Source organism: Scomber scombrus, chromosome 24, assembly GCF_963691925.1.
Source record: "Scomber scombrus chromosome 24, fScoSco1.1, whole genome shotgun sequence".
NCBI lineage: Eukaryota > Metazoa > Chordata > Actinopteri > Scombriformes > Scombridae > Scomber > Scomber scombrus.
This window is the reverse complement of record NC_084993.1, coordinates 7,123,482-7,259,965: the sequence shown is the minus strand read 5'-3', so window position 1 is coordinate 7,259,965 and position 136,484 is coordinate 7,123,482. Positions and strand designations below refer to the sequence as shown.

At 37.0% G+C, this 136,484-nt stretch overlaps 10 protein-coding genes and 1 long non-coding RNA gene across 15 annotated transcripts; 10 read left to right on the top strand and 1 right to left on the bottom strand.

Annotated features, from left to right (window-relative positions):
* The first annotated feature begins 6,951 nt into the window (after positions 1 to 6,951).
* On the top strand, positions 6,952 to 14,304 carry LOC134006555 (OX-2 membrane glycoprotein-like). The gene is made up of 6 exons (XM_062445471.1): positions 6,952 to 7,026; positions 7,114 to 7,284; positions 7,394 to 7,453; positions 12,421 to 12,469; positions 13,417 to 13,755; positions 13,970 to 14,304. The coding sequence occupies exons 1-6, from the start codon at positions 6,952 to 6,954 to the stop codon at positions 14,302 to 14,304; spliced, it is 1,029 nt and encodes a 342-aa protein (XP_062301455.1).
* Positions 14,305 to 16,946: 2,642 nt separating this feature from the next.
* On the top strand, positions 16,947 to 19,150 carry LOC134006554 (OX-2 membrane glycoprotein-like). Its single transcript, XM_062445470.1, has 5 exons — positions 16,947 to 16,961; positions 17,999 to 18,377; positions 18,538 to 18,846; positions 18,926 to 18,955; positions 19,053 to 19,150. Exons 1-5 carry the CDS (start codon positions 16,947 to 16,949, stop codon positions 19,148 to 19,150), a joined length of 831 nt encoding a protein of 276 aa, XP_062301454.1.
* A 1,256-nt stretch (positions 19,151 to 20,406) lies between these two features.
* Positions 20,407 to 23,163, bottom strand: gemin8 (gem (nuclear organelle) associated protein 8). Its single transcript, XM_062414650.1, has 4 exons — positions 23,098 to 23,163; positions 22,755 to 22,825; positions 21,648 to 21,993; positions 20,407 to 21,477 (listed from the first exon to the last, which is right to left on the bottom strand). Exons 2-4 carry the CDS (start codon positions 22,755 to 22,757, stop codon positions 21,218 to 21,220), a joined length of 609 nt encoding a protein of 202 aa, XP_062270634.1. The 5' UTR covers positions 22,758 to 22,825; positions 23,098 to 23,163; the 3' UTR covers positions 20,407 to 21,217.
* Positions 23,164 to 36,755: 13,592 nt separating this feature from the next.
* Positions 36,756 to 45,117, top strand: LOC134006553 (uncharacterized). Its single transcript, XM_062445469.1, has 6 exons — positions 36,756 to 36,816; positions 36,949 to 37,203; positions 43,461 to 43,772; positions 44,099 to 44,231; positions 44,546 to 44,603; positions 44,762 to 45,117. The coding sequence occupies exons 1-6, from the start codon at positions 36,756 to 36,758 to the stop codon at positions 44,912 to 44,914; spliced, it is 972 nt and encodes a 323-aa protein (XP_062301453.1). The 3' UTR covers positions 44,915 to 45,117.
* A 17,980-nt stretch (positions 45,118 to 63,097) lies between these two features.
* On the top strand, positions 63,098 to 73,592 carry LOC134006552 (uncharacterized). Its single transcript, XM_062445468.1, has 11 exons — positions 63,098 to 63,161; positions 63,288 to 63,596; positions 63,914 to 64,034; positions 64,434 to 64,470; positions 64,556 to 64,624; positions 71,258 to 71,306; positions 71,613 to 71,702; positions 71,868 to 72,119; positions 72,304 to 72,639; positions 73,360 to 73,450; positions 73,559 to 73,592. The coding sequence occupies exons 1-11, from the start codon at positions 63,098 to 63,100 to the stop codon at positions 73,590 to 73,592; spliced, it is 1,452 nt and encodes a 483-aa protein (XP_062301452.1).
* A 2,068-nt stretch (positions 73,593 to 75,660) lies between these two features.
* Positions 75,661 to 92,454, top strand: LOC134006551 (OX-2 membrane glycoprotein-like). Its single transcript, XM_062445467.1, has 4 exons — positions 75,661 to 75,731; positions 77,128 to 77,466; positions 78,089 to 78,430; positions 92,351 to 92,454. Exons 1-4 carry the CDS (start codon positions 75,677 to 75,679, stop codon positions 92,452 to 92,454), a joined length of 840 nt encoding a protein of 279 aa, XP_062301451.1. The 5' UTR covers positions 75,661 to 75,676.
* Positions 92,455 to 96,248: 3,794 nt separating this feature from the next.
* Positions 96,249 to 99,237, top strand: LOC133976466 (OX-2 membrane glycoprotein-like). Its single transcript, XM_062414682.1, has 6 exons — positions 96,249 to 96,320; positions 97,111 to 97,449; positions 97,984 to 98,292; positions 98,421 to 98,517; positions 98,656 to 98,703; positions 99,013 to 99,237. Exons 1-6 carry the CDS (start codon positions 96,266 to 96,268, stop codon positions 99,134 to 99,136), a joined length of 972 nt encoding a protein of 323 aa, XP_062270666.1. The 5' UTR covers positions 96,249 to 96,265; the 3' UTR covers positions 99,137 to 99,237.
* A 3,507-nt stretch (positions 99,238 to 102,744) lies between these two features.
* LOC133976465 (OX-2 membrane glycoprotein-like) lies at positions 102,745 to 115,393 on the top strand. Of its 5 annotated transcripts, none has more exons than XM_062414678.1 (6): positions 102,747 to 102,804; positions 113,601 to 113,939; positions 114,327 to 114,635; positions 114,715 to 114,744; positions 114,848 to 114,947; positions 115,085 to 115,393. In XM_062414678.1, exons 1-6 carry the CDS (start codon positions 102,747 to 102,749, stop codon positions 115,173 to 115,175), a joined length of 927 nt encoding a protein of 308 aa, XP_062270662.1. In that variant the 3' UTR covers positions 115,176 to 115,393. The 5 variants fall into 5 exon arrangements, with proteins under 5 accessions (XP_062270665.1, XP_062270662.1, XP_062270663.1 ...); XM_062414679.1 differs by lacking the exon at positions 102,747 to 102,804 and adding an exon at positions 112,952 to 113,149 and having other exon boundaries at positions 115,091 to 115,393; XM_062414677.1 differs by lacking the exon at positions 102,747 to 102,804 and adding an exon at positions 112,952 to 113,149.
* Positions 115,394 to 117,118: 1,725 nt separating this feature from the next.
* LOC134006550 (T-cell immunoreceptor with Ig and ITIM domains-like) lies at positions 117,119 to 120,231 on the top strand. The gene is made up of 5 exons (XM_062445466.1): positions 117,119 to 117,145; positions 117,899 to 118,124; positions 118,408 to 118,437; positions 118,548 to 118,647; positions 120,028 to 120,231. Exons 1-5 carry the CDS (start codon positions 117,119 to 117,121, stop codon positions 120,113 to 120,115), a joined length of 471 nt encoding a protein of 156 aa, XP_062301450.1. The 3' UTR covers positions 120,116 to 120,231.
* Positions 120,232 to 121,341: 1,110 nt separating this feature from the next.
* LOC133976464 (uncharacterized) lies at positions 121,342 to 122,236 on the top strand. Its single transcript, XR_009924833.1, has 3 exons — positions 121,342 to 121,415; positions 121,501 to 121,563; positions 121,800 to 122,236. It is a non-coding gene; the product is annotated as an uncharacterized LOC133976464 (long non-coding RNA).
* A 309-nt stretch (positions 122,237 to 122,545) lies between these two features.
* Positions 122,546 to 136,233, top strand: LOC133976404 (OX-2 membrane glycoprotein-like). Its single transcript, XM_062414610.1, has 8 exons — positions 122,546 to 122,674; positions 124,455 to 124,527; positions 124,703 to 124,816; positions 125,253 to 125,567; positions 126,172 to 126,501; positions 128,222 to 128,506; positions 129,424 to 129,525; positions 133,937 to 136,233. Exons 3-8 carry the CDS (start codon positions 124,747 to 124,749, stop codon positions 133,939 to 133,941), a joined length of 1,107 nt encoding a protein of 368 aa, XP_062270594.1. The 5' UTR covers positions 122,546 to 122,674; positions 124,455 to 124,527; positions 124,703 to 124,746; the 3' UTR covers positions 133,942 to 136,233.
* The last annotated feature ends 251 nt before the right edge of the window (positions 136,234 to 136,484 follow it).

Here is a 136,484-nt window from a genome sequence, read left to right as displayed (position 1 = left end):
TGTGGATCCAAAAACAGAGGATGACTGTTTCTCTTTATATCCTTATTCCAGAGCCAAAGTGTCAGATGTAGCTGCTACTGTATAAGAAGAAACTTCTGTTTCATTAAGGCTGCAACTAAAAGCTACTTTGATTATTGGTTAATCTGATTCAGCGATTGATTTTCTGGTCAATAAAATGTAAAAAAACCCCTTACATTACAGTTTCCAAACTGAACCAAAATTCCAAGACTTAATTTGTAAAGACTATTATCATATAAGACATAAAAAAGCAACAAATCCTCACAATTTTGCACCTCTACACCTGGCAATATAGTCTCAGCCTGTAGCACATCAGTCAAAGGGAAAGAGGGGAATTTAGGCCAGTCATTAGTGGCACAGTGTGCTTGTTTAGCTATAGATATGATGGACAACTGCATAGTTTACCTATTCTGCCGCCCAGTGCATGTCAATTCATAAATGTGTACACTACTGAATCGTATCGGACCAGTAATTTGATTTGGTTATATAAGCAATCTCCACATTAGCATCAAACACACTAAATATAGGACAATGAACAGAAACAGAATGTGTTATAACATTTTACATAACGGGACTGTGAGCGTCAGCTGGATGTTTTTTCATTGCTTTAATGTTATTTATTGCAGTGGCTGATCCTCTTTTCATAAGAAATTAATTACTGGTCCAGGAGTCCTAATCACATTTATAATAATAGTAAAAAATGGTGTCTTGACTATTGTGCTGAATTGTGGTCTGTGTTGCTGTTACAGCACAATTACATTTTTAATCTGCAGGAAGAGAAAGCTTTCCTATGTCAAAACAATGAGGAACGCACACACATGAAACCACACAAACACAGTGACAGCAACTCTAAACTTGTCACTTATCAGACTCGAAGAGTGAATTTCAACTCCCATTTTTCCTCCCAGAACCCCCATAATCCCTTGCTGGGTCACACAGATTAAGGACTTGTCCAGAAGATGAGATACAGCGCTCCCTGGCACTCTTCACCATCACCCTGTCACACACACACACACACACACACACACACACACACACACACACACACACACACACACACACACACACACACACACACACACACACACACACACACACACACAGTGCTTGGACTCAGGCCCAAACCCTTAACTACAAGAAAGCTGCATTTCAGAGATGTCAGAAAGTCGGAAATCTCAGTAATGCTTGATTTTACAGGTTCTTTATGTTTAAACTAATTTTGTAATAATTTGCAGGTTTTAATAGTTAATTTTATGACATTTTCCAGAAAGGCTGGTGCAATTTGGTATAATTAATATGCAAAAACAGAAAAAATGCTAAGTTGGTTTCTTTGGTAAATGCCAGTTTGGATCCAGACATACTCTAGTTGGTAATTTACAAACAATTGCTTATAAATTAGACTCTCAAACTCTTTAACTGACATAAAATACTTGAAAGATGCAATAAGATACAGAAAGGGTTTTTCATTCTAAACCTATACTAACCACTGAACTACATGCACCCTAACTCGTCTCGTCTCCATTTCTTTCTGACGCTTTTCTTCTTTAAGACAGAACAGCACCAAAGGGACATTGAACAAACCACACACTGAACTGTCAGATGGGGCCGAAGACAAACAAAATGCATTTTTAATAAATCAGTCTGCACAGTATTCATAAGACACACATACAGTACCTGTTTGAAACCAGGCATTGTCTACTCACTACAACTTTGCATTTAAGGCGACTTATCAGCATTACAACCACGCAACAGTACAGTAACGTTCTTAAAGTTCCCCTCCACTCATATGTGTTTTGCTTATTATTACTTCAGTTGGATGTTTGAGCTTCACTGTGCAGAGTTTGATGCTACTTGGCTGCTGAAGCTGAACCCATGAGCAGGATTTGTTAGATCACCACTGCAGTGTACAAATACTGAGAATGGACTTTACAGTGAAGTAGGCAACATCTTGTGTCCAGCAAGACAAAAAGAAAGATTCTGAATTTTTCAATGAATGAGAAGGAGTAGTGAACTTTTTTTGTGGAAAATCTAATTTATGCAGAAATGATTAAAGTAGAATATTTATAGATATTAAAACATTTCTGGAGGGGATCTTAAACTATCACCAAGACGTCTTATATTAGAAGTCCAAAATTAATATGAAAATCACTCACATAGAAAACTGTTGAATTTGATCTAATTAAATATCCTGTCATTAATGTATAAACCTCCACAATTTTATAACTCGTGTACAGTTAATTACATATTTCATATTGTCTTCCTTTTTTTTCTTGTTTTCTTTTTAATATGTTTCCTCCCTCCTTTTACAAAAACAACTGGCCAAAGAACCATTGCATACTTCAGCTTCACTGACCTACTGAAGATGGTTTATACTCATGAAGTGATCAGGAAAAAACTCATCATTTCCTCATAAACCTGTTCCATTTGCACAAGACAAAGGTCGGATCCCTGATGAAAAAATTCAGCGTTTCCAATCTATACGTTGGATCGGATCGAGAGAGAAAATGATTTAGCTTTGTGCAGTTCCACATATAAAGGGAACGTGTACTTTGTGTGTGTGTGTGTGTGTGTGTGTGTGTGTGTGTGTGTGTGTGTGTGTGTGTGTGTGTGTGTGTGTGTGTGTGTGTGTGTGTGTGTGTGTGTTTGGGGGTGGAAGTTGGGTTTGTGGATTCATATATAATCCTCTTCAGCCATATGACTACGCCTGTGTGGAGTCTATTATCCAGAAATGAGTAACAATAGAGCGAGGTTTAGACCAGACAAAGGACGGAAGCAGTTCACAAAAGATAAATCCACCGACTGTACGAACCGTAAACTGAGTTTTGTTTGTGTTCATGTGTGTAAATGCCAGATAAATGTTGCATTTTGAGGCCTTATGTTCAGAGTTGACGGTGCATTGACTGACTCTGCTGAATCATGTGTCATCTTGGCCAATTTTCCGCTTCAGAGAGAGCTCAGTGAGGACTGTTCTCCTGCTCGGCTGCAGAAACTTTCTTATCTGAGTCCGCTAAAAACTCTTGGCGTCCATTAAAGGGAGCGCCATGAGTGCCTGTCGAATGCCTGTCTCCCCTCATTACAGTGAGATAGAGACGAGAAAGTAGAGCCCAAATGGGGTCGTCTCAAAAGTAATGAGGACATCGCAGCTCCTTCATGTCATCAGATGTGGAGTTAATGGGAGAGAAGAAGAAGAAGAAGAAGAAGAAGAAGAAGAAGAAGAAGAAGAAGAAGAAGAAGAAGAAGAAGAAGAAGAAGAAGAAGAAGAAGAAGAAGAAGAGTCTGCCTCTGGACACCTCCGTAATAAACAGCATAATTGGCTTCAAATGTATTTCGACTTCGGTTTAAAAGAAAGCTGACTCTCGAGATAGTGACATCCTCAACATCAGAGCAGGCTGATTTCTGAGTGATACGTCCTCTGCTGTTGCCACGGAGAACACCGACAGTAAGCTTCACTGATTCAGATCTTTTTAGCGATGCTATCAGTTCCGAGAAAACTTCTCATGTGTCATTGTAAAAGCCCAAACCCGCCAAGAGCCAGGAAACCAAATTAATAAGATAGCCATGAAGAGGGGCTGAGTTAAAGAATTCTTATCGATGCACCATCAGCGAGATGCTTTCTTCTCCTGTGACAGCCCAGCTCAAGGCTACAGCTGTCGACACGCAGCCAGTGTGTTTCTGTTGTTGCTTTCTGTGTTGCTGTCTGACAACATTAGAGGGAGAATAATCGTGTGGACAGTTAAAGTTGGCTTAAATAAATACATTCATGAATGGGAGCAGCACAGCAACAAGATGCATCATGTCTTCTGAGTTACTTTGATTTATAACTAAATAAAGATTGAGATTCAGACAACTTTATTGATCCCAAAGAGGGCAATTCATTTGTAGCTTACCCCATCCACAGTCACATATCCAGTAAGTAGACAAGTAGGCAGTAAATAGGGCAGGACCTCTGACATTTCCATCAGCTTCAGCTGTACTTTGTGTTAGTGCTAATTATAAAATGTTGGCATGGTAACAGGTCAAATAAGATTGTGAACATGGTAAATGTTATACCTCAGCATGTTAGCATTTAGCTCAAAGCAATAGACTCTTAAGGGGCCAGTATACTCTGCTGGAATTGCTTTGATGATAGAGGAGGGGTGTCATTTTCTGAAACGGACAATATGTTGTGATTGGCCAGTTGTGCAGATGTAAGAAATGAGCAAGCTTTTGAACATATCCTTCTAACCCTGCTTTTTCATTGGTTTCTATCAATTTCTGTCACCTTAAACATGAACAACTGAGCAACACTATGAATGCCTTCCAGGAGAGACCACGCCATTATTCCTGTATTTTAACAATATCACATCTCCCATGTCTATATGACAACTCTACCTTCTCGTGTGACCAATCTCAACATCTACTAAGAGTTTTTCTTTCTGTATGTCATACAAAAGACTTCTGAACAAGTGTATGCCAAACCTTAGTTATGTTTAATGGAGGATCCCAGTGCTAGAAATTCATCAATAATGCATGCCTCAGAGTTTTACCAAGTGTCTGTCAATAATAACTTACATTAAAGCCCAGCCATCCAATCAATGGATTAACAAAGATGCATTAATTTCTAGAGAGGTGGAGGCTAACAAAAAAACCAAAAGGGAAACACAGCACTAATTTAGTTTCAATATTGGCTGTTGCTTCTTTAGTCGGCTCCTTTGTATCCTGTGTGTCACTCAGGCCCACCACTGGCATCAAATTGACCTTTTAACTGCCTTCTTGACATGCTGTTTAAGACCATTTCATGCATCTCTTTTGTCAAACGCTGGCACTGACTGTTAGGCTTTGATCTTTGTTCCTTGAGGTTGACCTCGTCATGACCTACAGTATCTGCTGTACCATGCCATGGGAAATCATTGCTGTGCCGTTCAGAGCTATTTGTGTCTGTCTCCATCTGAAACAGAGTTCTAGGGCATTGAGAATGGGATGCTTTAGAAACAAGGGGCTTGAAGAGATAAAGTTGCATAGTTTTTGTCAGGTTTTTTACATAGTTTTACTGCAGCAGGTGGGAATTTATCCAAGTATTTTAGGAAAATCTAAACTGAACATGCTGTAGCTTTATGTCAGTGTTAAATATCCAACAGCTTCTACACAAGTAAACATTCTCCTATCATCCTGTCATCACCCTAAATTAAATCTGTCCATGTCCACGTAGCTGTCTTGAAACACAGAAGTTGAAAATACATGCACGATTTTGTTTTCTTTTTCTTTCTGAAGTTGTAAAACGAAGTAAACTTTTGTTTGCATGCAATAAATTAGATGTCCCAGCCTTTTTGTTGATCATTCCTCACCCTTTATGCTTCTGTCTCTTTGGCTATTGATTTATCTGCCTCCATTAGCCAAATAGAAGTGTTTTATCAATAATGCTGGAAACAGGCCATCACTTTGAGCAAATGTAAACATACAAAGACACTCACTCACTCACTCACTCACTCACTCACTCACTCACTCACACACACACACACACACACACACACACAGATGCACGCACTGTCTCAGCGACGGCTTTATGGGCCTCCCGCTGTCGCTTTAGTCTAATCCTTGCCATTTTAATGGGCTTCTGGCTTCCTCTAAAAGGGAAACCTTTGAGTATGGTGCACCTCGCATCATCTCGTTGCTCACCTGAGAGGATTCCTCTGATTTATCTGCTGTGTGTTAGCAAAACAATGTCTGTACGTTTGTGCATCTATATGTGTGAGTGTATGTGTGTGTGTTAAGTGGTGTGCATCCAGATCCGGGCCCTTAATCTGTGGTGGTGATGATGACCCAGTTTCGCCCCCACCCCGCCCTCAGCCGTCGGTCGCCAAGGAGACGCTTGCCTCTCATCTCTGAACGGAACCGTCGGATGCTGAGGTTAATCCATCTCGAACGTACGCACACAAACACAAACACACACAATTTAAAGATAACATCATAACTACAAGCACTTTTATTTAAAGTTTATTTAGCTAAGTCTTATTGTGATCAGGAGTTTTAAAGTCTTATTCTCCAAAAATAAAAGACGCTGAATAGGATGTGTTTGGAAGAAGTGTCTCTCCCCTTCTTTCACTATCGCTTTCTCCAACCCACAGTTGAACCAGGATGCAGGCAAATGAGCGACTTTAATGCAAATTCATGCAAACCAATCCTGTCATGATTCGTCATCATCTATACAGCTTTAAAAACCTGCACCTCTGTGTGCTCGTTGAATTTCCTGGTCATTGCAAAGTTTTGCTTTAATGTGAGATGATTTCGGTGAAAATGTTTTGGCCTCTATCTCTGTCTCCTTCACTCTCTCTCTCTCTCTTACTCTCTCTCTCTCACACACACACACACACACACAAATCGCCTGACTGAACACTCTGTCCCTACGAGAGCCGTGTACAGGGATCAAATCAAAGTGAGGGCGCATCTCTGATATATCCCACCTTATTTACCATATCTGACTCATGTCGGTACGGATGGCTTAACCTCCACACACCTCCACACACACTCACACACACACACACACACACACACACACACATGCACACCCACACACCCATCCCCCCACCACCCCCTCTGTCCAGCAATTTATCCGACGAGCCGCTAATCCCACTGGCCCAGATTTTGTCCACAGTCTGCTCCACATGTTGTTACGTTGTCATCCAACCAACTGCACACACACACACACACACACACCACGTCCCAATACCAAACGCACTCACACACATATATGGATTTATATACGTCTGCTCCACCCCCTCTCAGAATGCCTTGTTGCATCATGTGACCTTTACAAGTCATGTGACTCAGAAGCAGCTGCACCTGTAACCTACTGTACTGGGCTACAGCACATGCCGGCAGCAATGGTGGAAAAGAGCTGCTTCCATCTACAGTATGGAAGCAAGCCATGAGTCACCACGAAGAGGAAATGCAAAGATGGATGGGCTCATCATCTTCTTCATCATCATCATCATCGCAGAGGTGGCGGAGCGGCAGGGGTGGTGGCGCAGAGTGTCAATCCCCTGCTGTTTGTGGGTCATGTGCGCATATATTTTTATATTGTGTCTATTTTCTGCCTGTGTGGGTTCCTGTGATCAGATGTATGACTGTTCGCATGTGCCGGGATCTGAGGTGAGGCCCGCCTCGGAGCTTTGTGCATCGCTGCATCACCATGGCAACAGGTCTTCTCGACGCCGAACAACTCCGACACATCCGAGTAGCCGTTGGGCTGAGCTTAAAATGCTCGACATGCAGCACAAGAAAAAGACTGTAGCCTAAATATAAAAGCTGATACGAGGGATGGGAGGTGGGTGTGTATAGAAAGAGTATAGATGCTGAAAAAGAAGCAATGTTTCAAGCTCTTTTTTGTCTCTAGCAGGCCTCAGCCAGAGCAAAAGTCGACTGCACAATAATGCAATACAAAGATGTGAAGCTGAAAGTAAAGAACGCCTTTTAAAAATGAATAAAAACCAACATGCAAAAGGTTAAAAAAAACACACAACAGCACTTGCATTGATGCAAAATAACATCTCAGTTTTGGCAAAAAAAAACTGCTGGACCTTAGGGGGTCAGTGTCTGTGATATATAGTTTAATACTAGATCCATTGTGCCCTAAAAGTGATAAGCAAAACCATAAAATCAATTCTGAGACTGGCTGAAAGATGAAATCCAGATGCTTGAGAGTTTGGAGACAAACCCATTTTTTTCGACTAAGAGAATGATGCCAATTGAACTGACACTAGATGAAAGCAAAGATGACATTCTCCAAATTGCTATAAGGGATGATTCATGTTGGAAATCTTCTTTAGCTGAGAGAAATTGAAAGGCTGAAAACACTCTAAACCTGTCTAGTATGATGAATCAGTCACCTGCTTTTATCTGTCAGGGCCATTTCATAATTCTTCTCTTCTTTACTGTTTTTTGTCATTCCAGGCTCTACTTTTGCCTCCCTGCCCAGTAGTTTTCTCTCGTTATCACCTGCCCAGCAACCCACCTGCACAGCTGTTGCAAATCCCCTCATCAACCCCTCAGCAGCCTATATATACATGTTCCTGCCCCTGTTCCACAGTTGTTTGACAGATTTTTCAATTGTGAAACTTTGCTTAAACACCTGATCATGCAAACATTTAAAATGGCAAAAATTCACAGTGAAATCAATTCGTTCAGCTTGAATCACTCACAGGGGGGAAGTACATTCTCAAAAAGTCCATTGACAAACAACAAGCTCTCTAGTCATGGTGACCTTTGAGGGAGTAGAAAGCCAGAAAATCCACAGTGGAGGAAGCCGTTGTAGCTTCTTAGCTCTGTTGTACCATCCAGCTTTTTTGTTACCCTTTTTTGTCGGAGTGAATGAACTGTATGAACTATTGGCTACAGAGATAATATGCTTGCCCACCAAAGGCGAGGCTTATTTTCCCTTCAACAGTTGAATGAAACGATGAACAATCCTGAGTAGGGCTCCAACCACAGACTGTATAAAATAATGACTGTTTACTGAGGTGATAAATAAAGTGAGAAGTAGGGTTATTTTCTCATGAACTTCCATACAAACTGATCATTTTTGGGAGCCAGTGAAGTTACCCCCTGCTGGCCATTAGAGAGAATTCAGGTTTAAGTCACTTCTGCATTGGCTTCACTTTTCAGACCCTGAACCACACGCTTGACTCCAACTACCAATTTTTTTCATTATTGATTAATCAGCTAATTTTTGTCTAATAAATGTCAGAAAACAGCCTGTTATAATTTCCCAGAGTCGTTTTTTGTCCTAAACCCAAACATACTCTGCTTATTATCATGTATGACAAAGGAAAGTATTAAATCCTGCAGCTGAAACCAGCTAAATTTTGGTACTTTAGATTTTACAAAATAACTTAAATGATATCTTGATTATCAAAATAGATGTTTTGTTGATGCATCCTTGTTTGCTGATGGCATGCACAACATTAACACTGTTTCTCTGTCATTTTTAGGCTTTCAGTCAGGATCATGACACGCCTGAGGCTGCCAATTCCAAATTTCCTACTCCCCGTTTCCTACTCGTTTATTTCACTCATATGGTGAAAAGATTAACACTTATGCCAGCGCTTACTTACGTCCACAACCTTCAGATTTCATTGATCACTTTCATTTGAATAAAAACACTGAAAAATCTAAAGTTTAAGCCTGAGGGTTTTGATGGCTGATTATTCATTTCCCAGTGTTTTATCTCATCTGCCATTTCCTGCATTGTAAAATAAATACACAGCATTATATATAATCTCAACTAAAATATGTAAAAGTCATTCACTTGTACAGTTTCCATGTTTGTATAACAAGTATAACAGGTTAAATATAAGACTTGAGGAAATGCTTTTGCAGAATTTCAGTTTCAGCAGCTTCAGTCTAAAAATAGAAGCTTTCATAAACTTGCAAACTCAACATACTGATGAAAACACAGTAATTGTGGTTTATGTTCAGCTATTCTCAGACTATTATTATCACAGTATTGCTGTAATATAAGTGTTGGTATGTTTATCAGGTCAGTGGATCGTTCCACTTTCTCCTTTTCCCCCCCAGCCCAGTGATCATTTATTCCTTTTAGAATAAAACAATTCTTTAAAATCTGCAGTCTTTGAAGTCTGCCTGCTCGGCGGCTGTTACATTCAGTATCCATTCTGCAGATCAGTTCATCGCAAATCCACAGAGGAGGATGCAAGAGGATATGAGTGTTCACATACAGCCAGAGCTGGAGAACTGCAGCAAAAGAGCACAAAGAGCGAATTCACGAAGGAGGACCACGGCGGGCTGGAGTGGGGGGAGAGGGGAAGGAATAATGATGAAGACAATGAGCGGGGAGATGATGAGAGGAGCAGATGAAAGACAAGTACGATGATGCTGACGATGATGAGATGCAAGTAGCATTTCTGGGTGGGTGGACGGGGATAACAAAACGGGAGGGGGGAGCTGAAAGAAGAGAAGTTTACAACGGCTTCCTAGAGAAAAATGACTCCAGCTCCCCATCGCAGTAAATCATGTCACTTTGCTACATCCTGTCTGTTCTCAACTTCTCACCGGCCTGAAGGCGATAAACAGGCCTGCTGCCTTATTGGAAACAGATGTTGTGAATGGGAGAAAGGCAGACAGACAAAGAAAGAGAGAGAGAGAGAGAGAGCTAGAGGGCAGGGAGAGAAGTCATGGACTGACATAGAAATGCTTGATGGGAAAAAAAGGTTGGTAGCTTTGGCTCAAAGTCCTAATGAGATCAAAATGAGGGCTACTGGTTTCAGGTCAGCCGCCAGTAAAAGGGAGACAATGCTGCATGTCTGCCAAGATATTCTGGCCTGATTATTTCCTCCCCAACAAAGTGGAAACCAGTGACATGATCACATCTACAGTCTGTTTTCTATGATTTCAACTCGTGGAAAAGTTTAGCTTGTTTCATTTAGTGTTACTTCACTTATTTGTATTTGCAGTTTTTGCAGTGAAACATGACTCCAGACTGTGGTTTGTTCTACTTTTCTTAGCATTTCAAGCTGTTATTAATGCCAACATCTATCTATGCACCCATGAATTAATACTGTATACTAAACATTGAGTATAACCTTGTTTTTATGTCCTTTCCCTTTTACTTGTTTGTTATTATGTTCTCATTTGAACTGTTAGAAGAGGCCTGTGGGTGTCATTCGGCTGACCTTAAATCCACACAATAGATAAAGCAAATCTACTGTATGTTTATCTCTCATTCTCATCACCTCAATAAGTTTTCTCTCGCATCTTTGTTTAGACACAATCAGCCAAAATTGCAATAAAGAGCTGAAATGATGGGGCATTTTGCACAGTAAAGTGAAATGGTGACTATTTTGATCAATGTAATATATGTTGTAGGTATTTAACCTCCAAAATAGGTGGTTTTAAAGTGCACATTGGCCAATTTCAGCCAACAAATGTACGAAAGCCTTTACGTCTTGCAGCACATGTCCACGTCTACACAAGAACAATAAGTGTCTTCCGTGTTTTGAAGCTTGTCCAGCCTGTATAATCCTCTTAATCCAATCAACATCAACTCTCTCACATGAGGAGTTGACATGGGGAGGATGAGGTAAAAGCCTCATGCTAAATGTACAATCGGGTGATCTCACATTTTCACCTGCACGTGTGTGTGTGTGTGTGTGTGTGTGTGTGTGTGTGTGTGTGTGTGTGTGTGTGTGTGTGTGTGTGTGTGTGTGTGTGTGTGTGTGTGTGTGTGCGCTTGATGATATCCTAAAATGACTGAAATCTGCTCATCTGTGGCTGAATTTCCCTTTTGATATTCAGGTAAAAGTCACGCTACTAAAGGTGTAACATAACCCTGGCAGGCAACACACACACACACACACACACACACACACACACACACACACACACACACACACACACACACACACACACACACACACACAAAGAAAGAAAGAAAGAAAGAAAGTAAGAGACATATTTTCGTTTCTGTACACACTGAAACACATAGATATCTCTGCTGCTGTAACAGTTTGGCATCAATCAGTGTAAAATAAGCCAGGGCACATGTGGAGGCACTCACACGCACACATAATCGCGCACGAGCTCATTTGAATGGGGCAAATCTAAAACTGACCCAAATGGTTTGGAGATGATCCAGAGTGTAAAATTGATCCGTGAACAGACTGAGGTACCTTTGAGCCTTTAAACTGCAAATTAAAGCCAACCACGCCGCGAGTCACGCAGAGCGCACGCAACCAGCAAAAGTCCCTATGCAAATACCGTAAGACATGAAATGAAAGAAACCAACACAATGATCGTAAGTTGAGTCATTTCTTGCACAGATAAAAACAAACAAAAAAAACCCTACCCATGCTTTCAGCCCTCGTGGAAACTCCCAAAGATACCAGAGCTCACAATAGATGGCCACAGGTTGTATGAAGGGGACAGCATGAAAACAACTGGATGTCCAGTGTTAAGAGAGGGGTAGTGGAGGGTACGGGGTGACGTCACGGCCAGAGCTAGAAATGGATCAGACTTAATTAATAATAATAATAATAATGATACAGAAAGGTGGAAGGAAGAGGCAGATCTGTGGGAACGTTGTTGGGTGATGTGGTGGATTTCCCTCTGAAATGTAAAAAATAGCATCACATGGAAATATACCTGTAAAGTACCTCAAATTCTGTTTAAGTAGCTACAGAGTAAATATGAATTGGAAGGAAGATTGTACTCTTTATTTATGTCACTGATGGTTTTTCACATTATGTTTTTTGAGTGTTTTTTTGTTTTAGATTCTGTTTTAATTGATTTTCCCTTGATAAATGATTACACACTTAAAACTGAAAGTAAAGCCCCACTAACACTCACTTTCTCTTTTGGTATTGTACCGGCCACACTGATGCTTAACTGACAGTGTTGTGTGTACATCAGTGGAAGAAGATGTTGAAGGTCCTTATGCTTATCAGTTTTCTGTTGAAAGGTGAGAGACAAACCTCTATTTTCATTGTGGCAGCTTTATTAATAGCTTACAGGAAAGAGTACTGCCTTATAGTCATGTATATTTCTTCTTAAAAAGACTACAGTACATGATTATATAGCTTTTTTTTTTTAAAGTCATCTTCATTCAAAATGTTTATAAGGACAAAGATATTTGTATGAACATTTTTCTTTTAATCTAATGTGACTGGAGGTTTAAGCTTATTCATATTTGTATGTTGCCTGTTAGTTGTGAATATAATAAATGGATGTTTAGGGGCTGTGTATGAAAGTGCCAGGTTAAAGGGTAACAGAAGACCTGAAGATACATGTACTCATGCCTCATATTTTGAAAATCTGTCAAATGTGCATTTCTTTTAGATTATTATATTCAGAACTTTATCTTTCTTTATGGAGCTTCAAGCAGCTATATGTTAAAAGCCAGGGAATAAGGCAAATGTTTCATTGAATATTATATTTGTTATTATATGTATATTATTGTATACTACAACCCAGTGCAATAGTTTGCTTCAAGTAAGTCTAACAGGTAGATTATTGGTGTAACTGGTCCTGATCCAGAGGAATAGGAAAAAGTAAAGGGGGGGGGGGGGGGGGGTTTAGAGGGGGCCATCATGGCAATAAATTACAGCTTTCTTCACTAATGCACCTTTCAATATAGAAAAATGGAGGCATGGTAGTATGCTCATTACTGATAGCGAACAAGCACCTGTCAATTTAGACTGGTCCACAGTATTTTACGTGGAGAATGTCTCAAAAACAGCTACTTGTTCTCTTTGCCTGTTTTCAACCTCTGTGTTCACCACAACCAACCAGTGTCACATTTATGACTTAGTTTGAAGCTTAAAGTGACTCATTCTTTTTCTCTTTTAACCTCATTCAGTGTTTTTTGTGCTTTACCTGCAGCTTGCATATTTCTTTTCCTCCATGCAGGTCAAACAGCTGTGATTCAAACACAGCAGACTGTGATGGTAAAAGTAGGAGAAGATGTTCATCTCAGCTGTCAGCTCATGCAGACTAAAGATGTTCTTCAGGTCACCTGGCAGAAAGATTTACCTGAGGAGAAGAAGAATATCGCCACATACAGTGAACACTTTGGACAAACAGTGAATCCTGGTTTTAAGGATAAAGTGGAGTTTAAAGATGCTGGACTGAAGAACTGCTCTATAGTTATCAGGAAGGTGATGGAGCAGGATGAAGGCTGCTATCTCTGTTTGTTTAACACGTATCCTGATGGTTCTCTGACAGGAAGAACCTGCATCCAGCTCTATGGTGAGGACTAACTTAATCCTGAAACTTATTTTCATTATGATCGATAGAAAACTGAAACAGCATTAATGTGACAGATGCTTTTTCACCAGTAACAGACGATTCTTTTTAGGCCAAACAAGCTAATTTACTAGACATTGAGTTTCATGTCAAAGCTGATGTCTGTAAGAAATGAATTCATGTGAAACAGTATTTCTTTAATGTTGTGTGTTTGCAGAGCTGCATGAACCCATTCTACAAATCAGAGAATCAAACTCTACTGAAGAGACAGTTGTGTCCTGCTCGGCCACAGGTCGTCCTGCTCCCACAGTAACTCTGAATGTCACACAACAAGACCTCTACTTCTCTAACAGCAGCACAGTCAGTGTCACCAACACCAACGCTACAGTCACTGTCACCACTACAGCTGTGCTGTCTGGTTTCCATGGAAACGGTGCACAGGTTGGATGTGCAGCAGGACTGCTCTCAGTCCCTGAAATTCAGGTGTTTAAGACGATTCCTGCAGTCAATCAAACATCTGATGATGGTGAGAAACACTTCAAGAACCACTGATTTATAAATCAATTAATATTTTCTAAATCTGATGTTTGGGTTTAATTTTTCAGGTTTTGGTGATGAATCTGAATCTGATAAGAGTAAGTTAACATTAAAGTGGATCTCAAGTCTTAATTCACATTTAAACTGCAGTAGCTTTATGAATGTTAAGTGCTCACATTTCTTCTTCTCTTTCTCATAGATGTCACTTTGATCCCAGCAGTGGTCGTTTGTATTGCTGTAGTCATCACTGTCGTTTTACGGCTCAAACATAAACATAAGAAGAGGTAATTTCAACTTTAAATTCAGTATCTGTCTTGTTGTGATACCAGAGTCTCACAGTTAATATGCCAATAATTTATTAACATTAAGAGCATACACAGAGTTTAAAGAATCTATACAGACAAAATCTATAAATAAATAATATAAAAATATTCTTAAATCCTTCAGTCTGTTACACAGGGACGCTGAGGAGTTCAAGATGTTAAAAGAACCAATCAAAGACGACCATTTCATAATTCACTTTTACATATTGTTTATTAATTACTTCTTCAGGAAATGATTTAATCTGTCGTCTCTCTGTTTATTTTGACAGTTAAGTTCCTTTCTGTCTCTATATCTCTCTAACTAATGTGTTATTTATACATGAAGCTCATATTGATGTACTTTACTCTTCATGGCTCATTGTGTACTCATAGTCAGTCTGTTTATCCACATAACTGTTAACTGTCAGTGTGATTCAGTGATAGTAATATATATGATGTATTATATGTTATAATGTGGGTGGAAACTGACTCACATCTTAGAACACGCTTAATGAAGCAGGAGAATGAATGCCTGACATAGAAAATGACTGTACATTTGTTTTTGGTTATATCTCTGCTTGAGTTCCCGTCCTTTGGCTGAGTGGGGTTTTCCCTAATTAAGTGGAGCTGCCTCCCTATTGGACACCTTCCTTCCATCTACCTCATCAGCCAAAGTATAAGAACACTGGTCTTCTCAAGATTCATCGCCAGATTGTTTCTGCTGCTACTTGTGGTAACTGTAAGCTCAAACCTCTGAACTCCAAGAGAATCTTCCAGTGACTGATACTCCAGTGTGTTGTGTTTGTTGCATTGTTTTACCAGTGCCTTTTCTTTGTTTTTTCCAGCTCCACCCAGCCTCTCCACCTCAGCCTCAAACTAAACCCTTAGCCAGTCAGATTGAACCTTTTTTGTAGTAAATCCTTTTTCCCATCACTCCACTGTATCTGCATCTGCTTTTGGGTCCCAGTGGACATTTGAGGTGTTTCTTAATGATGAAACATCATCAGTCTGTACTGTTCCAATTCAAAGTCCACATCTACCTACTGTCCAAATATGCACATATAGTGACAGATAATCACACATGAGCTCATTTGAATGCTACAAATGTAAAACTGATCCTAATTGTTTGGAGATGAAATCTTCTAAAGTGTATTATTGATCTGAACTGACAAAAACAATGCAGTAAAATCAGAATAATATGGTGAAAGGGAGCAGACTGAGGTATGTTTGTGCCTTTAAAATGATTGATCAGAGATGCAAATTAAAGCCAAATACGCCGCGCATCACACAGAGAGCATGCTACCAGCAAAGGTCGATAATTGTGGATCAATATTATAGATTTATCCAACTATCACTTGATATTCTTTATTAATAGTGAAATAGTATATGAGTATGTTTTCAACCCCTTTAACTTGCCAAAGCACACAAATCTTCAGATCTTCATCTGTAAAATGACTGAAGCTAAAAACGTCACTTTAGCCTTTAACTAGCTTGTCTATCAGTCATCTTCATACTCATGCACTACAGCACTTCTTTTAAAACATTGTATATTTATCCATCTTTCATTACATTAATGTTTTTTTATGTTACAATGTTTTATGTTACATTTATGTTCTTTTAATGTGATGCCCTTCATAAATACAGACTTTAGTGTGATTAATACAGTATGCATAGCATGGCCAGTGTTGACAGAAATGGAAAGGTTCATACAAAGCAGCAATTGTTCTTTACAGTATGATTCATTTTTCACACAGCTTGTTAAACAGAATGACTGTAGTACTTCAAATGAGGCTGGACTTTCCTATAATTGACCTCACTTTCCGTTGATTCCTAAATGTCAAAAGTCATACTCATGTTTACTGTTATCAAAATATCATGGAATACCAGAGAAAATGACAATAAACCCTCAAACCACCGAATGCGTATTCACACTTCTTCTTTCTGTTTTCTTTTGGGGACTTTTCTTATCACATGGGATTAATGGAGTTTTTGTCAAAGAGAGTGACATCACAGCTGATCATTACAGTAGTAATATTAGAAATATTAACATGAATAATTAGAGAATAGAAGTTTAAATAAATGTTAGTTTCAGAGTGTCAAATGAGGTTGAAATTAGTCTAGGCTTACTTTTTCGCTTCTCCTCATTGTTGCTCTTCATTGCAGAACTTTAAAAAGTAATTAAAATATAATTAATTAATATAATTTTTAGTATATTATCAGATGTACTTACTCCACTGTTTCATATAAATGGCCTGCCTAATGACCTCATAGCAAATTCCCTCCCATAGTTTCACTTTCTCTGTCACACTTCACACACTTCACAACTGGCAGTGTTGGTTGTGCCAGTGGAAGAAGATGTTGCAGATCCTGGTACTAACCAGTTTGCTGTTGGAAGGTGAGAGACAAACCTCCTCTACTATCATTGTAGCAGCTTTATTAGTAGCTTAAAGAACAGAGTACAGTCTTTTTTATTATCATGTATGTTTTTTTGGTTTCTTAAAAAAAACATGATTATATAGCTTCTTTTTTTAAAAAGTCATCCACATTCAAAATGTTTAGAAGTGCAAAGATATTTTAGTGGAAATCCAAAATGTGCTTTTTACAAAATATTTATTCCCTCAGCTGGATGGAAGGTAAAGCTCATTTGTGTTTTTATGTTGCCTATTAGTTGTGAATATAGTGTAATAAATAGATATTGAGGACGCAAGCACAAACGTGGTAGTTCAAAGTTTTAAAAAAAATGGAGTAATGTTTGACCTGTCATGCAACCATATTGGACTATCACTGTGCAAGCAGGCAAGCATTATAAAAATTAGATTTTTTTTCCCTTCTAGATTTGAGAGGTGAAACAGTAAATTAAGCTAAAATCTGTGCTCCAAGATGTACTCATGCATAGTGTTTTGAAAACCTGTCAAACTGCATTTCTTTTAGATTGCAATATTCAGCACTTTACCTTTCTTTATGTGCAAGTCTAACAGGTAGATAATGAGTGTGACCAGCTGATATAGATAAATGATGATATAATACTTTTTGTCCTTGTGATCATATGGGATGAGAGAGAAGTAGGTGTTTTTTACTCCGCCAGAGGAGGGAAACTGTGTGTGGGTGAGGGAGGGTGAATAATGAGAAGTTGATGGCTGAGAACGCTGAGGCCTTGAAGTCATGCTTGATGAATCATGGACATTTCCATAATTTCAGTCTTAGAGACAGTTTGAGGCCATTTTCAAGCATGTTTTGACATTATTAAGGGAACAAGGTTGTACTGTCTTTCCTTTAAAGTCAATCAAAGGTTACCAAGGATTAAATCCACTCATCTCAAGCATGTCTTGTCACACTGCCATGGCTGAAATATTAGCAGAAATTTATAACAGAAATTGTTTTGAAATGTTCACATCAATCTAAAGTAGACACACAGTTTAAACTACATATTTCTTTTCCTCCATGCAGGTCTAACAGATGTGATACAAACACAGCAGACTGTGATGGTAAAAGTAGGAGAAGATGTTCATCTCAGCTGTCAGCTCATGCAGAATAAAAAGGTTCTTCAGGTCACCTGGCAGAAAGATTTACCTGAGGAGGAGAAGAATATCGCCACTTACAGTGAACACTTTGGACAAACAGTGAATGATGGTTTTCAGGGGAAAGTGGAGTTTAAAGATGCTGGACTGAAGAACTGCTCCATAGTTATCAGGAAGGTGATGGAGCAGGATGAAGGCTGCTATCTCTGTTTGTTTAACACGTATCCTGATGGATCTCTGACAGGAAGAACCTGCCTCCAGCTCTATGGTGAGGTCTTACTTAGGCCTGCATTTTATGAATTAATCTGTTCATTATTGTCTCAATTTATCATTTTATCCATGCAATCTAAAAAAAACTGAAAAAAGCTGATGTCTGTAAGAAATGAATTCATGTGAAACAGTATTTCTTTAATGTTGTGTCTTTGCAGAGCTGCATGAACCCATTCTACAAATCAGAGAATCAAACTCTACTGAAGAGACAGTTGTGTCCTGCTCGGCCACAGGTCGTCCTGCTCCCACAGTAACTCTGAATGTCCCACAACAAGACCTCTACTTCTCTAACAGCAGCACAGTCAGTGTCACCAACACCAACGCTACAGTCACTGTCACCACTACAGCTGTGCTGTCTGGTTTCCATGGAAACGACACAGAAGTTGGATGTGCAGCAGGACTGCTCTCAGTCCCCGAAATTCAGGTGTTTAAGACGATTCCTGCAGTCAATCAATCATCTGATGATGGTGAGAAATACTTCAAAAACCACTGATTTATAGATTGATTATCATTTTATAAATCTGATGTTTGGGTTTAATTTTCCAGGTTTTAGTGATGAATCTGGATCTGATAAGAGTAAGTTAACTTTAGTTAAGTCAAAATTTGCATTAAACTGTAATTGCTTTATGAATGTTTAGTGTTCCATATCACATTTTTACTCTTTTTCTCATAGATCAGATTGGTGCACTGGTCACAGCAGTGGTCAGTGTTTGTGTTGCTGTAGTCATCACTGTTATCATTGTCCTGCTACGTAAACATAAGAAGAGGTAATTTCAACTTTTAACTCAGTATCTGTCTTGTTGTGATACCAGAGTCTCACAGTTAATATGGTAATAATGTATTCACATTAAGAGGATACACAGAGCGTAAAGCATCTATACAGACAACATCTATAAAGAAACAATATTTACATGTTCTTAAATCCACTTCAGTAAATTATTTAATCTGTCTTCTCTCTGTTTATTTTGACAGTTAATTTCCTTTCTGTCTCTATATCTCTCTAACTAATGTGTTATTTGTACATGAAGCTGATTTTGATGCACTTTACTCTTCATGGCTCATTGTGTACTCATAGTCAGCCTGTTTATCTACATAACTGTTAACTGTCAGAGTGATTCAGTGATAGAAATATGTATGATATATTATAATAATGTGAGTGGAAATTGGCTCATGTCTTGTTTTTATCTAAAGGTCCAAAACATCTTTTAATGGAGATGGACAACGAGCAGATCAGACTACAGATGTCTGAGGGGACGGAATGGGAGAAACCAGAATAATCATCTTCTACAGTTCTCCTGATCATCTGCACACCTGAAGTCCATTCGACTAATCAACTCCCAGTAGTATATCTACCTGGCTCAGAGTTCCAGTCACTGCCAGATTGTCTGTTTCTCTCCCACCAGTCTTTTATTATGGAACGCCAAGTGAGTCAAAATTCACCTGGTTTCAGGCGACACTTGTTTAATGCCTGGTAGCGCATGCAAATATTGACCCTTTTGCCTTTCCATATTTAAAACATATTTGACACTTTACACGTCACCAACTAAACTATGACACAGGAATAATTATTCAGCACTTACATTATCATGGACACACATGAACACAAATCAAGTTTCACACAGTATTAATTAGAAAAAACTCCCACAATACTCTACTATGATGTTGAATATGTTGATAATACTTTTATAGGATTTTGTGAATTTTTGTACTCGTTAAGGATCTGAGATACTGATACTAAGGATACTGACTGAATACAGTTCACATTCTATTCAGAACTGCTGCTTAACTGTTGTGTTTTTAATGTTTTATTGTTTAATGATTTGTTAGTATTTATTTACTACATTTTACCTGAAAACAACTTTAATTTAAACATCTTTAAACTCAGTGTTAAATTTAGTAACTATGACAGTTTTCTCCATTACCACAGCTGTGTTGTCATTTAGCATGCCATTAAACTTAAATATCAAAAGAAAGTGAAGATTTTCTTGTCCACTGAGTCACCAACAAACTGACAAAACAGGTTTAATCCAGACATAAAATACTTTATTAGAAAAAGAATTTATAATCAAACACACAAGGCTCAGTCTAAAAATTAAAATAAAATAGAGTTTAGTTCTGAACCTGATGAAATGTCAGGATCGGACTGGCACAGTTTAGGAGTAACAACAACAAATCACTCTTTGTGTACGTTCAGACGTGGCATATCAGAAGCAACCATGCAGGAAGGCTTCTGAATCTGAACAGAGGAGGAAGAGGAGGAGGGCATCTTTTTGTAGTTAAACTAAGTTGACAGGCATAAGAGGAGCTACTGCGGCATTAAACATCACCGAGAAAGAGGGTAAACAAAAACAGATTAAGAGGACACACACAGGCACATGTTGTTTGAGTCGATTTACATCACCTGCGGCGGCAGTTTTACTGTACCTCTGACCCTCATCTGACCCAAATATTCATTCTTTGGTTTTTATAGTTGTTGTTTTTTACAGCTGATTACATAAAACAATGCAATCTCTTGACATTTTTCATCAGTGCTTGTGTTTTTATGCTTAACTTATTGTAAGAGTGTAAACCCAAGTACGATCCAGCATTGTATGTTTTATCCCAACCATAAGTTTTCATTTGGGGCAGCAGCTGACAGGTCAGTCACATTTGAATCTGGCTAAGCATAAGCTCAGCTAATTTATGCAACATTTTTATGCTTAAAATAACTCCTAGCCTTCAACTAACCCAAATCTTTTGCTCGACATCAGCAGCTTTGATAGCCATGATCCATTACATGAGCTGGTGTCTCGCTGAGAGATCAGGGAATCAAACAGTTTATAGCGTTCTGTGCAGCTGTCACAGTTTCAGCGGTATAACAGGCCAGTACTTTGGCTGTTTACGGTCACATTTGCTGTCAAAAGTGAGCTGCATCGCCGCTTCCATGGCCAGGATCTTGGCTGCGTCCTTGCCGTACAGCTTCTTCATCTCAGCCGCGCGTCTCTCACCAGGTCGTTCAAAGGGAGGAGCTGCACTGCTCCGCCAGGAGACGACATGCATGTCCTGGTCAGCTGGCACGTAGCTGTCATGCTGCTCTGCTTCCATCTGCTGCTGCTTCTCTGCAAGGACAGGAAACGATTCATTTATAGACACACAGCAGGCAGTCTAATCACCTTACACCCCATTTTTAACTCAAGTTATTGGTATGATTATTTGAGTCGCTCTAGTGCTCAAAAATATTCACAAAACTTTTCTAAGCTCATGATAGTGTCACTCTCGTCTCTCTTACTCAGCTCCTCTCTGTGTTTCTCTGTATGGGCGAAGTACTGCCGGAGCTCCTCGCTGATCTCCATGTTGCTGACGTCACACTCGATCTCACTGTCCGAGCTGCTCTCCTCGTCTCCATCCTCTCCGTCTTCGCTGTCTCCCTCTCCGGCGTCGTGCCAGTCGGCGTAGCGTTCCTGGCTGCTGGGACACTGAGGGTGGAAGTAGCTGGGGCAGTAGGAAGCCTTTAAGGCCTTTTGGTAGGCACGCCTGTGTCTCTGGTGCCAAGCCATAGCCTGCTGGTAATGCTGCCAGTAGCGACTGTATACTGGGCTGGAGAACCAGGACATCACGGTGCTTATGTCCTCCTGCTAAAGACAAGGATCAAACAGTACAGAGATAGTTAGTCTCCTATTATCTAGTTATGGATTAATTTAAAGGTATATTCAACATTTGTGCACACTGGTGGCTCCACATAGAAGTTGAAAACCCACAGAAAACAATTAACAATGATGACTAGACTATTGCACTCAGTAGAGCTCAGATGTCAGCCAGGTAAAAAGTCTTAGTTTTCTTTCAGATGCATAGAATAATGTAATGGATGCATGAGCCATGACAAAGGCCAAAATGTGGCAACAGACTATTTTTTTAGCCTAGCTGATTGCTGGAAATGCCTTTTGGTGCACTTGTTGATCGCTTGCGGCCCCTACTGGACGGTTAACAGGCTTGAGGTGACCATGAGAGGTAATTGAGCATACAGTGTTATAAATGTAGCCTACGGATGATATGGTGCAATCCCACTCTTTGATTTAAGTTAAAGCTGCAAGTAACAATTATTTAATCACTGATTTATGATTTTATCGATTAATTGAATCACTTTGTCTAGAAAATGTCCACCCAAACACACAGATATTCAGTTTGCTTTGGTGAATGACAGAGAAAAGCATGAAAAGAAGCTAAAACCAACACTTTTCTTTAGCATAATTTATAACCTTTACAAATGACGTAATGAGTGTTATATTATCAAAATAGTCGCTGATTCATTTTCTATTGATTGACTAATCTATTAATCGACTAATAGCAACTTAATGTGAGGGAGGTTTGTTTCTCTGAGCTCATTGGTTTGTCTTACCATGACTGGAGGTGCTCTGCTAACACTGCTAACACTGTAGCATCCACAAGCCTGCAGCTAGTGGACAAAATCTGAAAGATACACACATATTGACATTAACAACAAGCACATACAGAGAAAGAGAAACAGTATCTGCCCATTTTAAGGTAAAATAGTCAGCTACAATAAAAAACATTAAGATAACTTTGTGAGTTTAGTCTGAATTTGGTCGAAGCAAGAAATTTGCCCAACTTTATGTCAAGCGACACCACACACAACATATACATGCACACAAAATATAGATTAAACATGTAAAATTATATCTTAAATGGTCAATTTCTCTCATTTACAGACATTTGTTTACCTGTGATGTCAGTTTACTACTGGCGGCTCTTCTTCTCAGGTTTTTTCCCAGCAGCCTTTGAGCCGCAGCAACGTCACTGCCGGCTGCGTAGCGCCATCCAGTGGGCAATGCGGGAACATGCAATAACAAAATGACACATTTATTGATTATTTGATCAATGAAAAGTCACACTTTATGAAACATGTAATATGAAATATCACATGATAGATCGAATGTAATAAATATATTAAATCCAGGTGACTTCACTGTTGTCTATTTTACAGTTATAATATATAACAAAATAAATATAATTAACAAATTAACTATCAAATCAAACATCAAATTTAATCCTTTATTTCATTATTGCAATTGGACATAGTACAAAAAGGTGACAAATTAGACAAACATAGAGAGACAATAGTACAATAAACAACACAGCAGACAAGCTCTTGAGCGCACAAGATACACAATTTGCATCTTTCATGACATTTCATGACATTAGACTGCGGCCTACGTAGGAGGCCTGTGTTTCAGTTTCACTCCTCTCATGTTTCATATGCAATATTATTCTTAAAGGGACATCAAAATTCATCTTTGTGTCTCTGTACTACCTGCTTGGTGTTTATAATGTAGTACAATGGAGTAATATGTATTCTGTGCGTGCATGTAAAGACAGGAAGGCTCTGACCAATCAATCCACTAATTGTTAACAGGTGTGGTTTGCACCTTCAGACTCTGATCTGGAGCTTGGAGTTTTAGTCATTCACTGGTAAAAATGCTGGATAACTGTATTTTTCTTTTAGCATTTGCCTTCTTCTCTGGATCTTCTCTCAACTGAAAGGCAAGAAAATACATTAGTTCTTGAGCTCCATATCCTCATTGATATATCTTTGTCTTTTTACCCTACATGTAGCTAGTGCATTTTCCTTTATACTCATTTTAATTGCCACTGGTTTCTACTCCCTCTTTATTTCACTTCCATATTGCAATGGGAAACATGATGTGCTCACCATAAGGGTCAAAGGTGATGTTCAATCTCCTTATAGCCACAGAGTTAAGTTAGCATGGTTTAAATTGTTCTATTTTTGCTGAATTGAATGAATTTTCTGTAGTGATTTGTGAGGACATTGTGATTTATTTGACGGGGGCTGGGGTGAAAACAGTGTAGTGAGTATTTGAGTGCTGTGAGACATGTTTGTATATCTGGGTCATGCTTTGGCTGGAGGCTTCAAAGCTTTCAGAGGAAATGCAAAGAGACAGATGTGCCTTTTCAAAACACATTTACGACTGTGAGCTTTCAACAGATGTATTAACACAAATAAAACAAGTCTAGAACTAAAATAAGCATTTCCTCCATTGCAGGACATTGAGTTTCTGAAGCATAAATCATTAATGGACATCAGACTCTGACATAGTACTTTCTGTCTTTAAGAAACTTACATGTGCTGTATACAATAACACTGTATTTATATAATTATGCTTTTTTTATTTTTTATTTTCAGCTAAATTCACAATAAAGCAAATCATAGATCATGAATGTTAAGGCTTTAATTTATATATAATATAGGCATAATTTTAAGACCAACAGCACCATATATTTGTATGTAGTCATAATAATAAAACATATGTCCAGACACCATCATCCATTGATCCAGAGGTACAGCATGTTAACACCCACAAACTCACTGAATTATATTATTTTCTTCCAGTTTGTCATCTGTATATCAAAATGCTCAGACATAAAATTAAGTTCAGTTTACAGCTGCCACTGCTTGTTACACCTCTTGACCAAGTTGTTGCAGTAGTCAAGATAAGTCACAAGGAGAGTACTAAATGTTGGAAACTAAATGTGTTGCTTAAAACATTGATACCAGTGATACCTTAAATAACTTAAATAAAACAATGTATACACATAAGACATTTAATATCTTGGTGGAATGACCTTCCAATACAATGATATCTACTTCCTCTGGTGGGAGGCCTCATGTTATGCAAGTGTGCAAGTGAAGTTGCACCTATGCTTTCAGATGAGGAACTAAGCCCCTTATCTGAAGCCGTGTCTCGAACATTACAAGTGAGAAAGAATAATCAGCAGAGTAAAAGCCACAACACCCACAGCAAAGATTGAGAGAAAACTGCGGTTTCTGTTATGCACTTCCTCTTCTTTCAAGAGTGCTTGACTGTAAGTAGTCAAATTAGAGAAATTCGATTGTGCAAGGGTCTCTTTTCACACATTTCTGGGCCTGAGCATAATTTATTTGTCCGTCTTTGCAGTAGATGAGGACACAAATGTCAATCTGTCCAGAAGCTCAGCATTTAAAGACTGTTTGCATCCTGTCAGACCAGACACTCATCTTTCTTGAAATGACGTGTTCAAAAAAAAGAAGGAACAGAAAAGACAGATTTGTTGGCCATTGATTTAACACTAACATGTCTCGTTTAGAAAGTTGTCCATAATCTCCTTATTTATCATAGCTATAAGAAATCTTAGATATGCTCGTCACCACAAAAGAGGACAGTTTCTTCTTGCTGCATATGTTTAATCATATAATCATGCAATTAAATCAACATAACCCCGTAAACCGCTCTGCCCAGTTCCACTTTCCCTTAACCCTACATCCATTTAAATCTCTCTGCTGTAGTGTGTGTGTGCGTGCGCGTGCGCGTGTGCGTGTGCGTGTGTGTGTGTGGTCCAGCTGAGGAAGCTTTGACCAGAGTGAGACGAAGAAAAGATGTCCTTTCATCCTCTGTAATGTCACCCAAAAACCCCATACAGATTAAATCATAGTTATACACCTGCTGGCACTGTGGTCACATTACAATGAGTAAGGAAATGGGATATTAAACTCAACCTGGCTTAAAAATAGCTTAATGATGCATTCATTGAAAAAAACAGTGTTGATGATTTCATAGTGAGCTTCACAACATTGGTCATAATCTTGAGCCTTGTCTTGGTGTTTGCTTGTATTGTATTATCGCGGCAAAATCTAAACCAGTACCTATGTTTGTTGTGTGGTATTTTGTGTTTGTAATTTGAGGTGAAGCTCAGCAACAGTAGCTGTGAAGGTGGATCTGTTATTTAAAGCCACAAACACAGTTCTGAAAGTCACTGAAGTACTCGAATTTCACATCCAATTTAATTTGGGACCCTGCTTCAAGAAAAAGACCCCAGCCTTGGTAAGTTTGGCTTTGCATAAATTTTTTTTATAGTCCACTCTAGAGCACATATCGATGTTTTTCTTTCTAACGATTCCAAGATTCACCCACATATTGTCACAACGTGAAAGTAAAAGCAGTCATGCCCTGCACTTCCTCTTCAGGACATTTCTTAAGGTGTCTCTTTATAGTTTGAGGTTTAGGGCGCCAAAGGAGTTTGTCGAAGTTGACACTCTTTCCTCTTTAGTTTAGTTTACTAGTTTCCTGCAGCAGCACTATTGTTTAGACCTTTCAGCTAATATGGGTGAGTGGAAACTGTGGTTTTTCCTACTTCTGCTGCCTTGGTTGTGTTTTGACATTGACAGTACTGCACAGGAGTTTTTTTCATTACGTGAAACTTATCCAAGTAAGTCAGTTTTACAGTTTGGAAGAATTGCAAGCATTTTAATTTTCTTCCACTTTTGACGCCTCAACTTTCTTATTGCAGAGACTATTGTGAAAACCATATCTGGGGGAGAATCAGATGTCACTCCACTGTGCACCACTGCTCCACTGCGTACCATCATGCTGATAGTGTGTAAAATCAGAACCAAGAGGAGCAGAGGAGAAGAGTGTCGCCTGCTGTATCAGTACGGAGAGGAGATTGATAATGATTGTGACTCCAAATTCAGACTGATCAAAGGAAACCAGACTATATTTCTCCACCTGACCGGTTTAACATCATTGGATGGTGGGAACCACAGCTGCGAGTGTTCACATGCTGGAGGAACAGGCACTCTCCAGCTCAATATCACTGTGGAAGGTAAAATTCATTTATTTTCTTGCTTCCGTGTGGCTTTCAAAGCTTTGTGGCTGCAGTGTTAAAAGGAAAGTCTGCAATCACATCCAAGTGAAAGTGCTGGATAATGACTGAGAGAGAGAAATGGCTTGAATGCTGTCTGCTGACGTGACAATATTTCCTGAAAGTCACAATTATGTGGAACAGATAGCTCAGGCTCAATGTTTCAGTGCATTCAATTTGAGATTAAGTCCATAATTAAAGTGCAAAGTAGAGTTTCATCAACATATAAGTTTTAACAAAGTGCACAAATCTGTGTGTCATATAGACGTAGGTTTGGCCACAAAAATACTCAAACGAGGCTCAGAGTTGCGTGTGAGCTGCGATGCAAATAAAGAATACAATAGGGAGGCTAGAAAAAAGCCAAAATCTATCACAGAGAGATGAACATTTGGAAAAAAATTAAACATTTAAAAAAAATCAACATTTGGGTGGGCTACTTACTACAAAAGCAGACCTGTGCGGACAAGAAAAAGCAGAATAAGCGAGACAACCGGTAGTAGGAGCAGCACATATCTTGCGGGTGAGCGGAAAATCACTTTGCACAGTGAAGAAAAAGCCTTTTATGATTGCACGGCGAGAGAAAAATGGTCTCCAGGATGTGGGCGGACATGTTTTTCTTGTCAACAATCATAACTTCATGACCATGGTGTCAGAGATGCAAACCAAAGCAACAAGAGCTGTTCAGAATCAGCTTGCTCACTCCCACGTACTTAGAGACTTCACACCTTGAGAGGTGAAGGGTGGCATCTACAAGGAAGGTGTAAAGCCTTTGCTCATGTCTATGCCTGCAAACTTCAGCCAAGTATTGACAGCAAAGGGCGCTAAAGTGTTAAAAAGGCTGTAAATAAGATATGTAACTGTCCAAATACTTACTGTATGGCCTGCATCTGTACCACATCATTTTGACTTTCAGACAATAATGTCACATCAGCCTCCAGTGGTTTTTGATTCAGAAAAGATGTCAGCAGTCAGATTGTTTTATTCCTGTTTTTTAGGAGATGAAGAGGAGGAGGCCAGCACTTTCTTTAATTCCCTCATGGTGGTCGGTGGTGTTGCTGCATTTGTCATTGTATCTGGAGTTTTCCTCGGACTAATCCTGAGGAAAAATCATTGCAGGTGAAAGATTCTAACTTCATATTGTGCTTAAAGGCAGTTTGTGTTAGAATCCTGAAAAGCACTGTATCTATAATTCTCCATCCCTTCTTATTTTCAGACACCACACAAGGTCAGAACAACATGAATTTCCTGAATGTGAAATCCCCTGCCCTTTGGTGAGTAATGTTTTCTTTAGAAATGTACTATTAAAATAGACTACAGCCAGCGGAAACAGTACATTTTACACATACAGTAGGTTTTTCTTTAGCTTTAGCTGTCACACCATTCTAAGGTGACTCAAACAACAACGGTGCGATAATGATTTTCACACATGGTGCAAAGTGTTAAAATAGGAGGAGGGTTGCTGCATCTTACTTAAACAAAAATGTCTGATGCCAGAAGTCACACCTTTTAAGGGCACATTTCTTGTAGTTATTAAAATATATGATATGAACAGGCACATTTACATAGTAAAGGAGAATAGAGAAAGAAGGCTGAAGATTGCGGATCAGAGGTGTGATGAGGGCGGATGTGATGACCTCGAAAGCTTCAGTATGACTCAGGTTTCCTGACCAGAGATGTATGTCAACCAAATGTAAAACATGTTACTTGAAGGATTTTGTTACCACTTACCACTCAGTATTTTTTATAAAGGATTTATAAGTTTTATCTAATAACTTAATGGTTTTATAATCATTTTATGCACATTTCTTTTAAAATGTTTCCCCTAACCTACTGTAATATAACCAACCTCATTTAACTTTTACTGGGTTAATATTTATAAAGTCTGATAACTAACCAGCTCTTTTATAGTTTAGACTTGATATCTTAGCATAAAGTGGAAAACCTCACTAGTAAATGTATGTGACTGCATGTTTTATAGCTTTTTTGGTTACATATAGAACCATTGTAAATTATTGATGAATCCTTATGAAGGCTGTTAGTTGTTGCTTATAAACCTTCTTATAAAGTTTGATTGAATGGAGGTTTTCATATGTTTTTTATAGGAAGATGATGACCTGTATGACCCCTACGAAAACCTCCAGCTGCCTACAAATGATGTCTATGAAGCAATTTCCTCAGTACGCTATCAACGTTACACCCACTCACTTTCACCCGGGGACAATATACCAATGACCCACTTGTACAGGAAATAAAGGGAAGAGAAACTGATGGGAGTTGTGGTATTTATGAAAAACTTAAACCAAAAGTCAAACTACTGTATCACACTTGTATTGTTACTATAATTATTGGGACAGTGTAAGTGTAAAGTTTTTTTAGATATATTGAATTGAAGATTGCAGTGCAGTTTTCACATACTAAAGATGCAAAAGCATTGTGCTTTTGCATCTTTAGTATGTGTGTCAGTCATAATTTATAACGGTTATGTTGTTTATTTATAGATTAGCCTCCAATACTCTCCTCTCAGTACTTTTATAGATACACTACAATGTTCAGATGTTTTTGTTGATGATTTTTGTTTATGATGTTGCTGAACTACTGTAGAAGCGACAAATCAAGAAATACTATAATGTGTTTAAAATGCTTTATCAGATCATTTCTTACATGTACACTACACAAAAAGAAAGAAGTGTGGCTTACCAGCATTAAAACCAACCGTGTTCATAACATGTTCATACTGCAAAACTGTTTTTGACTGTTTGAATTTATCCAAGTGCTCTAACATTGCTCTAACAAGTTCTTGAATGTAATAGAAGTGAGTGCATGTATGGTTTATGTGTTCTCTCTTTGCATTCAACAACTTAAAGTGACGTTTGGGAAATTAAATTTTTTCCACTCAGGATCATTGAAAGTAGAAGCGGTCAGGTTCACTTCTGTATTAGGATGTTTTGCTCATAGTGAACATTAGTGCGAACAAAGTAGCATTTCAGAACTGTAATCTGCAGTCAAAGCAGTATATTTGACCTTTGTTCAGTCTACTTTTGGCCAGTATGGATGGATGGAAACAGTGCTTTTTTCTGCTTCTGCCACTGTGTACTGGCAGTAGAGGTACTGTACTAAAACTACTTTGTATTATGTCGGATTTATGCAGGTCATTTTGTTATTTTGTGTTTTAAAAGTGTTGAATGTAATCCACTAAGTTTCCTTTTGATTGCAGTGACTGTTGTGAAAACCACTTGGAACGAATCAGACATCACTCCTGTATGTATGAATGAAAACTCAGGTGTTATTGTAGTAGTTATATGTAAGGTCAACACAGGGAGACATCGGGGGGGAGACTGTCAGCTGCTGTACACGCAAGATGAACAATTTCACCACGAATGCGACTATAGGTTCACACTGATGACCGTGAACCAGACTGTATTCCTCAACCTGACCAGTTTAACACCAGTGGATAGTGGGAAGTACAGCTGTGAGTGTTCATATGAAAGGGGGACATATGTTGTTGATCTGGATATAACTGTGGAAGGTGAGTTTAGATGGCTTATGTTTAAGTTTTTCAGTCAGAACAGATGAAATAACATGCTGCAGGTGTTTATTTGGGTTTTTGTGACCATGTGCAGGAGATAAAGATGGCGCCACTTTTTCTGGCATAAAGTTCATCGCTACAGCCGTCATCACTGTGACTGCTGCAGCTATATTCATCACAGCAGCTGGAATCATCTGTACATATTTCCGAAAAGGGAAAAATCGCAGGTAAAAAACTTTAAACATGTATAATAATAATGTTTTTATAGTGAGTCATGGTTAGAAGTACAAGTAGTTTTCTTTTTGTTGGCACAGAAATGTAAGATTTTCCTAACAAATGGTCATTTCTAGTTTCTTGAGTTAAATAAGAGTGAAAGTTAACAGCATTTTCTTCTTTTTTTAGGCTGTATTGTTTCAATCTTAAGCAACTTTTGCTCTCATATTGTGCCTCTACTAACTCTTAACATTTAAATTAATGTGCCCTAACAGAGAGAATACAAGTTCACGACTGTCTGAATTAAACAGAACTGAAACTACCCGTTATTCGGTGAGCTGAGTCGTCTAAACACAGTAGTTCTGTTTTATGCTCCTCCTGTGTGTGCTGCATAATGATTTTGAATTGGTTTTATAGGAAGATGACCATTACACAAGCCTGCAGCAGCCAGCCACTGATGAATACCAAACTATCCCAAGTCATTTTGATACTGAGGCAGATCAAACCAGTGTCAATGAGATAATCAACAGTTTTAAAGATGAGGAAACGGGTGACTACGGGGATTCCCATCCAGCTTACCCCATCTATGAAACAGTATCAAACTAAGATGGAAATGATGCTATGAATATCAACACATGGACTTATTTTCTTCATTTATAACTTTAAAATAAATAAATGTTGACTTGCTAGTATAGTTTAATGTTTTTGTACACTATTGCTATATATGTTAACTGAACATTTGCAGTAGGGGAAAACAAATACATTAAAGTCAAAGTTAAACTTTAAATGGCAAAATGGTTCTTCTTGTCCTCTGTCTTCAGTCTTTTCTTGTCTTTTACACCTTGCTCACTGAGCTCAGAAAGTAGGACACTCCCACTTTCAATGGCAAGCATTAATCCTCTCTTTCTTTGCAGTCAAAAATAATACCAACATGTATTTAAAATGTATTATTTATAGTTTATTATCATTAGAATGAAGAACATGTAAGTGCTTCCATGCAGTTGCCATTTGCTTCACCCTCACAGTGCCTTTATATAAAAGCAGAAGGCGTCTTGCGTCTGCACTTCCTCTCTAGAAGCGTACACACCATCTAGCTCTGTGTCAGCTCGCACTTTTCATCAGCGGGGTCGGGGGACGTGCTGTCCACCCACACTGAGGGGACCCTTACTTTACATTGCAAGCAGCAGTGTGACTGTAGCTTGACCATTATGGGCGTATGGGAGCTGTGGTTTGCTCTGCTGATGCTGCTGCCGACAACTTCTGTTATTGACTGCCAAGGTACTGTACTCACAGTAGTTTTTATCATGTATAACTTGTTTGCTGTTTATCTTATTGTCTTTGGTTTAAAGAGGGAATATATTTTTCTGTAAATTGCTTGTTGTAGTACTTGCTTGTTAGGTGGATTCATGTTGATTTATGGTTGATTGTTTTGCAGTGACTCGTGTGAAAACCACCGTGGGAGAAACGTATGTCGCTCCGATATGCACCAATGAAACAATGAATGCAGTTTTAGTTTTAGTGTGTAAGATCACGACAGAGAACAGCAGCGGAGCAGAGTGTAAGCTGTCGTACAGAATTGGAAAGGAGATACTTAATGAATGTGACTCCAGATTCACAATTATGAAAAAGAATCAGACTTTCTTTCTTCAGCTGACCAGTTTAACCCCAGGAGATGGGAACTACAGCTGTGAATGTACAAAACGTGAAGGAACAGTTACTCTCCATCGTAATATCACTGTGGAAGGTAAATATTGGATTTCGTATTGCGTAAAATATACAATATTACATAATACTATTGGTAAAGTAGAATTTTAAAGGCCCCCTCCAGACGTTTATTAAGACAGTAAAGGGTATCTGATAGTCTAGGTTTTCCACAGAAAATGTATAATTGCCAATTTAAATGTCTTATAATTACACCTACTGCTTTTCACTCATTAAAAATGTCAGAACCTAGGCAATGAATATGCAAATATTGTTCACTTCAAAAGTTGATCATCTTCACTTCAGACGTTTCACACTCCATATCACACTTTTAAAGGTCGTATATTTGACTATGACTCCAAACTAGTTTGGGATGCTGCAAATCATGCTCGCCCTAAAAACCTGATTATCAGTGAGCTCAGAGAAACTTTCCACTTTCAGCAGATAAATGTGAAAACAGTGGAGCTCAAACAACTGTTCAAACAACATATTTTTGACTGGAGGAGGCCGTTAAATGTTTCTTTACAAATAAAGTAAATGGCTACTAATCTCATTTTTCTGACGTGTTTTTTTTATCCTTCATTCTATTTAGATGATGATGAAGAAGCCACCAGTTTGACAGACATGCCGAATATAAAGATATATATTGGTGTAATTATAGTCTTCATCATAGCTGGAGTCATCCTGGGAATTATCTACCGAATAAATCTTCATAGGTAAGATATCATGCTCATTCTTAATGTTACGACTAGATCATCTTTAATAAAGCTTATAGCTTAGTAATGGAGAGACATCAGTGATACACATTTTGTTACACATGGAAACACTAAAAAATACTATTTAGTAATGAGTTATTGTTTATTTATCCAACAGAAGACAACATGGACCAATGACCAATCCTCTAAACATGGTAATGTACACCAAAATGTTGCATCTAATTTGTTGGTGCTGTTCATTTAACTTATAAGCAAACATATTTAGACATTTCTGTCATTCTGCAGGAACCAGAGGAAATTGAGGCGTACAGCACCTACACACAGAGAGTGAACTCACTTTATTCAACTGTTGGTCTACACACTTTTAGTACTAATTATTCAAATATGTTTACCACAGTAGAATTTCAGTGATGCTTTAATTATACAATATCCAGTATTATGTGATGTATGTTTTAATGAATAATAAGTGAAACAAAGCCTGATGTCCACAAGGTGACACTATGTTACATATATTTGTATTAGACTCTCCTGTAAGACTATTCCTCAAAATGTATTTCTGTCTAAAACATTCATGCTTATTTTTTTTATATAAATTGTAATATTTTTGTATATTTAATCATTTTAAGAGCAGAATAGTAAGATCAATGTACTGTTTGCTAAACATAATGATGATCAGAATCAATTATGTAATAAATAAAAAGTGAAACCTGATTGTACATTTGTTGTCAGTTTGTCAAATTGCTGCAAAGCTGTAAAAGTTAAATATTTAACTACTAACTATAGTTTCAGACTAGTGAATTACTAAATCAGGTTGCACCACCAAACCTTCAAAATAAAAAACAGCTCAGCTAGTAAACACTTGAGTAATGTGTAAACTTCAAATAAAATGTGGACAAAACTTTATATTGGTGGTATATCCAACTCCAGAGGTGGTCTGAATATTACTGTAGACCTGATGTTTAAAGACGTTTTCTTTCATGCACCTACTGTACTCTGTTTTACCTTCAGTGTCTAAATATAGTAGCACAATCCCTTCCTTTTCACAAGCAATGAGACGCCAACTCGTAACTCTGAAGGTCTAACAGAGTAGAATGTAGAGAGAAAATAGTTCAGATCTTCAAACATCAGGTCTGCAGTCATGTGTTCAGACTGTGGTTGAAGTTGGATCCACTAAGAAACCAACCAATGTGACGTTTGCTACATTTAAAGTTAGTCCACTCAATAACAAGCTACATCATGTTACATGCTTTAACAGACATTCACTGTCGTGGTTGTCACATTTATAGAGGCCTGTGCTTTCGATGCAGATGGCAAGCAGCATGCTCTTATAAGCACACTTCTTTTAGCGGTTTAGACACATCTTCCCCTTCACTTGAATGAGAAAGTGAATGGTACTGTACACATATAACCATGTTATACGTTTAACTATTTTCTGAATTCATAGTTGAATACTGGCAGATTATTTAGAAAAAAAACATTTTTTACCTGTGAAAACTATGTGGAGCAAATATTTAATATTTGATTCAGAGAAGATGCCAGCATCACATTATCTTGATATTTCACCTGACACTTTTTGTCTTTACCATTTCCTAGAAGACGAAGAGGTCAGCTCTGGTATTTTGCCTATTCCTACGTCTTTGGCAGTAGGAATAAGTTGTGGTGTTACTGCATTGATCGTTGTTATTGGAGTTTTTTCTTGGATTCATCCTCAGAAAATGAGTTTGATTTGTCACTAACTGATATTTCTTCTTATGTGAAACTCTTACATCTGAACCAGTCTGTAGATTTTACTGTAACATGAACTGATTTGCGTGAACAGGCCTCAATAGCTGAACTTGAACCAAGTTCACCAGCATCAACTGTGTTTTTGTCACGTACAATAGTCAAACTAACACGATGCTGTGTGAAGACGAAGCCACAGTTTGCTTTTACAAAAAGCTTGTAGGAGGAGGATGCTTGCTCTTTGCACAGGCCTGCAAATATGCGATGACCGCAAAAGCAAACATGTCAGTGAAAGCGAATATCAAGATGTAGTCTGTTATCCTAAGTGGACAAACTTTCTTTAGGAGATAAACTCAGCAAAATGTCACATTGGTTTGGTTCTTAGTGGGTTCAACTCCAGTTGTAGTCTGAACACATGACTGTAGACATGATGTTTGAATATCTGAAGTGTTTTCTTTCTGTATTGTACTCTGTTTTATCTTCATATGAAAGCACTCATGCCTTGCACTTCCTTTTGAGACAAGACATCAGCTTGTACCTCTGAGAGAGTTTGAGGTTTAGGTATCTAAAGATCAGATCAAAGGGGAGTGTCAGTTTCCCACCTTCAGTACAGTAAACCTTTTACTGTTACCAGCACTCAAACTGTTGCTCACACCTTTGACCAACATGGGTGTTTGGGAACTGTGGTTCGTTGTGCTTCTGCTGCTACCTGTATATAACAACCACCAAGGTACTGTACAGAAAACAATCTGACCTAATGACCAATCTTTCAAACATGGTACTGTACACCAAAATGTTGCTGTTTTATGATTGATTGTTTGCAGTGACCCTGATCAAATAGGAGTAATACAATTGTTTCCATTGGTGTATTGGACCCTGGTATTGGTGATCACTGCCCTGTAGCCTGTTTTAGGAGCACTCACTTGATCTTAAATCATTGTTAAGCATCAATGGTCGCCTACTAGATGCTCTGGGAATAATTGTTATTGTATTGCTTTAAGATATTTAAGAAACAGATGTACAGCTCTGGTGAGGAAAGCCAAATCAGAATATTTTCTAGACATATTCAAATCCACCAATTTTTTTGGAAGGCTGTAAATTCAATAAAAATAAAAACTTTTCTTAATTTTCCAATCAAATCAAGAATTGGGGATTAGCTCCCTCTCCTGTCAATAATAAAGTATTCTCTGTTTCTAGCAGCCAGCAGTTTACTCTAGATCCTGTCTCTTTAAACGTTGTCAAAGATGCTCTCCTTGCCATTGAGGAAAATTTAGATCAATTTTTCCTTAAGCACTCGGCCTATATTATCTTAGAGCAAATAATAACCCATATTTTCAATCTCTCTTTCTTCTGGTGCAGTTCATGCTGCATGTTATACCCCTTCATAAAGGAGGTGACAAGAACTGTATTAATAACTATAGACCAATATCCAAATTACCTTGCCTTGCAAAAAATTCTTGGATCACTAGTTAACAATCAGTTGAAAGAGTCACGTTAGTTTGATTCTTAGTGGATCCAACTTCAACACTAGTCTGAACACATGACTGTAGACCTGATGTTTGAAGATCTGAACTATTTTGATTCTGTACTGTACTCTGTTTTATCTTCAGTGTCTTCATATGAAAGCAGTCATGCCTTGCACTTCCTTTACAGAAGAGACGAGACACCATCTCACAACTCTGAGAGAGTTTGAGGTTTAGGTATCAAGATCAGATCAAAGGGGAGTGTCAGTTTCCCCCCTTCAGTTCAGTAAACTCTTTACTGCCAGCAGCACTCAAACTGTTGATCAGACCTCTTGACCAACATGGGTGTTTGTGAACTGTGGTTCATTCTTCTGCTGCTACCTGCATATAACAACAGCCAAGGTACTGTACAGGAACTAGTTTCTATTATTTATCATTTAAGACTGTAATTGTTTTCTAATCATCTTTGGTTGAAAGAGAACAACTACATATTTTCTAGATTTCATACCGACTTTTATTATTGATTGTTTGCAGTGACTCTTGTGAAAACCACTGGGAGAGAACCATATGTTGCTCAAATATGCACCAATGCAACAATTGATATCATCACATCTGTAACGTGTAAGATCAGCACAGAGAGGATCAGAGGACCAGAGTGTAACCTGACGTATCGCATTGAACACGGCTTAAAGCATGGATGTGACTCCAGGTTCAGACTCATGAATGAGAGTCAGACTATATTTCTTAACCTGACCAGTTTAACACCAGAGGATAGTGGGAACTACAGCTGTAAGTGTGTACAACGTGACGGTGAATTTCCTCACCATCTTAGTATCACCGTGGAAGGTAAATGCTGCATTTATTTTTCTCTGCAATATAAAATATTACATGATAATACTGATGAAACAAGATCTTAAAGATCCCCTTTCTTATTTATTAAGACATCTAAAAATACTCCACTTGAAACAATAATGTCTGTTTTACAGTCTAGGTTTTCAACAAAACATGGATAATAACCAATTTAAATTTCTTAGAATTTATATTTGCTTACTTTCCTTCATTAAAAATGACAGAATCTATAAATATGCAGATATTGCTAATTTAAAAAGTTAAACTACTTTAGAGAAGACGTGTCCCACTTCCCCGTGAAGTTTGTTCTCGCTGTTTATGCATAGGCGGCTTCATGTCTCCATATCACACTTTATAAGTTGTATATTTACCCCAATATTGGCTCTAAATGTGGTGTCACAAATCATGATCACTAGCTCGTCCCTTAAAATCAGATTTTCAGCAGATAAATATGAAACAGACTTCCAGTGTCAAACTGCACGCATACACCATTCAGCCAAGTGGAGCTCAAACATCCAACTGTATGCAAAAGAAGAAAACATGTTTCTGACTGGAGGGGGACTTTAAATGTAAAGCAAATACTCATGTCATTTTTCTGACAAGTTTTTTCCCCTTCACTCTATTTTAGTTGATGATGATGAAGAAAAAGAAGAAGACACAAGTTTGACATACATGCTGAATATAATAAAATATATATGTATAATAATAGTCTTCATCATAGCTGGAGTCATCCTGGGAATTATCTACAGAAATAAACTCCATGGGTAAGAAATCATGCTCATAGTTCATTTTTGGAAAAGATTATTTTTAATAAAGTTTATAACTTTTTATTGTAGATACATCAATGGTAAACATTTTGATACATCACTTGCAACACTAAAACCTATTTAGTAATGTGTTATTGTGTTTATTTATCCAACAGAAGACAACATGGACCGATGACCAATCCTCTAAACATGGTAATGTACACCACAATTTTGCATTTAATTTGTTGGTGCTGTTCATTTAACTAAAAGGAAACATATTTAGAAATGTCTGTCATTCTGCAGGAACCAGAGGAAATTGAGCCGTACAGCACCTACACACAGAGAGTGAACTCACTTTATTCAACTGTCGGAATACAAAATCTTAGTACTAATTATTCAAATGTGTTTACCACAGTAGAATGAATTCAGTGATGCTTTAATTATATAATATCCAGTATAATGTGATGCATGTTTTCCTGTTGAATAATAAGTGAAACAAAGCCTGATGTCCACAAGGTGACACTATGTTACATATATTTGTATTAGACTCTCATATAAGACTATTCCTCAAAATGTATTTCTTTGTTAAACATTCATGCTTAATGGTTTTTATATAACTGTATTATTCTTATATGTTTAATATTTTTAAGAGAAGAATAGTAAGATCAATTTACTGTTTGCTAAACATAATGATGACCAGAATCAATATTGTAATAAATAAAAAGTTAAACCTGATTCATTTGTTGTCAGTTTGTCAAATTGCTGCAAAGCTGTAAACGTTAAGTATTGTACTAGCTAGTTTCAGACTAGTGAATTACTAAATCAGGCTGCACCATTAAAACATCAGAAATATCTCTGCTAATAAACACTTATGTAATGTGTAGACTAAAAATGAAATGTGGACAAAACATATTGGTTTGATATCCAACTCCAAGAGTGATCTGAACATGTGACTGAGTCTTCATATGAAAGAAGTCATGCCTTGCACTTCCTTTTCAGAGTAGACAAAACATCAGCTTGTACCACTGAGAGTTTGAGGTGTAGGTATCTAAAGAACTGTTCAAAGGGCAGCGTCACTTCCCCCCCTTCAGCACTGAGACATTTTACTGCCAGCAGCACTGAAACTGTTGATCAGACCTCTTTACCAACATGGGTGTTTGTGAACTGTGGTTCGTTCTGCTTCTGCTGCTACCTGCATATAACAACAGCCAAGGTACTGTACAGGAACTAGTTTTTATCCTTTATCATTTAACACTGCCATTGTTTTCTAATCATATTTAGTTATAGAAGATTTAATAGAATAATAATAATAGAATAACTAAATATTTTCTATATTTCATACTGACTTTTATGACTGATTGTTTGCAGTGACTCTTGTGAAAACTACTGGGAGATAACTGTATGTTGCTCCAATATGCTCTGATGAAATAATGAATATCATAGTAGTAGTGTGTAAGATCAGCACAGAGAGGAGCAGCGGAGCAGAGTGTTACCTGGCGTACAGATATGGACAGGAGTTATTTAATAGATGTGACTCCAAATTCACACTTATGAAAAAGAATCAGACTTTCTTTCTTCAGCTGACCATTTTAACACCAGAGGATAGTGGGAACTACAGCTTTGAATGTGTATATCATGGAGGAACAAATACTCTCCATCTTAACATCACTGTGGAAGGTAAATATTGGATTTATTTTCTTGCTTTTGTGTTTTCCTCTCAGTGTGATGTGTTATGTGTTTTTCTGCATTCATAGATAAATATTTGGAGTTTACTTGGAAACAAAACGTCATAAAATAATGCAGTCAGTAGTTTTATTGGAAACCATAGAAGAGCTGATGTATGTGTGTGTGTTTGGGGTGTCATTAATTCTGATATTTCTTCTTATTTAAAGAAACTGTTCAAGAACAGACACATCTGGATTGTCGGTATGTTAAACCCCACCTCTTTGGTGAGTGGATTTGAATCTTGAAAAGCAGAGGTTTCACTAAATGTAGTGACTCAGTGTCTCGACCATTGTTCGACATAATGAAGCCAGACTTTTAAAACTTCATGCATTCAAATTCTGATCTGTTTTTATTGGATAAAGATGACCAAAACAACCCCTTCACAAGCCTTTAGCTGCCAACAAATGATCTCTACCAAACTATCTCGTCAATACACCATCAACATGAAGCCTAGACAAATTCAGCCATTTTATACAAATCACTTATCAGATCAGATAGAAATACTCTATAAAACAGTTACAGTGGCTGGATGGTTGAAAAAAATCAAACTTTATTCAGATTTTTCCTTCATGTATTGTGAATTACTTCATTTTCAGCTGAGAGGATGTTTAAATTTAGAGATGCCATTACTGAGCTTTAATTATACAATATCCAGTGTAATATGTTGCATGATCTCCTATTGAATACTAAGTTAAACTAAGCCTGATGTCCACAAGGTGGCAGTATGTTACATACATTGGTATTAGAATCTTATGAGACTATTCCTTAAAATGCATTTCTGTCTAAAACGTTCATGTTTGTTTTATATAAGTTGTAAAAGTTTAATATTTTTAAGAGAAGAATAGTAAGAGCAATGTACTGTTTGCTAAACATAATGATGATCAGAATCAATTATGTGAAAAATAAAAAGTGAAACCTGATTGTACATTTGTTGTCAGTTTGTCAAATTGCTGCAAAGCTGTAAAAGTTAATATTTAACTACTAACTAGTTTCAGATTAGTGAATTACTAAATCAGGTTGCACCATTAAAACATCAGAAATATCTCTGCTAATAAACACTTATGTAATGTGTAGACTAAAAATGAAATGTGTACAAAACATATTGGTTTGATATCCAACTCCAATAGTGATCTGAACATGTGACTGAGTCTTCATATGAAAGAAGTCATGCCTTGCACTTCCTTTTCAAGAAGAGAAGACATCAGCCTGTACCACTGAGTTTGAGGTGTAGGTATCTAAAGAACTGTTCAAAGGGCAGTGTCACTTCCCCCCCTTCAGCACTGAGAAACTTTACTGCCAGCAGCACTGAAACTGTTGCTCAGACCTCTTTACCAACATGGGTGTTTGTGAACTGTGGTTCGTTCTGCTTCTGCTGCTACCTGCATATAACAACAGCCAAGGTACTGTACAGAAACTAGTTTCTATCATTTATCATTTAAGACTGCCATTGTTTCCTAATAATCTTTGGTTTAAAGACAACAATTCTATTTTCTACATGTCATACTGACTTTCATGGTTGTTTGTTTGCAGTGACTCTTGTGAAAACCACCATTGGAGAAACGTTTGTCACTCCGATATGCACCAATGAAACAATGAACAGAGTTTTAGTTGTTGTATGTAAGATCAGAACAGAGAAAAGCAGCGGAGCAGAGTGTTACCTGGCGTACAGATATGGACAGGAGTTATTTAATGGATGTGACTCCAGATTCACACTTATGAAAAAGCATCAGACTTTCTTTCTTTGGCTGACCAGTTTAACACCAGGAGACAGTGGGAACTACAGCTGTGAATGTGTATATCCTGGATTAACAGTGACTCTTCATCTTAACATCACTGTGGAAGGTAAATATCATTTTCTTTCTTTTATGTTTCAAACTTCCTCTCATTTTTAACTTTTTTTCTGCGTTCACAGCAGAATACTAGCAGATAACTTATTTCATTTATTTATTTATTTTTAATGTGAAAATGATGTAGTGGATTCAGAGAAGATGCCAACATTACATTATCTTGGACTTTCACTGGATATTTTTTGTCTTTACAATCTCCCAGACGATGATGAAGAAGAGGTCAGCTCCAGTATGTTGCCTATTCCTACGTCTTTGGCAGTAGGAATAAGTTGTGGTGTTACTGCATTCATCGTTGTTACTGGAGTTGTTCTTGGATTCATCCTCAGAAAAATTCATTGCAGGTGAAAAATTCTGACTGACGTGCTTTAAAACGTTTAAAATGATGTAAGTCAGTGGTTTTGTTGGAAAGCACAGAAGAGCTGATGTGTGTGTATTTGGTGTGTCACTAACTTTGATATTTCTAATTATTTAAAGAACCTGTTCAAGAACAGACACATCTGGATTATCTGCACGTGAAACTCCCAGCTCCTTGGTGAGTAATGTACTTTCTCATCAAATTAGTGTGCGAGTGGATTACAACCTTAAAAAGCCTTGAAAAGCAGAGGTTTCATTAAATGTAGTGACTCAGTGTCTCGACCATTGTTCAACATAATGAAGTCAGACTTTTAAAACATCATATATTCAAATTCTGATCTGTTTTTATAGGATAAAGATGACCCAGATGACCCCTACAAAAGCCTTCAGCTGCCAACAAATAATGTCTACCAAACTGTCTCCTCAACACATCATCAACATGAAGCCAAGACAAATTCAGCCATTTTATACACATCATCTACCAGATAAGATAGAAATACTCTGTATAAAACAGTTACAGTGGCTGGATGGTTGAAAAAAATCAAACTTTATTCAGATTTTTCCTTCATGTATTGTGAATTACTGCATCTTATGTCTTCAAGCATCTAAAAGTTCACATGAAACAAATAAGCCCTCTTTTGTTTGACTGTCGGACAATGCAACTTGTAACAAGGGCTACCAGGAAGACTTTATTTTAAGGGAACACAAGTCAAAATGATTAACCACTGAACCATGCTGTAAATATATGTGTAATATAGTAATAATATTTTCCATGAACAGGCTTAAATAAATTAGTTTAAACCAAATTCAACAGCATCAATTGTTTTTTTGTTACTAACAACTGTCTAATTAAAGAAATGTTGAATGAAGACAAAGCTGCAGTTTCCTTATTACAAAAAAGCTTGTAGGATGCTGCTTGCTCTTTGCACAGGCCTGCAAATATGTGATGACCACAAAAAAAAACATGTCAGTGAAAGTGAATATCAAGATGTAGTCTGTTATCCTAAGTGGACAAACTTTAAGACATAAATTCAGCAAAAAGTCATATTAGTTTGATTCTTAGTGGATCCAACATCAACTGTAGTCTGAACACATGACTGTAGACCTGATGTTTGAAGATATAAAACTATTTTCTTTCTGTATTGTACTCTGTTTTACCCTCAGAGTGTCTTCATATGAAAGCAGTCATGTCTTGCATTTCCTGTCACGTCTCTGACAAAGTTTGAGGTTTAGCTGTCTAAAGGTCATGTCAAATGAGAGTGGCAGTTTCCTCCCTTCAGTTTATTAAACTCTTCACTGTCAGCAGCACTCAAACTGTTGCTCACACCTCTTGACCAACATGGGTGTTTGTAAACTGTGGTTCATTATTCTGCTGCTACCTGCATATAACAACAGCCAAGGTACTGTACAGGAACTAGTTTCTATCATTTAAGACTGTCATTGTTTTCTAATCATCTTTGGTTTAAAGACAACAACTAAATGCTTTCTATATTTCATACTGACTTGTATGACTGTTTGTTTGCAGTGACTGATGTGAAAACCACTGGGAGAGAATCATATGTCGCTCCGATATGCACCAATGAAATAATGAATACCGTTTTAGTAGTGGTGTGTAAGATCAGCACAGACAAGAGCAGCGGAGCAGAGTGTCGACTGGCATACAGATATGGACAGGAGTTATTTAATGGATGTGACTCCAGATTCACACTTATGAAAAAGAATCAGACTTTCTTTCTTCAGTTGACCAATTTAACATCAGTGGATAGTGGGAACTACAGCTGTGAATGTACAAAACGTGAAGGAACAAATACTCTCCATCTTAACATCACTGTGGAAGGTAAATATTGGATTTATTTTCTTGCTTTTGTGTTTCAAACTTCCTCTCAGTGTGAAGTAATTACGACCCAATTTGTTAACATTATGAAAAAGTTTAGTAACATTATGATGTCTGTGATTGTAGAAGTAATCAGACCTACAGTACCAGTCCAAAAAACCCACACCTTCCTGTTTACTTGAAAGAGAAAGTGTGTCCAAGTCCTTGACTGATACCGTACTTTAAGTGCAGTACGTTAAAATTATGTTGTGAAATATTTAATATTTGATTCCCAACATTACATTGTCTTGTTCTTTCACTGGATATTTTTTTTCTTTACAATCTCCCAGCAGATGAAGAGGTCAACTCCAGTATTTTGCCTATTTCTACCTCTTTGGCAGTAGGAATAAGTTGTGGTGTTACTGCATTCATCGTTATTACTGGAGTTGTTCTTGGATTCATCCTCAGAAAAATTCATTGCAGGTGAAAATGTTTGACTTACGTGTTTTAAACCTCATAAAACAATGCAGTCAGATAAGAGGTTTTGTTGGAAAGCACAAAACAGCTGGTTGTTATGCCCCAGCTAGGGGTGTGTGTGTGTGTGTGTGTGTGTGTGTGTGTGTGTGTGTGTGTGTGTGTGTGTGTGTGTGTGTGTGTGTGTGTGTGTGTGTGTGTGTGTGTGTGTGTGTGTGTGTGTGTGTGTGTGTGTGTGTGTGTGTGTGTGTGTGTGTGTGTGTGTGTGTGTGTGTGTGTGTGTGTGTTTTGTCACTAACTCTGACATTCTTTCTTGCTTAAAGAAACTGTTCAAGAACAGACACATCTGCATTACCTGCACGTGAAACTCCCAGGTCCTTGGTGAGTAATGTATTTTGTGATTAGTGCATGAGTGGCTTTGAACCTTATAAACCAGAGGTTTCACTAAATGTAGTGACTCAGCGTCTCGACCATTGTTCAACATAATGAAGTCAGACTTTTAAAACATCATTCATTCAAATTCTGATCTGTTTTTACAGGATAAAGATGACCCAGACAACCTTTATGCAAACCTTATGTGTCCAATAACTGATGTCTACCAAACTGTCTCGTCAAAACGCCATCAACATGGCACCAAGACAAATTCAGCCAGAGACAGTGATCCAAGTGATCAAATTTATGAAAACATTTGAACCAAGAGAAGAGAACATAAACATGTAACTCTATGACATTATTTCCCTAAATATGGAGATTACAGCATCGGAGGGTGTTTTGATACCATGACAACTGTTTTATTTCTGACTTACAGAGGAAAAATATTCCACTTGCCTCTCTACATTTATCGTCATCACACAGCAAAAAAACACACAACTTCCTGTGTAGATTCACTGCTTCGTCATAATCACACATGTTTAATGGCTACCTGCATAGAACAACAGCCAAGGTACTGTACAGGAACTATTTTTTTTAAAGTCACTTATCATCAGAATGCCATTGTGTTATTATCAGCTTTTATTTGAAGAAAACAACTAAATATGATTTACATTTCATGCTGACTTTTATTGTTTGCAGGGACTTTTGTGAAAACCACTGGGACAGAGCTATATGTTACTCCAATATGCAAAAGTGAAATAATGAATTCTGCAGCAGAGGAACAGAGTATAGTCTGAGGTAAAAAAAAATATGAACGCAGCTTTGAGCATGGATGTGACTCCAGGTTCAGACTTATGAGAAAGAATGACACTCAATTTCTTCACCTGACCAGTTTAACACCAGAGGATAGTGGGAACTACAGCTGTGAGTGTGCATATCATGGAGGAACAAATAATCTCCATCTTAACATCACTGTGGAAGATACATTTATTTTCTTGCTTTTGTGTTTCAAACTTCCTCTAAGTGTGAAGTACTTAAGTAGCAGTATGATATCTGTGCTTGTACTACTTGTACAAGATCTACAATACCAGACCTCAGACCTACAGTACCAGTACCAGTTTAAACACACCTTCCTGTTTACTTGAATGAGAAAGTGTGTCCAAACCTTTGACTGATAATGTACTTTAGGTGATATGTTACATTCTTAACTTTTTTCAGCATTCATAGATGAATACTGGCAGATTATTTGGAAAAAAATGTATGTTAAGAGTATGTGGTGCAAATATTTAATATTTGATTCAGAGAAGATGCCAGAATCACATTATCTTGGTATTTCACCTGACACTTTTTCTCTTTACAATTTTTTAGAAGACGAAGAGGTCAGCTCCAGTATTTTGCCTATTCCAGCGTCTTAGGCAGTAGGAATAAGTTGTGATGTTACTGCATTCATCGTTATTACTGGAGTTGTTCTTGGATTCATCCTCAGAAAAATTCATTGCAGGTGAAAAATTCTGACTGACGTGCTTTAAACCTCATAAAATGATGTAAGTCAGTGGTTTTGTTGGAAAACAAAGAAGAGCTGATGTGTGTGTATTTGGTGTGTCACTAACTTTGATATTTCTAATTATTTAATATTTTTTATAGGATAAAGATGACCCAGATGACCCCTACACAAGCCTTCAGCTGCCAACAAATAATGTCTACCAAACTGTCTCCTCAACACATCATCAACATGACACTAAGACAAATTCAGCAATTTTATACACATCATCTACCAGATAAGATAGAAATACTCTATAAAACAGTTACAGTGGCTGGATGGTTGAAAAAAATCAAACTTTATTCAGATTTTACCTTCATGTATTGTGAATTACTGCATTTTCAGCTGAGAGGATGTTTAAATTTAGAGATGCCATTACTGAGCTTTAATTATGCAATATCCAGTGTAATATGATGCATGATCTCCTATTGAATACTAAGTGACACAACTAAGCATCAATTGTGTTTTTGTCACTAACAACTGTCTAATTAAAAAAATGTTGAATGAAGACAAAGCTGCAGTTTACTCATTATAAAAAAGCTTGTAGGAGGATGCTTGCTCTTTGCACAGGCCTGCAAATATGTGATGACCACAAAAACAAACATGTCAGTGAAAGCGGATATCAAGATGTAGCCTGTTATCCTAAGTGGACAAAAATAAGAGTAAGACATAAATTCAGCAACATGTCACATTTGTTTGATTCTTAGTGGATCCAACATCAAATGTAGTCTGAACAAATGACTGTAGACCTGATGTTTGAATATCTGAACTATTTTCTTTCTGTATTGTACTCTGTTTTACCCTCAGAGTGTCTTCATATGGAAGCAGTCATTCCTTCCACTTCCTTTCACACCTCTGATAGGTTGAGGTTTAGGTATATTAATAACAGATCAAGGGGAGTGTCAGTTTCCCCCCTTCAGTATATTAAACTCTTCACTGCCAGCAGCACTTAAACCAACACTGACCAACATGGGTGTTTGTGAACTGTGGTTCGTTCTGCTTCTGCTGCTACCTGCATATAACAACAGCCAAGGTACTGTACAGGAACTAGTTTCTATCATTTATCATTTAAGACTGCCATAGTTTCCTAATCATCTTTTGGTTTAAAGACAACAACAAACTATTTAATATTTTTCATACTGACTTTTTATTATTGATTGTTTGCAGTGACTGATGTAAAAACCACTGGGAGAGAACCATATGTCGCTCTAATATGTACAGATAAAATAATGCATGCCGTCACAGTTACAATATGTAAGATCAGAACAGAGAGGAGCCGTGGAGCAGAGTGTCCACTGGCATACAAACAAGGAGAGGATTTACTTAATGGATGTGACTCCAGATTCACACTCATGGAAAAGAATCAGACTGTATTTCTTCACCTGTCCAATTTAACATCAGTGGATAGTGGGAGCTACAGCTGTGAATGCTCAAATTCTGAAGGATTAATTACTCTCCATCTTAACATCACTGTGGAAGGTAAATATTGAATTAATTTTCTTGGTTTGGTATTTCAAACTTCCCCTCAGTGTGAAGTAGTTACGACCCAATTTGTTAACATTATGAACAAGTTAAGTAACAGTATGATGTCTGTGATTGTAGAAGTAATCAGACCTACAGTACCAGTCAAATGTTTAAACACACCTTCTCATTTACTTGAATGAGAAAGTGTGTCCAAACCTTTGACTGATAATGTACTTTAAATGATATGTTACATTTTTAACTTTTTCTGCATTCATAGGTGAATATTTGCATTTACCTGGAATAAAATGTATGTTAAGAGTATGTGCTGCAAATATTTAATATTTGACTCACAGAAAATGCCAGCATTACATTATCTTCGTATTTCCCCTGACATGTTTTGTCTTTACAATTTCCTAGAAGACGAGGAGGTCAGCTCCAGTATTTTGCCTATTCCTACCTCTTTGGCAGTAGGAATAAGTTGTGGTGTTACTGCATTGGTTGTTGTTACTGGAGTTGTTCTTGGATTCATCCTCAGAAAAAATCATTGCAGGTAAAACAAATCTGACTTAAGTGTTTTAAACCTCATAAAACAATGCAGTCAGTGGTGTTATTGAAAACCACACAAGAGCTGATGTGTGTGTGTGTTTTCTGTGTCACTAACTTCGATATCTCTTCTTCTTTAAAGAACCTGTTAAAAACAGACACATCTGGATTATCTTCTTGAGAAACTCCTAGATCTTCGCTGAGTAATGTGCTTTCTGATCAGCTGACTGTTGGAGTTTTTTTTAACCTTGCAAAAGAAGAGGTTTCACTTAATGTAATGAGTCAGTATTTTGACCATAGTTCAACATAATATAATAATAAGCCAGACTTTTAAAACTTCATGCATTCAAATATTGACCTGTTTTTGTGGGATATTCAAATCTTCTTTTGTTTAACAGGTAGTGTGATGCCCACTGAAGTGTGATTACATGTGTGTAGATGTAATTGTTCGGCTTTAATGTGTTTGAGAGAGTATGCATTTTTTAAACCAGAATAATTAATCTGCTGTAGCATGTTTTCAACATTAGGTGACAGTGTGAGACAGGTTTTCCTGGTGACTGTAGTTAGGGGCATGTGCAGCAGACTTCTCATTGCACCTATGCACAATTCAGCAACTGAAACCTAAGTCTCTCAATCTCACATCTCTTACCTGTATTTCGCATTAGTAATGTGTGAAAAACTCAAAGCATGTGCTGTAATCTGTGAGTTTATACTGGGAGATAATTTCAGTTTAGATATAAGAGTAAAACGGGATGTGAAAGAGTTTGTCTGTTTAGCTGTTACCAAAGGGGCAGTCACAGGAAGTAACAGAAATGGCACCAGGTGCACACATGTCGCTATGTTTATGGACATGCTTATCTAGCTGTGTAGGAAATGGTTTCAGCATTTCAATTTCTAACTCGCACTTTCATATGCAAATCTGGGTCATACTTGATAATATCTGTGTTTTGGGTTTGATATTTCACTTCTGTACATGTTTTATGATCATGGAAAATGTGTCTAATGAGACAATGAATGTCCAGTAATAGTAACTATGAGGGAAAAAAGTACAATGTAAGGTATTCAATGACTGAGATGTTACTGAGATGTAAATAAACAACTGTGGATGATTCAGCAATGGCAAGCCACAACTGTGTTTAATGTTTCTTTATTGTATCAGGATACTATAACAGCTCATGGATGCTGCTGCCAGGTACTTGCAACAGTAGACAATGTAACATGTGACAAGGGTTTCCAAGAAGTCGTCTTTATTTTAAGAGGTCACAAATCAATATGGTTAACCACTGAAACAGGCTGTAAATTGTAGTGTAATATTGAGGGGTGAACAGGCCTCAGTAAATACATTTGAACCAAGTTCAGCAGCGTCAACTGTGTTTTTGTCAATTACCATTGTCAATTTGAAACAGTGCTGTGTGAAGGTGAAGCAGCAGTTTCCTTATTACAAAAAAAGCTTTTAAGAGCATGCTGCTTGCCATTTGCATTTAAAGCACAGGACTCTAAATATGTGACAACCATGATAGTGAACATGTCTCTCAATGCATGTAATATGATACAGTCATGTCTTCCACTTCCTTTTTAAGAAGAGAAGAGATACCAGTTCGTACTTCAGAGAGTTTGAGGTTTAGGTGAGTCAGTTTCCTCCCTTCATTATATTAAACTCTTCATTGACAGCAGCACTCAAACTGTTGCTCACACCTCTTGACCAACATGGGTGTTTGTGAACTGTTTGTTCTGCTTCTACTGCTACCTGCATATAACAACAGCCAAGGTACTGTACAGAAACTCGTTTCTATCATTTATCATTTAAGACTGCCATTGTTTTCTTATCATCTTTGATTTAAAGAGAACAACAAAATATTTCATTCTGACTTTTATGGTTGATTGTTTGCAGTGACTGATGTGAAAACCACTGGCAGAGAACCATATGTCACTCCAATATGTACCGATGAAATACTGGATAAAATCACACTTGTATCGTGTAAAATCAGAACAGTGAGCAGCAGAGGAACAGAGTGTAGTCTGGGGTATACATATGAACGCAGCTTTGAGCATGGATGTGACTCCAGGTTCAGACTCATGAGAGAGAATCACACTATATATCTTCACCTGACCAGTTTAAAACCAGAGGATAGTGGAAACTACAGATGTGAGTGTGCATATCATGGAGGAACAAATAATCTCCATCTTAACATCACTGTGGAAGGTAAATATTGAATTTACATTCTTGCTTTTGTGAAGTTAAGTAGCACTATGATGTTTTAATTGCTGAAGAAGATTACTTGGAAAATGTGTTTTGTGTGTTAAAACTATGTGGTGCAAATATTTAATATTTGAGTCAGAGAAGATGTTAGCATTACATTTATTTCATCTTTCATATGACATTTTTTGTCTTTACCATTTCCTAGAAGACAAAGAGGACAGGACCAGTATTTTGCCTATTTCTACCTCTTTGGCAGTAGGAATAAGTTGTGGTGTTACTGCATTCATCGTTATTACTGGAGTTGTTCTTGGATTCATCCTCAGAAAAATTCATTGCAGGTGAAAAGTTCTGACTGCTGTACTTTAAACCTCATAAAACAATGCAGTCAGTGGTTTTGTTGGAAGTCACAGAAGAGCTGACGTGTGTGTGTGCGTGTCACTAACTCTGACATTTCTTATTTTAAGAAGGACAAACACAGCTGGATTGTCAGTAAGTAAAACTCCTTGCTCTTTGGTGAGTGTGCGTGAACCTTAAAAAGCAGAGGTTTCACTAAATGTAATGACTCAGTGTTTCCACCATTATTCAACATAATGACGTCAGATTTTTAAAACATCAAGCATTCACATTTGTATGTATTTTTAAAGGATAAAGATGACCCAGGTGACGCCTACACAAGCCTTCAGCTGCCAACAAATGATCTCTACCAAACCGTCTCCATCAACACACCATCAACATGACACCAAGACAAATTCAACCAGCTACAGTGGAGCAGGATGATGAGGAATTAGATGGAAGACACACTGATCCAAGTTAAATCTACGAAAACACTTGAACCAACATTCAAGAGAATATAAACAGGCTACTCTCTGATATTGTTTTTGTTACTGACATTACATTATCAGATGTCTTTTTTTTTTTTAGGACCATGATAACTGTTTTATTTCTTACTTACAAGAGAAAGAAATGCACTCGCCTCTCTACGTTTATCGTCATCACACCACAACAGAACAACAGGATTTCCTGTGTAGATTCACTACTTGGCCATAAGAGACACGTGTTTAATGGGTGGTGGTCTGAGTCTAATACATCTCAGGTCCAACTACAAACACCTATGTCTCATTACTCTAACCTGATTCCCATTGTTTCCCCTCTCTTAGTGTATTTAGATGGCGTCTTCCTTGTCCCCTTGTGCCAAATTTTCTTTCTTCCATGAGCTCTGGCCTTTATTCCTGGTGTTAACCTCCAAGTACATGAGTTCAGCTTTGCATATTGATTCTGTCTCACTTTTATCTCTCAGATCTGTTACCTGTATCTGACGTATTCAACCTCTACTGACTTTATGTGAAGTAAAGAGACATTAAGTTTGAAAACTACCTGTGTCTGAGTCGTGCTATTGAGTCCTCACCTTGTGGTTTCCTCACTTCATGTCATCTGGCCTCTAAATATGTGATACCCACAAACACAAACATGTCAGTTTAAAGCACGTACCATGATGTAGTCTGTTATCCTAAGTGGACAAACTTTAAGACATAAATTCAGCAAAAAGTCATATGAGTTTGATTCTTAGTGGATCCAACATCAACTGTAGTCTGAACACATGACTGTAGACCTGATGTTTGAATATCTGAACTATTTTCTTTCTGTATTGTACTTGGTTTTACTTTCTGTCTTCATATGAAAACAGTCTTATCTTGCACTTCCTTTACAGACAACACATTAGCTCACACCTCTGAGAGAGTTTGAGGTTTAGGTATCTAAAGATCGGTTCAAATAAGAGTGTCAGTTTTTCCTTTCAGTTCAGTAAACTGTTCATTGACAGCAGCACTCAAACGGTTGCTCACACCTCTTGACCAACATGGGTGTTTTTGACCTGTGGTTCATTCTTCTGCTGCTACCTGCATATAACAACAGCCAAGGTACTGTACAAGAACTAGTTTCTATTATTTATCATTTAAGACTGTCATTGTTTTCTTATAATCTTTGGTTTAAAGACAACAACAACATATTTTCTATATTTCATACTGACTTTTTATGACTGTTTGTTTGCAGTGACTCTTGTGAAAACCACTGGAAGAGAACCATATGTTGCTCAAATATGCACCAATGAAACCAAGACTCTTACACTTATAACATGTAATATCAACACAGAGAGGATCAGAGGACCAGAGTGTAACCTGAGGTATCACATTGAACACGGCTTTGAGCATGACTGTGACTCCAGGTTCAGACTCATGAATGAGAGTCAGACTATATTTCTTCACCTGACCAGTTTAACACCAGAGGATAGTGGGGACTACAGCTGTGATTGTGTATATCCTGGATATACAGTGACTCTCCATCTTAACATCACTGTGGAAGGTAAATGTTGGATTTATTTTCTTGCTTTTATGAATCTTCCGAAACTTCCTCTCATTGTGAAGTAGTTAACTACCCAATTTGTTAACTTTATGAACAAGTTAAGTAACAGCATGATGTCTGTGATTTTAGAAGTAATCAGACCTACAGTACCAGCCAACAGTTTAAACACACCTTCTCATTTACTTGAATGAGAAAGTGTGTCCAAACCTTTGATTGATATTGTACTTTAAATGATAATATTACATTTTTATTCTGCATTCATAGATAAATACTGGCAGATTACATTGAAAAAAAAAGTTTGTTAAAATTATGTGGTGGAAATATTTAATATTTGATTCAGAGAAGATGCCAGCATTACATTATATTCATATTTCACCTGACATATTTTTGTTTTTACAATCTTGTAGAAGACGAAGAGGTCAGCACCAGTATTTTGCCTATTTCTACGTCTTTGGCTGTAGGAATAAGTTGTGGTGTTACTGCATTCATCGTTGTTACTGGAGTTGTTCTTGGATTCATCCTCAGAAAAATTCATTGCAGGTGAAAATGTTTGACTAAAGAGCTTTAAACCTTTTAAAATGATTTAAGTCAGTGGTTTTGTTGGAAAGCACAAAAAAGGATGTGTGTGTGTGTTTGCTGTGTCACTAACTTTGATATTTTATCTTATTTAAAGAAACTGTTCAAGAACAGAAACATCTGGATTACCTGTATGTGAAACTCCCAGCTCTTTGGTGAGTAATGTACTTTCTGACTAGAGGAGTGTTTTAGTGTATTTGAATCTTGAAAAACAGATATTTCACTAAATGTAGTGACTCCGTGTTTCAAACATAGTTCAACATAATGAAGTCAAATTTTTAAAACATCATGTATTCAAATTTTGAACTTTTTTATAGAACCACAATGACCCTGATGACCTCTACAGAAACCTTCATCGGCCAACAAATGATCGACGATCAGTACACAATCGACATGATGCCAAGACTAATTCAGCCAGAGAAACTGATCCAAATTATCAAATCTATGTAAACATTTGAACCAAAATTCAAGAGAACATGTAACGGTCTGATATTGTCTACCTGAATATTGAGACTGCAGGATCAGAGGTTTTTTTTTATGCTGTGATAACTGTTTTATTTCTGACTTAAAAGAGATAAAAAAATTCACTCACCTCTCTACCTTTATCATGACCACACTGCAACAGAACAACAGGATTTCCTGTGTAGATGCACTATGTGGTCATAAGAGACACATGTTTAATGTGTGGTGGTCTGAGTCTAATACATCTCAGGTTCAACTACAGTACAAACAAAATCTAAATGCAGTTATAGGCATTGTGACTTGTACTTACATGCTGTTAAATGAGGCTAATAGCTCAACGTTTCTAATTACATTCTTCAATCAAATAGGATTGACAATTTCCAAAAGCTAACTAAATATAATGTCTCTAATTCTTTCTTACTAACTGCTAACTCATGACAGAGTTTGTCCAGTTTGTTTAGAAATGCTCTGTGTAAAACTGTTGCAATGGCCGACAAAATCAACAAATACAATTAAGTATATAACATACAACTCCCTTTTCTAATAGCACTATTTTTTAAACACACCTTGTTATGAGTAATGTACCTCAGATCCTTCCTGAGTTGAAGTTTCAACACAAAATTAAAAGCAATTTCCGGTTCTCTTAACTTAGTAACTGCACAATAATATAGTTAAAACTACGAGGAAAAGACTTTGCATCCTAGGTCCACAAATTGTACAGTACTGTTAAAAAATTATTGTAATTTGAACACAAAGATCAGGGACTTGGATGGGACTGTATAATTGGGACCGTGTGGTTTCCCATTTTTGTGATTGTCTGATTATTCCACCTGTGTCTCATTACTCTCACCTGATTCCCATTGTCTCTCCTCTCCTACTGTATTTAGTCTGAGTCTTCCCTGTCCCTTGTGACAACTCATTTTCATTCCATTGTGACAAGATCTTGCATTTATTTCCAAGTAGTAACCTCTTAGTGTATGACTTCATCTTTGTGTATCGATTCTGTCTCAGGCTTATCTCTCAGATCTGTTGCGTATGTCTGACTGCTTCACCCTCTACTGACTTTATGTGTAGTAAAGAGACATTGAGTTTGAAAGCTGTCTGAGTCGTTGAGTCCTCACCTTGTGGTTTCCTCACTTCATGTTATCAGACCTCAAACTGCAACTGTAGTCTGATCACATGACTGTGGAGCTGATAGAAGATAGGAACTATTTTCTTTTTGTCTTGACGTCAGTGTCTTAATATAACGTCAGAAGAAGCCATGCCTTGCACTTCTTTGTCAGAAGAGACGAGATATCAGCTTGTACCTCTGAGAGAGTTTGAGGTTTAGGTATCTAAAGGACCCTTCAAAGGGGAGTGTCAGTTTACCCCCTTTGGTATATTAAACTCTTCACTGACAGCAGCACTCAAACTGTTGCTCACACCTCTTGACCAACATGGGTGTTTATGAACTGTGGTTCGTTCTGCTTCTGCTGCTACCTGCATATAACAACAGCCAAGGTACTGTACAGGAACTAGTTTCTATTATTTATCATTTAAGTCTGTCATTGTTTTCTTATAATGTTTGATTTAAAGAGAACAACATAATATTTTCTATATTTCATTCTGACTTTTATAATTGTTTGTTTGCATTGACTCGGCCACTAGGCGGATCAGAGGACCAGAGTGTAACCTGATGTTTCACATTGTAAACGGCTTTAAGCATGAATATGACTCCAGGTTCAGACTCATGAAAGAGAATCAGACTATTTATCCTAAAATGTATCCACAGAAGAAAACGTAACAGGTGAGAGACTTTAATAGTCATATTTTGCCATTTTAATACATTCTTATTTTTTGCTTCATGATTTAAAAGAATCAGGCGCTTTTAAACATTATGATTATATGGACTTTGGTTCATTTACATGCAGTGTTTTCATCACCTGTTGTCATTTTGTAAATCATGTCTATCATTTAAAAAGTACTTTTCTTTAATAATATTACCTGTCATTCATGATTTATTTTCTTGCTTTGGTGTTTCAAACTTCCTCTCAGTGTGAAGTAGTTACGACCCAATTTGTTAACATTATGAACAAGTTAAGTAACAGTATGATGTCTGTGATTGTAGAAGTAATCACTCCTACAGTACCAGTCAAATGTTTGAGCACGTTCCACCTGTGTATCATTACTCTAAAATGATTCCCATTGTCTCTCCTCTCTTAGTGTATGTAGTCTGTGTCTTCCCTGTTCCCTTGTGCCAATTGTTTTTAGATCCATTGTGAAGTGTCTCACTCTTGTTTCTCAGATCTGTTGCCTGTGTCTGACTGCTTCACCCTCTACTGACTTTATGTGAAGTAATGTGTGAGACATTAAGTTTGAAAACTACCTGTGTCATCTGGCCTCTAAATATGTGATACCCACAAACACAAACATGTCAGTTTAAAGCACGTACCATGATGTAGTCTGTTATCCTAAGTGGACAGACTTTAAGACATAAATTCAGCAAAAAGTCATATTAGTTTGATTCTTAGTGGATCCAACATCAACTGTAGTCTGAACACATGACTGTAGACCTGATGTTTGAATATCTGAACTAATTTCTTTCTGTATTGTACTCGGTTTTACTTTCAGAGTGTCTTCATATGGAAGCAGTCATGTCATGCACTTCCTTTACAGACAATACATTAGCTCACACCTCTGAGAGAGTTTGAGGTTTAGGTATGTAAAGATCAGTTCAAATAAGAGTGTCAGTTTCCCCCCTTCAGTATATTAAACTCTTCACTGACAGCAGCACTTAAACCAACACTGACCAACATGGGTGTTTCTGAACTGTGGTTCGTTCTGCTTCTGCTGCTACCTGCATATAACAACAGCCAAGGTACTGTACAGGAACTACTTTCTATTATTCATCATTTAAGACTGCCATTGTTTCCTAATAATCTTTGGTTTAAAGACAACAACAAAATATTTGATATTTTTCATACTGACTTTTATGATTGATTGTTTGCAGTGACTGATGTAAAAACCACTGGGAGAGAACCATATGTCGCTCCCGTGTGTAGCAATGAAAACAATACTCTCAAACTTATAACATGCAAGATCAACACAGAGAGGATCAGAGGACCAGAGTGTAACCTGACGTATCGTATTGAACACGGCTTTAATCATGGATGTGACTCCAGGTTCAGACTCATGAAAAAGAATCAAACTATATTTCTTCACCTGACCAGTTTAACACCAGAGGATAGTGGGAGCTATAGTTGTAATTGTTCAAATTCTGAAGAAATAATTACTCTCCATCTTAATATCACTGTGGAAGGTAAGTACTTTATTTATTTTCTTGTTTTTGTCTTTCAAACCACCTTTTAGTGTGAAGTAGTTATGACCCAAATTATTATGATTATGAACAAGTCAAGTTGCAGTATAATGGTTGTGCTTGTAGAAGAAATTACACTTACAGTACCAGTCAAACGTTTGAACACACCTTCACATTCACTTCATAATAATAATATTAATAACTTTATTTATATAGCGTATTTTAAAAACAGAGTTTACAAAGTGCTTTGACAGACAAAGCACTTTGTAAACTATACTTGAAAGAGATACTGTGTACAAACTACTACTTTAAGCACTTTTACGTACTTAAAGTAATGTGTTCATTTTTAACTTCCTTTCTGCATTCATACATATTCAGAGATGATGCCACATTTACATTATCTTTGTCTTTCACTCAACATTTTTTGTCTTTACAATTTCCAAGAAGAAGAGATCAGCACCAGGAATTTGACTGTTTCTTCCTCGTCGGCAGTAGGAATAACTTTAGGTGTTATCACATTCATCATTACTGCTGGAGTTGTTCTTGGATTCATCCTCAGAAAAATTCATTTCAGGTGAAAACGTTTGACTTACGTGTTTTAAACCTCATAAAACAATGCAGTCAGTGGTGTTTTTGGAAACACTCAAGAGCTGATGTGTGTGTGTGTGTGTGTGTGTGTGTGTGTGTGTGTGTGTGTGTGTGTGTGTGTGTGTGTGTGTGTGTGTGTGTGTGTGTGTGTGTGTGTGTGTGTGTGTGTGTGTGTGTGTGTGTGTGTGTGTGTGTGTGTGTGTGTGTGTGTCGTTAATTCTGATATTTCTTCTTATTTAAAGAACCTGTTCAAGAACAGACACTTCTGGATTGTCTGCATGTGAAACTCCCAGGTCTTCGGTGAGTGGATTTGAGCCTTATATACCAGAGGTTTCACTAAATGTAGTGACTCAGTGTCTTGACCATTGTTACATAATGAAGTCAGACTTTTAAAACATCATGCATTATATTCTGATCTGTTTTTATAGGATGAAGATGACCCAGACAACCCTTATGCAAACCTTCAGCTGCCCACAAATGATGTCTACCAAACTATCTCGTCAGTACGTTATCAACATGACACCAAGACAAATTCAGCCAGAGACAGTGATCCAAGTTATCAAATCTATGAAAATGTTTGAACCAAAATTCAAGAGAAGATAAACGTGTATATGTCTGATATTGTTTACTTAAGTATGGAGATTACAGTATAGGAGGGTTTTTTTTATACCAAAAAAAAAAAAAGCACTTGCTTCTCTACCTTTATCATCATCACACTGCTAGAAACCACACAACTTCCTGTGTAGATTCACTTCTTGGTCATAAGACACACGTGTTTAATGGGTGGTGGTCTGAGTCTAATACATCTCAGGACCAGCTGCAACAGTGTCTTAGTGCAGTTACTGGCATTGTGACTTGTGATTACATGCTGTTACATTTGGCTCATAGCTCAAAGTTTACATTCTTCAATCAGATATGATATATACTTTCTAAAAGATAACAACATGTAACCTTAACATCTCCAATTCTTTCTTGCTACTCATGACTGAGTTTGGTCAGTTTGTTTAGAAATGTTCTGTGTAAAACTGTTGCAATGGCCGACAAAATCAACAAATACAATAAAGACTTTAACACATAACTCCCTCTTGTAGTGTCACTGGTTTTTTAACACACATACCTTGTTATGAGTCATGCTTCTCAGATCCTTTCTGGAAAACCCTTTCTAACCCTAACCCTTGCTGTTGTTTGAAAGATGCCAAATGTATAAACTTGTTTGTAAAATGAAGATCATTTGTTCTCAGACTGACCTATCCGCCTCGCTTCAAGTGATGCATTTTTGACACAAATGTGTCAAGTTAAAACATTGAAGTGTGAAGATGACACAGTGGTTTCCGTATTACAAAAAAGGTGGTAAGAACATGCTGCTCGCTGTCTTCGTCTCATGCACAGGCCTGTAAAAATGTGATACCCACAAAAGCAAACATGTCAGTTAAAGCAGTGTTAAATGATATAATATCCTTACTGTAGTGTAGGTAAGATACTATAAGACATAAAGCAGACAATGTTTTGTATTAGCTTATTTTTAGTGGATGTAGCTCCAAGAGAGGTCTGATCATATGACTGTAGAGCTGATGTTTGAAGGTCTGAGCTACTTTCTTTCTGTATTGTAATCTGTTTCACCTTTTTTAGAGTGCCTATTTATAAAAGCAGCCATGCCTTGCACTTCCTTTTGCAGAATAGACGAGACGTCATCTCGTACCTCTGAGAGAGTTTGAGGTTTACGTATCTAAAGATTATATCAAATGAGACTGTCAGTTTCTCCCTTTCAGTTCAGTAAACTCTTCACTGACAGCAGCACTCAGACTGTTGATCAGACCTGTTGACCAACATGGGTGTTTGTGAACTGTGGTTCATTCTTCTGCTGCTACCTGCATATAACAACAGCCAAGGTACTGTACAGGAACTAGTTTTATCATTTATCATTTAAGACTGCCATTGTTTTCTAATCATCTTTGGTTTAAAGAGAACAACAAAATATTTTGTATATTTCATACTGACTTTTATTGTTTGTTTGTTTGCAGTGACTGATGTGAAAACCACTGGGAGAGAACCATATGTTGCTCAAATATGCACCAATGAAACCAAGACTCTCACACTTATAATATGTAAGATTAACACAGAGAGGATCAGAGGACCAGAGTGTAACCTGACATATCACATTAAACACGGCTTTAATCATGGATGTGACTCCAGGTTCAGACTCATGAAAGAGAATCAGACTTTCTTTCTTAACCTGACCAGTTTAACACCAGAGGATAGTGGGAACTACAGTTGTGATTGTGTATATGCTGGATATACAGTGACTCTCCATCTTAACATCACTGTGGAAGGTAAACACAAGTTATATATTTTCCTCATACTTTGGCTACATTTATGGTGATTATTATTTATTGCATTGTATTGTTAACATGACAGTATGATGCTTATACAACATGCAGTAATTATAACAGAAATATTGTACTTGAAACAGCATTAGTGCTCACAGTAACGCCCTATATTGTTTTTGGTCTTGGCGGTGGTCATTTATTAGCTTTTGTTTTGCAGATTTCAACAATGAAATATTACAGAAGCATCTTATCTTTTTTGTTTTGCAATTAGAGAAAATTCCAGTTCCATTTATATGACAACAATTTTTTGTTTTTTTAGAGGATGAAGAGGCCCACGAGTCCACAAAAACATCAAATGCCATTCCTGTTATTGGTGTGACTGTATTCATCATTATAACTGGAGTTATCCTAAAATGTATCCACAGAAGAAAACGTAACAGGTGAGAGACTTTAATAGTCATATTTCTTATTTTTAATACATTCTCATTTTTTGCTTCATGGCTTAAAAGAATCAGGCGCTCTTAAACATTATGATTATATGGACTGTGGTTCATTTATATGTAGTGTTTTCATCACCTGTTGTCATTTTGTAAATCAGGTATATCATTTAAAAAGTACTTTTCTTTAATAATATTACCTGTCATTCATGATTTATTTTCTTGCTTTGGTGTTTCAAACTTCCTCTCAGTGTGAAGTAGTTACGACCCAATTTGTTAACATTATGAACAAGTTAAGTAACAGTATGATGTCTGTGATTGTAGAAGTAATCAGACCTACAGTACCAGCCAACAGTTTAAACACACCTTCATATTTACTTGAATGAGAAAGTGTTTCCAAACCTTTGACTGATATTGTACTTTAAATTATGTGTTACATTTTTAACTTTTTCTGCATTAGTAGATGAATACTGCCAGTTTACATTGAAAAAATTGTATATTAAAAAATGATTTGGTGCAAATATTTAATATTTGATTCAGAGAAGATACCAGAATTACATTATCAGCTCCAGTATTTTGCCTATTTCTACCTCTTTAGCAGTTGGAATAAGTTGTGGTGTTACTGCATTGATCGTTGTTACTGGAGTTGTTCTTGGATTCATCCTCAGAAAAATTCATTGCAGGTGAAACATTCTGACTTAAGAGCTTTAAACCTTTTAAAATGACGTAAGTCAGTGGTTTTGTTGGAAAGCACAGAAGACCTGGTGTGTGTGTGTGTGTGTGTGTGTGTGTGTGTGTGTGTGTGTGTGTGTGTGTGTGTGTGTGTGTGTGTGTGTGTGTGTGTGTGTGTGTGTATGTGTGTATTTGATGTGTCACTAACTTTGATATTTTATCTTATTTAAAGAAACTGTTCAACAACAGAAACATCTGGATTATCTGTATGTGAAATTTCCAGACCGTTGGTGAGTAATGTACTTTCTGATCAGAGGAGTTTTTTAGTGTATTTGAACCTTGAAAAGCAGAGATTTCACTAATGACTCAGTGTTTCAACCATAGTTCAACATAATTAAGTCAGAATTTCAAAAAAATCTGTTTTTATAGGACCACAATGACCCAGATGACACCTACACAAGCCTTCAGCAGCCAACAAATGATGTCTACCAAACTGTCTCCTCAGTACACCATCAACATGACGCAGAGACAAATCCAGCCAGAGAAACTGATCCAAGATATGAAATCTATGAAAACACTTGAACCAAAATTCAAGAGAACATAAACATGTAACTGATAGTGTCTACCTGAATATTGAGATTGCAGGATCAGAGGTTTTTTTGATGCTGTGATCACTTTTTTATTTCTGACTTGCAAGAGAAAAAAAAGCCCGATCTTCTCTACCTTTATCATCATCACACTGCTAGAAACCACACAACTTCCTGTGTAGATTCACTTCTTGGTCATAAGACACACGTGTTTAATGGGTGGTGGTCTGAGTCTAATACATCTCAGGACCAGCTGCAACAGTGTCTTAGTGCAGTTACTGGCATTGTGATTTGTGATTACATGCTGTTACATTAGGCTTATAGCTCAAAGTTTACATTCTTCAATCAGATATGATATATACTTTCTAAAAGATAACAACATGTAACTTTAACATCTCCAATTCTTTCTTGCTACTCATGACTGAGTTTGGTCAGTTTGTTTAGAAATGTTCTGTGTAAAACTGTTGCAATGGCCGACAAAATCCACAAATACAATAAAGAATGTAAAACATAACTCCCTCTTGTAGTGTCACTGGTTTTTTAACACACATACCTTGTTATGAGTCATGTATCTCAGATCCTTTCTGGAAAACATCACAACATTTAAGGTCATTTCCTTATTCTCTTAGTTTGTGCACAATAATGTAGAAACTATACAGAGAGAAGACTTTTTATCTTAGGGCCACAGATTGCACAATACTGATCATAAATGATTGGAATATTAATATAAAAGTCAGGCAATAGGACTGTATACTTGTGATCAATAATATCTCAAATGCTTAATTGTGCACTAAAAAAATTTTTTTCCTTGCTGTTGTTTGAAAGATGCCAAATGTATAAACTAGTCTGTAAAATGAAGATCATTTGTTCTCAGACTGACCTATCCGCCTCGCTTCAAGTGATGCATTTTTGACACAAATGTGTCAAGTTAAAACATTGAAGTGTGAAGATGACACAGTGGTTTCCGTATTACAAAAAAAGGTGGTAAGAACATGCTGCTAGCTGTCTTTGTCTCATGCACAGGCCTGTAAAAATGTGATACCCACAAAAGTCAGTTGAGGCAGTGTTAAATGATGTAACATAATTACTGTAGTGTAGGTAAGATACTGTAAGACATAAAGCAGGCAATGTTTTGTATTAGCTTATTCTTAGTGGATGTAGCTCCAAGAGAGGTCTGATCATATGACTGTAGAGCTGATGTTTGAAGGTCTGAGCTACTTTCTTTCTGTATTGTAATCTGTTTCACCTTTTTTAGAGTGCCTATTTATAAAAGCAGCCATGCCTTGCACTTCCTTTTGCAGAACAGACGAGACGTCATCTCGTACCTCTGAGAGAGTTTGAGGTTTACGCATCTAAAGATTATATCAAATCGGAGTGTCAGTTTCTCCCTTTCAGTTCAGTAAACTCTTCACTGACAGCAGCACTTAGACTGTTGATCAGACCTCTTGACCAACATGGGTGTTTGTGAACTGTGGTTCGTTCTGCTTCTGCTGCTACCTGCATATAACAACAGCCAAGGTACTGTACAGGAACTATTTTTTTTTTATCATTTATCATTTAAGACTGCCATTGTTTTCTAATCATCTTTGGTTTAAATAGACCAACTAAATATTTCATACTGACTTTTATGACTGTTTCTTTCAGTGACTGATGTGAACACCACTGGGAGACAACCATATGTTGCTAAAATATGCACCAATGAAACCAAGACTCTCACACTTATAATATGTAAGATCAACACAGAGAGGATCAGAGGACCAGAGTGTAACCTGATGTATCGCATTGAACACGGCTTTAATCATGGATGTGACTCCAGGTTCAGACTCATGAAAGAGAATCAAACTATATTTCTTCACCTGACCAGTTTAACACCAGAGGATAGTGGGAACTACAGCTGTGATTGTGTATATCCTGGATATACAGAGACTCTCCATCTTAACATCACTGTGGAAGGTAAACACAAGTTATATATTTCTCCTCATACTTTTGGCTATATGTATGGTGATTTTTATTTTATTGATTTGATTGTATTGTTAACATGACAGTATGATGTTTATACAACATGCAGTAATTATAACAGAAATATTGTACTTGAAACAGCATTAGTGTTCACAGTAACATTGATTTTGGTCTTGGCGGTGGTCATTTATTAGCGTTTCATATGCAGATTTCAACAATGAAAAATTTCAGTTACATCTTACCTTTTTTTGTTTTGCAATTAGAGAAAATTCCATTGCCATTTATCTGACAACAAGTTTTTGTTTTTTTAGAGGATGAGGAGGCACACGAGTCCACAAAAACATCAATTACCAGTTCTGTTATTGGTGTGATTGTATTCATCATTATAACTGGAGTTATTCTAAAATGTATCCACAGAAGAAAAAATAACAGGTGAGAGACTTTAATAGTCATATTTTATATTTTTAATACATTCTCATTTGTTGCTTCATGACTTAAAAGCATCAGGTGCTCTTAAACATTATGATTATATGGACTGTGGTTCATTAATATGCAGTGTTTTCATCACCTGTTGTCATTTTGTAAATCAGGTATATTATTTAAAAAGTACTTTTCTTTAAAAATATCACCTCTCATGCATGTTTATCTCAGTTTAAGTGGCTTTGACCTCACCACAGTCACATACTGTAACAAGATCTTGACTTCCACGTTCATATGACACAATGAGGGAAGACGTGCTGTTTCGTTTCCTGTCTTGTCTAATAAATTCAAAGTGCAAGAAGGTCAAGATTTTTTTCTAATGAAGTGCTCTTTTGTCTGTTCAACTAACAGAATACAGGAAGAGCCGCTGAGCAGTCCTACAAACATGGTACAGTACAGAAAAGTGTATTATTTCATCCACTTCATGACTACTGTTCATTTAACTTCATTCATTTTTTAATGTTTATCTGCAGGAGCTTCAAGACATTGAGCCGTACAGCACCTTCACACAAACACGGTGTGGCCTTTATTCAACTGTCAAAGTACAATGCCCTAACACCAATAATTCAAATATGATTACATGAAATGAGACAAATTGAGGGACTTTTTTTTATCAGAGCTGCAATGAAACTAAACTGTATCCGTGTCCATGGTTACTGTTGAGTAATACCTCAAGATGTCCACATGGTAGCACTATTTTTGCTTTATTAGATGTACACTCATATTTAATTCTAACAGCTGTAAAACGTACATAGCAGTGTATTCTTTTTGTATGTTTTATCTCTTAAAATGAACCCAGTAAGGATAATATATAATAATATTGTCTACCAAGTGTAATGGTCAAAATCTGCAAAGTATCTTATAAATAAACATGTCCTTTTTTAATGTCAGTTTTTATTTTCAGTTTTCCAACTCTGGTTCAAATAGTTTAATCATTTTGGAAGAGTTTAACATATCCTAATTAGACTTAATGGTCAACTTTTCATTTTGAGGCTTTAATTAGCTACACACTTTTATATGTGGCTATGTGTTGTTTATTCTAATAATATAAACACAGTGTGAGTCATAACTTGGGGTTGTTTGGGGGTCTATTTTTGTTTAGATTTTTTTTAACATTATGTACTGTACAAACATACATTTACTCTTGATGAATCACCTTTAGATAGCTTATTTCCATTGAAATATTTTTCTGAGGTTTTAGTAGGAGGGCAACACTTTTATATCTTATATTTAACATACAATAATACCACTGCTCTGTTTTTGTGACTTTAGAGTTCTTATTTGAATGAATTGTAGTTTACATATATTAATTCAGCAACAACATGCAGTGTTGTGACTGTAGTGAAAACCTCCAGATGACCAGTAGATGTCGCTCCAGTATATGTTAATGAAATGCTGTTGTCTACCTGTAGCTGCACTTTGATCAAATCAGCACAGAGAGGTCATCTGCTGTTCATTTTAGAGAATTACACTTTAAGCTTTAGTGATGAACAGGAAACTTTCATCTCTCTGAGTGAAACAATCCTCTATTTCACTGCTGACCTGTTCCTCCCTGATAAGATCAAATAAGATAAGATAAGATCACATCATAACAAGATTCCGTCACAATGGCGCCAAAATAGTGCAAAAACTGCAACAAGTGCTGAATATAAAAATAATAAAACAGGGGAAATAAAATAAATACAAGCAGTGGAAATTTTAAAAGTGTTGTTTTTAGTTGTAGTTTTAAGAAAGGCTGACACAAACACCAGAAATTGTGTCCTAGTTTGCATAAAAGGCAAATCCTCCAAAATGTTTTCTTATTATAAAACTATCTCTACAATCAAGAGGATCCAACCAACCAACATTTTCACTGAAAAGGCAATCTGAGAGCATCATGCGTACTTCCCCATCTTATTGTTTTTGTATATAGGCTGAGTCAAAATAATTCAACAAAATGTGATGAATTTTCCTGAACGTGGTATGTCAGAACTATCTTTGGTATTCTGCTAATATACTACAGCTGTATGCCTAGCCATTTTTACCTGGCTGGTCACGTCCTCCCTTTCGCTTAGCTGTCACTTTCCATATAAGGAAAACGCCACAACAAACCACAACACAGTTCATTCAATTGTCATCCGGGCACACACAGGTCAAGTTATTTTAGCTTTCTATTAATAGTAGAAATTGCAAATTAGAGTTAAGCCCAGTAGTGAGCGTCCAGAGTGGTGGAAGACGGGTTGGATCCCATCTGTAAAGGTAGGAGCTGTTAGTTTTTATATTGCCCACGCTTTAAAAGTGACAAGTTTCTTTATGATGTGAGTCCAGCAGGTGGCACTAGAGCCGCACCTATTTAGCAGGTGTGACCATAGCTGAGGTGGAATGAAACATATCAGTATCTACTCTACTGAAGACCATCTCATGATGCTTTTAATACACTTTTGCTTTATTATAGGGTAGTTTGATACTGTTTTGCCTACAGCCTGTTCTACCCTTTGTCCTTTTTTCTTCTTTTTTTGTGCCAAATTCTACTGTTATTTTGTCATTTCTGGTTTAGCATATTCTTAATTTATTTGTGGCATTGCCTATCTTTGTTTTGCGTGTCAAACCCACTGTGCACTCTCGATCCTTTTAAATGTACTAATCTGTCTGTGCTACATCATTCAGGCTGCATAGCAAGGTCATCTTTTCAAAGCCTTACTGGTCTGTCAGCTTCTCAGCCCGACAGTCACCCAATTTCATGTGCTACCTCAGGCAGTGCCATCAAACACTCATTGAATGGTGCCTTGACCCCCACTTCCCTTTTGTATGGAGGACTGAGGGGGGATTTGTCTGGTCTGGAGGTATCATTGCTGCACTTTATTTCTTGGAATAGGAAATGTAGAACTTTTTAGGGCTCCAATTTAAATCTTGTTAACATAGTCAGGTGCTGGTCATTTGGTTTACTGTGCACCTGCATGCAGATTAGGGTGTTTATTTGCACTGAGAGTGTGTGAGTGTGATGTTGTGAATGTGGTGAAATACACCTGGATAAAGGCAGTCCTGGAATAGTCTGCCTGTCTTGTAAGGAATATTTTAGATTATTTGGCATTTCAGGATCTCCATATGGTGCTATTTTAAAATCTGAATACCTGCTTTACATTTATCCATGCGTTATACAGAAGCCAGTTTTGTCAGAGTTGATTGATATGACTCTGATTAGCTGTTCTGAAACTGAAAACTCTGATTTCTCTATCTCGGGGTTAATCAGCTGTAAGAGCCATTTATCAAATTGTTTGCTTTTGCTGGGTTTCTTGTTTTTTTTTAATCTGATACACTTTTTGCACAGCAGATAGCAGTTATCTGTTATCTGTATCTGCTCTTAAAGGAAGGAGGGTTAATGCAGCCAAGTGTGCAAGCCATGGCGTCTGCTGTCACGTAGCAGTACCCAATGTTTAAAACATCTGGACATTGTAATGGGTTGGTGATGATTTTTAAAACAATGACACTAATGACTGAATTGGTTCCGTCCTTTGTTTTATACATTCCTTTTTATGCAAATCCATGGTCTAATCTCTGCACTTTCAGTTTCACTCTACAAACACACAGACAGGCCAAAATTATGCTGTTGTTGTTGTTGTTGTTGTTGTTGTTGTTGTTGTTTTCTCTCTGGTCTTCCCCTGATAAATGTGATATTATTCCCTATTTACAGAAAAAGAACTAGGTCTGGAAAACCCCTACTTCAGTGAATAATGTATTCTTCTGTTCTACACTCCTAAGCAAACATATACTGTCTCCAATTGATTTACACATCCTGAATTTTCTTTTGGCTTGGAAAGGGCAATGATCTGGGTCAGACCAGTGGCAGGGCTCCAGCATGTCTGATTATGTGTCGATTCTCTCAGCATGATTGAGGAAAACGAGTCAGCTTTCTTTAAATAAAGTTGCAAAGTAAGTGCTTCTGTGCGTGACAAGGTCTGCATTTCTCAAACACAGTCACGCATTTTAAAGCATGATTATATGTTTGTCTTGGCTCTTACTGACTATGACTATGCAGTATTAAAGGCCTATCTCAATAAAGGGAAACTAAACTGATAATAATTCAGTATCCTGTTTCCAGCTTGAGAGCTTTATTTGGTGCCAAAAAAGTCCAAATATGTGTGTCCCTTTTTCCTCTTTGTAGCAGTGCTGATACTAGCCGTTATTCAGATTTTAACAATTACTCTGCATGAAATTTCATTATCTGACAAACCTGACCCACACAGAAATATTAAACAAAGAATTGGACCATAAGAGGCTATTTTATAACCCTGTATATCTTTGCATGAAGTTGCAATGCATCATACTCTAGGGCCTGTCTTCCCTAAATCCTGCATAAACACACCAGCACAAACAAACCTTTGGAGAAATAAAAAAGGTTACTGAAGAAGCCATGGCTTGAGAAACTCATTTGAGCCCTTTTTTTTATTTAATTTTTTTTTGCAAATCACTCAAAGATGCTCAAAACAATCTAAAGTTGATTTACTGTCAACTTTACTGTAACTTTTTAATTTTACTGTAACTGTTAGTTACTGTCAACAACTGGTTGCATAGAGATAAGTTTAAAAGTAAAGGAAGTGGCAACTGTGACCAAAATAGCAGATACTTTCCGGTCTTATCTGTAAATGAATGGTCTGGTATATGATAATAGCAAACAGTTTTAGCATTGTGTTCTGGTTTAAAATTACATGTCTTAGCTGCCAGGTAGGACAGGTACTTCCCAGATGTAATTTATCACTTGAAATGGATTTTTTGTAATTTCAAAATTGGGTATACTGCTGCAGAAGACTTTGCACTTTGAAACATATAATCTGTAATATACTCATTAACCTGTAACACACCTATAAAGTACAGTCAGACTTGGAAGCACTTTGAGTTGTCTAATCTTGATGATTCATTAGATTTATGAGGTTATAATGAGTAAAGAGAATATTGAAAATGATACTGGTTTGCCTCAAAGTATTCCCATCAGAAGTACATTCATCATCATTTTTCCCAGACTTTGAGTCAATTGATTGCCTAAACAAATGTTTGGCGCTCTGAAGTAACCCTTCCAGGAAGTAGTTAGGTTATTTCCTAGCAAGAAATTGAAGAGGAATTATGCAGCAACTCCCATCCCCCCCATACTGTTTGATAAACAATATTTCATGAGAGACTTAACTATATAAGATTAGTAGTTGTATCTGGGACAACAAACTCACAGAGGTGGTTTAGAGGCCACGTCAGGAAGGCAGCATCTTGGGTTCAAATCTGATCTGGTGCTTCTGTTAACATGTGACCTCTGTTTGTCTATCCTGTTGTGTATCAAGTGAAAAATGCAGGAAGGAAAACAGCATCATTGCACAAGATTCCAGTCGCATTGTACTGAATGTTTGTTAGATTTCCTGATGATATTAATCACAGGATGCTTCTGACCTCTGGAAAGTTTGGTAACTACAGACACCACTGTGATTAATATATACAGTATGCATGGCATTCCTGGGATTTCTGAAACGTGACTTGTTACACTGTCATGACTGGAATGTAACTATGATAAAGTTATTTGAACAGAAGGCAAGACAAGGAAAGGCAGCTTTATTTATATAGTGCATTTCATACCAAGGGGCAACTCAATGTGCTTTACATAAAAACCAACATTCAACAGCAAGAATTGGAAGCATAAAAACATACAATAAAAAAATAAAATAAAAACCCAATAATGAAAATGCAAAGGTTCATATCAAGCAGAAATTGTGTTGCCTTTATTGTTGTAATCATCCTATACTAAAATACGGTTCCAAAATTGCACCATATAATAAAAATTGCGTAATATTAGCAGTTGACTCAGTTTTTGGGAAGCTTTACAGTATGATTGATGTTTCTTACAGCTTATCACTAATAAGTATTGCAGTACTCCTAAGGAGAGTGGACTTTCCTACTATTGACTTCACTTTGAGTTGGCTGCCATGAGTTTTCTTGTAAGGTGGGAACACCTAAATATTAAGTGTTACACACGTGTTTACCGTCATGAAAATCTGATTCAAACATGGACTCCCCAAGAGAACGGTGCTTTTAAAACCTCAAACTGCAAAATGCGCAAATGCTCCGGACACTTCCTCTTTCTGGGACTTTTCTGACCACTTGAGATTACTGGAGTTGTCAACATTACAGTAAGTATACAGTTTGCTGATCATTACAGTAGTGTTATTAGAAGTAGAAATATGAGTAATTAGAGATTAGAAGTGTGAATCAATATCAGTTTCAGAGTGTCAAATGAGGAAGAAATAAGCCCAGGCTTGTTTTTTGTTCCTTTATAGTGTTGCAAGAGTGAATAATAGACTTATTGGGGTCCACGGTCTGTTTTTACATCTTCTACAATAGTTTCTATCCAAGTGCACACAAATAATTTGCATTATTAATTAAAAAGAAAAAAGACCAAGATGATACATTTGGCTAAAAGCAGTCATGGTAGAAATATTCAAATCAGCACAAGTTGCAATACCAAACATTTAAAAATACTTAATTACAAGTAAATGTCCTGCATTCAAAGTTTCATATGTTTAAGTCATAGACTGGTTTAAGTAAGGGGGTTTGGCTGTGGCTCAGAAGGTAAAGCGGGTCGTCCTGTAATTGGGAGATAGGTGGTTCGATTCTCAGCTCCTCCAGTCCACATGTTGACGTGTCCTTTGACAAAGATACTGAACCCCAAATTGCTCCCAATAGCTGGGTGAAGGGGATTTGTAGTGTAAAAGCACTTTGAGTGACTGGCTGACTTGAAAGATGCTGTAAGGGCAATCTGCTTACCATTTAAGTATGGAAGTCATAGCAACTAAATGTGCTTAAAATATCTCAAGTATTAATTACGAAGAATTACATTTGTGTTGTTGTAGTAGTATTGATATAATATGTAACAAGTTCTTTATTGTGATTAGTCAAAGTGGAGTTACTGGTACAACAGTAAACTACAGTTTAATGTATGATAATCCATCAAATTTTAAAATCTGATCATACATTTTGTCTGTAAAATCTTAATCTTAAATAAAATGTGCAGAGTAATACTTCACTCAAGTGACTGCCAGTAAATCAGCACACTTGTAATCAGCACCTACACAGCAAAGTCCCCACTCATAGTTTCTCTTTCTCTTTGGTGCTTAAAAGGCTGCACTGCTGCTGAACTGTCAGTGTTGTTTGTACGTCAGTGGAGGAAGATGTTGAAGTTCCTGATACTTACCAGTTTTCTGTTGGAAGGTGAGTGACACTGGAGATGGAAGAGAGACAAACCTCCTCTACATTCATTCTAGTAGCTTTATTAGTAGCATACAGAACAGAGTACAGCCTTTTTTTTATAGTAATGTAGCTTATATTGTTTTATTGTATTTTGTAAATCCTAATTGTTTTATTCTTTTTAAAATATTTTTTCCTGATTAAACTGAAAGTTAAAGCTTATTCATGCATTATGAGCATATATGTATAACAAATTGATATTTATATGTAACATAACAAATGGATATTTTACCTTGAGTCTGCTCTTAGAGACACTGTTTCTTTTTTCAGTTTGTACATCGCAGATTACTGGATATGGAAACAAAACAGCTGATTACGGCGGTGATGCACATTACCATTGCACACTGGAGAACCCAACAGGTGATCATATTCTCCTTCTCGTATCTTCTGCAACCTGGTTTATAATGTTTCATTGGTGTAATTTCTCTCTCCTTGTGTTAGAATACAAGATATGTTTTATATAACTTGAGATGTTTTCCCTCTGTAAATACTGACTGGAGGATTGCCATTTGGGATTACCCACAGGTGTGCTCCAGGTCACATGGCAGAGGTTGTTCAAGGATCAGTCCATAGAGAATTTGGCAACCTACAGCAAGCGGTTTGGAGAGCAAGTGAACGATCCTTACCAGCAAAAGTTGATGTTCACAAAGGCGTCTCTCAGCTCAACATCTATCGTTTTGAGGAATTTAACATGGGAAGATGAAAGCTGTTATATTTGCTCGTTCAATGCCTATCCGGAGGGTTCCCAAAGAACACAGATTTGCCTCACAGTGCAAGGTAAATTACAGGGAAACCATACATGTCGATGGAAAGAGACTTTTTTTAAAATTATTAGGAAAGGTTTCTGTGATTGATTCTGTGAATTCTAACCACAAGCACCCAAATGATCAAATAGTCTTTTGTAAGGATAGCTGGAAAAAAATGGCTGAGGTTCTCAAAAATGTTTCAATTCTCTATCAAGGACTATCCGAGGTGAAAACTGCCGTGCAAGTTCCCAGCCCAGAACAAGAGGATAAAGATGTGAAAGCTGTGTTTAGCTGCTCTGCAACAGGTAAACCAGCTCCCACCATTCAGTGGCAGGTTTCACGTCCTGCAACCGACTCAGAAGAAACAGAGACTATCACCGTAACGAACAGTGACCACACGTTTACCAGCAGCAGCAACATCACACTGAGAGTATCTGCAGACTGGAGGGGAAATGTAAATTGCCTGGTGAATAGTGGAAGGAGGGGACAGAGGCTGGAGTCGATTCCTTTTCCTTTACGTGAAGGCAATGAAGAGGACATTATAGAGGAGGGTATGCATATCAATCATTTTGTATAGACTGTTTTACTTTAACATCAACTGCTGTGTTTTTAACTGGTATTAACAATATATATTTAGTGAACTGCCCAATGACAGAAGGGGCTACTAGACTTTTCTGAAGACCAGTGTCTGATTCATTAGAGAGTGACTTACCTAAGAGGTTGTAGAAAATTCCCCTCTTCCCTGTCATTGACTGGATGTGATGTCACTGTATAGTGTGACGTCAAACAGAAACAGGTTTATAGTGGGATGCCTGGAAGATATATGAATCCCAGATGACTCATTACTCAACCGGAAACCCAAGAAAATTACTGAAATTTAAGTCATATTGTTTGAAGGGAAAAAGCCAATTTGAGACATGATGCAATAAACAACAGTGTAGAGTCTATTCTGTATTTCAAAGTGCAAATTGTAAATGTTAAGAACAGGTTATTACTGTTCTTCATGGCCAGTCAGCTGTGCAGTGACTCAGGTTCAGTTTCATTTGTTGCTAAGTTTCATGTTCAAGAGAAACACCCAGTGAGTTTGTTTAGCTCTCCAGGGAGGTTACATGACAGATCTATACACAGATAAAGTTGGGGAAGTTGTGTCAACATTTACAATTCAGAATGCAACCATAAACTTTTCCCGCCTTCCTCTTTTCGGGGAATGTCATTTGATGTATTACTGCACTGAAACAGACTAACCCTGTGTCTTTTTTTCTTTTCTCCAGGTGGAGGACGGTCTTTATTATGGATTGCATTTGCGATTACTATTGTAGTGTTGTCCTGCATTATTGTTACTGTTGTGATCAAGAGAAAAAGGTGAGGTTTTGCATGATAAAAATCTATCCAGTTGCACAATATCATGTCTTTTATGTGTAATTGGCTTTCCACAGTAAAATAAACTCTGCTTTTCTTTCTTCCTTGCAGGTCAAAGCTTGACAGAAGACCTGACATCGTTTAAAGAACTTTAATTAAGAAGTCATTTTTCACCATCTTGGACTATCACTTTTCAAGCATGCAAGCATTACAAAAATTAGCATTTCTTTGCTTCTAAACTTGAGGGATGTAACAGTCAGTTAAGCTAAAATCTGCGATCCAAGATGCATGTACTCATGCATTGTGTTTTGAAAACCTACCTTCTATTTGCATTTCTTTTAGATTGCAATATTAAGCACTTTATCTTTCTTTATGCAGTTTCAAGCAGCTACATTTAGAATGTAAAAAGTCAGTTGACATAACTAGTGTTTCATAGGAGTATTATATTTGTTATATTAGCTGTCAGTAAACAAGATAGTGTGACTCTTGATTGTAAAACAGTGCAATTTAATATATCAAACAAGTCTAAAAGCTGGTTGAGATGTTTCCTTTTTGTCATAGCGATCATGTGAATACACAGGAAATTAGATGACTTTTACTTGATCAGTGGAGCAAGAAACTGAGGGGGTGAGTCAGAGAACAGTTGTGACGAATATGTATGTCAGGGAGTGCTTAACATTTGGTATGACAAATGTTTCAATGTAAGCACAGGAAACAGGAAGCAGGAAAAAGAATTCGGGGGAAGTTGAAAGCAAAGTAGGTTGAAGCCTTGAGGTTGTGTTTTGATGGCACTTCATGGCACTGAGCCACAGACAGATCTAAGAGTACTGTGGCGCCATCTAGTGTGCATATTGGAAAAGAACAGAGATTACAATGGCATTTATGAGGACTGAAGTAACCCAAACTGTGCTTTACTAAGGCATATAATTCAAATTTCTGTTAAATTGGGATGCCTTCCTTCTTAATTTGTATACTGTTGAAATGTGAAGTTAGTAAGAATATATTAATATTCATCTATTGTGTGTTGTAAAGTTTGAATTAGAGATAATATATTATGTAATGGACATTTGTATTTGTATATGTATTTTGTTCTTTTTTGTGATTTTGCACTTTAATGTTTGTGTATTCTTAGAAAATGTATTTATGTAAGAACACATCTTTGTCAATTACTTATGTGTATTTTTGCGATGTGATCTTTGCAATAATTTCCCCTCGCTTTTCCTCTGTATGTTTATTTATTTTTTTATTTATTCGTGTTCAGCTAATTAAAAATGCCATAAGGGATTTACACTTGTGTATAATGGTGTTGCAGCTTTGATGAACAGAATCAGCTTTACTGTGAAAAAGACCAGATCACAAGTTTTCAAATGCAGCTTCACTGAGAAATAGGAAAGTCAATGCAGACAAATGATCTCACAGACATGCAGTGTTTAAACCAATGAACAAAACTTAATTCTCCTTGAAATGTTGGTTGCAACATGATTATTGTTTTTCTTCATTTCATTCATGTGCAGTGAAGAGTTGTTTGTCCAGTGATGAAGGCTGCAGTATGTCTCTATCTGGAAACCCAGCAAACATTCACATCACTCAAATTGTATTGCTCATGTAAAAAGTTTAAAATGGCATATTGGAAAGGACTAACGTTATGCATATGTGACGCATACATATAACAACATATAACATTTAACTAGGCCTATACATATTTAATATTTAGGTTATACAAATGTTTGTCTTTTCAGCCTCTCACATGACATGCAACACTTTTCAAATATATTAATAATTAAGAAATTTAGACTGGCTTCTGTCGTTTTGAATAATTATAATTTGCTTTGAGGGATTAGTACTATAACCTACTTGTGGGTATGTGCAACAGCAGTAATATATCAGAAAGACGTCAGTTGACGAAAGTGAAAGTAATTCTGTTTTCAAATCTCAATGACGTTCGGGAACGGGATGTACCACTATAATAAGAGGGGGGCGCGAACTTTATATGCTGTTAATATAGTTGTTTTGTTTTTGTTTTTATTTAAAGCAAAACAGCAGCTGGTTAAATCAGCAGTTTATACAATATTAAATATTTACTTTATGATTTATTTCACGGATCACTTATTATTTTTATATTGACACCTACCTACTGTAAAAGACCTGGATTGGTCCACAGCAAGACCAAACTGCGCAGGTCACCTGTTGAAACTTGATTCAAATATTTTTGGCGCACATGGAGCAGCAATGGCAAATCATGCAGTCTTATTTTTCCTTTTTGTGGTGGAGGTATTTCCAAAAGGTAAGAAGAACTGTAATTATAATCTAAGTTGCAATTGCTTTTAAGAGTCATGGGTTGTGAGTAGTTTAAACCTGTAACAATTACTATTTTTTAAGATGTTGTCAGTGGCTGCTTCATTATGCATGCTTAGGGTGTAATATAATACATAATGGCGTTACGTTGTTAGGATACAAAAGAAATGTATTTACATTACAAACGTAATTGCATTACAGACGACATCATTTGCATTACAAACAGGATTATTATTAGCAGGATTACAATTTGAGAGCATGTGTGCCTGCTTGCAGCCCATAACACATTAATATTAATTAGCCTACTTTAATTTGAATCATTAATTCAAGTCCCAGTAAAATAGAAGCTGGAGCATGTTTAGCTTATGTGCTCATATTTACCAGTGAACCGGAGTACTTCATATTTTGCATATTAAAAACAAATTTTTTTGGCGGGTCTAGTTCAGTGCAATATGGAGTTGCAAAGGACTGTTACCTCTGCACACATACCTTCTTCACCTGTTAATATGTAAGGAGGGAATACGGTTAGTGATTGTCCCGGAAATAATAAAAAGAAAACTTTGCCCCAACGTCTCCTTGACCCACAAACAGTGAAGTGTGATTTGGAAAGAGATAGCCAAAATGATCAATTAATACAGGGGCATAGGATTAAAATTGAAATGTGTAAATTGTGTAGGAATGGATTGACTTTACTGTCCTTCAGCTTTTTCTGTTCAAAAGATGTGACATGTCAAATGTCTTGCACTTGCAATGACCATCAACATCATAGGGTTAATGTTATTTTAATGGGGAACATTTATAAAATGTAGGCAATCTTGGACATGAATTTATAACATTAAATTGAATTGAAATGCAAAACCTTCCACATCTCCTGCATCAACAGAACATAAACAGGAAAAATCATTCCTATATTTGCATTTTTTTAATCCGCATTGTGCAGCTTCACTTCTCTGACTGCCCTGAGTATTACATCTGTCTTTGTGACAAAATGCCTGCCCCTTTTTGTATCCTAAAAGAATTTTCTTTTTGGATACACATCTGCATTTGTATGCCAAATGAATGAAGAAAATGTGACAAGTATTCCCCAACTGGGATTTTTTATGACCAGCTAGACCAGAAACTATAGCTGTTCCCTCATATGTAAAAGCCTCAAAGAGAGATAAAGAATAGCTAGATATTTACCACTTCTGAAAATTTCAGTACCAACATTTCTTAACGGCGCTCTCTATGCAGCAACACACTCATGTGACAACCAACTTCATTCTCCCCTAATTAGTAATTGTATTGGATTACATTTTAAAACCCTGATTACTAATCAAAATGTTAAGCTTTTGTAAAAACATCAGTCTCACATCTATAACTGTTATTTCTTTTCCTCCATGCAGGTCTAACAGATGTGATACAAACACAGCAGACTGTGATGGTAAAAGTAGGAGAAGATGTTCATCTCAGCTGTCAGCTCATGCAGACTAAAGATGTTCTTCAGGTCACCTGGCAGAAAGATTTACCTGAAGGGAAGAAGAATCTTTGCAGCTACAACAAATACTTTGGACAAACAGTGAATCCTGGTTTTCAGGGGAAAGTGGAGTTTACAGATGCTGGACTGAAGAACTGCTCCATAGTTATCAGGAAGGTGATGGAGCAGGATGAAGGCTGCTATCTCTGTTTGTTTAACACGTATCCTGATGGTTCTCTGACAGGAAGAACCTGCCTCCATCTCTATGGTGAGGACTAACTTAATCCTAAAACTTATTTTTTATTATTATTTAATATGTTATTTATTATCTGAATGTATCATTTTGCCCATAAAAACAAAGAAATTTAGTAAAATGTCCGATGCATTTATAGAGCTGGAACCACTGAGTTTTTGGCATTTCTACTGAAATCAGTCATCGACTGATCTGTGCTGCTGAATTACAATACTAACCTGTTTCATAATGTATCTCTACTTTCACATGCAAATAGATGACAGATTGGAATTACGTTTGTGTGCTTGTCATAAAATGGAGTTTTGTAGATGAAATCACTAGTTTTTTTTATGTCACAGGGCAATCAATAACTATATTTTCACACCACAAAATTCAAAAAGTGCAAAGAAACAAACAGACAATGTTTGTATGGCTTTTAGTTTATGTACAGTATATTCATATAGAGCTGCATCAATTAATCAAAGGACAGAAAAACTGAAACAGTCTGAAAGTGACAGATGCTGCATCACCAGCAGCAGGAGATTCTTTCTAGGCCATAATAACTAACATACTGGACACAAAGTTTCATGTCAAATCTGATGTCTGTGACAAATTAATTAATGTGAAACAGTATTTTGTTAATGTTGTGTCTTTGCAGAGTTGCATGAACCCATTCTACAAATCATAGAATCAAACTCTACTGAAGAGACAGTTGTGTCCTGCTCGGCCACAGGTCGTCCTGCTCCCACAGTAACTCTGAATGTCCCACAACAAGACCTCTACTTCTCTAACAGCAGCACAGTCAGTGTCACCAACACCAACACTACAGTCACTGTCACCACTACAGCTGTGCTGTCTGGTTTCCATGGAAACGGCGCACAAGTTGGATGTGCAGCACGACTGCTCTCAGTCCCTGAAATTCAGGTGTTTAAGACGATTCCTGCATCGAGACTGTCATTTTTGGTTGGTGAGAAACCCTTCAATCAATCACCTGATGATGGTAAGAACCACTTTCAAAAATCACAGATTTAAAAATTGATCATCACTTTATAAATCTGATGTGTGGGTCTAATTCTTCAGATTTTAATGATGAATCTGGATCTGATAGAAGTAAGTTAACTGTAGTTGCTTTATGAATGTTTACTGTTCCATATCACTTCTTTTTCCTCTTTTTCTCATAGATTACACTTTAATTGGTGCACTGGTCCCAGCATTGGTCATTGTTTGTGTTGCTGTAGTCATCACTGTTATCATTATCCTGCTACGTAAACATAAGAAGAGGTAATTTCAACTTTAACTCAGTATCTGTCTTGTTGTGATATCAGAGTCTCACAGTTAATATGGTAATAATTTATTGACGTGAAGAGTATACACAGAGCTTAAAGAATATATACAGACAACATCTATAAATAAATAATATATAAATGTTCTTTAAATCCTTCAGACTGTCACACAGGGACGCTAAGAAGAGCAAGACGCAACAAAAACCAACCAAAGAGACTTATGAGTACGATAATTTCATTCATTTGTATAAAATAACTACTTCATCAGAAAATGACTTAATCTGTCTTCTCTCTGTTTATTTTGACAGTTAAGTTCCTTTCTGTCTCTATATCTCTCTAACTAATGTGTTATTTATACATGAAGCTGATTCTGATGCACTTTACTCTTCATGGCTCATTGTGTATTCATAGTCAACCTGTTGATTAACATAACTGTTAACTGTCAGTGTGATTCAGTGATAGAAATATGTATGATGTATTATAATAATGTGAGGGTGATTGGCTGATTTCTTGTTTTTATCTGAAGGTGCAAAACACCTCTAATGGAGATGGGGAACCCGGATATCAGACTACGGTCATCTGGGAGGAAAAATCCAAAAGTGGAGAAACCAGAATGTCAAGACATAGCTATTACTCTGTTTCCTAATACACCAACCAAAGACACTGAGAACATCAAGACACCACAAAAACTCAATGACTAGTAAGACAATTTCATATTCATATTCATATTGAAATTTCCACTCAACAATGTGAATGTAAATTGGCTCATGTCTTGTTTTGATCTGAAGGTCCAAGATACTTTATTGGAGAACTAGCAGATCAGGCTCCGGTCATCTGAGAGGAAAAATCGAAATGGGGAGAAACCACAATTATCATTTCAAGGCATACAAGGGATGCTGAGACGAGTATTGAAATTTCCACTCAATAATTTGAGTGTAAATTGTTTTTATTTTAAGGTGTACAACAACACTTTCAATGGACAAGGAGAACTAGCAGATCAGGCAACGGACATGTGAGAAGAAAACTCCAAAACAGAAGAAACCAAAACCATCATCTTCAGCAGTTAGAAGTCTTCCGTTTTAATTTGAAGTCAGTCGGACTTGAACAAAGCTGCATCAAAACATGTTGGTAAAATGTTCAGATATTGTAGAAGAATCAAAAAGTTTTCTGATCTAAATGAATCTCATCTTATATCTGCAATTCCCAAAGATACTAATACACAGAGTACTTGCCATTTCTTGTAAATATTTTTGTGTCATCATGTGTCTGATTATAGCTAAATTTCTCATCAATCAGTGCAGCGTCTTCTTTACTTGATGTTAGATTAGTTTATGTGTTACAGCTTCTGTCTCAGTCCTGATCATTGATCACTTTCTGTCTGTGTCTCAGCCTCCTTCTTACTTCTTCAGACCTCTTACATTGACCCTTCAATTCTCTGTCATTCATCATCTGACCACCAGGTGGCCTCAAACCTCTTCACTGGTCTGCTCACCTGTTCTCACCTGTTTATATATAACTACCTTCTTAAATCATTTTTTAAAATTTCATTTAGAGCAGTTAAGTATAAATCTAATAGAAATTGTATTAAAATGTTCACATCAACCTAAAGTGGAGGCTTTCCCTCCAAGCAGGTTTAACAGCAGACTGTGATGGTAATTGTTTAGTGTGACTTTAAATACTACCAAATATTGTGTAACTTCTTATTGTTATACACCAATTTATTGTTGCATCCGTCCATATTTTTGTAAAATGTAAATAGATTCTTGTTTCTCCCCCAAAAAAGCATTAAACAGCTGCAGCTCAGTTCAAAGAGATCAGAGCACATTACTTCAGTTCTAAAGTCTTTACACTGGCTCCCAGTCAGCTATAGAATAGATTTTAAAGTTCTGCTACTGGTCTACAAATCACTGAATGGTTTAGGTCCAGAATACATTAATGACATGTTAGTAGAATATAAACCCAGTATGGCTCTGAGATCTACTCAGGTCAGATAGTGGAGCCCAGATATATATATTAGTTTTTTTTGACCCATATCCTACGAAAGGCGTATTGCTGCCACGTCAGGAAAAAAACGGATCAGTATCATGTTATAACGTGAAACGTTTCATGTTATAACGTGATAGTTTCTTGTTATAACATAAAACTTTTCACGTTATAAAGTGATAGTTTCTTGTTATAACATAAAACTTTTCATGTTATAACATGATCAAATCAGCAGGGGAGGAGCGTAGAAACTGCTGTTTGCAGCGCACGCACCCCCTACACACAACAAACAGCGCTGTCTATGGTTCTGAAACAACAGCGGCGCTATCCATTGTTCTGAAACAACAGCTAATAGTCAGATGTATCTCGGCCAATAATTTGGTTGTTTTTATTTTGTAGTCTGCAGCCTACCAAAATAGGTGCGCTCCAAAACCCGACCGGCACATGCCGGCTTTGTTGGTACATATTTTAGCTAGCCTAAATCATGGTGAGATTGTCTTTGAATCACCATCACAATGCTGCAGAAGCATTAAGATGATTTTGACGTTTTGCTTTGACACAAATTAAAAGAGAAAGGCTGTAAACAACAATCCGTGTTTTGGGCCATGGTGATGCCGGTTCACTGCAAAAGGCCAAGTGCCAGTTCACAACCTGATTAACCGGGGTCCACCTCCGCCTGAGACCAATTTATCACAATAGGCTATAACGTGAAACGTTTCATGTTATAACAAGAAACTATCACGTTATAACATGAAAAGTGTTATGTTATAACAAGAAACTATCGAGTTATAACGTGATACTGATCCGTTTTTTTGTTTGTTTTTTTCTGGTGTGGCGGCAATACGCTTCCGTAATATTCATTCATAAAATACTGCATTCATCACATGTAATATAGTTCATGTTTTTTCTCTCTGAAAGCTTCATTCAGGATTCATCTCGTTTATTATCTGGGACTATTAATGAATGATTTGTTGTAGAGACTAATAATGAGAGGAAACTGAAGAGTCTTAATATGAACAGTATGTGAGGAGGAGGGTTAAATACAGAAAATGTTCGCAAATTTAAACTTTGCTCAAAGTGCTGACGACACATCAAGAAACCGAAAGTAATTCAATGATTTCTCGGAGCGGGTTGTTCCACTATAATAGTAGAGGGGGGATCAGTTTATATCCTGGTAATATAACTTATTTTTTTCTAAAGCAAAACAGCAGCAGTTACTTAAATCGACAGGTTATTAGACATTGAAGTGAACCCTGCTGTGTTGTGTATGAGCAGATTTATTCTAGGGATTATTACTTTACTTTTATTATTTTTATGTCAATACCTACCTGCTGTACAACTAGATTAGTACAGTCTCGGTCTCATCTCTACGAAGAAACACTCAATACAGTTCCTTTTTTTCCTGTCTAACATTATAATAATAATAAATAATGCATTTATTTTGTATTTTTTGCTGCTAAAGGTAAGATTCAAGCCATTTAATAATTGTAATGCTAACATAACATGTCCGTGATGATATATAACCTGTTGTAAACACATTTCTTGAACAAATTGATATAAAACAAATCAGATAAATATCGTGGTGCTGGTGACATATTTTATGTCACATCGGGTCTTTAATCTGAAAATTGTCATGGAAAACCTAGTGTGACATGTATGTCACAATAAGAAAAAATAATGATGATCTACTCAGTTAATTTAGCTGATTCAATTATATTTAGTTAACATATTTTATATTGTTCAATTCAAAACATTAAAACAAATATAGACAAAAAATCATGTTATATTAATTAAATTATTAATAAAATGTATAAGGAAACAATTTTTGCCTATCAATAAATAAAATAAACAGACAAAAAAGATTTTTCTAGCCTATATCAGTCATATTTTAATGTAATTTTATTTGTTTCTGTAGTATGGTTAACATTGTGACAGTGCTTGCCCATTTCGCTCATATTAGGGACTGCTACTGCTCCACAGTAACAGAAGTCATCTGTGCTCAGTGCACAGCCAGTTAATACCTGACATTCAAAGGTATTATTTATAGACGCAGTTACCGTCAGCAAAATTACCTTCGAGTTTGGTAAATCACAATGCACGTGCTAAATAACATATTTGCCTTTTCTCCTCCCTGTATTTTGCATACTGGGGTTAAAACGCCTCATATTGCATATTCATTATGGCAAACGTGCTAAATGGGCAGCGCGTATTATCTTGCACAGTTGAAAGACGCAAGCCTCGGTGTGCTGAGTTAGATCAGCTTGCACATTTAAAGTTTGCACACGTTTTTACACGTGCAAACCTTTATTACATCAGGCCCAGTTAGTTCAAATCCAGTTTGTCTCAGATGATCTTTCACTGTGGCCACTCCAGACAAAGCTCACATATTTGGAGAAAACATGCCCACTCAAATCCAAACTGAAGTCACAGAAAGTAGGAACCATCTAAGAGCCCAATATGATCAATCCACATAGTTTTAGTTTTTTTTTTAAAGAAGCGCATCACCTTAGTACTTGAAATAAGAAAAGAAGATGTATTTAATATTTGAGTACTTAGCTTATATTTATATCATCCATATATAATAGATTGTTAGTTTATTTGTTGCTGTATACTCATTCACCCCTCACATCAGCTGAATGTATTACTCTGTTGTACAGCCAGAGCCCAAACAATCACCCGTTCCTAATAAGCACGTTTTGAACAGTAACTGCATTATAAATCACAATGTTAACTGTAGTAAAAACATCAGCCTCATATCTATAACTGTCTTTTCTTTTCCTCCATGCAGGTCTAACAGATGTGGTACAAACACAGCAGACTGTGATGGTAAAAGTAGGAGAAGATGTTCATCTCAGCTGTCAGCTCATGCAGACTAAAGATGTTCTTCAGGTCACCTGGCAGAAAGATTTACCTGAGGGGAAGAAGAATATCGCCGGCTACAAGAAAGACTCCGAGCAAGGAGTGAGTTCTGATTTTAAGGATAAAGTGGAGTTTACAGATGCTGGACTGAAGAACTGCTCCATAGTTATCAGGAAGGTGATGGAGCAGGATGAAGGCTGCTATCTCTGTTTGTTTAACACGTATCCTGATGGATCTCTGACAGGAAGAACCTGCCTCCATCTCTATGGTGAGGTCCTTTCTTTACTTCTGAAGACATTCATGGTGAATTATAGTTTTAAATTGTTTCACATTAATGACAGTAGGAAGTGATCGCTGTTAAATTGTCTGCTTGTTGTCATTGTGCCCTTGAAATGCAAATACTTCACATCACAAAAAGAATGTTGTACATAGCTATTGCACATTTTACTCACTTTGCCTCCAATTTTCTTAAAAGTGCATTTCATGTAATTTTGTATTCCCAAATGTAACAACATATAATTATATTACATTATATTATATTAAGTATCTCAAATTCCTCAATTTGTGAAATGAAATGTAGTAAATAGAAACAACTACTCATCATAGGGCCTGATTTACCTGCAAAAAATGTGCAAGCTGATCTACTAACGCAGTGCACTGAGGCTTGCGTCTTTCAAAGGTGCAAGATAATACGCGCTGTCCATTTAGTACGTTTGACATAATTAATATGCAATATGGGGCGTTTTAACCATATTGTGCAAAATACAGGGAGGAGAAAATGTAAATATATTATGTAGCACAGGCATTGTGGTTTACCAAACCGTCGACGTCTATAAATAATACCTTTTGAAAGAACAGGTATTTACTGGCTGCGCACTGATGACTTATGTTACTGTGGTGAGGAGGACACGGAGGCACAATGGCAGAATAAGCAAAGAACTGATTTTTTTTTGCACCCATGTTAATATCAGGACCATAATAACAACTATACTCCATGTGATATATTTAATGTTTTGTGTTTGCAGAGCTGCATGAACCCATTCTACAAATCAGAGAATCAAACTCTACTGAAGAGACAGTTGTGTCCTGCTCGGCCACAGGTCGTCCTGCTCCCACAGTAACTCTGAATGTCACACAACAAGACCTCTACTTCTCTAACAGCAGCACAGTCAGTGTCACCAACACCAACACTACAGTCACTGTCACCACTACAGCTGTGCTGTCTGGTTTCCATGGAAACGGTGCACAGGTTGGATGTGCAGCACGACTGCTCTCAGTCCCTGAAATTCAGGTGTTTAAGACGATTCCTGCAGTCAAAAAATCATCTGATGATGGTGAGAAACACTTCAAAAACCACTGATTTATAAATTAATCATCATTTTATAAATCTGATGTTTGGGTTTAATTTCTCAGGTTTTAATGAAAAAACTGGATTTGATAAGATTAAGTTAACTTTAAAGTTGTCTCAAGTCAAAATTCAACTGTAGTTACTTTATGAATGTTCAGTGCTCCATATCACATTTATTCTCTTTTTTATCATAGATTTCACTTTGATGAATCCCAGATGACTCATTACTCAACCAGAAACCCAAGAAAATTCATGAAATTTAAGTCATATTGTTTGAAGGGAAAGAGCCAATTTGAGACGCAATATACAACATGCAATATACAACAGTCAATATATTTAGTGAACTGCCCAATGACAGAAGGGGCTACTAGACTTTTCTGAAGACCAGTGTCTGATTCATTAGAGAGTGACTTACCTAAGAGGTTGTAGAAAATTCCCCTCTTCCCTGTCATTGACTGGAGGTGATGTCACTGTATAGTGTGACGTCAAACAGAAACAGGTTTATAGTGGGATGCCTGGAAGGTGTATGAATCCCAGATGACTCATTACTCAACCAGAAACCCAAGAAAATTACTGAAATTTAAGTCATATCGTTTGAAGGGAAAAAGCCAATTTGAGACATGATGCAATAAACAACAGTCTAGAGTCTATTCTGTATTTCAAAGTGCAAATTGTAAATGTTAAGAACAGGTTATTACTGTTCTTCATGGCCAGTCAGCTGTGCAGTGACTCAGTTTCAGTTTCATTTGTGAGTTGTTGTTACAGCTGTTAAGCTCTCCAGGGAGGTCGTATCACAGATCTATACTCAGATAAAGTTGGGGAAGTTGTGTCAACATTTACAATTCAGAATGCAACCATAAACTTTTCCCGCCTTCCTCTTTTCGGGGAATGTCATTTGATGTATTACTGCACTGAAACAGACTAACCCTGTGTCTTTTTTTCTTTTCTTTTTTTTCTCCAGGTGGAGGACAGTCTTTATTATGGATTGCATTTGCGATTACTATTGTAGTGTTGTCCTGCATTATTGTTACTGTTGTGATCAAGAGAAAAAGGTGAGGTTTTGCATGATAAAAATCTATCCAGTTGCACAATATCATGTCTTTTATGTGTAATTGGCTTTCCACAGTAAAATAAACTCTGCTTTTCTTTCTTCCTTGCAGGTCAAAGCTTGACAGAAGACCTGACATCGTTTAAAGAACTTTAATTAAGAAGTCATTTTTCACCATCTTGGACTATCACTTTTCAAGCATGCAAGCATTACAAAAATTAGCATTTCTTTGCTTCTAAACTTGAGGGATGTAACAGTCAGTTAAGCTAAAAGCTGCGATCCAAGATGCATGTACTCATGCATTGTGTTTTGAAAACCTACCTGTCCTATTTGCATTTCTTTTAGATTGCAATATTAAGCGCTTTATCTTTCTTTATGCAGCTTAAAGCAGCTACTATTAGAATGTAAAAAGTCAGTTGACATAACTAGTGTTTCATAGGAGTATTATATTTGTTATATTAGCTGTCAGTAAACAAGATAGTGTGACTCTTGATTGTAGAACAGTGCAATCTAATATATCAAACAAGTCTGTTTGGACAGAGTTCACAATAGTTTAAAAAAAGTCTGATGGCATTGTGTTAAGACAGCAAGTTGATCGTTTTAGATGCTGAACTGTTTCCTCTATGGTTTTTTGGTCAACTGTATTAAATTCTGACATTGCAGTTGAGTTTTTCCTGGGAGGTCGTAGGGATTGCGTCTTTTTATTGTTTTGTTGATTTGTGTTGATATTTAACCTTATGGACTGGATTTTTTCACTGAAAAAGCAAGCAAATTCATTGCATTTATCTGTGGAAAGGAGTTCTGGAGCTATTTGTTTAGGGGGGTTTGTAAGCTTATCAACCATAGCAAACAGAGTGCGAGTGTTGTTGATTTTCTTATTAATAATTTCAGAAAAGTGTCGCTGTCTAGCTTTGAGTAACTCATAGTTAAAATTACAAAGACTTTGTTTGTAGAGGTCAAGGTGGATTTGAAGTTTAGTTTTTCTCCACTTACGCTCTGCTTTCCTGCATTCTGTTTTCAAAGCCTTTACCATCATAGTGTTCCTCCATGGTGTTGTCTTTCTGATCAAGGTCGTCTTAGTTTTAGTTTAAATAGGTGCAACGGGATCCATGACATTTGAGATTTTCCAGTAAAAATTATCCAGGAGTTCATCAACTGACTCTGCACTCACAGTTGGTGACATAGCTATAGCCTCCATAAACTTTGCACTGGTATTCTCATTTATGTACCTTCTCCTAACAGAGACAGAGGTTAACTGAACATTTGGAATGATCTTTAAGTCAAAGAACACACAGAAATGATCAGAAAGAGCCAAGTCCTTAACATCAACAGAAGAAATGTCAACACCTTTAGAGATAACCAGATCCAGAGTGTGGCCTCGAGTGTGTGTGGGCCCTTTCACATGTTGCAAGTGGCCAAAAGTGTCAAGTAGAGCAGAGAGTTCTTTGGCATTACTGTCCATGTTATTATCTACGTGAATGTTAAAATCCCCTGTTATGATAAAAAAGTTGTAGTCAGTGCAGATAACCGACAGCAGTTCAGCAAACTCATCAATGAATTTTCCTGAGTATCTTGGAGGTCTATAATTGATTAGAAAAATAACTTTTGGATCACCTTTTAATAAAAAACAGAGATATTCAAAAGAGCTAAAATCACCTAATGTAATTTCCTTGCATTGAAATACAGATACAGATGAAGGCTGCAGTATGTCTCTGGAAACCCAGCAAACATTCACATCAATCACATTGTATTGCTCATGTGAAAAAGCGTAATTCTTTTCTTTAAAATGGCATATTGGACTAACGTTATGCATATGTGACGCATACATATAACAACATATAACATTTAACTAGGCCTATACCTATTTAATATTTAAGTTATACAAATGTTTGTCTTTTCAGCCTCTCACATGACATGCAACACTTTGCAAATATACTAATAATTAAGAAAATTAGATTGGCCTCTATAGTTTTGAATAATTATAATTTGCTTTGAGGGATTAGTACTATAATCTACTTGTGGGTATGTGCAACAGCAGTAATATATCAGTATGACGTCAGTTGACGAAAGTGAAAGTAATTCTGTTTTCAAATCTCAATGACGTTCGGGAACGGGATGTACCACTATAATAAGAGGGGGTGCAAACTTTATATGCTGTTAATATATTTTTTGTTTCTTTAATTTATAGCAAAACAGCAGCTGGTTAAATCAGCAGTGTATACAATATTAAAATGATTATCATTATGATGATTATAGGGGGATTTATTTCACGGATCACTTATTATTTTTATATTGACACCTACCTACTGTAAAAGACCTGGATTGGTCCACAGCCAGACCAATCTGCGCAGGTCACCTGTTGATTCAAATATTTTTGGCACACATGGAGCAGCAATGGCAAATCATGCAGTCTTATTTTTCCTTTTTGTGGTCGAGGTATTTCCAAAAGGTAAGAAGAACTGTAATTATAATCTAAATTGCAGTTGCTTTTAAAAGTCATTGGTTGTGAGTAGTTTAAACCTGTAACAATTACTATTTTTTAAGATTTTGTCAGTGGCTGCTTCATTATGCATGCTTGGGCAGTAATATAATACATAATGGGTTACGTTGTTAGGATACAAAAGAAAGGTATTTATATTACAAACGTAATTGCATTACAGACGACTTAATTTGCACTACAAACATTTCATTTAGTAAAGCACTTAGCCTATTTTAATTTGAATCATTATTCAATTCCCAGTAAAATGGAAGTTGGAGTGTGTTAGCTTCTGTGCTCATATTTGGGTCAATGACGTATAAGGATTTAGAACAACTCAATTGTAGAATAATAAAAAAACAAGCATATCTAATGCAGTAGTTCAAACATTCAGAATGTTGTGTACCTGAAGATCCATATTATACATTTGAAATTAAGTGATTTTAGTGGGGTTTTCAAGATTAATTGGCACTGGCCTTAAAAAGAGTCATGTGGTGCGACCACGATTCATCTTGAAATAAATCAATTTACTTAACACGCTTCACATCTTTTTTTTTTTACAAGTTTTCAGTAATATAAAGTGTTTGGAAACAAAGTATTTGAATTTTTTTTTTAATTTTTGTAACTGATGATCTTTTATTTAGAAAAGATATTTCAAGATGAATCATGGTCGCACCAAATGACTTTTTTTTCAGGCCAGTGCCAATTAATCTTGAAAAACCCCACTAAAATCACTTTCAAATTGTAATATGAATTGTCAGGTACACAACATTCTGAATGTTTGAACTACTGCATTAGATATGCTTGTTTTTTTTTATTCTAAAATTGAGTTGTTGAAAATCCTTATACGTCATTGACCCATTTACCAGCGAAGCGGAGTACTTGAATATATTGCATATTAAAAAAAGAGTTTTGGGAAAAAAGAGTGTTGCATGTACAATGCCTCTACGGTTTCAAGAGATGTTCAATTCAAATCATCCGCGTTTTAAAAAATTGGCGGGTCTAGTTCAGTGCAATATGGAGTTGCAAAGGACTGTTACCTCTGCAAACACACCTCCCTCCTGTTAATATGTCAGGAGGGAAAACGGCTAGAGATTGTCCCGGAAATAATAAAAAAGAAAAGTTTGCCCCAGCGTCTCCTTGACCCACTAACAGTGAAGTGTGATTTTATATGACCGGTGTGCGTAACTACTCTCCACAGTCACATTTGATTGGATAGAGATAGCCAAAATGATCACTTGATACAGGGGCATAGGATTAAAATTAAAATGTATAGGAATGGATTGATCTTACTGTCCTTCAGGTTATTATCTTCAAAAGATGTGACCGGTCAAATATGTCTTGCACTTGTAATGACCATCACCATCATAGGGTTAATGTTATTTTAATGGGGAAAATGTATAAGATGTAGGCAATCTTGGACATGAATTTATAACATTACATTTAATTGAAATGCAAAACCTTCCACATCTCCTGCATCAACAGAACATAAACAGGAAAAATCGTTCCTATATTTGCATTATTTTAATCCGTATTGTGCAGCTTCACTTCTCTGACTGCCCTGAGTATTACATCTGTCTTTGTGACAAAATGCCTGCCCCTTTTTGTATCCAAAAAGAAATAAAGAATATATCACATCTGCATGTGTATGCCAACGAACGAAGAGAATGTGACAAGTATTCCCCAACTGGGATTTTTTATGACCAGCTAGACCAGAAACTATAGCTCTTCCCTCATATGTAAAAGCCTCAAAGAGAGATAAAGAATAGCTAGATATTTCCCACTTCTGAAAATTTCCGTACCAACATTTCTTAACGGCGCTCTCTAGGCAGCAACACACCCATGTGACAACCAACTTCATTCTCCCCTAATTAGTAATTGTATTGGATTACATTTTAAAACCCTGATTACTAATCAAAATGTTAAGCTTTTGTAAAAACATCAGTCTCACATCTATAACTGTTATTTCTTTTCCTCCATGCAGGTCTAACAGATGTGATTCAAACACAGCAGACTGTGATGGCAAAAGTAGGAGAAGATGTTCATCTCAGCTGTCAGCTCATGCAGACTAAAGATGTTCTTCAGGTCACCTGGCAGAAAGATTTACCTGAGGGGAAGAAGAATATCGCCACATACAGTGAACACTTTGGACAAACAGTGAATGATGGTTTTCAGGGGAAAGTGGAGTTTAAAGATGTTGGACTGAAGAACTGCTCCATAGTTATCAGGAAGGTGATGGAGCAGGATGAAGGCTGCTATCTCTGTTTGTTTAACACGTATCCTGATGGTTCTCTGACAGGAAGAACCTGCCTCCATCTCTATGGTGAGGTCCTTTCTTTACTTCTGAAGACATTCATGGTGAATTATAGTTTTAAATTGTTTCACATTAATGACAGTAGGAAGTGATCGCTGTTAAATTGTCTGCTTGTTGTCATTGTGCCCTTGAAATGCAAATACTTCACATCACAAAAAGAATGTTGTACATAGCTATTGCACATTTTACTCACTTTGCCTCCAATTTTCTTAAAAGTGCATTTCATGTAATTTTGTATTCCCAAATGTAACAACATATGATTATATTACATTATATTATATTAAGTATCTCAAATTCCTCAATTTGTGAAATGAATTGTGGTAAATAGAAACAACTACTCATCATAGGGCCTGATTTACTAAAGGTTTGCGTGTGTAAAAACGTGTGCAAACTTGAAATCACCCGCAAGAAATGTGCAAGCTGATCTACTTACGCAGTGCACTGAGGCTTGCGTCTTTCAAAGGTGCAAGATAATACGCGCTGTCCATTTAGTACGTTTGACATAATTAATATGCAATATGGGGCGTTTTAACCATATTGTGCAAAATACAGGGAGGAGAAAATGTAAATATATTATGTAGCACAGGCATTGTGTTTTACCAAACCGTCAAAGTCTATAAATAATACCTTTTGAAAGAACAGGTATTTACTGGCTGCGCACTGATGACTTATGTTACTGTGGTGAGGAGGACACGGAGGCACAATGGCAGAATAAGCAAAGAGCTGATTTTTTTTTTACCCCCCGTGTTAATATTTTTGGAGTGGAATATTTTTGGTTTTCCTAACAGCATTGACTCTGTCACAAATAGGCCTACTCTCATGGCAGTTTTTCTGGTAATGGCTTTTTGCTATCACTCAATATATTTGTTAAACCCTTCCACTAGAACCTCTATTTCCATTGAATTTGGTTTCATTTTATGCTTGGGGCTTTCTGCTCATCCAAACTCTCCATTAAGACGCAAAAAAACCCATTTAAATACTGCTGCCTGCACCTGTTGTCATTTGCGCAATTATTTTTAGTAGATCACCCGCAAAATGCACACTAACCAATCTGTTGCACTGCTCACGCAATTTAGTAGCCTTTATTTGGGATTTTAATAAATCAGGACCATAATAACAACTAAACTCCATGTGATATATTTAATGTTGTGTGTTTGCAGAGCTGCATGAACCCATTCTACAAATCAGAGAATCAAACTCTACTGAAGAGACAGTTGTGTCCTGCTCGGCCACAGGTCGTCCTGCTCCCACAGTAACTCTGAATGTCCCACAACAAGACCTCTACTTCTCTAACAGCAGCACAGTCAGTGTCACCAACACCAACGCTACAGTCACTGTCACCACTACAGCTGTGCTGTCTGGTTTCCATGGAAACGGTGCACAAGTTGGATGTGCAGCACGACTGTTCTCAGTCCCTGAAATTCAGGTGTTTAAGACGATTCCTGCATTCAATCAATCATCTGATGATGGTGAGAAACACTTCCAAAGCCACTGATTTATAAATTAATCATCACTTTATAAATCTGAGACTTGTCTCAAGTCAAAATTCACATTGAAACTGTAGTTGCTTTATGAAAGTTAAGTGCTTTTTGTTCTCTTTTTCTCATAGATTTCACTTTGATCGTTGCATCATTCACAGCAGGGACCATTGTTTGTGTTGCTGTAGTTGTCATTGTCATCGCTTTCCTGCTCAAACATAAACATAACAAGTAATTTCAACTTTTAACTCAGTATCTGTGTTGTTGTGATACCAGAGTCTCACAGTTAATATGGTAATAATTTATTGACATTACGAGGGTATACAGCTGAAAGAATCTGTACAGACGTCTATAAATAAATATATAAATGTTCTTATCTTTCAGACTGTCACACAGGGATGCTGAGAAGAGCAAGACGCCACAAAAAACCACCAAAGAGACTGAGTATGATAATTTCATTTGTATGAATGAACTGCTTCTTCAGAAAATGACAATCTGTCTTCTCTCTATTTATTTTGACAGTTAAGTTCCTTTTTGTCTCTATATCTCTCTAACTAATGTGTTATTTATACATGAAGCTGATTCTGATGCACTTTACTCTTCATGGCTCATTGTGTACTCATAGTCAGCCTGTTTATCTACATACTTGTTAATTGTCAATGATTCAGTGATAGAAATATGTATGATATATTATAATAATGTGAGTGGAAATTGGCTGATTTCTTGTTTTTAATCTGAAGGTCAAAAACACCTTTAATGGAGATGGGGAACCCGGATATCAGACTACGGTCATCTGGGAGGAAAAATCCAAAAGTGGAGAAACCAGAATGTCAAGACATAGCTATTACTCTGTTTCCTAATACACCAAACAAAGACACTGAGAACATCAAGACACCACAAAAACTCAATGACCAGTAAGACAATTTCATATTTATATTGAAATTTCCAATCCACTCAATAATTTGAGTGTAAATTGGCACATCTTGTTTTTATTTTAAGGTGTACAACAACACCTTCAATGGACAAGGAGAACCAGCAGATCAGGCAACGGACATGTGAGAAGAAAACTCCAAAATAGAAGAAACCAAAACCATCATCTTCAGCAGTTAGAAGTCTTCCGTTTTAATTTGAAGTCAGTTGGACTTGAACAAAGCTGCATCAAAACATGTTGGTAAAATGTTCAGATATTGTAGAAGAATCAAAAAGTTTTCTGATCTAAATGAATCTCATCTTATATCTGCAATTCCCAAAGATACTAATACACAGAGTACTTGCCATTTCTTGTAAATATTTTTGTGTCATCGTGTGTCTGATTATAGCTAAATTTCTCATCAATCAGTGCAGCGTCTTCTTTACTTGATGTTAGATTAGTTTATGTGTCACGGCTTCTGTCTCAGTCCTGATCATTGAGCTCTTTCTGTCTCTGTCTCAGCCTCCTTCTTACTTCTTCAGACCTCTTACATTGACCCTTCAATTCTCTGTCATTCATCATCTGACCACAAGGTAGCCTGAAACCTCTACACGTGTCTGCTCACCTGTTCTCACCTGTTTATATGTAACTACCTTCTTAAATCATTTTTTTAAAGATCATTTAAAACAGTATAAATCTATAATAGAAATTGTATTAAAATGTTCACATCAACCTAAAGTACACAACCAGCTGAAGCCTCATTTTACTTTCCCTCCATGCAGGTTTAACAGCTGACACAGCAGACTGTTATGGTAATTGTTCAGTGTGACTTCAAATACTACTAAATAGATTCTGGTTTTGGTCTTTGCACTATTTAATATTGATTTTCTTCTTTTTATTTTTGTCTTGCAGACCTAGTAATGGCAGAAATTAAACTACAGGAGATCATTGAATGTAAAAAATGAGTATTCCTATGCAACAAAATATAGAAACCAAAAAAGGTGCAATCTAGCAATTTTCCAGATTGACATTTGTTGATAAATCCTCAGATACATGTTAAACTTTGTGTGACATTTTTCTCATTCTGTGATTTTTGGACAGTGCTCGTTAACATTGGTATTACTGCTACTGCTGTCACTGTTATTGTTTTCTAATGCTAAAGAAGATAACACACCTTCATTTACTTGATAATGTAATGTATTCCCAGCTGTGCCGCAGTTTTTTCAAAAGTAATTTTACAACATGGAGCTTCCTGTTTATACAGACTTACTGTGGAAGTGTTGAGACATGAAGTTAAATCCAGGATAGTCTTTGTAAAATCATATCAGTGTTTCTCATCTGTCACATTAAGTATCAGTATTACTGTAGACTACAGTTTAATAATTTACTATCATTTTCCAGTGGTAACCTGCAACAGAAACATTTACATCACCAACATTGTGTTGATTATGTGAAAAAGTGTAATTCATTTCTTCGAAATAGCATCGAGGAAGTGACTGTGCATATTTCACATGTAGGCCTATAAAGATAGTACAAGATATAAAAAAAAGGAGAAAGTTGAATTGGCCTCTGTTGTTCTGAATAATAATTCTTTACTTCTAGGGATTTCTACTATAAGCTCCTACCTGTGAGTGTTGGGGCTTAAATGTGCAACAATAATATTAACCCTCGCATACTGTTCAGGGTCAAATGTGACCCATTTTTACATTTGAAAGCTGTAAATACTTCTTACCTTTAGCCTGAAATGTGACGACTTACGCTTAATGACTTAAGCTAATTTTTTTTTTTTTTTTACCCATATCCTACGGCAGCGTATTGCTGCCACGCCAGGAAAAATAACGGATCAGTATCATGTTATAACATAAAACTTTTCACGTTATAACGTGATAGTTTCTTGTTATAACATAAAACATTTCATGTTATAACATGATCAAATCAGCAGGGGAGGCGCGTAGAAACGTTTCCAGCGCTCGCACCCACTACACACAACAAACAGCGCTGTCTATGGTTCTGAAACAACAGTGGCGCTATCCATTGTTCTGAAACAACAGCTAAGCGATAGTCACATGTATCTCGGCCAATAATTTGGTTGTTTTTATTTTGTATCCTGCAGCCTACCAAAATAGGTGCGCTCCAAAACCCGACCGGCACATGCCGGCTTTGTTGGTATATATTTTAGCTAGCCTAAATAATGGTGAGATTGTCATTGAATCACCATCACAATGCTGCAGAAGTATAAAGATGATTTTGACGTTTTGCTTTGACACAAATTAAAAGAGAAAGGCTGTAAACAACAATCCGTGTTTTGGGCCTCGGTGATGCCTGTTCACTGCAAAAGGCCAAGTGCCAGTTCACAACCTGATTAACCGGGGTCCACCTCCGCCTGAGACCAATTTATCACATTATAACGTGAAACGTTTCATGGTATAACAATATAAATTATAACGTTATAACGTGAAAAGTTTTATGTTATAACAAGAAACTATCAAGTTATAACGTGATACTGATCCGTTTTTTTGTTTGTTTTTTCTGGTGTGGCGGCAATACGCTTCCGTAATATTCATTCAAAAACTCAAAAAATACTTCATTCTTCACATGTAATATAGTTCATGTTTTTTTCTCTCTGAAAGCTTCATTCAGGATTCATCTCGTTTATTATCTGGGACTATTAATGAATGATTTGTTGTAGAGACTAATAATGAGAGGAAACTGAAGAGTGAATATGAACAGTATGTGAGGAGGAGGGTTAAATACAGAAAATGTTCGCAAATTTAAACTTTGCTCAAAGTGCTGACGACACATCAAGAAACCGAAAGTAATTCAATGATTTGTCGGAGCGGGTTGTTCCACTATAATAGTAGAGGGGGGATCAGTTTATATGCTGGTAATATAACTTATTTTTTTCTAAAGCAAAACAGCAGCAGTTACTTAAATCGACAGGCTATTAGACATTGAAGTGAACCCCGCTATGTTGTGTATGAGTAGATTTATTCTAGGGATTATTACTTTACTTTTATTTTTTTTATGTCAATACCTACCTGCTGTACAACTAGATTGGTACAGTCTCGGTCTCACCTCTACGAAGAAACTCCTCGGCGGTCTTTTCGATTTAAGTTTTGGCGCACATGGAGCGAAAATGGGCATGTGTGCAGTCTTATATTGCTTCTTTATGGTGGATGTATTTCTACAAGGTAAGAAAAGTAAATCCACCCATCTACTAAAGGAAGTTCTCACTGTCTGTTTTTCTCTATCTCTTGAAACGTTCATCCAAGTGACGCCACACTTGCCAGATGCATTACTGGTGGAAACGGGGTGCAGTGTTAGTGTTGAATTTGGTGCAATTTGGATACGTGTGATGTTGAACTGAATGAAGCAGTGATCAATACGCCGCTCATGTCTGTGCAGGAGCAGGACGGCATGGTTGAGAGTAGATCACCTGCGTCTGGAAGCACTCAGCCCAATAGTGACAGTTAGGCGCGTAAAACGGAAGTACCGGTATTTGCCCGGTACTTCCACTGGTAGTTTAAAACCAGTTTGTCTCATATGATCCTAGAACGGGCCACTCCAGACAAAGCTCACATATTTGGAGAAACCATACCCACTCAAGTCTAAACTGAAGTCACAGAAATATGATCAATCCACATCGTTTTAGGATGAATAGCTATAAAAAAATATATATTTATTCTTTTGTTAAAGCAGCACATAACTTCATTACTTCAAATAAGAAAAATAACGTGTTTATTATTAGAGTACTTATAGGCTATCATCCATATATAATAGATTGTTAGTTTATTTCATGTTGTTACTACACTCATTCACACATCAGCTGTATTAATTACTCTGTTGTACAGCCAGAGTCCAAACAATCACCCGTTCTTATTACGCACGTTTTGAACGGGAACTGCATTATAAATCACAATGTTAACTGTAGTAAAACATCAGCATCACATCTATAACTGTCTTTTCTTTTCCTCCATGCAGGTCTAACAGATGTGATTCAAACACAGCAGACTGTGATGGTAAAAGTAGGAGAAGATGTTCATCTCAGTTGTCAGCTCATGCAGACTAAAGATGTTCTTCAGGTCACCTGGCAGAAAGATTTACCTGAGGGGAAGAAGAATATCGCTACCTACAGTGAACACTATGGACAAACAGTGAATCCTGGTTTTCAGGGGAAAGTGGAGTTTAAAGATGCTGGACTGAAGAACTGCTCCATAGTTATCAGGAAGGTGATGGAGCAGGATGAAGGCTGCTATCTCTGTTTGTTTAACACGTTTCCTGATGGTTCTCTGACAGGAAGAACCTGCCTCCAGCTCTATGGTGAGGACTAACTTAATCCTAAAATGTATTTTGATTATTAATGACATTTCTGCTTAAATCAATAGATTAATTGACTAATCTGTGCAGATGTAAGGACCTTTCTGCATTATTCAAGACATTTCCATAATCATCAAAGTGGATTCAGTATTTCCAGTATTAAACACATTCCTGCAGGAGAATCACAACTTGAACCTCTTTCATAATGTATCTCCACTCTCACATACAAATAGATGGCAGATTGACATTATATTTATTTGTCTGCTTGCCATGAAATAATTTTTTTTAACTTGTCATGTGACAATAACTGTTTTCGCACCACAAATGTGAAAAGTGCAAAAAGCAACAACAAGCTGCAACAATTAATCAAAAGACAGAAAAACAGCATGAATGTTACAGATGCTGCATCACCAGCAGCAGGAGATCCTTTCTAGGCCATAAAAACTAACATACTGGACACAACGTTTCATGTCAAATCTGATGTCTAAGAAATGAATTCATGTGAAACAGTATTTCTTTAATGTTGTGTCTTTCCAGAGCTGCATGAACCCATTCTACAAATCAGAGAATCAAACTCTACTGAAGAGACAGTTGTGTCCTGCTCGGCCACAGGTCGTCCTGCTCCCACAGTAACTCTGAATGTCCCACAACAAGACCTCTACTTCTCTAACAGCAGCACAGTCAGTGTCACCAACACCAACGCTACAGTCACTGTCACCACTACAGCTGTGCTGTGTGGTTTCCACGGAAACGGTACACAGGTTGGATGTGCAGCACGACTGCTCTCAGTCCCTGAAATTCAGGTGTTTAAGACGATTCCTGAAGTCAATCAATCATCTGATGATGGTGAGAAACACTTCAAAAACAATGAATCTGAATCTGATAAGAGTAAGTTAACCTTAAAGTTGTGTCAAGTCAAAATTGAATTGTTGTTGCTTTATGAATGTTAAGTGTTTTTCCTCAATTTCTCATAGATCACACTTTGATCCGTACATGGATCCCAGCAGTGGTCGTTGTTTGTTTTACTGTAGTCATCACTCTCATCTTTGTCCTGCTCAAACATAAGAACAGGTAATTTCAACTTTCATACCAGAGTCTCACAGTTTATATGTTAATAATTTATTGACATGACGGGGATACACAGTTGAAAGAATCTATACAGATAACATCTATAAATAAATAATATATAAATATTCTTAAATCCTTCAGCTGGTCACACAGGGATGTTGAAAATACCAAGGCACTGCAAAATCCATTGTGAGTACCACTTAGTTTTTATAATTATTAATTTGTACAAATGTGTTTCTTCTTCAGAAAATGATTTAATCTGTCTTCTCTCTGTTTATTTTGACAGTTAAGTTCCTTTTTGTCTCTATATCTCTCTAACTAATGTGTTATTTATACATAAAGCTGATTCTGATGCACTTTACTCTTCATGGATCATTGTGTACTCATAGTCAGTCAGTTTATCTACATAACTGTCAGAGTGATTCAGTGATAGAAATATGTATGATATATTATAATAATGTGGGTGGAAACTGGCTGATTTCTTGTTTGCATCTGAAGGCCCAAATCACCTTTAATGGAGAAGGAGAACCAGGTGATCAGACTACGGTCACCTCTGCAGGAAATCCAAAAAGGGGAGAATCCAGAATTTCAAGACATAGTTCTTAATCTGAGTTTTGATTAACAAACCATGGGACGCTGAGAATATCAAGACGACACTGAATCTCAAAACTCGTAAGATGATTTCATATTTGTACTCATATTGAAATTTCCTCTCAATAATGTGAGTCCTATGGCCTTTTTTATTTGGAACTTTAATTTTGGTTTACATCCTACTTTTATAAATTGGTTGAAGTTGAGTTAATGGAGTAATGTCTAATACTTTTACAATATCAAAAGGCACCAGACAGGGTGATCCATTATCTCCATTAGTCTTTGCTCTCTGTATTGAACCATTTGCAGAACGTATTAAGTTGGAACAAAAAATTAAAGGCATATATGCAGCAGGAGAAAATCATAAATTGTCAATGTACATTGATGATATATTTATTTATTTAGCTGAGCCTGAACAGTCTTTGAAGGGCTAATGAATATGATTGAAGAATATGGAGATATTTATGGGTATACACTGAATGTAAATAAATCAGAAGTTATGATGATGGGCTGTACAATTAGCGATGAAATCAAACATAAATATGCATTTCATTAAGATGTAGAAAGGATAAAATATCTTGGGATAAATATAACAAAGAATCTGAATAATTTGCAGTCAAAAAACTTTGAAGAATTAATAAGTCAAATTAAACAAAACTTAAATCGATGGACTATAATTCCCGTTTCACTTTGGGGAAGAGTTCAAATTATACAGATGAATGTACTACCAATATTTTATTCCTTTTTAAAGCACTACCCATATATATTCCTCCTCACATATTTAAACAATGGGATTCCATTATAATGAAATTTATATGAAGTGGCAGAAAACCAAGAATCAAAATGAAGAATCTTAAAATACTAAAAGAAATGGGTGGGCTTAATCTACCAGACCTGAAAACTTATTGTCAAGCAGCACAATTAAGAAATATGAAAGTATGGATGATAGAGAGCTCACATACAAAATCGAGGGAGATGGAATTCAATTGTGGAGATATACCATTAACTGTTTTACCTTTCTCCAAACTCAGAAAAATCATATGTTGAGAAATTGGATAATAGATGGGTAGTTGTTACACTTAGGGTTTGGAGGGCAGTCTGTCAGAATCAGAAAATAAAGGAAGATCTAATTATTTTAGAAGACATGGGAACTGATCCAGACTTCCCTCCTAACAAAACTGATCATTTTCAAATTGTGGGCTTCTAAAGGTTTATGCAAATTTGGACAAATGTTTGGGTAAATGAAATTAAACAGTTATTGACACAATATGGTCTACCCAATTCACAGCTGTTTAGATTTTTCCAAGTGAGAAGTTACCTGTTTGAAGCTTTAAACAAGAGGTCCATTCAAGATATGAATCCACTGGTAAGATATATGCTTAAAATATATAACAGCGGGCTTGAAACTAAATCTCTGTTCAAAGTGATTAAAATAATACAACTAAATCAACAAGATGACCACACTTGTGTTAGCTCCAAAAGTAAATGGGAAAAAGAACTCTCATGTAATATATATTCAGATGATTGGGAACAAATGAGACAACTAACTCAAACTATTGGAAAGAATATGCATGGAAGATTATAATCCGGTATTTTAAAACACCCAAAATTCAAGGGAAATCGAGCTTCAAGATGCTGGAGAAAATGTGGGGAGCAGAGTGCAAACCAAAGTCATGTATTTTGGACATGTAAGACTATCAGTGGATTCTGGGAAAGATCTATTGGAGAACTATCTCATGTCCTCGGCTTCTCTGTAAATGCAAAACCACTAGTACTTGTTTGTGTGTGTGTGTGTGTGTGTGTGTGTGTGTGTGTGTGTGTGTGTGTGTGTGTGTGTGTGTGTGTGTGTGTGTGTGTGTGTGTGTGTGTGTGTGTTTTGTTTTGTTTTCCTGTTTGTTCCATTAATTTATGGTATTGGGTTCTTTTATTAGGTGATGTCTGTAACACAATTTTGTAAAATGCAAATACATTTTTTTTTTTATTATAAAATAATGTGTGTGTAAGTTGGCTCATGTCTTGTTTTTATTTTAAAGTGTAGAACACATTTAATGAAGGGACCCAGCAGATCAGGAATCAGACATCTGAGAAGAAACCACAACCATCATCTTCAGCCTCTTCAACAGCCTCCATTAAATATCTGTGTCCCCAGGGGTTGATAACCACTTTATAGGGATCATTGCAAAATAAGTGCATTTAAGTGTTTATTTTGCATATATAAGATTATTGATTAATATATTAACATCAGAATTTGTGTAGCCTACTCATTAATATCAGCATAGGCCCAAAATGTCCAGTATCAGTTGTTTGTATTTCAGTCTCCATAATGAAGTTTGGTGTTTTTACTGCAGCCTGTATGACTTTTCAAAAATAGTTTGCTGAAATAAATCATAACTTACTTGAAGTTTCCCATGAAATTATTAATATTTTTTAGCAGTTCAAGGTTCAAATTTACTCTCATTTTCTTTCATGTATCAGTGAATAAGAGAGTTGTGTTTCATTTCTCAGCACTATGGTTGAACTTTTGATCCTGAAGCTGTTGAGCTTGATAGACGAGCTTGAGGGGAGAAGCTGTAACAGAGTCTGTTGGAGGAGATCCTCAAGTAGAAATCTATAGCAGCAATTGTGTTGAAACTTTCACATCAACCTAAAGTACACAACCAACAAGAAACTCTGATTTCTTTTCCTCCATACAGGTTAAACAGCCATGATGCAAACACATCAGACTGTGATGACAAAAGTAATGAACATGTATTATTCCTGTGTTAAATTTATGAGATGTATTAGACTTTGTGTGACATGATGAAACATTTTTCTCTTTCCTCTTGTGATTTTGCTACTGCTACAGTTTATTCATCTACTATCATTTTCCAGTGGTAACCTGCAACAGAAACATTTACACCTACCTGCAATACAGCTAGATTAGTTCAGTCCTAGCCTCACCCAGCCTGACCAATCTGCACAATGCACCTGCAAAGTTTAGGCACAAATGGCAAACCATGGTGTCTTATATTACTTTTTGTGGTGGTGAATTTTTCAAAAGGTAAGAAAAAGAAATCCAAGATTACAATTTGAGATACAGTTGGTTTGGAAGTCATTGTGAGTAGGTTAAACCCTTTTCAGATTTTTTCAATGACTGCTTCATTACCTTATAAATCACAATATTAAGCTATAGTAAAAAACATCAGTCTCATATATATATATATAACTGTCATTTATTACTATTACTTCATGCAGGTCTAACATGTGATTCAAACACAGCAGACTGTGATGGTAAAAGTAGGAGAAGATGGGAAGAAGAATATCGCCACATACAGTGAACACTATGGACAAACAGTGAATCCTGGTTTTCAGGATAAAGTGGAGTTTAAAGATGCTGGACTGAAGAACTGCTCCATAGTTATCAGGAATGTGACGGAGCAGGATGAAGGCTTTTTTTGTTTTGTTTAATTTCCTGTCGCCGCCTGTTAACTTAAAGCGAACTGACGACTGCCTCCATCCTCTTTGCCTCGTACATAAGCATGTGACCCTGAGTGTTAAATGATCTTCAGCAACTACGAAAACGAAAGAAATGTGATGCTCCCGTTTTTTTCTTTAACATTGATACCGACAGAGATCGTATATTGGATTTGAAATTTGCGACAATGATGAACCAAGCTGCAGTCACAACAATCTTTTTAATTTTGGGATTCCTTCCAAAAGGTAAGAGAGAAATGTTACAGAAATCTCTGTGTGGATTTTTACAATATATATTTTTCTGCTTAAAATGAACGCACCGTGGTACTTACCTACTTCCTGCCTGTTTTGAACGGTCTGAAGTATAAATATTGAATCCTGCTGATTTATTCTTTTTTCTATTTTTCTTGCAGGTGACACTTTTTATTTACAGCAAAATAAGACAAAAAGCAACATGGCTAATTTATTAGAAACTGAATTACAACATAAGTCTGTCTTAAAAACAGTTTAGTTTTCTCTTTGTGTTTTCAACATGTCACCACAACCAACCAGCAACACATTTATAAGTTAACATGGAGCTTAAAATGACTCGCACTCTCTTTCATTTTCAACATCACTGTTCAGTCTCTGTAATAAAGTTGAGTGTTTTACCTGCAGCATGTCCTACTTTGAAGAGCAAAACTGTATTTGCTGAATTAATTAATATTTTATCACTGAGTTTCCCCATTACATTATGAATCATTTTGAACTTTTAAGTTGCAATTTATAACAAAAATTATGTTGAAAAGTTTGCATCAACCTAAAATACACACAGGTTAAACCTCATATTTCTTTTCCTCCATGCAGGTCTAACAGCTGTGGTACAAACACAGCAGACTGTGATGGTAAAAGTAGGAGAAGATGTTCATCTCAGCTGTCAGCTCATGCAGACTGAAGATGTTCTTCAGGTCACCTGGCAGAAAGATTTACCTGAGGAGAAGAAGAATCTTTGCAGCTACAACAACTACTTTGGACAAACAGTGAATGATGGTTTTCAGGATAAAGTGGAGTTTACAGATGTTGGACTGAAGAACTGCTCCATAGTTATCAGGAAGGTGATGGAGCAGGATGTAGGCTGCTATCTCTGTTTGTTTAACTCGTATCCTGATGGATCTCTGACAGGAAGAACCTGCCTCCAGCTCTATGGTGAGGTCATTTCTTCACTTCTAAAGACATTCATGGTGAATTACAGTTTTAACTTGTTTCACATTGATGACAGTTAGAAATGATGGCTGTTAAATTGTCTGCTTGTCGTCATTGTGCCATGAAATGTAAATACTTAACATCACCAAAAGCATGTTGTACTTGCTGCATATTTCACACACTTTGTCTCAAACTGTCATAAAAGTTCATTTTATTCCCAAATATAACAAGACATGATGGTCATAATATTTAAATTATATAATCTCAATTTGTGTAACAAAATTTAGAAAATAATGTCCAAGCTACCTATCATAATGTCCAAGAACCCAAATATTTCTTAAAAACGTTATATTCAGTCTAAATATATTTGATATACAATGTTTAAAACAGGGGAAATCAGCAGAGTTGATTTTCGTCACAACTATACTCCATGTGATATATTTAATGTTGTGTGTTTGCAGAGCTGCATGAACCCATTCTACAAATCAGAGAATCAAACTCTACTGAAGAGACAGTTGTGTCCTGCTCGGCCACAGGTCGTCCTGCTCCCACAGTAACTCTGAAAGTCCCACAACAAGACCTCTACTTCTCTAACAGCAGCACAGTCAGTGTCACCAACACCAACAATACAGTCACTGTCACCACTACAGCTGTGCTGTCTGGTTTCCATGGAAACGACACACAAGTTGGATGTGCAGCACGACTGCTCTCAGTCCCTGAAATTCAGGTGTTTAAGACGATTCTTGCAGTCAATCAATCATCTGATGATGGTGAGAAACACTTCAAGAACCACATGATTTATAAATGAATCATCACTTTGTAAATCTGATGTTTGGTTTTCTTTCTTCAGGTTTTAATGATGCCTCTGGATCTGATAAGAGTAAGTTAACCTTAAAGTTGTCTCAAGTCAAAATTCACATTGAAACTGTAGCTGCTTTATGAATGTATATATATATATATATATATATATATATATATATATATATATATATATATATATATATATATATATATATATATATATATATATATATATATATATAACCTTTATTTAACCAGGAAGTCACATTGAGATTAAAACCTCTTTTGAATATTTAGTGCTCCATATCACATTTCTTCCTCTTTTTCTCACAGATTTCACTCTCATCATCGCATTGATCATAGCAGTGATTGTGTTGCTGTAGTCGTCACTGTCCTGCTACATAAATATAAGAACAGGTAAATACACATAAAAGCATATACAACATAAAAAACATTTATATTAAACTTCAATTAAGAAAAAGGATCAAATATACATAATATACAGCAGACAACTTTGAAAAAAAATTGGCAAATTGACAAAATATATTTAGATACTGATCTGGATACAGATCAGTATCTAAATATATTTGACCTATATATCAAATGGCCTATATATCTTTAACATCTAGACATCTAGTATAACTCAGATACATTGTGTTACACTGTTTTTTTGTTGCCTCATCAGTGTTTTTGTGAAATGGATATAATGTTTGCTTTTGTCCCTTGCACTCTTTACTGCTGCTTCTTTTTTTCAGATTATTCTTTTGAATAAAACTAATTATGCTAAAGATGAAATCCCACTGAATGTAAATAATGAATTTGTAATATTCTAGCAAAGATGCAGCTTTTCTGTAAAACTCCCCTTTGGACTTTGTTTGTGTCTTTTGTTGTAAAGATTTCTGAACATTAATATTTTTTAATGTCACTTCTTCTTAACTTGGCATCAGATTTATTTGTATAATGTGTCACAGCTTCTGTCTCAGTCCTGATCATTGAACTATTTCTGCCTTGTGTATTATTCCTGTTAAATTCATGTGCAACAAAACAAAAAGAAACCATCAGAAAAAAGCTTTAATCTAGCAATTTCCAAGATTGACATTTGTTGATAGATCCTCAGATACATGTTAAACTTTGTGTGACATGAAACATTTTTCTCCTTCCTGTGTGATTTTTGGAAAGTGTTCATTAAAATTGGTATTACCGCTAATAATGAAATGTATTGTCTCAGTGTGGACACATCTGCTTTCAACCCATAAAACTGTATTAGCTTCAGTATTTTCAACGCTGCATGAAAAAGCAACATTTTGTTGTATAAATCTCTATGTGGATGAAGTTAGGCTGCTGTGCCAGGCGTGCGTAAAATGCGCACAGTCCCTGGCTGCAGTTCATCAAAGCGGGGAAAAATCACACCATCATTTGTGGCCTGACATTTCAGAAGGCGACATTCAGTGACATTTGGGACATATTAGTAAGAATCAGACATGAATCTACATAAAAGCTTTTGTGATTTTTGGAGAGCTCTGTCTGTACGCTTTTGCCAACTCAAGCCACGGAAATTGTGGATTTTGCGCTCAATATTTCTTTATGGACTGATATTGTTTCTGAAACGTGGTTTGAAAGAAAATACCTTCAGCTCAACTGTCCTGACCGGCGGTTTTGAGACTATGTGCGATGATCATCCGGAAATACAAAACGAAAGACGTCTGATTATACCGTTACTCTACCTTACTGTGGGGTTCTTTACACGTGGGACTCAGAGACGTGAAACGCTGTCTTATATAACATTATAGAAACAAATAGGTGCATGTCAGTGTTTCATATGTAGGCCTATATTTATTATAGTGATTTTTATTTTATTTTTGTTTATTTTACATTTTTTACATTGATAGCAACAGAAATCATACAGTTGAGTTGAAACTTGCGAGAATGATGATTCAAGCTGCAGTCACACTAATCTTTTTTGTTTTGGGATTCTTTCCAGAAGGTAAGAGAGAAATGTTACAGTCATCTGTGTGTTTACTTTTACCTGATTTAATATAAAGCCCTGTGAAGGATTCTTGTGTATTTGAATTCTAACACAAAGTGAATGTTTTAAGAAGTAATATAAAATCCTGCTGATTTATTCTTGTTTTCTAGATTCAAAGTGTGATGAATGAATGTTACTTGCTGGTGATAATTTCTATTATACAACAAACTAAGGCAAAAAGGAACATTAGTAGAGGAGAACGGGGTTGGTTGTCTCATTCATTAGATCTCAGTCTCTAGAGGGCGCTGTTAAAAGATGTTGGGACTGAAAATGTCTGAATTTAGGTTGAGATGTTACTTTGAACGTCATTTCCGGAATAAATCACTTGACATTGAGGTGACAGGACGTTTAGTTATTTCATGAGAAAATGTAAATATTAAGCTCTTTGGAGTTTCTTGTCTTGGCTTTTACACAATGGGTTCATAATAAAACAATCATTACCATTAAAAGATATGAAGAGAGAGGATAGTTTAGATAGGATTTTTCTTAGCTGTGGTTTAACATGTGCTTGTTAGCTTTGCTGGTAGCAAAACATCCCACATGGGGATGCTTGTCACATGTTGGCATATACATTTATAGTGTGATATATCTAGTTCCTTCTTTCTTTATAGAGAGCAAAATCACCAGGAACTTTCTCAGGAAGACAAACAAGATCCAGACTCCAGACGTAAAGCTTAGTGCAGTCAGAGAGGTGGAAATCTTTATTTTCTCTTGATGCAGGAGTTGTGTTAAATTAATTTCTGAGATTGCCTACATTTTTTATTTTTCTTCATTAAAATAACACAGGGACGACCAACCCATAGTGGGTGACTACCAACTTCATGATAGGGGCAGTTGTGCACAAGAAATATTTGATGGCCCATATCTTTTGAACAGGATGCGTTGCAACACATTTATGAGTAAACATGAAACTTTGAGTGATTCAAACCCTTTTTCAAATTCAAGTTCAAGTTTTTCACTTTTGACATCACTGTTCAGTTTCTGGAATGAAGTTTAATGCTTTACCTGCAGCATGTCCTACTTTGAAGAGCAAGATTAAATTTGCTTTAATAATCACTGAGTTGGAGTTTTCCCATTACATTATGAATCATTTTGAGCAGTTAGGTAACAATTTATGACAGAATTTATGTTGGAAAGTTCACATCAACCTAAAACACACACAGGTTAAACCTCATATTTCTTTCCTCCATGCAGGTCTAACAGCTGTGGTACAAACACAGCAGACTGTGATGGTAAAAGTAGGAGAAGATGTTCATCTCAGCTGTCAGCTCATGGAGACTAAAGATGTTCTTCAGGTGACCTGGCAGAGAGATTTACCTGAGGGGAAGAAGAATCTTGGCAGCTTCAACAAATACTTTGGACAAACAGTGAATGATGGTTTTCAGGATAAAGTGGAGTTTAAAGATGCTGGACTGAAGAACTGCTCCATAGTTATCAGGAAGGTGATGGAGCAGGATGAAGGCTGCTATATCTGTTTGTTTAATACGTATCCTGATGGTTCTCTGACAGGAAGAACCTGCATCCATCTCTATGGTGAGGTCCTTTCTTCACTTTTGAAGACATTCATGGTGAATTACAGTTTTAAATTGTTTCACATTGATGACAGTTAGAAATGATGGCTGTTACATTGTCTGCTTGCCTTCATTGTGCAACAAAATGCATCAGAAAAACCATTTTGTACATACTGCACATTTGATACACTTTGTCTCGCACCTTTCATATCATTTTTATTCCCAAATGTAACAACACATGATTATTATATTATAATTGTATCAAATTCCAAAGCAGAGAACTACCCATCACCTGTCAAAGAACTGAAAGATTTCTTTAAAATATTTTGTTCAGTCTAAAGTCCAACTGTCATAAAAGTTCATTTTATTCTAAAATATAACAAGTCATAATGGTCGGTATATTTAATTATATTATATTTATCTTAAATTCCTCAGTTTGTGAAATGAAATGTACTGTAGGAATTAGAGAAAACTACCCATCATAATGTCATTATGTAAATAATTAAGTCTAAAGTCCAAATATATTTGATAATGTTTTAAAACGGATTGATTTTTGTAACGATCTGCTCCATGTGATATATTTAATGTTGTGTCTTTACAGAGCTGCATGAACCCATTCTACAAATCAGAGAATCAAACTCTACTGAAGAGACAGTTGTGTCCTGCTCGGCCACAGGTCGTCCTGCTCCCACAGTAACTCTGAATGTCCCACAACAAGACCTCTACTTCTCTAACAGCAGCACAGTCAGTGTCACCAACACCAATACTACAGTCACTGTCACCACTACAGCTGTGCTGTCTGGTTTCCATGGAAACGGTGCACAGGTTGGATGTGCAGCACGACTGCTCTCAGTCCCTGAAATTCAGGTGTTTAAGACGATTCCTGCAGTCAAACAATCATCTGATGATGGTGAGAAACACTTCAATCAAACATCTGATGATGGTGAGAAACACTTCAAGAACCACTGATTTATAAATTAATTATTATTTTATAAATCTGATGTTTGGTTTTAATTTTTCAGAAACTGGATCTGATAAGAGTAAGTTAACCTTTAAGTTGACTCAAGTCTAAATTCACATTTAAACTGTAGTAGCTTTATGGATGTTTAGTGTTCCATATCACATTTTTTCCTCTTTTTCTCATAGATTTCATTTCGATCGTTGCATCGTTCACAGCATTGTTCGTTTGTGTTGCTCTAGTCGTCACTGTGCTGCTACATAAACATAAGAACAGGTCATTTCAACTTTCAACTCCGTATCTGTCTTGCTGTGATATCAGTCTCACAGTTTATCCACACACCTGTTAACAGTGATTCAGTAATGGAAATATTTATGATGTATTGTACTATTGTGAGTGGAAACTGACTCATGTCTTTTTTCTTATCTGAAGGTGCAGAACACATTTAATAAAGCAGGAAAATGAGCAGATGAGACTACAGACACATCAGGAGGAAAATCAAAAAGAAGAGAAAACAGAATAAACAAAGTGTAGAAACAAACAACAGTGTAGTTTCTATCAGTCAGACTTGAACAAAGCTGCATCAGAGCATGTGTATTAAAATGTTCAGACGTTGTTTCCTGTACAAGATCTTATATCTGCAGACCAAAAAGATGAATGTACACAGAGGTTCTGATGTTTTTATACCATTTTTGTAACCATATTTTTTAATAACATTTTAAACATTTTAAGGTAAAATAAATCATTGAATACAACTCCTTTCTCTTCTTTCTTGATATTTATGATATTTTACAGTTTAAAAAACTTTATTGTATGAAATGTATCAGTGCAATGAAACAGTAAAACTTCACCCAGAATTTTATAATTACAAATATTAAACATCATATATTTCAGTATCAATATAGCTGTCATAGGTCAATATCGACTGACTCATATATCACTTGTTTCTGTTTTTAACATTTGTAATATAATTCAGATATGTTTCATTTTACACCAATTTACTGTCTCCTTAAACAGATATCATTTTTAGTTTTATTATCAATTTTTGTGTTTGTGGTTTTGTTTTTTTTGTAAGAACTAAATGAAGCCACATGTGAAATTACAGGAGAAAACTGGACATAAATGTTATTCCTGTCTTAAATTTACATTCAACAAAATAAAGAAACGGTCTGAAGTCTTTAAATGCACTTTTTCTGTAAAACTGGGATCATTTCTGTCATTTTCACTTCACAGAGGGCTTAAATACAAGAGATACATGTTTACTTTTATCAGACAGTTTAGCTCATTTTTTCAGACCTTGAAGGCACCAATCACAATCTGCTGGGTTATGTGTAAAATACAATCTGATCTCTTTCTCAACACATGTGAAGTCGCTTCATCAACACCAGCCTCAACATGTATTTTACACCTCCTGCCACTAGGGGGAGAAGTGCCGCTGTAAAACAGGCAGAGGTTGATATAATCAGAGGTTACTTGACTTTGGTTTTTGACCGCTCGATAATGGATGAATCTTACGTTTTCCTTTGTCTGTGTTTGAGAAATAGACTTATTACAGAGAAAGTGGATGTACTCTGTTTGCTTTTGGAAACCTTCGGATTGTAAGTAATACATCGCATTTATATTTGAAACTGTGGACATTGCGTCTCTTTTGCACGAATCAAAACTAATTAATCAGCAGCTTGCACGAGTCAAAACTAATCAATCAGCAGCTGTTGTGGCTTTTTTGACAGGCAAAGGAGGTCACTGCAGAGTTGACTGGACACCTCTCTGGGTCAGTGTTTTTATGGTTTGATAAAGGACAGTTAAGTTTCGCTGCTGGGCCAGGCGTGCGTAAAATGCGCACAGTCCCTGGCTACAGTTCATCACAGGCACTCAAAGGAGAAAATCTTTCACACCATCATTTGTGGACTGACATTTCAGAAAGTCAAGGATTAGGTGACATTCAGTGACATTTGGGACATATTAGTAAGAATCAGACACGAATCTAGGCTACATGAAAGCTTTTGTGTTTTTTGGAGAGCTCTGTCTCTGCGCATTTGCCCACTAAAGCCACGGAAATTGTGGATTTTGCGCCCAATCATTTTAATTTTTTTCACATCGATACCAACAGAGTTATGAAGAAATTTGCGACAATGATGAATCAAGCTACAGTCAAAACAGTCTTTTTAGTGTTTGGCTTCTTTTCAAAAGATAAGACAGAGATGTTACAATCATTTGTGTGGGGACTTTTACAAAGGTCCTTTTTTCTGCTAAAGCTGAACGCAGCCTGGTACTTCCTAAGTTTAACCCAACACTAAAGTGGCTGCTTTGAGAAGAGATATTGAATCATTCTGATTTATTCTTGTTTTCTTGTTGTTTCATGCTGGTGACAATTTTTATTTACAGCAATCTGAGACAAAAAGCAACTTGGATAATTTATTTTAGAAATGTAATTACGATAAATAAGTCGGTCTCAAACAACTAGCTCCACGTGAGTCAAATTCAGTCCAATCACACTTTAAAAGTCCAGAAGATTGGATTAGATTGTTTTACTTTATTCTATTTAAAGTAGAAGAGGAAGAACATTTTTTAGCTTCACGCGCCACTAAGCAGCTTTCATAACAGCGGAAGAGCTAGTGTAAACACCATGGTAATGGCTCAATTCAACAACCATTTTGTGCCTAAGGCCAACATGATACATGACAGAGTATGTTTTCAGAAGAGAATGCAGAAACCTGGAGAGTCAGGCACAACACATTGACTTTGGAGAGACTAAAGACAAATAATTTAGAGACCGTGTTGTTATTGGCATATCAGACAATGATATATGATAATGACCTGTCACTTAAAAAGGCTATACAGATATCACCCCTGAGTGAACAAATCAAGCAGCAGAACGTGAGTCTTCAGGCCAACTATGCAGTGGACACAGGAGATCCATCTTAAAAAGAGCAACTATGATAAACAATGGAGAAACAGGAACTCGTTGAGTAAAAACACCCTGTCACCTGTTCTTGTTGCATGAGACAAAACGAGAAAACACAGCTGTGCCACTCCTGAGAAAAGTTCAGGCACAGCTGAACCACACACTGGCCCAGAAACTACTGTAATAGAAGAGGACACTGAGCCCACTGATTGGCATGTCCTGGTGGTTCCTGTTGAAAAAAAAACAAAGAACAAGGAAGGAACGTGTGAGAGGTACATCCTGCCTATTTTAGAGGATATTGCTCCAAATCTGGCTGGAGCAAAAGTGTTCTCCACTCTGGATGCTTCATGTGGATTCTGGCAGATCCTCTTGAATGCAAACAGCCAAACGCTGACAACATTCATAACCCCTATTGGGAGATTGTGCATCCGACAGCTGCTGTTCGGATTAACGTCAGCCCGGGAAAGCCCCCCACTGTTTAATGGCCATGAGAGAGTTGTTACGGTGATAGATTATCTATTTCAATTTTGCCGCGACTATGGAGGAGCATGACATCCGTGCCATAGCAAAGCGCCGCTTTGCAAGTCTGAAATACAGTTTGGTCGTAGTCAGCATAGCTTGTGCGTTTGTAATAAAGAAGTCAAGTTCATGGAGACTGGAGTTACGATGTCTTCACTCCAAAAGAAGAGAAACTAATAGTAAAAGTAACTTAGGTGGAATTTCGTGTATATTTGATAATTTTTATTAAGTATATATTTTTGTTTTTATACAATAAAATATATTGTTGAACTCTAAAACTACTATTTCTGAGTTCTTTTCCCCCTCTCTTTTTTTTCCTTTTATGGCCTGTGCAGCTATATCCTGTTGTGTGTCATGATCTTATCAATATGAGAGCGAAACATGACCAGACGCTGAGATAAGGCATGAATCACAGACAGGATATTTGGGATTTCCCTGTCGTGTTCCTGTACTTTGTCCGTAGTGTTTCTTTACACTGTGAGAATCAGAGGAGTAATGCGCTGCTTTTTAATTCGTCATAGAAACAGTGCGTGTTACTTTTTCATATATGCTAGAGGCCTATATTTATTCTAATTATAACTACTTTGTTTTACATTGATACAAACAATGATCATAATTGAAACTTATGACAATGATGACCGAAGCTGCAATCACAACAATCTTTTTTGTTTTGGGAGTCTTTCAAAAAGGTAAGAGAGAAATGTTAAAGTAATCTGTGTGTGAGAAAAATCCAGTTCAGCTGACAAAAAGTACCGTGGAGGGCTCCTGTGTATGATATTTGAATTCTAACACAAAGTGAATGTTTTGAGAAGAAATATTGAATCCTGCTGATTTATTGTTGTTTTCTACATTCAACGTGTGAATGCTTCTTTTTTTGACAATTTCTATTTACAACGTAATATTTTTTAAGGATCATTTATTAGAGATTTTATTATGTTAACTAAGTCTGTCTCAAAAACAGCCACATCTCTGTGATTACCACAACCAATTAGCTACATTGAGTTAACATGAAGCTTAAAGTGACTTTTTAGTTGTGACATCACTGTTTAGTCTCTGTAATTAAGTTTAGTGGTTTAGCAGTAGCAATGTGTTGAAATGCTCATATCAACCTAAACCTCATATTTCTTTTCCTCCATGCAGGTCTAACAGCTGTGGTACAAACACAGCAGACTGTGATGGTAAAAGTAGGAGAAGATGTTCATCTCAGCTGTCAGCTCATGCAGACTAAAGATGTTCTTCAGGTCACCTGGCAGAAAGATTTACCTGAGGGGAAGAAGAATATCGCCACATACAGTGAACACTTTGGACAAACAGTGAATGATGGTTTTCAGGATAAATTGGAGTTTAAAGATGCTGGACTGAAGAACTGCTCCATAGTTATCAGGAAGGTGATGGAGCAGGATGAAGGCTGCTATCTCTGTTTGTTTAATTCATTTCCTGATGGATCACTGACAGGAAGAACCTGCCTCCATCTCTATGGTGAGGTCCTTTCTTCACTTCTGAAGACATTCATGGTGAATTACAGTTTTAAATTGTTTCATATTGATGACAGTTGGAAATGATGGCTGTTAAATTTTCTGTTTGCCTTCATTGTGCCATGAAATGCAAATGATTCACATCACAAAAAGTTTGTTGTATATTTGACACACTTTGTCTCAAACTGTCATAAAAGTTCATTTTATTCTAAATATAACAATACATAATGGTCATAATATTTAAATTATATCTGTGAAATGAAATGTAGGAAATAAAGACAACTACCCATCATAATGTCTAAAGTCCAAATATATTTGATAATGTTATAAAACAGATTAATTTTTGTAACGATCTGCTCCATGTGATATATTTAATGTTGTGTGTTTGCAGAGCTGCATGAACCCATTCTACAAATCAGAGAATCAAACTCTACTGAAGAGACAGTTGTGTCCTGCTCGGCCACAGGTCGTCCTGCTCCCACAGTAACTCTGAATGTCCCACAACAAGACCTCTACTTCTCTAACAGCAGCACAGTCAGTGTCACCAACACCAACGCTACAGTCACTGTCACCACTACAACTGTGCTGTCTGGTTTCCATGGAAACGGTGCACAGGTTGGATGTGCAGCACGACTGCTCTCAGTCCCTGAAATTCAGGTGTTTAAGACGATTCCTGCAGTCAAACAATCATCTGATGATGGTGAGAAACACTTCAAAAACCACTGATTTATAAATTAATTATCACTTTATAAATCTGATGTTTGGTTTTAATTTTTCAGGTTTTGATGATGAATATGGATCTGATAAGAGTAAGTTAACCTTAAATTTGTCTCAAGTCAATTTACATTAAACTGTAATTGCTTTATGAATGTTCAGTGCTCCATATCAAATGTTTTCCTCTTTTTCTCATAGATCACACTTTAATTGGTGCACAGGTCACAGCAGTGGTCATTGTTTGTTTTGCTGTAGTCATCACTGTTATCATTGTCCTGCTACGAAAACATAAGAACAGGTCATTTCAACTTTCGACTCAGTATCTGTCTTGTTGTAAAACTCTGTTATCAGTTAACTGACTCATGATGGAAATATTTATGATGTATTGTACTATTGTGAGTGGAAACTGACTCATGTCTTTTTTCTTATCTGAAGGTGCAGAACATGTTTAATAAAGCAGGAAAATGAGCAGATGAGACTACAGACACATCAGGAGGAAAATCAAAAAGAAGAGAAAACAGAATAAACACAGTTTGAAGTGTAGAAACAAACAACAGTGTAGTTTCAATCAGTCAGACTTGAACAAAGCTGCATCAGAGCATGTGTATTAAAATGTTCAGACATTGTTTCCTGTACAAGATGAATCTCTCATCTTATATCTGCAGACAAAAAAGATGAATGTACACAGAGGTTGTGATGTTTTTATACCATTTTTTAAACCATATTTTAAATAACATTTTAAACTTTTTACAGTAAATTAAATCTTTGAATACAACTCCTTTCTCTTCTTTCTTCCTGTTTCTTGGGACTTTAAAGTCTACCAACTATTTTGTAACCAGGGCCTGACTAATAACGGAGTTTTGGACTGATAACGATTTTAGGGAGCAAAGAAATTCCAATATTGGTGTATCAATAATGTTTTATACACATAATTCTTTCAGTGATCCCTCAAATGTTATCAAACAGTTGTGGCAGATAGATATGAAAGGGAGGCAGGCATGATATTTTACAGTTTAACAAACTTTATTGTATGAGATGACATCAGTGCACTGAAACGGTCAAATTCACTGAGAATTTAATTATTGCAAATAACTACAAATAAATAACATATAGAACATAAAAAACATTTCCGTATATATTAAACTTGAATTAAGAAAAAATGTCAAATGTACATAAAATAATGCCTCTATAACTTTTTAAAAAGTCAGCACATCAATACAACTGGGATCATTTACAGAGGGTGATTTAATCAGGGGTTCATTTAAATCGTCATTGTGTTGTAAATTGTGGACATTTCGTCTTTTGTGCAGGCATCAAAACATAATCAATCAGCAGTTGTTGTGCCTTTTTTGACAGGCAAAGGAGGTCACTGCAGAATTGATTGGACACCTCTCTGGTTCAGTGTTTTTATGGTTTGATAAAGGACAATGAAGTTTCGCTGCTGGGCCAGGCGTGCGTAAAATGCGCACAGTCCCTGGCTACAGTTCATCACAGGCACTCAAAAGAGAAAATCTTTCACACCATCATTTGTGGACAGACATTTCAGAAATTCAAGGATTAGGTGACATTCAGTGACATTTGGGACATATTGGTAAGAATCAGACATGAATATACATGAAATATCTTGTGAGTTTTAGAGAGCTCTGTCTGTACGTCTTTGCCAACTAAAGCCACGGAAATTGTGGATATTTCAAGACCTCCAGCTCAATTGTTCTCACCTGAGGTTTTCCTTTTTGAATGCCTTCCTGTCACCGCCTGTTAACTTAAACTAACCTGACGTCTGCCTCCATCCTCTCTGCCCCCTACATACACTCATGACAGCAAACGAGTTATTATAGCATAGCATGACATTATGCACGAGGATCAACCGGAAATACAAAAATAAAAGACACATGATGTTTTGTCATTCCACCTGACTATAGTTTCTTGACGTGGGACTCACGCTTCTTTCCTTGTTCCTTTTTTACATTGATACCACCAGAGGTCATGTAGTTGAGTTGAAACTTGTGACAATGATGATTCAAGCTGAGACCACAACAATCTCTTTGTTTCCCAGTCTTTCCAAAAGGTAAGAGATGTTACATTTTTACCTAGTTGTTATCTAGTCCATTATGTATCCAATCTGTTGCACACTAATTTCCATATACTGCGCCTTTTTAATCGTAATTTAAGCCATTTTTCAAGCAAAACAAAAAACCCACCAAAGATCCTCTGATTCCAGCTTTTGAAGTACTCACTTTTCTCGGTTATGAAAATCATAAACTGAATAACTTTCGGGGTTTGGACTGATGGTTGTAAATCAAAACCCCGATATTTGAAGATGTCTATCTTAGGCTCTGGGAAATCAATGTAAAGTGCTTCATACTTTTCATGACTTTAATGACATTTTATAGACTTAAACAACTAACTATAGCTGCCCGAGAACAAACACAGAGATTGTGATTTCTGACATTTAAACTACCTGCACGGATGACTCAGAGTTGCCCACTCAACTATGTAGGATGAAATTATATCAAGAACAACCATCGAAGTGCAAACTGTAAATTCCCACGGTAATTTACATCCTCTTTGCCTCCCACATGAACCCGTAACCCTGAGTGAGGTGATGATATTTCTGAACCTGATGGTCCATCAAGTTGAAACTTGCGACAGTGATGACACAAGCTGCAGTCTCAACAATAGTCTGTATTCTTTTGGGATTCTTTACACAAGGTAAGAGAGATGTTAAAGTAGTCTGTGTGCAGACTTTGACAAAAGTCCTTTTTCGGCTGATATTTAAAGCACCGTGAATGATTCATGTGTATTTCTATGTAGTTTAACTCTAAAACAAAGTGACTGTGTAGAGAAGAAACGTATTGAATCTGCTGATTTAGTTTTATTTTCTACATTCATTTCATTCATTTTATTTACAGCAAACTTAGACAAAAGGCAACATGGGTTATTAGAAAATAAGTAGTCTGTAAAACGTGGTTTCCACGTGTTTTAACATGATACCTTAGGTGACTTTCACTTTCAACATCACTACTCAGTCTCTGTAATAATGTTTAGTGCTTTACCTGCAGCCTGTCCTACTTTGAAAAGCAAAACTATATTAGCTTTAATAAGTAATTTTATCACTGGGTTGTAGTTTCACCATTACATTATGAATCATTTTTAGCAGTTAAATAACAATTTATAGAAAATGTGTTGAAATGTTCACATCAACCTAAAGTACACACACAGTTTTAACCTCATTTCTTTACCTGGCAGAAAGATTTACCTGAGGGGAAGAAGAATATCGCCACTTACAGTGAACACTATGGACAAACAGTGAATGATGGTTTTCAGGGGAAAGTGGAGTTTAAAGATGCTGGACTGAAGAACTGCTCCATAGTTATCAGGAAGGTGACGGAGCAGGATGAAGGCTGCTATCTCTGTTTGTTTAACACGTTTCCTGATGGATCTCTGACAGGAAAAACCTGCCTCCATCTCTATGGTGAGGTCCTTTCTTCACTTCTGAAGACATTCATGGTGAATTACAGTTGTTTCACACAGCACATCTTCCCTCCTGCAGGACTTAAACAATGATAGCAGTTTAATTGCACGCTAATTATTCCACATTAATTTAACTCAATTTGTGAAATGAAATATTTTCTATGACATGAAAAGTGACAGATGCTGCCCCAAATATATTTGATAATGTTAAAAAACAGGTGAAATCAGCAACTATACTCCACAATTATTATTTTCTAAATCTGATGTTTGGTTTAATTTTTCAGGTTTTGGTGATGAATCTGAATCTGAAAAGAGTAAGTTAACATTAAAGTGGATCTCAAGTCTGAATTCAAATTTAAACTGCAGTAGCTTTATGAATGTTTAGTGTTCCATATCACATTTTTCTTTTCTCTTTTTCTCATAGATTTCACCTTGATTGTTGCATCATTCACAGTAGTGGCCTTTATTTGTGTCGCTGTAGTCGTCACTGTCGTTTTCCTGCTCAAACATAAACATAAGAACAGGTAATTTCAACTTTAACTCAGTATCTGTCTTGTTGTGAATGTTGAATTACTTAGAGCTGGATTAACATAGTCACATATCCTCATCCTGGATTGGCAAATGTGCAACGGATTAAATCAGGATGAAGTGATGAGATTAGGTCAAGCCTCACTTTTTCAGTTTTCCAGGATTTCTGAATACTGCTTTTGTTCAGTAGCCATCATGAGTTTTGTTTATAAATATGTCAGCATATTCTGTAATTATATTGCTTTTTTCTGCTTGGACAATAAGATCTGAATAAATGTTTGTATAGATGATTGCAAAATAGAAATTATTTAGAGGTTGGGCCTATGAGTCCTAAAGTTAAACATGTGACTACTTGGCACATGTTGTGTTGAGTTTATTTATTTATATTTATATATATATATATATATATATATATATATATATATATATATATATATATATATATATGTCAGCTCTTTGACATATTACTGTTCTGCTGAGTGTGTACTTTAGGCCAACCTCTCTCAAAGGCTGAGGTATTATTGCTTCTCACTTCATTTGCTTATTATTCGCTGATATGAAAACTCTTTGAGTCAGGACTGTTATGGTACATGTTGAAGCCTTTGCAGTTTCCTTCATGTGGTTCTGTATTGTATGACTAAGACTTCTCACAACCAAATAGCTATCACATCTTTAGATAAGTCTAGTACTGAGGGGAAATGCAACTGAAAGATATGTCGTTTTGGACAAAATGATTATTTTGCGATAATCGAATATAGCCGTTGTTATAGGTCATCAGTAGCCAGAATATCACCTGACCCCTCTATTTCCCTATTTAAATTTTAGTAAGCAGGCAACTCAGATGACTTTTTAGTTTTACATTGACACACATAGAGATCAGTACAGCTGAGTTGAAACGTTGCCACTTCCAGCAATGGTGAGGCAAGCTTCAGTCACACTAATCTTTTTGGGATTCTTTATAAAAGGTAAGAGAGATGTTACAGCATCCTGTCTGCGTACTTTTACTGAAGTCATTTTTTCTCCTGAAATGTAAATTTTCATGGAATATTCCTGTGTCTTTTAAATAACTACTAATATTGAAACCTGATTATTTATACTTGTTTTTCAATGAGATAAAAAGTAACATGGGTATTAGAAATTTAATTACAGTATAAGTCTGTCATGTTATGATCTCTGCCTGTTAGTTTTTTTCACTTCACATTTACAGTTTCTGTAATAAGGTTTAGTGCGTTACCTGCAGCCTGTCCTACTTTGAAAAGCAAAACTATATTTGCTCAAATAAATATTTTATCACTGAGTTGGAGTACATTGTTGAAAAGTTCACATCAACATAAAGTACACACCGTTTAAATTACGTATATCTTTCCTCCATGCAGGTCTAACAGATGTGATACAAACACAGCAGACTGTGATGGTGAAAGTAGGAGAAGATGTTCATCTCAGCTGTCAACTCATGCAGACTAAAGATGTTCTTCAGGTCACCTGGCAGAAAGATTTATCTGAGGGGAAGAAGAATCTTTGCAGCTACAACAAATACTTTGGACAAACAGTGAATCCTGATTTTAAGTATAAAGTGGAGTTTAAAGATGCTGGACTGAAGAACTGCTCCATAGTTATCAGGAAGGTGATGGAGCAGGATGAAGGCTGCTATCTCTGTTTGTTTAACACGTATCCTGATGGTTCTCTGACAGGAAGAACCTGCCTCCATCTCTATGGTGAGGTCCTTTCTTTACTTCTGAAGACATTCATGGTGAATTACAGTTTTAAATCTTTTCACATTGATGACAGTTGGAAAAGATGGCAGTTAAATGTTCTGTTTGCCTTCATCGTGCAACAAAATGCAAATACTTTACATCACAAAAATTATGTTGTACATTCTGTACATTTCACACACTTTGTCTCAAACTGTCATAAAAGTTAATTTGATTCTCAAATATAACAAGACATGATGGTTGTGATATTTACATTATATTATACTTATCTCACATTCCTCAATGTGTGAAATGAAATGTAGGAAATAAGTGTTCATAATAATGTCCAAGAACGCAAAGATTTCTTAAAAATGTTTTATTCTGTCTAAAACAGGGGAAATCAGCAAACTACTTATTTCTTTTTTACAACTATATTTTTTTATATTGTGTGTTTGCAGAGCTGCATGAACCCATTCTACAAATCAGAGAATCAAACTCTACTGAAGAGACAGTTGTGTCCTGCTCGGCCACAGGTCGTCCTGCTCCCACAGTAACTCTGAATGTCCCACAACAAGACCTCTACTTCTCTAACAGCAGCACAGTCAGTGTCACCAACACCAACGCTACAGTCACTGTCACCACTACAGCTGTGCTGTCTGGTTCCCATGGAAACGGTGCACAAGTTGGATGTGCAGCACGACTGCTCTCAGTCCCTGAAATTCAGGTGTTTAACACGATTCCTGCAGTCAATCAATCATCTGATGATGGTGAGAAACATGTCCAAAACCCATGAGTTTAATAATTACTTTATGATTCTGAAGGGTTTGTTTCTCTTTGCAGGTCTCAATGAAGTAAATGAACCTGATGACAGTGAGTCAGTTAATGCTCACATGTCCTGTCAGTAAAAAACAGTTCCCTTTGGTTTTAGTTGCATTATGAAAGTTGCTCCATGTGACAAATGTTCCTGTTTTTCTCATAGATTCAACTTTAATCATTGTGGTGGTTGTTGCAGTGGTCTTTAGTTGTGTTGTTGCAGTCGTCATCGTCCTGCTTAGACAGAAATATTACCACAGGTAAGTCATTCAGTCGGTATCTATTGTAACACTTGTGTCTTAATTAATATTGAAATAGTTTGTTAACTTTGCTTTAATCCTCTAGTTGGTCACACAGGGACTCTGAGAGGCATGAGATGGCCCAAGCAACAAATAAAGACACTTCTGAGTAATACACTTTTATACTATCATCATATTGCTAATTATTTAATGATCAGCTTCCACTGTGTTGTTAAATCAGTTGTTATCATGTAGCCCAAAGTTTAAAATTTGTCTCAGAGCTTTAAAATCAGAACAAAACATGAACTCTTTATTTGGATCATTGACTCCATGTTTTATTATTACAGAAACATGCTATATGAAGTGATATAATAATGCAAACATGCATTAACTTGCTTTTTTCAGACCCATTCTGACGTGTGACGATTTGAAGGTTCAACTTTGACAGCAAGGAGACGATGGAATTCATGAGATTACCAGATGAAAATATGAAACTGTGTGAAGTGAAGAACTTTAAACTATTATTTAGTGTAAACTAATATAGTAATCTAGGATATTTTTATGCATTTCTTTTTTTTTTAAACAATTGAGCTTTAACAAGTTTTTCCTCTGCACGTTGAAACTTTGACAATGAGAAGAATTCATTTTGAGCTCAGGTAACTACTTTCATGCACTTTGACCTGTAAATGTTGTATCTCATGTATTTACAAAAATGATCCACCTGTCTTTGTTTGGTTTAGTTTGAATTAATAACTTGTGTTTTCATGTGAAAATGTTTTGTATAATGCACATCTACTGTTGCTTCTTTATTTTCTTTATATTTCTGTAAATAACATTTTTTTGCCACCGGATGATAATTGGAGGTTTCAAATAAAAAAAACTATTTTAATTAATCTATGTGTAGAAGTACAATGTTTGGTTAAATTATGAGTGTTATTATAATGTTTTAGAGCTGCGACAGGAACCTGTGATGAGTTATTCTCCTATTAAAAAGCAATTACTGCAACTATCAAACTCTCAAATAATTATATGAATCGTGACTGCAACTGCGCAACAAGGACAGCAGGGGTCTCCCTTTCCTCAAATATGCTGATGAAGAGTTGAGGTGTTTTGAGCGATCAGGGAGTGAAATGAGGCAGCAGGAACTCGAAACTGGTTGATCGTAGTTTGTTGTAGTAAGCATGGATTATTCTGCTCCACTTTCACATTACCTGTAACACAGGAGCACCTCACAGACTGGGAGCCAAGCTGGTGTCTGGGGGACTATCATCTGTCAGCGGGTAAGTTTAATGTCTGCACGACTTTTGTTGTAAGTAAAATAAGTTTGGAACAATTTGAAAGTTTAGTAGTTTCCAGTTATTTCTGATCATTTTTACTTATTACAAACTTTTTGTGATGACACTTCTGTCTCCTGGATTCCTGGATGCAAAATCAGTATGTTTAGTAGATCAGAAGTATCAGACAGGTCTATGTAGATTATGGCTAACCAGGTTCCACTGAAAATAACATCGAATTAACATTTTATAGTATTTTTTCCCCTTATAACGAACTCATCATGAACTGTACATTGATTTAAACTAGAACACTTTTAATTTGCTTACATAATTAACATGTTTTCCCTGTTGCACTTGTTATATAAACTCTGCAGAGCTGGGGATCATTTTCTGTCAGTCTCTCAGCATGTACTTGGGGCAAACTTCTTTTTAACGATGTCAGTGTCACTTTGTGGTTTCCTTAAAGCATTTCATTCATTTGATGGGATTCATTTTTTATCCACAAAATTGGACTGATTACGTGAAAACCCCTTCCCCTTCTTCTTTTTTTTAGAATAAAGTTGCCAGCCTGGTTTCATTAAAATTCAACTCTGCTGGATGAGTTTTCTCAACAGCAATAAACACTGGGCCTCCTACAGATTGTCTTGTGTCTGCCTTTGAGCAAGGCATTTGAGCCACAAATCCTCTAATGGTTGTGTTTTTGTGGTAGGAAAGTCATTTTAACAGTTGGCCAACAGGAGCAGGATGTATGTTCGAAGCCAGATGGTTGGCACTACAAAAGAGCAAATAATGGCCATAAATCTCTGAGGTCTGCACCTTGTGGTTGTGTGGCTGGTTTCTCTTTCCCAGAAAGTCCACTTCACTCCACTTATAGAAACTGATCAAAGGCCAGTTTATGCCTTATCCCTGCTGTTTACAGTCAAGCCTCTGGTGTGGCATCTTTCTATTGCCTCTGCTAAACAAGTGTGGAGCTTTACCGCAATGTGAGGGCTTGGCTGGTGTCTCAGCGCTCACACACCTTACGCCTGCTGCAAACATGACTAATGTTTCCTCATCACCCCTGGCATCATCATCCGGATACTGTAATTTCATTGTGGTCAGTTCTCAAGTATTGATTTGGAAATCTTATGGCTTGTGTTGTCTAGACATCAAAGTGGCAACTTGTTTTGCTGCCAGATGATTACTGGCTTACTGGAGGCAGGGTGCATGCTGTGGATTAACATGTTTAACCCCTGTTAGACCCCAGGTGATGTTTCCTGAATCAGCAGCTGCTGTTGTTCATGCTTTACACATTGCATCTCCATGGCAACACATTTTAAAGTGAACTAAGTGCCGTCTCAGATGCACCAAAAGTCCCAAAGTGATGGCTTTTTAGTTATTTAGTATTTGAATTTCGTGGATCTGCATCAATTAGTCAATTCTTCGATTAGTTGACACACATTGAATTTATCTGCGAGTATTTGGTTTCATTCATTTAAAGAAATGATTTGGTTCCTGCTTCTAAATGTGAATATTTTCTGGTTTCTGACACTGAATATCTTTAAGTTGTGGACTTTTGGTCTAGACAAAAAAATAGACATTTGAGGACGTCATCTTGGTCTTTTGGAGACAGTGATCGCCATTTTTCACAATTTTCTGAGATTTTAAAGATCAAGCAACTGATCGATTACTCGAAAAATAATTGTTGGTTACAGCCGTAGAGTTTTGCACAGTGTAATCTCTCATGAAGCTGCCACGATGCGGTCATTGCTGATGTCATCCTCTGGCTTCATGTTTCTCATTACAGCAGACAGTGTGCCAATAAGATGCAGCAACAACCACGCTGACCAACACGTCAGAGCACTCGACAGCTGAAAGGAGTACGTCTGAATCCACAGCCTTGATACACTTGACACTCATTGATTGAACATCTTTTTTTGTTCAGTTTACATATTAGCTTCCAGATGTGAGAATTGCTTGATGTTGAGGTTTTACAGTGAGATTAAGGTTGTGGTGGAAGCTGTTAAAGTTCTTTGACAGTGTTTGTGTTTGCAGCTGCAGTCTGGATGTGATACTTGGTAACCCTGCGTCGGTGTGCGATGGGTGGACTTGGTCTGCCCCTGTGTTTGCTGGTGTGGATAGCGGGAACAGCTGTCTGCAGGACAAAAGGTATGTTTTGCATATATATTTATTAATTGTGTTTGGTAAATGAACTGAAAAAGTTCAGTTCAGTCAAAAACTAGAGAAAGTCAAAGAAGGAAATGTAAATGTGAAATTCTTTCCTCTTTTATTAATTATCTCACAACCTCCCAACTGGATATTGTGATTATTTGGAGAGGGGCATCCCCTGGACTAAACTGCCAAAAAGTAGATAAAAAAGTAGATAAATATTTTTATCGCCACCCTTTTCTTATGTGAAGTTTACTGTTAAATACCTAAAACCTTTTCAGGAAATAAAAATAAAAAAGAACCTGTTAAATAAAGTGTTATCAATATTGTAACTTTAACAGTTATGTCAATAAACCTTATTTTAATCGATTAACCTAGAAAAAACCTCAGTCTGACTGTGCTGACCGGCTTGCTTGTTGTGTTTGTGTTGTCTCAGGTGACGTCATAGCTCCTGCCCTTCTGACCGCAGAGGCAGGTCATCCCCTCCTCCTTGGCTGTAACGTCACAGGTGGCATCATCCGGCAAGTGAGCTGGTTCCACAATCGCAACAAGAAGCTCCTGGTGTACGAGCCAGGTGAGTCGGTCCGTATCAGCCATCAAGACTCCAACGTGCTGCTCAACTCCTCACACAGCAACTCCAGCTACATCACCATCAAGAGCGTGCAGAAGGATGACGAGGGCTGCTACCAGTGCGACTTCCATATTTACCCCTTGGGGCGGCAGCAAGGACAGACGTGTGTCAGCGTCACTGGTGAGTCCAGCTTTTCACAAGCTCACCTGCAAGCTACTTCCTTTTCATTTGTGTATTTATTCTGTATAATCATATTTTAAATAATCAAAGATCTCTTAATGATATGATCCACTTTCATGTTTGTTGGAGGATTTTTGGTTCCTAACATGTTTTCGTCAAGAACACATTATCTTCAGTAAGCAACTCTTGTTCTTTATTTCTATAAAGTCAATACAAATTTGCCATTGTTTGTTTGTTGAAGTCACCCACTGTAGTCTGGGTGCAGCATTTCTCAATCAGGGTCACACATACTGTTTGTTTTGCTCAGTAGTCCCAGAATTTCTTGAGGCAGGAAGTTGTATGCCCTGAACTCCTAGACCAGCAGGCGAGAAAGGCCACCCAACCAGCTCTCCTTTGCATCCTGTTGTTACCATGAAACATGCACACACACACACACACTTTTATTACCCTTGTTATCCCTGCTCCTGTGCACAAGCAACAGCCCTTTGAAGTTTTTATTGCACATTTTGATGCCAGCAGAAATAACCCACTGACAGATACAGCTAACATACAATCACACATTCATGTAGTGATATAAATAATGGGAATGTTTCCTTTGTTGTAGGTAAAGTGCGGCTGGATGGTAACAAGACAGCCGTGAGCGGGAAACCAATCACCCTCTCCTGCTGGTACAGCCTCCCCGAGACGGTGCAACAGGTGCTGTGGAGGAAGATAGCCGAGCAGGGCGACACCACCACTGTAGCTTCCTTCACCAAAAAAGGCGACCAGACCATAGGTGATGCGTTCAGGGGGCGCGTGAGTCTGAGCCGAAACCTGGCCGACACCGAGCTAACCATCAAGGTGGTCAAGACCGAGGATGAGGGGTGCTACACCTGCGAGTTCCACACGTACCCAGACGGCACCAAGAGCGACACCGCCTGCCTCTCTGTATTTGGTGAGTCTGGTGAAAGGAACATTTGTTGTTGTTTTTTTTTAATATTAGCATTAAACAGATGCACAAAGGGCAAAATTGCCAAAATGAAACTGTCTTGTCTGGTGAATGATCATGTCTTTCAAACTCAGTGCTCCCAATGCAGTGTTCTATTTCTGTTAAAAGATAATATTCTCCAAACCTGATACCTGGATGGTGTCATTTTCTTAGACTCTCCAAAGCTCCTCCGAAGTCAAATTGATGTCAACATGTAAAATTGGTGGAGGTATTGATGAGTTATCATGTTTGATTAAGCTATTTCTGGAATGATTAGTATCAGCCATTTCCATACAACATCAGTACATTGGCCTTTATACAAATACACAAACATCAACAATAAAATACAAATAAAACTGCACAAACAATAATAAACATTCTTCTACTGTCTAAACTAGAGCTGCAACGATAACTCAATCGCTTTCATATCTTAGAAAATGTTCCAGCTTCTCAAATGTGAATATTTTCTGGCTTCTTTTGTCCTCATTGATGACTAAATAACTTCAGGCTGTTGACTGTTGTGGACAAATGAGACATTCGCGGACGTCACTTTGGCCTTTGAGCAACAGTGATTGACATTTTACACCATTTTCCATTTTATGGACCAAACAACTAATCAATTTATCAAATAAATAGTCTAAAGATGAATTGATAATGAAAACAATGAAGCACTTGTTTTCACCTTTTTTAAGGAGCGCATTATTTAACATGAACTGGAGATATGTACTGTTTGCTGAGAGGAAATGTGTCCTCATGTCCCAGATATAGTTCAGGAAAAGGAAGCGCTGTGTATAAACAAACCACAGGCAGCCCCGAGGTGAGAGTTACCGAAGTGGGTCATTAATCTACTGTTCTGACCTGCTTTGTGTCCCTCGCCACCCATGACTTAATCCCCCCTGTCCTCTTTTTTCCCCTCAGTGCTGCTACTGTGCCACAGACGTGTAAACCACAATGTTAAAGCAGTGTTACCTATCTTAGACTTTTAGAAGTGGTACGCAAACTTTCCAGAAGTGTGAGTGTCTGTTGATCTTCCTCTGTGTGTGTGTGTGTGTGTGTGTGTGTGTGTGTGTGTGTGTGTGTGTGTGTGTGTGTGTGTGTGTGTGTGTGTGTGTGTGTGTGTGTGTGTGTGTGTGTGTGTTTTTTGGGAGTGATAATGTCCACAGAGGGAGGGTGTCATTGAGGGGAAAGGAGTGATTAATTTGGGTGAAAGCCCAGGGGATGAGTGGCTCACTGTTTCCTAGACACAAGGCTTCTGTGTGTATGTGTGTGTGTATGTGTGTGCATACCCATACGTCCGTCTTCTAGCTCTGCTAACAAGCGTTGCTTTTGTGTGAACTGACGGAACCAAAGATCCAGACGCACACACACATAAACACGCAGCGTTAGTAAAAGCTGCTTCGCCTCTGTTCTCTGTCTGGGTTTTGTTTCTAGGCTGGCCTGTCGCAGGACGACTTGTGTCATTGTGTCGCAGGGAAGAGACTGACAGGCGATGTACTCTGTCTCTCTGTCTCCATTATGAGGGCAGAGGAACAAATCTCTGCTTTCTGTTGTCTGTGATTGGCAGGTTTAAATCGAATAAAAAGTGGCAAAACATCTAAAAGAAACCACAACATAAGGCTCACTGAACTCTAATTTAACATGTGAATAACATCTATAAGCAGCCACTAAACAAACTTTCTTTCTCCAGTTTTACCCAAACCAGAAATCAACTATGTGACCTCAACTTCGGGGGTCACCGAGGCCAACTGCACCGCCCAGTCCCGGCCCGCAGCAGAGATGGTGTGGAACGTCGACGGGGACAACCGAACGCTGGGGCCGCCCATGTCATCAACCTACAATCAGGGCGACGGCACGACGATAGTGACGAGCACGCTGCTCTTCCAGTCGGCGTTGCTCAATGACATGTCCGTCAAATGCATCGTGCACCACGAGGGTTTGAAGAAACCTCTCTCAGTGTCCCTCAACAAACATGGTGAGGAGTTTTTCTACTGAGGGTTTTTATCAGCCTGCATGGCTTGCTGATCTCTAATCAAATTAGCTCACAACAACAACGACTTAAAGGGCCTGCACTCCCTCAAAGGTTACAGTTATTCTTAACTTAAGCTTTAAATTCTTTCATGTGCTCTACTAACAGAGGATTGAGACTAAAGTGCAACTCGAATCAATTTACTTTTGGATTCTGGGTCAATTTTGGATGAATGCAGCAACCATGGCAACGTGTTTTGTTCCCAATCCCAGCAACAAAGTGCTTTCTGCCAGGCTTCTTCTCCATAGCAACAGCAGCCGAGGCGTATGAGTATTGTTGTTCGTGCTGTGCAAAACTAAGAGACTAAAAAGTTGAAATAATTAAAACTGGTGATCATAATATGAACCCATTGCATCATTACTAGACATCTATGACAGTCCTGTGTTTCTATGTGACATAATATTGAGGAGGTTGTTTATGGAAACATTTGAAATGGGGAAAAAGCACCATATGTTTAAATAAGACATAATAATTAATACTTAATAAGGTAATACTTTAAAGCAGAAACAAACACACCCAAAGTAAAACTAGCCACCAATATTGTAAAAAAAAAATGTCTATACTTCACATATTCTAGAGCTGAGGTGCTTTTGTTTTCACATGTGTGTATTGTCAGCTATTTTAGTCAGGGGTAATTATGGCTGCTTTGATGGGGTCCTAAATCTAGTAATGTTTCAGCATACGGGAAGTGTTGTTCTCCTCATCTGAGGATTCTCGTACCACATCGTCGTATATGTTTAGTCCAGATGTCACATGCTTACATGTTGAATGTCTGAAACATATCTGTAAATAGAGCTTTGGTGTAAATGTCAGTGTGTGTGTGTGTGTGTGTGTGTGTGTGTGTGTGTGTTTGTGTGCTGCAGTGAGTCCAGCCATGGTTATCCTCCTCTCAGTGTGCGGTGTGGCCGCCGTCCTCCTCCTGTGCGTGTGTGTGTGTCTCTGCAAGTGCTTCATCTGCACTGACGGTGAGTGTCGACCCTGGAACTTTTTTTACTCTGCTAAGTTAAAGTTAAATTCACATGTGAAATATCCTGCGACAAGGTCCCAAATGTTCTCTAGTGAAAGTTATTTAAGGAAATCAAGGGTGAGGGTGCAAAAGAGTAATTTGTCATGCATGTCATCAAAAAATACTGTGATGATCCCAATAGATTCAGAGTTTAATAGAAGAATGTGGTTGTTCTGGGAGTGACTCTAATTATAGGCACTTCTTTACTATGTGGTCTTGATCATGGGAGAAAACTGCTCATCTCATATACAGGGACTTGCTTATCTTGTGGTCTGATGTTCTGGCCAAGTTATAAGTGGCTCTGTTCACTGTTATGATTATGATAAAAAAAATGTTCCAGGTACATTAAATGAAAAAGAAAACATTCCCATATGTTATGAGTTATTGAGTTATGAGTAATTATGAGCAAGATAACCTCAGTGAACTGATTTGATAAAATATTTAGCAAGGCCTCATTTTTTCCCAGAAGAAAAAGTTGGATTTTAATACACCATGAAGACTACAGCTGACTGTGAACTTGCTGTTTGCATCAATTTTTAACACACATGAGAGAAAATAACTAGCCAGCCGTCTGTAATATAAGAATTACCATTACAGTTACAGTGCAAGATCCAGATCCAGAAGTAAACTACATTTAACAAAGTTAGAAAGAAAGATACCAGCATGGAGTTGCTGCAACATGCTGCAAACCAGATGCCATATTTGTCATTCAAAAAGCAAACAGACAAACAAACTAGCCTGCCAGTTCCATACCACAGTGAATGGATGAAATCATATGTTGCCAGTGGTGTAAAGAGGAAGAAATCAACAATACATGATTTTGTAAGATGCCCTCCAGACATGTTAAGACATAAAAATATTCTGCTCGAAATAACAATGATAAAATCTTTAAAAATGGCACCTACTCCTTAGAAATCCAGAATCTATGAATATGTTACTATGTTTTATTTCAGAAGTTTTGTTGGATATCTGGGATGTTTCCTACTTCACTTTAAAGTCCTTTCTCAATGTTTGTGCATTGGAGGCTTCAAATTTCCACATCACACTTGTGTAAGTTGAATATTGGACCAGAATTGACTCCAAACTAGTTATGGTGTTACAAATCCTGCATATAGGCCTGCCTCTTACAATTGGATTTTCAGTGAGCTCAGAGAAACTTTCCACTTTTAGCACATGAATGTGAAAAAATTATTTTAGTGGCTGAATTCAATATCTGATATTTAATGTCTGATAACAGAAACATGCAGCATGAACTTTCTTTGTAAGGATCCATTGCATTTGGTTTATTTACTGTTGAAGAATTCAACACAACATATGTTCTTATGTGGATATTATACATTTGAAAAGTATACTACAGTCTAAATCAAAATTGCCTCTTTTGTTCGGCAGCATGATGAGCTTGTGACCCAAAAATTAGCCAAAAAAAAGATTAAAAAAAGATTTTAACCTTTTGTTCTGGAGAAAATTCAGACAAATCATATATTGGAAATAATCCCAGAGGAAGTGAATAGGGAAGTGTGTACGTGTGTTGGTAAGGTGACACTGAAAAATATGTCACATTTATCTGAAAAGCAACTTTCCACACAGAGGCGTCAGCGTCGATGTATCATCAACACTCCCTTCAGCCCTGTTAACACCTTTCCCACAACCCTCTCATGAGTGTCACAAAAACAGTGCAGCCTGATGTGGATCTCGGCCCACTTCCCCTTTATCATACGTTTTCTTTCCAAGAATAAAAGCGGTAGGGAAAATCGATCTTATCATAGGCACTGACTTAGGCTGTGGTTGATGTTTGCACTTGTACTTGCCAAATGAAAGTTTTGGCTGTAAAGGAAGAAAAACAATAGTTGGAGCTGATGTTTCATGGTCAGTACAATCCCATGACTACTTTTGATTTGTGTCAAGAGAAACTATTAATTACAATAAATGGATGTATTTGTTATGCCTGCAGGTGTTTGCAATGTTTTAAAAACCCTTAAAAGGTGACGAAAAGTAAGTAAGTTTTGTCCCACACACCCGTGTATCCCAACGTCTTACAGATGAAATCTGACACATTCTCTTAATTCCTCTTTTCCTCATCACTCAGGGTCCAAAACCAACATTCGCCCACATGGGTTCAACCCAACAAAGACGTCAATCATGCTGTTGTGTTTTTCTCACATCCCTAATTCATGAGACCATCAGGCACTGTCTTTACACTCCTAAATACAGTGTTTGCATGTTATGATAGCTTTGTGTTGGACAAGGACTTGCTTAAGAGTCTGTGGAGAAACTTTGGCATGGCATATTTTGAAGAGATCATGCTGCAAAAATAGATTTTTCTTTGGAAATAAATACCCTGTTTGCCTGAAACGCTCCAAACTTCCAAGTCTCCTTGCTTTCCAACTCTGTAGATCCTGAGCAGAATAACAAGTGGTTGTACTGATTGTGTGGAGTTAGCAGCCTGAAGAAAAGACCCCGTCTCTCTGTCTAATCTCTTGGACTGTGGAAGAAAACGACACACAGTAGGGGCCTGGAACAGGGAGAAAGTCCAAAGCTGAAATCCTGGCCAGTTGATAACAACGCCCACCCTTCACACTTGACTGTACAGGCACACACATCCTGTAGCTCGTAGTCTTGGCTTGTCTGACATGTGCCGGGAACACAAGCATTTACTGTGATGAGACTCAGATTGCAGTTTAGTGAAAGGGAGCTGTGATTCACATGTGATGCTAAGTGCTTCAAGATGATTGTACTTATTGGAACTGATGATGATTAATCAATTATCGGAAATTATTCAGAAACTATTTTAACAATTGATTATGTTCTGAGTCATTTTGTAAATATGGTTGTGAATATTTCCAGATTTCCTTTTATTGCGTTAAACGGAACATCTTTGGGTTTTGGAAAAATAAGGCATTTAAATATATCACTTTGGGTAACTGTGATTGGAATTTTAAGTATCTTCCTACACTCTGATAATGACTAATGATAATAATAACTCAAAATAACTAGTTAAAGATTTGGTTCACCGAAATTAAAAAAAAAAAACACTTGAGTAAAACAGTTTTTTGTGAGTATACTTGTTAGAAATGTAGGTGTATTGGTCCTTTAAACCATTGCTGAAGAGATGCAGGTACATTTACACTATATCTGAGCTCAGATCATCGTGCATTCTTTTGGGATGATTGGCAATGAATCTGTCTCGTTACACTTGAAACAAGCCAGTCATGACTTCCCACTAACTGAGTAAAAAAAACTGGAACTCCTTTGGTGTGTAGCAGCTGTCTTAAAGGAAAACTATGCTGACAAATATTTCGAGTGTCTGTGAGATGTTTAACTGCAGAGAAACACACTGTGGATGGTTGTAAGGAGTTGTGATGTCTGCAGCTGAAGTCAAAACCACAAGCCTGCCCCAAGTTCCAACTTTGTGGTCCTTTCTGGATCAGTGGGCGTAGTTCAGTCCCTGTCTGCTTCAATCTCAGCTGGGGAGTTAAGCAAAGGTCTGAGGTTCTTCCAGTAAAATGTGATTTTTTTTTTTTTGGTGTGGCCTGGGTGGAAATGTACAGACTATAAGATGCAGTGGTGACGCAGCTACGAGGACAGGGAGTTGAATACAGATAAGCAGCAGTTTCATTAATGAAAGCAAATGTTTTCAACGGTACCTTTCAATCTGTGGCACCACAGGAAGAGCATGGGAGTGACCACATCCTGTCCGGCGCACAAACACAGTCGCCTTTTAAATCATGAGGGAAGAACTGAGGGCAACTCTAATTGCTCCTAGGAGATTAGACAGAGGAAAAGAGAACAAAAAATAGACAAGAAGAGGCACACACACTTATGACGAAAGCAACACCTGCTCGTCACTATACTGCTAAAAGATATTTAGCCTCTGCAGTGTTGATTGATTTTCCAGGTTAGTTATCTTGTCACTCTTGCTCTAATTGGCTTTTAGGCAACATGTATGGATCCAATTTTAATGCTTTTGCGAAGTGAGCCTCTTCCACATAACTCACATTGTTGCCACATGTAGATTGAGGTGTGGCAGGCACTTAATTATGGCTTAGGAATTCCTGGTATTCATTATTTTGTGCATGTGGTCTTTTGGCTCTGAGTGGGTGATTTTTGGGACTATACCAACGTGTATGTGCTGGCTGTGTTTATTTTTGCATTCTTGTGTGGGATATAGATCAAGTAAATACACCTCTGCCCCATGACCTTGTGATATTTTTGCCTTGAATAGACAAAAACTAGGAAAATGCAGACCAGTGAGGAAGGACTGGATCTGCGTGATTCTTGCAGAAATGGGAAATGAAACATGGAAATTTTCTCAGGACAAAGCTGATCAACTGACTGTGTTCGTGTCTCTCTCTCTCTCACTATCTGTCCAGACTGATTTGGAACTTGGCAGCCAACACTGCTTTGATGGAAGTCCAGCCGAGCTCTGAGCCTGACCTAGCTGCTCAGCACTGTGCTCTCCAGTTCAGTGCGCAGAGGACGGGAACAGAGCATTCAGAGAGCTGAGCCAACACTGATGGTTCTGCTTCCATTAGCTGGGAAACTCGTGAAGACACAAATCACTAAACTAAACGGTCGACAGAACTAAAAACACTTTATTTAATGCTAGAAGTCACACTTACAGTAGATATGTTGCTTTGATTGATGAAGTAGCGGTGAAAGGAACGGAGGCTTTTGTTGGATCAGCATGGTGGCATCATGGACGTCCAATGGAGGACTGACTATAAATAAAACAATTTGGCAAAAGCAGACACAGTAGGCCCATGAAGATTATCTGATAAGTTATCTTTCTTTCTAAAGGCTGATATATGTACCTTGAAAAGCTTTTTTAGTTAAGAGCAAAGTATTTTTTGACTTTGTGAAGTAGCTTATTATTAAGCAAGTTAATTAAGCAATTAAATATATTAACAAATAGGGAAAAAACATTACTAATATATTAAGTAATATATTAATTTGCCTTTTTTTCTACTACAGCATACATATCTGCTTTGTAAATCAGTTATTTTGTATTCTCTTTTGAGAAAGAATTCTGAAACCAAAAGGGAGAAATTTCTATTTTATTTATTTCATAGTGGTGCCCACTTTTTTTTTTTACATTATTTTGATTAAATACTATTCCATAATTGCTTATGTAGACGCAGACCTTGTTTTCATCACAGCAAATCAAATCTAAAGCGATAACGTGGCGTTCTATCATTGGCAGAGCAGACAGTCGCACTGAGCCTGATAGCCTCCTGCAACTCAACACAAGAACTGCTGAAGTATCTTTCTTATCTAATTTTCAAACATGTACACACCTCTTCCCTCACAGCTTAGCACATTAAAATAGCATATAAATATACCAGAAAATGTCCCCTCAAACCCGTTAGATGCTGGTTTGGTTCTTACTCTTCAGTACCACTGCTAATCCCACACTGTCTGTCTATGACCTGCAGCTACAGTAGTTTGTTTCCCTTGACTCTGTTAACACTGTTAGCCTGCTAGCTAATGTCAATCAAATGAGCCACCTTTGATACACCTTTCTGATATTTCCCCCAAATACCTTTTTTCTTCATTCTAATAACTACATTCAAAACATGTTGAAATTATGTTTGCAAATGGGAGCGATTACATTTCAGTTGGACTTTCAACATTAAGGTCTCTTTACAGTTTTCTTGTGCTTTAGTGGTGCATTCAGTACTAAATTATATTTCCTTTTAAAACAACAGAAACAGTCTTCAACAAATATTCAAATAGGTTTTCTAGTGTATTACTTTAAATTGGCTGAAGTTAGACACATCAGCCCAGAATGCCTGACCACCACAGGGCTCTTACATCACGTGAAAGCCCTCTATTTGTGGTTGTCAGTGAGGCAAACATAATGTAAACTGTAGTGGACAAGAGGACTGATCGTGCCAATTTTAAACTATACTTATAAGTTACAGGAAGGAAAAAAAAAAAGATAGGGCGAGTGAGGTTTAAGTGCACCATGCCTGTATGACTCATACTGAGACGACGGTTTGAGAGAAGAATGAAAGGTTTGTTATTTATAGCTGCTGGGACAGAGAAGGGTGGTTGACCTGTAACCTCCATAGGCTTGCTGGTTAACACCGCCCAAATGATGCCCAAAAGGATGAGCCCTGCAGTTGTGAATCACTGTTTTTGTGTGTATGCGATACGGACGGTGAGAAAACGAGGGTGTTTGTTGTTGTGCAAGTCTGTGTGTATTTTGAACGCTAAAGAAGTTTATCTGTTTTTATTTGCATTGATGTACATTATTTCATGACTGACAGAGCCGAACTGTAGTGAGCACCAGTGTTAGAGTTTAACATTTGCAAACCTTGGGAAAAACATATAGTCTTATATTATGGGCCATGTACAGTATATATTATTTTGCAGAAAATTTCATATCAGAAAAAGAAGTATTCTAACAACAGTTAATCTCATCATTTACTTTACAGTTAAGTCACTTATATTATCTGTATATAAAGATTTCAATTTTAATAAATGTCTATAATGATGTTATAAAACTTAGCTGAGATACTAAAGCTGCTGTCTGTCTAATGCTGTCTTGAGTATCAACAGCGTTGTTTTCTCGTTGTGTTCACCTTTCTATAGTATCAAGTTTCCTGTGGCGGTGCTGAGGAGTTAAATGAGATCAAAGTGGAAACAAATAAAATCTGAAACTTCATCCTCTCTTGTTTCAATGCCTAAATATTTTGGAGATACAATTTTTTTTTTTAAATTTCTAATCAAGTGTTTTCTTGCATGCAGTTGCTCAAATTTGCAGCTGAACTCTCTCAACCATCTTGTATTCTTGTGACATTGTTGGGTGGTAAAGTATGATGTATGAAGGCTGTGGGTGGTGGTGTAAGTTACACAGTAGAAAACCCATTTCCTCTGCAGCCCACTCAAGTGACTTTACTATTTCATTCTCAAAAC

Coding starts and splice junctions, on each gene's coding strand:
- LOC133976466 (XM_062414682.1), top strand. CDS start 96,266: ATGGGCATGTGTGCAGTCTTATATTGCTTCTTTATGGTGGATGTATTT. Junction 97,450..97,983: donor AACCTGCCTCCAGCTCTATG/GTGAGGACTAAC, acceptor GTGTCTTTCCAG/AGCTGCATGAACCCATTCTA. Junction 98,704..99,012: donor AAGGCACTGCAAAATCCATT/GTGAGTACCACT, acceptor TTGCATCTGAAG/GCCCAAATCACCTTTAATGG.
- LOC134006554 (XM_062445470.1), top strand. Junction 18,847..18,925: donor CAATCAATCATCTGATGATG/GTGAGAAATACT, acceptor TTAATTTTCCAG/GTTTTAGTGATGAATCTGGA. Junction 18,956..19,052: donor TGAATCTGGATCTGATAAGA/GTAAGTTAACTT, acceptor TTTTTCTCATAG/ATCAGATTGGTGCACTGGTC.
- LOC134006550 (XM_062445466.1), top strand. CDS start 117,119: ATGACTCAGAGTTGCCCACTCAACTAT. Junction 118,125..118,407: donor AACCTGCCTCCATCTCTATG/GTGAGGTCCTTT, acceptor TTAATTTTTCAG/GTTTTGGTGATGAATCTGAA. Junction 118,438..118,547: donor TGAATCTGAATCTGAAAAGA/GTAAGTTAACAT, acceptor TTTTTCTCATAG/ATTTCACCTTGATTGTTGCA.
- LOC134006553 (XM_062445469.1), top strand. CDS start 36,756: ATGGGTGTTTGTGAACTGTGGTTCATTCTTCTGCTGCTACCTGCATAT. Junction 37,204..43,460: donor GGATAGTGGGAACTACAGCT/GTAAGTGTGTAC, acceptor GTTTGTTTGCAG/TGACTGATGTGAAAACCACT. Junction 44,604..44,761: donor GTGAAACTCCCAGGTCCTTG/GTGAGTAATGTA, acceptor CTGTTTTTACAG/GATAAAGATGACCCAGACAA.
- LOC134006555 (XM_062445471.1), top strand. CDS start 6,952: ATGGATGGGCTCATCATCTTCTTCATCATCATCATCATCGCAGAGGTG. Junction 7,285..7,393: donor TGCAGCACAAGAAAAAGACT/GTAGCCTAAATA, acceptor TGTCTCTAGCAG/GCCTCAGCCAGAGCAAAAGT. Junction 13,756..13,969: donor AACCTGCATCCAGCTCTATG/GTGAGGACTAAC, acceptor GTGTGTTTGCAG/AGCTGCATGAACCCATTCTA.
- gemin8 (XM_062414650.1), bottom strand. Junction 21,478..21,647: donor GAAACACAGAGAGGAGCTGA/GTAAGAGAGACG, acceptor CTGTCCTTGCAG/AGAAGCAGCAGCAGATGGAA.
- LOC133976404 (XM_062414610.1), top strand. CDS start 124,747: ATGGGTGGACTTGGTCTGCCCCTGTGTTTGCTGGTGTGGATAGCGGGA. Junction 125,568..126,171: donor GACGTGTGTCAGCGTCACTG/GTGAGTCCAGCT, acceptor CCTTTGTTGTAG/GTAAAGTGCGGCTGGATGGT. Junction 126,502..128,221: donor CGCCTGCCTCTCTGTATTTG/GTGAGTCTGGTG, acceptor TTCTTTCTCCAG/TTTTACCCAAACCAGAAATC.
- LOC134006552 (XM_062445468.1), top strand. CDS start 63,098: ATGGGTGTTTGTGAACTGTGGTTCGTTCTGCTTCTGCTGCTACCTGCA. Junction 63,597..63,913: donor TCTTAACATCACTGTGGAAG/GTAAACACAAGT, acceptor TTGTTTTTTTAG/AGGATGAGGAGGCACACGAG. Junction 64,035..64,433: donor CACAGAAGAAAAAATAACAG/GTGAGAGACTTT, acceptor TTCAACTAACAG/AATACAGGAAGAGCCGCTGA.
- LOC134006551 (XM_062445467.1), top strand. CDS start 75,677: ATGGCAAATCATGCAGTCTTATTTTTCCTTTTTGTGGTGGAGGTATTT. Junction 75,732..77,127: donor GGTGGAGGTATTTCCAAAAG/GTAAGAAGAACT, acceptor TCCTCCATGCAG/GTCTAACAGATGTGATACAA. Junction 77,467..78,088: donor AACCTGCCTCCATCTCTATG/GTGAGGACTAAC, acceptor GTGTCTTTGCAG/AGTTGCATGAACCCATTCTA.
- LOC133976465 (XM_062414677.1), top strand. CDS start 113,086: ATGACAATGATGACCGAAGCTGCAATCACAACAATCTTTTTTGTTTTG. Junction 113,150..113,600: donor TTTGGGAGTCTTTCAAAAAG/GTAAGAGAGAAA, acceptor TCCTCCATGCAG/GTCTAACAGCTGTGGTACAA. Junction 114,745..114,847: donor TGAATATGGATCTGATAAGA/GTAAGTTAACCT, acceptor TTTTTCTCATAG/ATCACACTTTAATTGGTGCA.